At 43.0% G+C, this 144179-nt stretch overlaps 1 protein-coding gene across 1 annotated transcript; it reads right to left on the reverse strand.

Moving 5' to 3' along the window:
* Nucleotides 1–49017: 49017 nt before the first annotated feature.
* On the reverse strand, nt 49018–118860 carry RYB (RING1 and YY1 binding protein). Its single transcript, XM_071092077.1, has 5 exons — nt 118644–118860; nt 117769–117894; nt 53583–53759; nt 53378–53476; nt 49018–53055 (listed from the first exon to the last, which is right to left on the reverse strand). The coding sequence occupies exons 1-5, from the start codon at nt 118673–118675 to the stop codon at nt 52803–52805; spliced, it is 687 nt and encodes a 228-aa protein (XP_070948178.1). The 5' UTR covers nt 118676–118860; the 3' UTR covers nt 49018–52802.
* Between the last annotated feature and the right edge of the window lie 25319 nt (nt 118861–144179).

A 144179-nucleotide genomic window follows, 5' to 3' on the forward strand; every position in this document is an offset into this window, starting at 1 on the left:
CCACCTACCAATTCAACCCATCAATCATCTACCAGCCAACCCATCCATTCACCCAGTGAGGCAACAGACACTTAATGAGTACCTACTAACTATTCATGTATTCATTAATTTATCCAGAAAATATTTATTAAGAGCTACTATTAATTCATTCACTCAGCCAACCAGCATGTATAGAGAATTTAATATCTCATTCATTTATTCAGCACTGAGCACCTACTATTTATGTATTCACTTAATAGTAATTAGGCAGCAAACATTTACTTATTCATTTAGTGAACATTTGTGCAGTCATTATTTAGTCAATCAGCCAGCAAGCTGGCATTTAGTGAGCATTTACTAGTGCCAGACTCTGTTCCAGGCACTTGGGATAGTGTGATTATTAGGACAAAGTCCATGCCTTTTAGCAACAAACAGCCTAAGCAAGAAGACAGACCTATCAATAGAAAACTGTTGTGCAAGGCTGTTAGTGCATTGATAAAGGCACTCAGGAGTACAGGAGACCTCCAAGAAGGTGTATGAAATCCAGTCTGGCAGCTTTAGAGAAGGCTTCCTATGGGAGTCAACAGGTGAACTGTAAGTCACCTGTAGGTGTGAAATTAAACCACCTGAAATCCCCTCTCTATTTTCTAGTTCTGTAACTTAGGGGTGTGACTTTCTATCTGAATGTCAGTTTCCTCATCTGTGAAGTGGGGATAACAACAATGCTTACCATACAGAATTGTGAATAAGTGCTAGCTCTTACTATTTCTACTTAAAGCAAGGGTAGCAGTTAGTCAAGGGAGAAGTAGTGGGGAGGGCACTCCAGCCAGAAAGACCCAAAGCAAAGGCCCAGAAGCCACAAAATTGTGAGTGCAGGACCAGGGTATGGAGAGACTAAAAGTAGTTTAGGGTTGCTACAAGCAGTGATAAGACACGGAAAAGAAGAGAAAAAAAGGGGCTGGGGAAAAAGAAGAAAGGGACAAGGGCCACAGAATCTAGGACGGCAGTTCTCAAAGGTTGCTCCTGGAGCACAGCATCGGCGTCACATAAGGACTTGCTGGAAATGCAGATTCTTGAGCCCAACCCCCGACCTGCTGGAGGAGAAACTCCAGGGCCGGTGCCCAGCAACCAATGTGTTAAGAAGCCCTCCACGTTACTGTAATGCCCTCAAGTATGGGACTCTTGAGACTGGTCCAGGGTGCTGGAAGTTATTCTATATTCGGGGGAGGAACTTGGGAGGAATCCAGAAAGGTTTCCTTGGGGGGTATTCGTCAACAGATTTACCTTTACTCCCAAATAATAAAATAGCTTTAGTTCCAAGGAGTTGGTGAGGGAACCAAGTGGGCAGGGAGTGTGGGTACCTGAGAGAAAAACCCATCTCTCTTGCTGGCAAAGACATGCCTTTCCTGCTCGCTGTGAAAGGGATGGGGACACGGTGTCCAGGTATGAGGAAGTCCTTGCCTCCAAGACCGTCGCTCCTGAAGAGAAGGGGCAGCTTCTGACTCTGAGCCCGCAACACCAGACCTGGGATCTGCCAGTTCTGGGGTGTTATTGCCCTCCCCGCCCCCCGCCCTCTGCCTGTCACACTCAAGGATGTCACAGGAAACAATGTGCCCCTGCGAGGCCCGGCTGCGTCGGCGGCGGCCTGGCGTCAGGCATCACAATGACTCTCATTTCCTAGGAAACAGGGAGTTGCACTTGTACCTTTGCTGGGAGCCTCCGCATTTGGAGCTGTCATGTGACTCGGGGAGCTATTTTTAGCCTCCCCAGCCCTGTGTTGTAGGAAGAATGATTTGATGAAAATACTAAACTCATTAAAAACCTGGGGGATGGGGAGGGAAAGAAGGGCTGCCAGAGCAGGGAGGCTATAGCCTCCAAGATTCCAACCCAGGCTGAGCAGCACAGAGGTAAAGACAGCAGGGACCTGGTATTTCCATGGGCACTGTGCCCTGGGGAGGTGGGGCAGAAGGGACTATTAACTCTAATACCCGGTACTGCTGGTCAGTACCATGGGCCAAGCGCTGTGCTCAATACTTTACTGCATCTGCCCCACAATACTCCTAGAAAAGAAGAGCCAACAACATTCCATTTTGCAGATGAGAAAAGTGAGGCCCAGAGGAGTTAAAGAAGTTGTTCAAGGTCATTAGCTAAGAAGCTGGGAATTCCTAGGGCTCAAACCCAAGCTATCTGACCCAGGAGTCTGCCCCTTACCCATCCTGCTGCAGGAAACCCCATCTGTTCCCACTCACTGTTCAAAACAGGGGCATAGCACCAGCATCAGGGGCATGTGACCCTAGCAGTCAAACAGGACCCCACACTTAGAAGGACCCTATGCTTAGTTAATGCTCAGCTGTCACCGTCATGAAATTCTCCATGATTTTTTAACAGGAGGCCCTGCATTCTCACTTTGCACTGGGCCGTGCGAATGATGCCACCTATGCTGCTGGAGAACCCTCCTGCCCTCTTTGCAAGCTCCTCCAATCCGCACACGCAACTAGTTTCTCAATGTTTCTTCCTCCTGTTCAGAATCAAGGGGGACTTTCTTTGTATTGTGTTCACAGCTAAGATTCAGGTTCTGAAGTCACCCAGGCTTGGGTTCCAATCCCAGCTCTGGCACTTTTTAGCTGTGCACTCCCACGAATCACCTTCACTTTTCTGAGCCTGAGTTTCCTTGTCTATAAAAATGAAGACAGTAATAGTATCTACCTCTTTCGTGGCTGCAAGGATGAAATTTGTGTGTGTGTGTTTGTGGCAATCACTGAGCCCAGGGCCAGATACATAGTAGATACTCAGCTGGGGCTCAGTTGTAACTGTGTGTAAAGAAAGTTAACAGCTTCTGGCTCTGCCCTTGGTTTCTTGCACCATTTAGTACCTTTTCTGCCCTGCCCACTTTTCCCTGGGTGTGTCGGTGTTTTAAGGGGGTGATTCCCATTGGCTTATGAACCTGCTTCATGCTGCAGCAATTGCCATGGACTCCCCTCATCTGCAGCCATCAGTGTTCACTGCCTGGAATCTCTGATGGGGGTCCTTAGCTGTGCCCCCAATGTCAAGTCAGCTGAGTGGACCCTAACATCTAAGCCAATAGCATGTGATTCCCAAGGATCCTCAAAAGCTCAAACCCTCCAAGAACAAACCCAAGGAAGCCCCAGGTTTCGAGCTGACATAGGGAGACAGTCTTTACCTTCACTCTATCATTTATCAAATGTGTCCATAGCTAATGCCACGTTCATATGAGCCCTGTGAAATTGGCATTAAAACTGCCTTCATTTTATAGATGCAGAAGAACGAACCTGGAGACTTGCCCAAGGTCACAGCCAGAAGCGGCACAGCCACGATTAGTACCAAAGCCTAACTTCGAGTCTAGCGGGGATGTCAGCTTCCCCCATGCTAGGCAGGCAGCTTGTCCCCTTATCCCACAGAAAAGGGTGACTTCGGCTTCCACCCCAGACTCAGAGCCCAGCCTAGATATGCAGGCAGCAGTGGTGTGGGCAAAAAACAGGCCAGTGGCCTCTGGACACCTGTACAGAGAGCCCCTTCCTTGCTCCCTTAGCCAAAAGTGCTTTAAGTGGCCTTGTCCAAACCAGCTCCTTCAAGCTCTGACCACCCATTTCCCCACTGCAACCTCAGAGGTTCAGCTCGCTCTCCAGGCAGGATCCCCCTGCTACAGAGGGACTGGGGAGAAAATGCTAGTGAAGGTGGCAGTGGGAGAAGGCGCTTCAGACAGAGACCAGAGGGTTAGTGCGGGTGCTTCAGAATGCAGGAGAAGAGGAAGGATTACAGGGAGATTGTTTTCAGAATCATATTTTGCCTTCCAAGGACATCTAGAATCAGAGAGCTACCAGAGCCCAAGTCGAGTCTGTTGGTGCCTTGCCTATACCCCATCAGCCCTCGCTGCTCCCTGACACCCACAGGTTTCTTGGGCAAGTGCCTACACCCCTCTGTGCATGGCGCCCTCTGTCCAGGAGTGTGCTTGGCCAGGGGAGGATATGGAATTAGCACCCCAGGAGCAGCCGCATGGATACACAGGGGGAATTGGAGGCTGAGCACCCAGATTCCTCCATCCTCAGGGGGAACGTTCTACTGTTCTAAGACATGCCCCCACTGTCTCCCAGGGTCTCTGATGGAATGCAGTCCCCATCACCCACAGCAGTAACCTGCTTATTAATGTCCCCTGCTTCTCACATCCTCCCAGAGTTTCCTGGGGTCGCCTCCCACACGAACTACTGGTCCTCAAATCTTCGCCTCAGAGTCTGCTTCCGAGGGAATCCAGCCTAACACAGAAGTCATTCATTCATTTGTTCATGCATCCATTCATGCTTCAGGTCCTCCTTGCCTATCTGTCATTGTATGAGCATGAAAAGTTCGTTCTGTGGGCCTCAGTTTCCATCTCTAGAAAATAAGATTTTCCATTCAGGCAACAAACATTTATGGAGCAATGGAGCAACTCCACGTGCCAAGCTTCTGACACCAGCTCCATCTCAGATATCTCTGGATATGAATAAAACAGATGCCTTTACTGAAAGTGTCCCATGTGCCAGACCCTGTGCAAAGACCTCCACGGGCACTCTCTTCCTTCCTACCCACAATGACCCAGTAAAGTCGGTATTATTAGACCCCTCTCACAGGCAGGGAATTGAATTCTCAGGGAGGCTACGTGTTTTTCCAAGGTGACAGGACAGTCAGTAAGCAGCAAAGCCAAGATCCCAAGCCAGGTCTCTGGGAATCTTGAGTCTGGTAAACCTTGACCTAACCACCAAGCTGCACAAATGCTCATTCTCCCCTTGAACACCAGCTGGTGCAGAGCCTCGAGGAGCCGGGTTCCTCGCACCAGCCATGCAACCACTGTCATTTTTTTCATCCAATGGCTAATTCGTGACTCAGCCTTAAGTGGAGGAGTTAAGATGAAAAGGGCTCAGGCACAAGAGTCAATTCCCCATTCCTACCCTTACTCATTCTGTGACCTTGAGTAAGTCAGTTCACCTCTCTGAACCTCAGACTCTTCATCTGTAAAATGGGGTGGTGGTGAGGGTTGGGTCTTTGTATTCTGATTATAAAGTAATGCCCTTTGACTATTATTATAGAATTTAACTCAGACCCAGCCGGGCATGGTGGTTCACGCCTATAATCCCCTGCTTTGGGAGGCCGAAGCAGGTGGATCACATGAGGTCAGGAGCTCGAGACCAGCCTGGCCAACATGGTGAAACCCTGTCTCTACTAAAAATACAAAAATTAGCTGGGCATGGTGGTACATGGCTGTAATCCCAACTACTCGGGAGACTGAGGCAGGAGAATCACTTGAACCCAGAAGATGGAGGTTGCAGGGAACCGAGATCATGTCTCTGTACTCCAGTCTGGGTAAGAGCAAAACCCTGTCTCAAAAAAGAAAAAAGAAACTCAGACCGAATTTGTTAGATTCTAAACCCTATATTTAAAGAAACACCACCATCACCACACACACACGTTTACCTACATATCAATCTAGATGAAGTTATTGGTGAAGGCAGTGTCTATGTTTCTAGAAGTTTCCAGAAGTGTCTGAAAATCAATGGGATGGACTCTGAATGCTTTTCCCGTAGAAACAGTGTTCCCAGCCCACAAAAGCTTCTTTAATCCACCATGTGCCTAAAGGCTGGCTCAGAGGCCCACACCAGCCTCACCCCACCACCAGTTGGATCTTCTTACATGAGAAAAGACTGGGTACAAAAGACAAACTTCACAAGGCCAAGAACACTATAAGCACTAAGTTTGGGGGCCTCCAAAGGAGGAGGGAGGAGGGGTGGGCAGGATCTTCTAGACAGCAGTGACTAGTGATGTCCACCTGAGTAACACAAGGCTCTGGAGGGAAGGAAGGTCTGACTCTGTCACTATCTAGCTGGGTGACCTTGGGCAAGTCACCTCTCTGAACCTCAGTTTCCTAATTCATGGAATGAGATAACAATACCGCCAGCAGCCGGCGGTTGTTGTGGGGATTAGAAGAGATAATATGTGTAAAGGTCCCAGCTCACCACCTGTGCCTGGTTAAGTGGTAACTCTTGTTGCCTAAGTCAGTGAAGGATGCGGCAAATCATGTTTTCCAAAATACATAACTTTGGCACTCTTCCACCAGGAGGCAGAGCCTGGGTTCTCTCCCCTGGCATCTGGGCAGGCTTGTGACTATGGTGGAATTGACACTACGCAACTTTCAAGGCCCAGTCATAAAAGACAATGCAACTTCTGCCTGGTTCTTTTGGGATGCTCACTCTTGGGATCCAGCCACCATGCTGTGAGGAAGCCCACACAGCCCATGGAGAAAATCCTACACATGGAGAAAATCCAAGGTCCCCAACCCACAGCTCCAGGCTGAGCTCCCAGCCGACAGACAGACCTACTTGCTAGCCACAGCCACATGAGCGAGCCATCTTGAAAGTGTCTTCTCCAACCCAGTGGAGCTGCCTCAGCTTCTGTCACATGGGAACTGAGAAAAGCCCTTCTCTCCGTGCCCTGCCCAAATTGCAGATTTACGAGCAAAATATATTATGTGGTTGTAAGTCACGGAGCTTGGAGGTGGTCTGTTTGCAGCAGTAGATAACTGATTCAGACAGGATAAGGGGCTGCCCAAGGTCACACAGCCGCTCAGTGGAACCCAGTCTTGAGCCAAAGTCCCCAGCATCCTGGAGCAATTCTTCTCCCTTTCACAATCCCTATTTAAACAGACAGAAAAGCAGGGCTCAGGGAAGTTAAGATATACACTTAGCTTAGAAGTTAAGGTCACGAAGCAAGTGTTCTGGTTTAATTGTGCTCGCTCTCAAAGACGTTTTGAACTCCTAAACTCCAGAACCTCAGAATGTGACCTTATTTGGAGATAGGCTCTTACAGAAGTAATCAAGTTAACATAAAATGATTAGAATGGGCCCTAATCCAATATAACTTGTGTCCTTATGAAAAGGGGAAATGGACAGAGACAGACATGCACAGAGGAAGATAGTGAGAAGACACCAGGAGAATGCAATGTACAAGCTAAAGAATGCCTGAGGCTACTAGAAGCTAGGAGAGAGGCATTCTGGGAAGGCTTCTTGGAGGAAGTGACGCCTAAGTCCTGAAGGATGCATAGGAGTTAGCTGAGAGATGATGGGAGGGAAGCATATTCTCTGTAGAGGGGGCAGCTTGGGGTGCCAGGAGTCCTGCTGTAAGGACTGAGAAGCTCACAGTAGCTGGAATGGTGTGTGTGGCAAAGGCCTGGGCTGGAGCAGTGCCTGGAGGCAGGATGAGGATGGCCTTTGTTAATTCAGCAGGCAGGCCGTTTGGATGTCATCCGAGGGCAGTGGGGAGCCATCTGCCTTTTTCTTCTGAGCCTTGTCACCCCAGCGGGAGTCCTCTAAGAGCATTTCACACTGTGGCCTGGCCCTCCTCCTCGGAGCCTGGAAGTGAGAGAAATGGTGGGTTTGTGCTCAGCGGGAGAGGAGCTGTCTTTGCAAAGCCCCCTCGGGTCTGGGAATTAAGGGCTTCTGCTGCCGACTTCCACCCTGCAGCCCTTCAAAAAGTGTCATCACTGCCAAGTGCGATTCCAAATAACGAGAGGCCTTGGCAGAGCCACCTGGGGTTTGAGGGAAAGCTGGAAGGCTGGGGGGCATCACTGCGAGGCCCTTGGAGGGCTCCTCACAGGAATCTCTCCTAGGGGGTGGCCCCAAACTGGAGTCCTCTCGCTGCCAGCCCCGGAGGCACTGGGTGGCATCCTTACGTTGTTACTGTTAATAGAAAGGGTTTCTGGATAAAGACACCCTCCTCCGACCTCCTGTGGAGCCCAGGGCCTGTAGAGAGTTGTCATTAAGATTGCTGTTATCGACAGCAAGGTCCACATGATGTGGAGATTTGGATGCCCTTCTCCTCCGGCCTCCGCTACGCCCATAATAGCTTCTGTGTCTCCCGAAGCCTTCTCGTACGTTCCTTTCAGATATGAACTGCTCAGCCAAACCAGAGCTTTGGAAGTGTTCCTGGGGCCTCCCCAGGCTGAGGAGTGCCTCCCCCCGCCCCCCAGCTTCTGGAGTGCCTGTGCTTCCACCAATATCCACTCAACTCCACCAATCCAAAGTCAATGAATGTTGTCAACAAACATATCAGGTAACCAGTACAAGATAGAGCAGAAGCTGGGAACCTGGGGTAACTGGGGCAGGGAAAACACCTCCCCACTCTCCCCAAAGGCCCCAAAGATGCACATGTGGCTTTCAGTACCAGGGCAGGCACCATGCCAGCCTACGGGCCTCAGGAAGTTAGCCAGTTCTGGCTCTTCCACTCACTACCTGCGGCTTTGGGCATATTACTCTAACTCCCAGAACCTCAGTTTCTTCCTTTGTAAAATGGGCATAGCACGGGCACCGACATCATGAGGCTACTGTGAGGGTGCAGGGTGATAACGTCAACAGAGCACCTAGCGTGGTGTTGGGCACTTAGAAACCCTCGGTGACTGGAAGCTGAAATAGGTCAGGGGGTCATGGAGCCAGGTGAGACAAGGGGCATGGAAAGAAGCTTCTAGAGCCCCCCTTTGGCCTGGCCACCAAAGTGCCTGGTTGGAACAAATGAGCCCCAAGCCGGCAGTCACAGGAGCTACCAGACTCTGCCCTGAGCCCTCTCCACGTGTTCTTCGTTTCGTCGTCACCCAGACCCAAGCAGGTGGGCTCTGTTAACCTCTCTATTTTAAAGAGGAGGAAGCTGAGGCTCCTAAACCCCAATTAATGTGCCTAGTGTGATCACAAGGCTAGTAAGTGGTGGAGTCCAGGTGCCAGAAGGAGGCCCAGAGAGCCCCTCTGCCTAGAGTGTGGCCCGCTCAAGCAGAAAGCAGTCCCAGTCTGCCGGAGATGAACAGCTCTTCCCTCGGGCTTAGAACTCCCGGCTGCTTCTCTGGGCTGGATTCCTGCCAGTGTTCGCCCAGGTACCGAGATCGCTTGGGGAGCCCTGCTTGACTCCAGGGGAAGTTGGGAGCCCCAGGCAGAGAAATGAAGTGAGCAAGACATGTCCCCTCCCCAGCCTTCCCCTGCTCATCCCTCTCCTCCAGAGGAGCTGGAAGGAGGAGTTGCTGCAAAAAGAGTCCACATCCAGGACACTGCGCTCAGCCTCGTGCCAGGAGGGCCGCCCCCCTCCCCACCGCCCAGCAAGGGCCGCGACAGGAGGCGGAAACCCTGGGAGCAGAGCGGGAGGGGCTGGCCCAAGGAGTGTCTGAGCGCCTTCTCCCAGGCTGCCTGGAACAGGATGTTTCAAAACGAGAAGGCAAGCCAAGAAGCAGGGCGTGTGTGTCTACGTAGTGTGTGTGTGTGTGTGTGTGCGCAGTGCACATATGTGCATGTGGTATATGCATGTGTGGTGTGTGTGCCCTGTGTCGTAAGTGCACGTGCATGTGGGAGGGTGTGGTGTGTGAGGGCTATGTGTGAGTGTGGTGTCTGTGTGTGATGTGTGGCATATGTGATGTATGTGGTGTGTGTGGGTGTATATGTATGTGGTATGTGCACATACACACGGTGTCTGGTGTGTGGTGGGGAGTGTTTGTGTATGTGTGGTGTGTGTGCATGTGTGTGAGCATATGTGTGTGGACCTGTGTATGTGTGTGGGCATATGTGGTGTGTGTGGTGGGGGGGGCATTATGATTGTGTGGTGTGTGTGTGTGTGTGTATAGTGTGGGGGGTGTTTGATTTGTGGTGTGTGTGTGGTGGGTGTGGTGGGGGTGTATTTGTGGTGTGTGTGGTGGGTGTGGTAGGGGTGTTTGTGATTGGTGTGTGGGTGTGTGTGTGGTGTGTGTTGTGGTGTTTGTGTGGTGTGTGTATGTGCATGGCGGGGGTATTTGTGATTGTGTGGTGGATGTGGTGGGTGTGGTAGGGGTGTTTGTGATTGTGTGGTGTGTGGGTGTGTGTGGTGTGTGTGGTGGTGTTTGTGTGGTGTGTGTATGTGCGTGGCAGGGGTATTTGTGATTGGTGGGTGTGGTGGGGTGTTTGTGATTGTGAGGTGTGATGTATGGGTGTGTATGTGTGCAGTGTGTGTGGTGGTGTTTGGACTGTGGTGTGTGTGGGTATATGTGCAGTATGTGTGGTGTGTGTGTGTGTGAATGTATGGTGTGTGTGGTGTGCATGATGTGTGGGGGTGTGTGTGTGGTGTGTGTGGTGTGTGGGTGTGTATGTGTGTGGTATGTGTGGGTGTGTATATGTATGGTGTGTGGTGTGTGGGTGTGTATATGTATGGTGTGTGGTGTGTGTGGGTGTGTGTATGTGTGGTGTGTGTGTATGTGTGGTGTGTGGGTGTGTGGTGTGTGTGGGTGTGCATGTGTGTGGTGTGTGTGGGTGTGTGTATTGTGTGTGGGTGTGTATGTGTGGTGTGTGGGTGTGTGGTGTGTGTGGGTGTGTGTATTGTGGAGTGTGTGGGTATGTGTATGTGCGGTGTGTATAGTGTGTGTGGGTATGTGTGTGGTGTGTGTGGGTGTGTGTATTGTGGTGTGTGTGGGTGTGCATGTGTGTGGTGTGTGTGGGTGTGTGTGTGTGGTGTGTGTGGGTGTGTGGTGTGCGTGGGTGCGTATATGTGTATGTGTGGTGTGGGTGTGCATGTGCGTGGTGTGTGGGGGTGTGTGTGTGGTGTGTGGGTATGTGTGTGGTATGTGTGGGTGTGTATATGTATGGTGTGTGGTGTGTGGGTGTGTATATGTATGGTGTGTGGTGTGTGTGGGTGTGTGTATGTGTGGTGTGTGTAGTGTGTGTGGGTGTGTATGTGTGTGGTGTGTGGGGGTGTGTGTATTGTGTGTGTGGGTGTGTGTATGTGTGGTGTGTGTGGGTGTGTGGTGTGCGTGGGTGCGTATATGTGTATGTGTGGTGTGGGTGTGCATGTGCGTGGTGTGTGGGGGGGTGTGTGTGGTGTGTGTGGTGTGTGTGGTGTGTGGGTGTATATGTGTGTGGTATGTGTGGGTGTGTATATGTATGGTGTGTGGGTGTGTATATGTATGGTGTGTGGTGTGTGTGGTTGTGTGTATGTGTGGTGTGTGTGGGTGTGCATGTGTGTGGTGTGTGTGGGTGTGTGTATTGTGGTGTGTGTGGGTGTGTGTATGTGTGGTGTGTGTCGGTGTGTGGTGTGTGTGGGTGCATATATGTGTATGTGTGGTGTGGGTGTGCATGTATGTGGTGTGTGTGGGTGTGTGTTGTGTGTGTGTATATGTGTTGTGTGTGTGGGTGTGTGTGGTGTATGTGTATATGTGTGGTGTGTGTGGGTGCGTATATGTGTATGTGTGGTGTGGGTGTGCATGTGTGTGGTGTGTGGGTGTGTGTATGTGTGGTGTGTGGGTGTATGTGTGGTGGGTGTGGGTCTGTACGTGTGTGATGTGTGTGGGTGTGTATGTGTGTATATGTGGTGTGTGGGTGTGCAAGTGTGTGGTGGTGTTTGTGACTGTGTGGTGTGTGTATGTGTGTGGTGGGAGTGTTTGTGACTGTGTGGTGTGTGTGCGTGGGGGAGAGACTAGCTCTGTGGAACATCAGGACAGGATCTGAGTGTGTGGGTGGGTTAGGTTCACCTATGTAGAGCAAGGAGGAGGTGAGGAGGAAGTGGAGGAGCAAAAGGAGGGGGAGGAAGAGGAAGAGGGAAGGGAGGGAGGAAAAAGGAGGCGGCCAGTGATTGCAGGGGTATCTCATACTCTCACTCTCCCCTACCTGGTGACAGCAGGGGTGTTGGAAAGGGCACTGGGGGTCCCTGCTCTGAGAAAACCCTCATGGAGCATCCAGGTGATGGGACTGGAAAGCTGGCCCAAGGGTCTTCTGCCCTCTCCATGGCCGTCAGCCCCATGGCCTCTCTGGCTGACAAGTGGGTTCCCCTGAACTCATATGTCATCTTAATTGCCTCCCCTTGCCCCTATCCTTCCTGATGAACAGCAGCAGCTGGCTGACTGGGGACCACTTATTCTGGACATTGCTGAAGGGGGTCAAGGCATGCTTTCGGTTTGATCTAGGGTTTCTGTCAGTGATCACTAGTGATTCATGTGAAGTCAGTCAGGGCCTTGGTGTTGACAAGGTTAGATGATTGACTGACTGACTTACTGACTGACTGATGGTCACTATGGGTTTCACTGTGGCTGGCTGGCTGTGATCTAGACTGACCAGGCCATGGACTGTGGGAGCTTGTGACTAACTATGACTGGACCAACTGCAACTGGGCTGATGGATTGAGTGGATTAAGCCTGACTGGTGAGGTGACAGGTTGACAAGGAGACCAACTCATTGGCCACGTGATTGACTGACTGGCCAGTTGATGGCAATGGGTTTGGTGTATGGTTGAGTGGTTGGTTGTTTAATTCAAGCTGACTGGATAACTAGGCAGCTTACTGTGACTGACTATTGTTCCTGCCTGCCTGCCTGCCTGCCTGCCTGCCTGCCTGCCTGCCTGCCTGCCTGGCTGACTGAGGGAATAACTGAGTGGGTGTGACCAGCAGGCTGATTGAGACTGACTGGATGTCTGGATGACTGACTGTGATCTCCTAACTGATAGCCGTCAGTGATGATCTTAATTGACTGACTAGCTGGCTGTGGGATTGGCTATCTCTTCCAGACTGACCCCTGAGTCTTGACTGACCGCCTTGATTGCACGCCTGACACTTTGAGATCAACTGACTGGCTGGTTGCCTGGTGTTTCATTGTGGCTGTGACTGAACAGGCCACAGCCTATGGCTACCCGTGATGAACCATGGCTACCATAGAAATTGACTACATCCAACTGACAGGACAGACCAGGTGGACTGATCACCTGCCTTAGTCATGGAAAACTGACTCTGGCTGACTCAACTGCCAGAGACTGAGAGGAACGGGCCAGCTGAGAGACAGCTGGGTGGCTCATGGTGTGAGAGGCTTTGTCTGACTTGATGGCTGTGACAATGTAACTGAGTCTGGCTGTGAGACAATAACCTATGGACTGACTGACTTGAATGTGTTGACCGGGTGGCTGATTCTGATTGGCTGTGTGGGTGACTGATGACTCCTGGCTGATTGGCTGACCCTGCCTTGACTGACTGATTGACGGGCTGACAGATCGAGTTTGACCAGACAGCAGGAGACCTGCTGACCACAGCTGTGACTCACGGTGTGAGCAGCCATGTCTGACTGTGTAACACAATCTGACCAAGAGACAATGACTAATTGACTGACCGACTGACTGAGATTGGCTGGGTGTCTGACTGACCAGCTGTGACTGCGACTCCTGATGTGAGTGGACATTGACTGGGTGGCCCTGACTCGTATAGGCAAGCCTGGCTGTGAGACAACGGCTAACTCCCTGACTGGCCGGGTGTGCCAACTGGCTGACTGCTTGAGGCTGGCCAACAGACCAGCTGACCGTGCCTGGGACTCATGGTGTGCATGGCCATGCCTCACTGTGTGGCCCTGGCAGTGTCTCAGAGTCTGACTGTGAGACAAGGGTGGACTTACTGACTTTCCTGGCCAACTGCCTCCAGGTAACCTGTCAACACAGTCCCTACCCTTCCCAAAACCATTAAAGTGTGTAGTGGGAACTGACCCAGCCTGAGGGGACAGAGCTGCTTCTGTGGAGCAGCAGGGACAGGAAGAGGGAAGCAGGAGCTGCCGGAGGGAGAAGAGGAGTAGGCCCTGCCTCACGGCTGGGCCGCATGGAAAGTTCTCCACCTCACCCTGGCGGGGGCTGGGTCACAGACACATGTTCTTGGAGCTGTGTTTTGGCTCCAGTCTTATAGCTCCTTTGTTTGGGGGTGGAGGGGGAGGGGAGCTGGGGGAACCTATAAACATATTGAGCCAATAACTCACCTACAGGACTCCAATTATAGGGCTGGGGGAGGGAGGACAGCCGGGTAGGGGCGGGGCGGGCCCACTGGCAGCCATTTATGGGGCTTGGATTGGGGCCAAACGCTGCCCTAGAAAATCCAAGCCTTGGAATGCAGGGCTGGAGAAGCCTTAGCAAGGAGCAATGTGTCTGTCAGTCACACCTCTGTTACCGCCACCATTTTATAGCTGGGAAAACAGAGGCCCACCGCTCTCAAGGGCCCAGGGCATTTCCCACACCTGGCCCCCCGGGGCTGTCCCCCAGAGCCTGGACAGGTGGTGAGCCTCAGCCCTCCCTTACTCTCCCACAAGACACTGGGCAGCAGACTTCTGGGGGCAGGGTTGATGACCTTGAGCAAGTTACTCCACCTGTCTGAGCCTCAGTTTCCTCATCGGTTAAACAGCTGTTTCTGATAGAAGCCATTTGGCAGAACTCGGATTGGGTGCCCAGATGCCTCTGCCACCACCTATGTGGTCTCCAGCAGGGAGCTTTGCATTTTGCACCTCGGTGTCCCCACTCACAAATGGGAACTGGATCAAGAAAGGCACTTACTTCATAAGCTTGTCAAGAGGAGGAAAAAAACAATCCACGTGAAGACTTCAGCTCGGTGCCTGGCACCTAGTAAACAACTCAGAAATGTGAACCTACACAATGATTAATCCTCATCTCTTTTTTTTTTTTTTTTTTTTTTTTTGAGACGGAGTCTCGCTCTGTCGCCCAGGCTGGAGTACAGTGGCCGGATCTCAGCTCACTGCAAGCTCCGCCCCCCGGGTTTACGCCATTCTCCTGCCTCAGCCTCCCGAGTAGCTGGAACTATAGGCGCCCGCCACCTTGCCCAGCTAGTTTTTTGTATTTTTTAGTAGAGGCGGGGTTTCACCGTGTTAGCCAGGATGGTCTCAATCTCCTGACCTCGTGATCCGCCCGTCTCGGCCTCCCAAAGTGCTGGGATTACAGGCTTGAGCCACCGCACCCAGCCAATCCTCATCTCTTGGGAGGCATTAGGATTAATCAAGATCTTTGACGCGAATGTACTTGGGAAGCCATGACACTCAGCCCCAAAGTGTTGGGAGGCAGCTGCACAGCCTGGTAACAGTGCCACCGATGAGCCCAGCTGGGCCCTCCGCAGCCACCCTGAAATGCCACCTGCTTCCCCAAAGGATCCTACAGACTCTCTGGTGGGCACCAGCTGCTCCTGACACCACAGCCACTGGGGCCTGGTCACCAGGGACAGGGAGGTGAAAACAGGAAATTTTCTGGGGTTACCTCAGGGAAGAGCCAAGGGCCCAGTTATCACAAATAGGTCTTGGTGGGGACAGGAGCCTCTTCCAGGAACGCCCAGGGTCTCAGGCCCTCCAGGAGCTGAAGAAAGCGCCAAACTCTTCTCTGAAGCTGAGAAGAGTGAGGGCAGCCAGAGAGGCAGAATTTCCCCAGGAGGCCGAGAACCTGGGTGTGGGCCCAGAAAAATCCCTCCCACGCTAACACTGCTGTCCTGTTCTCGAAGGGCTGCTGGGGAGGCGAGCTCATTTGACCTTCACAGCCACTTATAACTCTAAAGTACAACACGCCAGGTAATAAAGCATCCCCAAGGTCATAGCCAAGGAACTTCAGGGCCACCTCCAGACGCATTCCTTCCTCATTCATTCCTTCATTCAGCAAGTTTTTAAGAGCATTTATTCTGTTGAATCAAGCAGAAACAATAGTGATGAGGGCCCAGTCTCTGGCTCTAGGGGTGTGTAGTCGGGAGGACAGCACAGCAGAGGCTTAAGACCTCAGACTCAGGAGCCAGGCAGACCCACTCTTGAATCCCAGCTCAGATGTTTACTAGATCCGCAACCATGGGCCAGTGGCTTTGTTCTTCTGAGCCTCAATTTTCCTATCTGTAAAATGGGAATAGTATGGCACCAATCTCACTGGGACATGGTGAGGATCTAACAAAATGTTCAATAAAATGGGCATAAGGCCCTACCCCATAGGGTCACTGTGAAGAATGAATGAGCACTTAGCACTGTTGCTACCACCTCACACAGCTCTAGTGGGTGCTGTTCACACCAGGGTTGATCAGTCATGGCCTGTGCAGCTCTTCACAGTGGCCCTGTCTGGCAAACAGTAAGGGCTCCATAAATGGGGAGCTATTTGTCTTACTCTTAGAGGGGAAAGCAAAGTAGAAAACAAGCATTTAAATGCTAAGAGTATGCGAGGGCTCAGTTAGGGGGTAAACCCAGAAGCAGGAGCTCCACACTTGGTGGGGTGATGAGGAAGGGAAAGAAGGGGTCAGAGCCATCTCAGGCTTAGCCAAAGGATGAATGGGGCCAGATGGGGGAGCTCCTGGCAGGGAGGAGGGCCTGTGCAGAGGCCTGGAGGCAGGAGAGAGTGGAGCCTCCAGGGGCACCTTGGACCTGCCAGAGGGACTGGAGCTGGAGTCCCAGGGGTAGCCTGGTTCTCAGGCCATCTCCGAGCAGCTCTCCCTCCTCAGGCAGAGCTGCCAGGCTTCCTGTCCCCTAATTCCACAGGGCCTCAGTCAGGGACTCTCACGGTCCTGTTTTACAAAAGAAGAAAGGCATTCTTGGCCTAGTTTCCTATTGCTGCTGGAACAAGTTGCCACAAACTCAATGGCTGAAAACACCGATTGATTCTCTTAGAGCTCTGGAGGTCTGAAGTCTAGCATCAGCGTGACAGCAGGTCTGCATTCCGAAGGTCTCCCTTCTGAAAGCCTCAGGGGAAAAACCATCCCCTTTGTCTCTTCCAACTTCTGGAGGCTGCCTGTGTTCCCAGGCTCGTGGTCCCTTCCTCGGATCCCTCCAACCTCTTGTTTCCCTTGTCACATTGCCTTCTGTCCCTCCAGTCTCCTGCCTCCTTCTTAGACGGAACTTTGTGATCACATTCATCCCCCTGGACGATAATCTCATCTCAAGATCCTGAGCTTAATCACATCTGCAAAGTGCCCCCTGCCTCAGGGCCTTTGTGCGTGCTGTTCCCTCCACCCGAAATGCTTTTCCCCCAGACATCCACATGGCTCATTTCTTCGCACCCATCAGGGAGCTGCTCATATGAAACCCCTCACCCCATGCTTGACTTTTCTCCATCCGCTCATCACGAACTGGTGTATTAGCAATTGATGTATTTATTTATTTTCTGTCTCCCCCCAAGTAGATTATAAACTGCATGAAGACTGGGACTTTATCTCTCTTGTTGGCTGCCACCTCCTCAGCACCTAAAAGAGTATCTAGTATCTAGCAAGAACTCAAAATCAATAATGAGTGAACAAATGCAGCTACTGAACCTCAGAGAGGTGAAGTGACTTGTCCAAGGTCACAAATTATAAAGTGGCAAAACCAGGGATTTGAACCCAGCCAAGCCTTAATGGTTTGGCTCAATGACGCCTGTCAGCCTCTTAAAATTTACTTATGTGGGTACCAGGCTCTGTCTTCTCCTGGTGGAGGATGTGGGCTCCTCTGTGACTCACACTAAGAGGAATCATAATCGTTTCTATTGGCCCAGAGCATTAGATTTTACAGGAGACTGAGGGCGCTGCAAGAGCAGAGAGCCCACCTATTTCACCTGGCATTGTCTAATCAGTACCAGACACATAGCACATAGTTGGTGCTCATGAAATCTTTGTTAATAAATGATGAATGACTCTCACTTTATTGTACAGAGAAGATCTGCTCTATATGTATCTATTCATCTATTCATCTATCATATATCTAGCCATCCATCCATCTATCTTCTGTCTATCCATTCGTCTGCTGATCCATCCATCCATCCCTCCACCCACCCATCTATCTATCTGTCTGACTGTCTCTATTTTGTAGCAGTTCCTAGACTCACAACATTTACCCAACCCTGGGACATTCAACTGGAAGAACACAGAATTCTGAACAAGGTTTCCCTTCTTCCCAAACTGCACCATGGAGGTCTTGGATCTGGAAGAGCAGTCTTAGGAGAAAACTTTAGGAACCCCTATTTTTCTGCCCTGAAGTCCTAGCCACATTCCCTGCATCTGTGCCCATCCCTCTTGCCTCTGTCCCTCTTGGTTTTGTGATTGGTCCCACCCAGAAATGCCTTAGGATGAGGCCCCTCCCACCTCCCCTGAAACACCTGGTCTCAGAGGTCAGGGACCATAACAGTGACCCTGAGGACAGGGAGGTGAGGAAAAGGCCCCACATTACCCTTCCTGCCTCTCAGCCTGAGAGCTGTGCCCTCTAAATCAGCCAGAACATGTAGACAAATGTGGTCTCTTAGACTCCCCCAAACACCTACCCCCACTTTCCCCACCCACCTCTCTCTTCTGTACCTACCTCTTCCTTCCCTGGGCAAGATTTTGGAGAAAAACAGACCCTTATCCTTCACTACAGTTTCCTTCCTACCAAGCTACTGGTAAGAGAAGTCTTGAAACCCCCCGTGCTGGGAGAGGAAAAAAAGCAAGAAGAAGGTGTAAACAAAGATTCATTAAACCTCATATGCAGCCCAGAAGAACAGCCTAGGGGAGCTGCTGCCGCTGGAAAGCTATTCCCCAAAGGGGGAAAGGATGACAAGAGGGCCACTTGGGCTGGCGGACAGGAGGTGGCAGGTGCTACATTGAAGAATAAAGTTTCAGGACAAATCTTGCCTTTGAGCGAGATTTGAGGAAGATGTGTTGGCACACCCAAGGAGGAAGCTCTAATTCATGTCACTGTAGGATTCATTCAACTCCATACACAGACATTCCAACCTGCCACTGAAGTAGTATGATGGCCAGCATTGGTGAACTATACTCACTCCAAGTCTTTGCTTTATAAATGTGATGATCATTCCAGCTGGATGTACTAATAATTAGTGCAGCCACTAGTGTTGTTATGACCACTGAGAGTCGACCACCTACCACGGGCCAGGGCTCTGCGCTCAGAACTTTATCTCCATCAACACTCAGAAATTTCACAACATCTCTATGAGGTAAGATGTGCCTGTTCTACAGATGAGAAAACTGAGGCACAGAGTTAAGTCACTTGCCCTGGGCCACAAGACTCTTCTTATTTCCACTTTACAACAGAGGTCAGCAAAGCACAGCCCCTAGGCCAGGCCAGCCACTGCCTGTTTTTATAAAGTGTTTTTTTGTTTTTGTTTTTGCTTTTTTTTGAGACAGAGTCTCTCTCTGTCACCCAGGCTGGAGTGCAGTGGGGTGATCTGGGCTCACTGCAAGCTCCGCCTCCTGGGTTCACACCGTTCTCCTGCCTCAGCCTCCCCAGTAGCTGGGACTACAGGCGCCCGCCACCGCGCCTGGCTAATTTTTTATATTTTTTTTAGTAGAGACAGTATTTCACCGTGTTAGCCAGGATGGTCTCGATCTCCTGACCACATGATCCACCTGCCTCGGCCTCCCAAAGTGCTGGGATTACAGGCGTGACCACCGTGCGCAGCCTGTTTTTATAAAGTTTTATTGGCACACAGCCATGCCTGGTTGCTCATGTATTACCTCTGGCTGCTTTGGGGCTACAACAGCAGAGTAGTCACAGCAGAGACTATATGGCCCCCAAAGCCAAAACTATTTTCTTTCTTTCTATTTTAATTGAGACAAGGTCTAGCTCTATCACTCAGGCTGGAGTGCAGTGGCATGATGTCAGCTCACTGCAACCTTCGCTTCCAAGGCTCAAGCCATCCTCCCACCTCAGCCTTCTGAGTAGCTGGGACTACAGGCACTCACTACCACGTCTGGCTGATTTTTGTATTTTTTGTGGAAACAAAAAATACATGTTGCCTAGGCTGGTCTCAAACTCGTGAGCACAAGCGATCCACCTGCCTTGGCCTCCCAAAGTGTGGGTATTCCAGGCATGACCAACCATGCCCAGCCAAAAGCCAAAAACATTTTCCATCCGCACCTTTAGAGAGAAAGGTTTCCGACCACTGCCCTATAATTTATTCTCTGCTGGTCCCCAAAGGGATCTGTAAAAATGCTGACTCAAGTCATGGCACAACGTGTTTAAAATCTTTTGAATAAAATCCAAATTCCTTCCCACAGCCCATGAGGCCGGTAGGATTCAGTACCTCTCCCACTCTCACCCCCACTAAGTACATTCCAGCACTGGACATTTTTCCATTTATGAGCTGGGCTCTTTCTAACCTCAGGGCCTTTGTGCACGCTGCTCCCTCTGTCTGGAATGCTTTTCCTCCAGCTCTAGGTCTCAGCTCAAATACTACTTCCTCTGAGAGGCCTTCCCTGACACTCTCCATCCCCACACCCAGTCTGTTTCATTTCTAGCAGTGATCACAGTTTTGTCATTATTTTATCTGTCTAATTTCTCCGGGCTGCAAGCTCCTGGCGCTGTGTTACTGTTGCTCTATCACACAGGAGGTGATCTATGAATATCTGTCAAGTGAATGCAGCACTGGCATCCAGGCTATGGGACTCCCAAGTCACATGCCTGATGCAGACCCTCCTCTCCTCTCTTCCCCCGCTGCATTCAGAAAGCAATATTCATCAAAGTCTGCAGAGGAACCAGACAACTCTAAAGAGGTGGATAAGCAGACCCCCGCCCTCAACAGACTCCCTGAGGACCAAATCCTCCCAGCTCAACCCCTTTCCTCCTTCAGAAATGGATGACCAGAGCAAACAGGCCCCCAAGATGGCTGTCTGGGAGCAAGTCGCTTCCCCAGGAAGACTCTTGCTGCTCCTCACCCAGGCCCCATCAAAGATGGCCCCAATCCTCATCCCCCAAGGGGCCTCAGGACATAGCGAGGCCTCCCTGGAGAGGGCAGCACTGCAGAACAGGGATTGGTGCCGACTAGGGACCAGATCCAGGTGTAGTGGGTTGAACGGTGGCCACCGAAAAGACATGTCTAAGTCCGAACCCCTGGAGCCCGTGAATGTGACCTGATTGCATTTGGAAAAAGGTATTTGCAGATGTAATTGAATTAAGGACCTCAAGATGAGATCATCTTGGATTACCTGTGCGGGTCTTAAATCTAATGACGAGCATCCTTTAAAGAAAGGGCAGAGGAGAAGACACTGACACAGAGGAGAAGGCCATGTGAAAACAGTGGCAGATATTGGAGTGATGGGGCCACAGCCATGGAAAGCCTGGAGCCAGAATCTGGAATGCTAAGAAGCATTCTCCCCCAGTGCCTTCAGAGGGAGCGTGGCCCTGCTGACAGCTTGGTCAGACTTCCGGCCTCCAGAACTGTAAAAGAATACTTTTCTGTTGCTGTAAACCACCAGTTTGTAGTTAATTTGTTATGACAGCCACAGGAAACGAATACACAGGGGAAGAGCGAACTCACCTCTTGCTTCAGCCCATGAACAGCATGCTTCTGAGAACCACAGAATTTTCTGCTGGAAGGTACAGCAGAGCTGAGTCACCCGACATTGCCTAAATCCTGGCATCCTGGCCCCACCTGACTGCTGTTTCTACTTCCACTCACCACCCTGCTCTTCCCTTAACATTTGCCTTCTAACTGACCTAACTCTTTCTTACTCAATTGTATTTACAGGCTGGGAGCCATGGTTCATGTTTGTAATCCCAGCACTTTGGGAGGCTGAGGTGAGCGGATCACTTGAGGCCAGGAGTTCGAGACCAGCCTGGCCAACATGGGGAAACCCAGTCTCTACTAAAATTTTAAAAATTAGCCTGGTGTGGTGGCTATGAATATTTGTTGAGTGTATTAATCCCAGCTACTCAGGAGGCTGAGGCAAGAGAATCACTTGAACCCAGGAGGCAGAGGTTGCAGTGAGCCAAGGTCACGCCACTACACTCCATCTGGGTGACAGAGCGAGACTCTATGTCAAAAAAAAAAAAAAAAATGCCGTATAAAATATTCACACGTAGAACTTTATGTCACCTATCAGAGGGAGAAGCAGCACCGCATACGTTCATTCACTCCATTCTCTTATTCAACAAAACATTTATAAAGCACTGACTGTGGATGGGGTGCTATTTAAGGCTCTGGAAACACAGTAGGGATGAAGCAGACAAAAACCCGTCCTTGTGGAGCTTGCATTCTCATGCAGAAGCAGCTGGGAATAGCTGCTGACTTGAGTCTATAGCCGTTAAGGTTAAAAATGTTCCTTGGGGCCAGGTGTGGTGGCCCACGCCTGTAATCCCAGCACTTTGGGAGGTCGAGGTGGGAGGGTCACTTGGGCCCAGGAGGTTAAGGCTGCAGTGAGCCATGTTCATGCCACTGCACTCCAGCCTGGCAACAGAGCGAGACCCTGTCTCAAAAAAAAAAAAAAAAAAAATTCCTTGGTTGGTATGTCCCCTGATTGTCTGTGACCCCCACATGGGGCAGTGCTCCCAGGGAGGGAGTTGAGGGCAGAAGCAGCAGCAGCATGGGGGCAGAGGCCAGGGTTTGAATTCTGGGGGTGCCACTTGCTGCTCTGTGCCCTGGGAGCCTGAGATTTCCCTCCAAGAAAGCTGAAGGAGTCTCTAGGGCCCCTGGTCTCCTGCCACTAAGCGCCTGCAGTTCTGTGAAGGGGAAGAGCTCCTCCGCCAGGGGCAGGGCGGGGCTGGTCTGCAGGGACAGCACAGCCGCATTCCAAGGTACAGAGCTGCTGGGCCCAGAGGTGGCCTGGAGAGCAGGCGAGAGGGACGTTCTGGGAGAGAAGGCGCAGCCTGCCAGAGCTCGGAGCCCGTGCCAACCCCAGCCTCCTGCGGGCAACAGGAAGGGGAGGTCGCGTGACTTGTGGGATCTGTGGGCAAACAAACTGTAAGGCTGGACTTTCGCCCAGGGAAGACAGGAAGCCTGCTTCTGAATCCTCGAGTGAGCATACGCATCAGGCATTCACCAGACCCAGACAACCCGTTTTATATGGTTTACCCTCACAACCACCTCAAAGGCAGCATGACTATTCCCATTTGACAGACGCGGAGATCAAGACTTATTAAGGGCACACAGCTCTAAGTGGCGGGGCCAGGATTTAAACCCAGGCCTGATCTCAACCATCTTACTCTACCTTTGCCTCTATTTCTGAATTAGTAAGGTATTGTTTAGTTACAAGGGACAAATATCCAATTCAAACTGGCTTAGCCCCAACCCCAACCCCAAAAAGAAACTGGTTGTAGTTTAGGGCTTTCAGGCACAGCTGGATCCAGATGCTCAATGTTCTCTCAATGTTGCCTCATCCTTTGGCCCTGTTTGCCTCTGTGTGAGCTTCACGTTATGGTATGAGAGGTACCAAACATGGCTGCCAGAGGCTCCAAGCTTATATACTAGAAGCTTTACAGACTCACCAGAAATGAGAACCCCTGTTCTAATAACCCTAGTATAAGTCACTGGCCCAGTTTGGGTGAGATGACCAGCCCAGAGACAGTCATTTGGAACAAGGATTTGCAGCAGTATTTCCATTGGCCAGCAATGGATCAGGTGTCCACCCTTGACGCTGGCAGGCCAGGACAGCAACCTCTCACCCTCAAATCACAGGGACCAGATGGATCAGGTATCCACCCTTGACGCTGGCAGGCCAGGACAGCAACCTCTCACCCTCAAATCACAGGGACCAAGAACGAGGAGAGGTGATTCTCCAAGAGGAGACTGGGAATTACCAGCTGAATGGAGGCTTCACAAGCAGAACCGGTGGACATCCCCTACAGCCTCTCTGTGTTTCTCCCTTCAGTCTTTAGTAAAGTTTTTGTTTGTTTGTTTGTTTGTTTGTTTGGAAAATTTCCAACCTCATTCTCATGGAAAGAAGAGGCAAAACTTTTACCCACCATGGTAAGGCCTGGTGGTCTTGCAGTAAGCTGCCCTTGTGTGACAGATTGGGCTGCAGAGGAAGTGGGTTGTGCATCTCCGTTACAGTGATGGAATGTTTGGCTTCCTTAGGCCAACAGCACGTTAAGTGAACGCGAGGTGAGCAGAGGTTTTAAATGTGCTCGCTTGGTTTGGCTGGGTCTTTTGTACTTCTGCCGTTCACCATAAGACATCCTCTGTGAAACCTCTGATTCCACAATGAAGCACATGGAACATTCCTGATCCTAACCCAAAGCCTAGGAGCAGGTCTACCCCCAGATGACCCACAGACCCAGGAGCAAGACAAAGAAAGAGTGGTGGTTATGAGCTCCTGAGATTTTGTGGGAGGGGCTTGTCATGCAGCATATCACAGTGCAAAATCTGACTAACACACTTTGAAAGTGTGGGAGTTCTTCCGCTGAGGGAGGCCACTCTCTTGGAAGTAAGCAGTCTGTCAGGAAGTGGGTCCTCTGAGCTGTGGCCACTCTATATTCTTCCAAAGATGCCCTAGGAACACTGAAGGGCTCAGCCACCATATTTCAACCCCCACCCAGCGGAGTCTCCAGAAGGAGTTTCAGCATCTTTTCTGGAGCAATCTGCCCTACCCTGCATCCTGAGTCTCCCGGGATCTTTACCAGCTGTGTGGCCATAAGCAAGTTAATTGCCCTCTTTCAGCCTTAGTTTCTTCACCTGTAAAAGGGAATAATGGCCGGGCGCGGTGGCTCAAGCCTGTAATCCCAGCACTTTGGGAGGCCGAGACGGGCGGATCACGAGGTCAGGAGATCGAGACCATCCTGGCTAACACGGTGAAACCCCGTCTCTACTAAAAATACAAAAAAAAAAAAAAAACTAGCCGGGCGAGGTGGCGGGCGCCTGTAGTCCCAGCTACTCCGGAGGCTGAGGCAGGAGAATGGCGTAAACCCGGGAGGCGGAGCTTGCAGTGAGCTGAGATCCGGCCACTGCACTCCAGCCCGGGCTACAGAGCAAGACTCCGTCTCAAAAAAAAAAAAAAAAAAAAAGGAATAATACTAATCCTTAGCTTTTGGGGGAACTAATGGAGAGAATGCACGCAAAACACACATTTATAGCACCTGGCACATGATAAATAGATCAAAAACTGTCAGGTTTATAATTATTTATTTTTGAAATTGCTGGAGGAGCAAAAATGCATTTGAATGTTCAGTCTGCTCCTCTAAGCCTTGGGAACACCATGCAATTGGCGTGTCTGTACTCCGGAGCAGACAAACCCCCAGGTGCCTAAACTCAGAAGAGGCATCTGGGCCACTGAAGAAGCAAATTTTGATTGGTTTTGTTTTGGTTTGTTGGGATTTTTTCTCCCTCGATTTTCAGTTTCTGTTTTGGTTACTTGAAATCACACAGCCGATTTATTTATTTTGATTGCTCTTCACACAAGTAAAAATAAAACAAAGAAGTGCAAACAGTGACAGCCTTTGCTACAACTTTAACTCAGGACAAAGAACCATGGCTAGAAGAAAAGTCACAATTCCATTAAGTGGGAAAACACTGAACTCTCACGCTTCATTTCCATCGGAAATTTACTGTGAGGTGGGATTTTCATGCCAATTGACAAACTGGCCCCCAGTTCAGACTCCTTCAGGCTCTGCCTTCCTCAGCCTTCTGTCCCTTACTGTGTAGTGTGCAGCTTGGAATGAAAAGAGTGATCATTGTTAAATTATAATAGCAGAGCAGCCATGTATTGGGCACTGACCAGGTACCAAGCACCACGCTCAGTGTTTGATGTGTTAAGTGCTTCATTTAGTTCTCAACACATTGCTGGGAGGCTGCTATGCATTCTCTCTCAGCCAAGGAAACTGCCATTCAGAGAATGTAAATGATGTGCCCAAGATCTGGGACTTGAACCCAGTTCTACTTCCAAAGTTTGTGCCCCATACCCTATTTTGGGCCACAGTGCGTGGTCCACGGTCCAGAGGACTCTGAGGTCCTGAGTCCTCAGGGGAGGTTGGTTAAGTGACAGTCATCTCCATCACGTGCGGAGCCCCAGAAGGCAGCTCAGCTCCACGGCATGCCTTCTCTTTACGCACGATCTGTCCCAGCCTGTGAATTGGCCCCGTGGCTCCCCTCATCTCCTGGAAGGGATGGATCACAAAGCTGCAGCTCCTTCAGGGCCCTCTCTGGCCACATCCAGGAAAGAAAGAAAGAACCTTCTGCCCTCACAGCAAACTGCCCAGTTCCAGCCTCGGAGGCAGGCGGGCTTCTCCACTGCCAAGGGCACTGAGTTAGGAGTGGCACAGCCATGTCTGACCTTTCCCCAGCCGTGTGGCCTAATCTCCCTGAGCCCCAGTTTCCCTATCTGTAAAGCAGTGGCACAAACTTGTCTCAGTGGTTTCCAGACACTATCAGGCAAGGAAAGCACAGATGAAAGCACTCGCAGATCTCTGTGTGTGCAAAACCAATGAAAGAGCAGCTGTTCCAGACAAAAGAGGCCTGGGTCTTGGCGCCCCACAGTCTCCACGGGGAGCAGTCACGATACTCCTGACCTAGCCCATCCCAGAGGCCCCACCCGGCTCTGATTTTCTGTGAATCTTGGATCTTGACACATGTCTCACCAGAAAGGTTTTTCTTCCCAAATGTGCTCATCAAAACTCTTGGGGTGCAAGAGACAAAAACTCAATTCAAACCAAGTTAAGCAAAAAAAGAAAGGTATGGGCAAGATCCCTAAAATTCCACTTTGTCTTTTCTCAAAATCGAGCCGATCTTTATAACGAGGAAAGCAGACTCTGTCACTCCCCGGTTTAAGGCCTTCTTAAATGGCTTTCCTTCTTAAATGGACCTGGGGAAAGGTATAAATGCCTTACTTCAGCCTGTAAGTATGTGCACATTCTGGTCCCTGATTCTCACACCAACCCCATTTTGAGCCTTTCCTACCTCTGGGCCTTTGCACATGCTATGCCCCCTACCTGAGATGACCATCCCCTAGCTCTTCCATATCCAGCTCTTTCTCACCATTCACGCTTCAGCTCAAATGGCAGCCCTTCACAGTGGCCTTTCTTGTCCACCCCAGCTTAATTAGCCCACCCTTTTTACCCCCAATCACTCCTTAGCACATCACCTGGCCTTGTTTTCTTATCATACTCTGTACTAGTCTTATCTATTTGCTCACTTATCTACTGTCTGTCTCCTCATTAGAATGTCCATTGCATAAGACACTTCGCATTGCTTCCTGCAATATTCCTGACATCTAACACCATGCTTGCCCATGTCCAACTGCCCCATAAATAATTGCCGAATGAATGAGTAGGCGATTGACTGTGATGCCCCATGCTTTATCAAGTCCAGACTCCTCAGATTCAACATGTCCCTGTAAACCAGATCCCCTTGCTTCTCTCAGTGAGAAGCCACACCACCCAGCCACACCTGTAAGCCTGTCCATCCATCCCTGGCACCTCCCTCCCATCCCCATGTCCTGCCAATCTACCCCTAATTTCTCAAAGCCATCCACCCCTCTCCATCTCCATCTTTTCCACTCCCCTCGAAGCCAAACTCCCAGCTCGCTCTTGGGGCATCTGCAGCAGCTTCCCCGAGGTCTCTGGAATCCCTTCTTGCCCACTTCCAACCTGATTGCCCCAGTGCTACCCTGAGAGTGTCACCTTTTGCTGATAAGTTATCAATTTCACCATCTGGTACATTCCAAGGAAGCTCCAGATGCCTTCCCCCGGGCTGCAGGCTCCACATAGCCTGGCCTCCTGCTGCCCCTTACAGCTCAGAGCACTTATCACAGTTGGTTCATACATTTACACTGTGAATACCGGATCGAGGCTCTTCCCCTGCCTCACTATACACTCCATCGGGGGAGTGACCTTGTCTGGCTTTGCCGCGTTCCTGGCATTTGGTGGATGCTTGCTTGATAAATATGGGTAAATGAATAAATAAGTAAATGCTGCTGAATACCTATATATGCCAGATATTAAGCTAACACAGAAATAAATTTCAGTTGTTTACTCATTATTTCATTTTTTTCAACAATCTTATGAGGATGAATGATTGAACAAATGAATGGAAGAATGAATGAATGAACTATGAACTAACAAGGGAGGAGGAGTCACCATCCAAAAGCACACAGGAGGTTGGATGTGGTGGCTCACACCTGTAATCCCAGTATTTTGGGAGGCCAAGACGGGTGGATCACTTGAGTCCCGGAGTTTGAGGCGGGTGGATCACTTGAGGCCAGACTGGCCAACATAGTGAAACCCCATGTTTACTAAAAATACAAAAATTAGCCGGGCTTGGTGGCGTATGCCTATAGTCCCAGCTACTTGGGAGGCTGAGGGAGGAGAATTGCTTGAACCAGGAGGCAGAGGTTGCAGTGAGCAGAAATTGTGCCACCGCACTATAGCCTGGGTGACAGAGTGAGTGCGACTCCATCCGCCAGAAAAAGATATACAGGAGCCAGGAGGGAATATAAACAAGTGAGAGGAGAAGCACCAGTGTAAGGTACTCACAAGTGGATGGTACTGTGGCAAAATGAAGTGCCGTGGTATGTGTTATGGGCTGAATTCTACCCCCCAAAATTCACACGCTGAAGTCCTAACCCCTGGTATCTCAGAATGCAGCCTTATTTGAAGATGGGGACTTTACAAGGATAATCAAGTTAACATGAGGTCATCAGGGTGGGCCCCGATCCAGTGTGACTAATGTCCTTATAGAAAAGGGAAATTCAAGCACAGACATGTACAGAGGGAAGACAGTGTGAAGACACAGGGAGAAGATGGCCATCTACAAGCCAAGGAGAGAGGCGCAGAATAGATCCATCCCCTCCAGCCCTCAGAAGAAACCAACTCTGCCCACGCCTTGATCTCAGACTTCCAGCCTCCAGAAGCATGAGACAATTTCAGTTGTTTACTCCACCCACCTTGTGGTACTTTGTTATGGCAGCCCCAGGGAACAAATACAGCATCCAAAGGCATCCACGTTCAAAAGCGTTTTTCGACCCTGGCTAGGCCAAATAAGATTTGTCTGGAGGCCACGTTCTGCCCGAGAGGGCGCATGTGGCAACCCCTGCAGCCTGGAGAGTTCTCAGAGCACACCCTGTCCACCAGGGAATCGGCACTATGGGAGGCTGAGGTCAAACAGATCAAATGGGAATTCAATTATGGTTTGGAGACAAGTCCGTGAGGTCACAGATTAAATGAGGGCAGGGACTGCAGCCTGGGCCTCGCTGTGGTGTTCTTGCTCCGGGCTCCAGAAGCTGCACTGCTGCCTCTCACAGAGCCGGAGGAGGCCCAGCCTGCTTGTCACATAGAGGGGAAACCGAAATTTAAAAAATAGATAGGTCGGATCAGTTTCTATGTGGCTGTGGACTAACACCCGCAGCATATGGCAACCAGTATGCTGCGAGGCACACTGGAACTCCTGTATATAAGTATCTGTTAATTATTGAAATTGAATCTATTTTTCTCCCCTTTATTTAGTTGAGAAATCTCACATTACACAGAAAGGTTAATTACAAACTGACTTCAAGAACCCTTTGTTGGAAGCTTCTGTTTCAGTTTCTCCAAGATGAGTCCTTGAGCTCCCTATTTGGGAATGCAGACACAGGCTGGCTTAGCAAAATCGCTTCCTCACTCTAGCAGACCCCAGATGGAGCAAACCTCTCAGATGGCTCCATGGAGCTGGAATTAACCAGAAACCACTTCAAACCACCCATAACCATCTAAAATGTGGTTTTGTTGCTTTTTCCATTTAGAACAAAGACCACCATCTTTTCAACATGTTGTCCTGGTTGCAAAAGTAAGAGGGTCTCAAGTTCTGGGACCCCAGTGGGAGACATACAATATTCCAGTGGCTACACCAATTAGGTCTGCTTGCCCCCGGCTTTGGGGAAGGTAAGTGGCCTATTACTTGGCAGATAATGCATACCACATGGCATTCCTTAGCCTCAAGGAAGCCTCAGAGGCCTCATATTTCTAGAGATAACTGGAATGGCAGGGTGCAGAGCAGGCCTCCAGTACCAAGGCTGAGCCTCTTCCCCACCAGAAGCTCTACCAAAGAGCCATGGCCCCATCACAGCCTTTCCAGATTCAGTTCTCTCCAGCAATGCTTGGAAACTTCCTTGCAGTAGGTGGACGTAGTACTGGTTTATGTCTATCTGACTACTTTCTGCTTCCTCTGCCCTCTTTAACTCCATGTGTTTCCACGTGGTCTCAACAGACTGTTATTATGGTGCCCAGACTCTGGGCATCATGGGTACATGCCTCAAACTGTGCCAGTCATAGCGCAGCTGTGTCCCTCTGTTTGGTTCAGGGATGGGCACATAACCCACATTCCCAGGGATTCAAAGCTAGTGTGTAAAAATAGTCCTTCCCTCTTTTTGTTTTCTTTTGGTTTTTTCTTACATTTTTGTGCTATAGGGATATAGATTCAGGCTTCTAAGAACCAACTGTCTGGCCTGATGGAATATTTCTGGCTGCAGCTGATCACAAAATAAATAATAATAATGATAATAACAAAGACTAATTTAGTATTTACTGTGCCTAACACTATTTTCAGCACATTACACATATTACCTCACTGAATCCCCACAAGCCTCCTCCTCCTCCTCAGCACCCTTACCACCACGCATTCTATAAAAATGAATAAACTGAGGCATAGAAAGGCTGAGCCACTTGCCCAAGGTCACATAAGAAGTAAGATTCAAACCCAGGTGTCTGGCTTGAGAGTCTTTACTCTTAACCATTACCAGAGAGTGAGCAAGGGAAAGAGGAAGGGATGACATCAATTAAGCCCCTGGATCCAGCCATGCCTGAAGCTACCCCTGGATTTCTCAGGTAACAAGCCAATTCATTCTCTCTAAGCTGCTTTGTTTTGCTGTATCTTACAACCAAAGAGTCTTGCTTAATACATACTTCTAACATGTTCTTCCTGGGTGGAAGATAGGCTAAAAGCATCTTAGTGTTTCCGATAGTGCGTTTAGCACAGTGCTCCTATAAACACAAAACCCCTTCCTGTGGTTCTATTAGTAATTTCATTCTGCAGACTATGAAACTATGAGGCCCAAAGAAGTTAAGCTACTTGTCTAAAACTGTAGAGCAAACAAGAGCAGATGTGCCAGAATCCACTCAGGTCCACCTGACTCACTTTCCATAATCCTCCTTCTAAATCTATAGTGTCATTATACTAATTTAATGCATAGCCCAACTACTTTAAAAACTAACATAAAGGAGGCCGGGCACGGTGGCTCACACCTGTAATCCCAGCACTTTGGGAGGCCAAGGCAGGCGGATCATGAGGTCAGGATATCGAGACCATCCTGACTAACTGAAACCTCGTCTCTACTAAAAATAAAAATAAAAAAATTAGCCAGGCGTGGTGGTCCCAGCTACTCGGGAGGCTGAGCCAGGAGAATGGCATGGACCCAGCAGGCAGAGCTTGTCGTGAGCCAAGATTGAGCCACTGCACTCCAGCCTGGGCTACAGAGCGAGACTCTGTCTCAAAAAAAAAAAAAAAAGAAAGAAAAAAGAAAAAAGAAAAAGCTAACATAAAGGGCTGTAGTCGGAACACAGAAGCCAGGACAGTTAAAATTAGGCTTAAAAAATAACATCAGCACCATAGCAAAAGGGAAAAATTTTAATTAAAAAAAAAAGACTAATATATGTATGATTCACATACAATGCAATTCAACCATTTAAAGTGGACAAGTCAATTATTTTTGTATATTCGTGGCAGAATATACAACCATCACCAAAATCAATTTCAGAACATGTTCATCACCCTCCGCAAAAGCACTGTGTGCCCATTAGCAATAACTCTGTGTTTCTCTCCAAATCCCTCCCCAACCCTAAACTACCACTAGTCTACTTTCTGTCTCTACAGATTTGCCTGTTCTGGACATTTCATGTCGATAGAATCAGGCAATATGTGAGCTGTGTGTCTGGATTCTTTTACTTAGAACGTTTTCAAGGTTCATCATGTTGTGGCATGTATCAGTACTTTGTTTCTTTTTATTCCCAACACTGGAATTTATATGATACATTACATTGAATGTATCCATTCATCAGTTGAGGGATATCTGGGTTGTTTTCACTTTTTGGCTATTATGAATAATTCTGCCATGAATATTTGTGTGCAAGTTTTCGTGTTTTTTATTCCTTGGTTATATACCCAGAAATTTCTAGGTTCCTCGGTAAGTCTATGTTTAACATTTTGAGGAACTTCCAGACTATTTTCCAAAGTGGTTGCACCATTTTACATTCTCACCAGCAATGTATGATGGTTCCAGTTCCTCTACATCTTCAGCAACACTGGTTATTGTTATTATTATCTGTCTTTTGCATTTCCTGAATAGCTAATGAGGTTGAGCATCTTTTCATGTGCTTATTGGCCATTTGTATGTAATTTTTTACAGAATTGTCTGTTCAGGTCTTTGGTTCAATTTTTAATTGGAATGTCTTTTTGTTTTTTGTTTTTTTGAGACAGGGTCTCACTCTGTTGCCTAGCCTGGCCTAAAGTCATCCTCCCACCTCAGCCTCTCAAGTACCTGGGACTACAGGTGCACAACACTAATTAGATTGTCTGGTCCATCTAATTAGATTGTCTTTTTATTATTGAATTGTAAGAGTTCTTTATATGTTCTATAAGCAAGTCCCTTATCATAAGCAAGTCCCTTATCATATGATTTGCAACTATTTTCTCCCATTTCATGAGTTATCTTTTCAGTTTCTTGATTGTATCCTTTAAAACACAAACGTTTTACATTTTAATGGAGTCCAATTTATCAATGTTTATTTAGTTGCTTTTGTTTTGGTACAATGTAAAAAACCCAATCTAAGGCCATGAAGATTTATCATTGTTTTCTTCTAAGAGGTTTTTTTTTTTTGTTTTTTTTCCCCCCCGCTTTTTGACAGGGTCTTCACTCTGTCACACAGGCTGGAGTTCAATGGTGTGATCACAGCTCACTGCAGCCTCAACTGCCTGGGCTTAAGTGATCCTCCCACCTCAGCCTCCCAAGTAGCTGGGACCACTGGTGTGCACCACCACACCTGGCTAAATTTATTTATTTTTATTTTTTGTAGAGTTGAGGCCTCCCTATGCTGCCCAGGCTGTTCTGAGAGTTTTATAGTTTTAGCTCTTACATTTAGGATCTCGATCCATTTTGAGTTAATATTTTATACCATGTGAAATAGAGATCTGTCTTTCTTCTTTTGCATGTGGATATTCAATTGTCCCAGCACCATTTGTGGAAAATATTATTCTTTCCCTATTGCACTGTTTTGGTAACCTCATGAAAAATCAGTTGACCATAAACGTGAGAATTTATTTCTGGACTCTCAATTCTATTCCATTGATCTATATGTCTATGTCAGTACCAAGACTGCCTTGTTTACTGTTGCTTTGCACTAAGTTTTCAAATCAGAAAGTGTGAGCCCCTTAATTTTCTTGTTTTTTTTTTTTTTTTAAGATTATTTTGGCTATTCTGAGTCCCTTGTACTTTCTTATGACTATTGGGATCAGCTTGTCAATTTCTGCAAAGAAGTCAGTGAATAGGGACTGTGTTAAGTCTGTAGAGCAATTCAGAGAAGTCCTGCCATCTTACCAATATTAAATCTTTTGGTTGGTGAACATGGGGTGTCTTTCTACTTATTTAGGTCTTGTAAAAATTTCTTTCAACAATGTTTTATAGTTTTCAAAGCATAGGTTTTGTACTTTTAAATTTTTTTTTATTTTATATTTTAAAGGATACTCAACCTGAATTTATTTCATTTATAAAAATAATATGTATTATACATGTATTTATAAAAATAACAATATACACATATAAGATCTGTATGCTGAAAACTACAAACACTGATGAAAGAAATCAAAGACCTAAAGCAATGGAGAGACATACTATGTTCATGGATCAGAAGATTGTACAGAGTAAAGTTGTCAACATTCCCCAAATTGATGAACAGATTTAACACAATTCCAGCAGGATTTCTGTTGTTGCTGATGTAGACAAGTTAATTCTAAAATTTGTATGGAAAGGCAAAGACACTAGAATAATCAGAACAATTTTTGCAAAGAAGAGTAAAATTGGAGGAAGATAATCAAAACGATGTGGCATTGGTGAAGGGAACGATTCATGTATCAGATAGAGAGAGTAAGGAATCCAAAAACAGACCCACACAAAGGAGGTTTTGCACTTCCTTGTTAAACTAATTCTTAAGTATTTTGTTCTTTCTGATGCTATTGTAAAATGGAATTGTTTTCTTAATTTCATTTTCAGATTGTTCACTACAAGTGTATAGAAATACAAGTGATTTTTGTATATTGGTCTTTTATCTTACAACCTTGCAGAACTTGTTCATTAGCTATAATAGGTATTTAGCAGACTGCTTAGGATATTCCATATACAAGATTATGTCATCTGCAAATAGAGATAATTTTACTTCTTCCTTTCCATCTGTATGCCTTTAATGTCATTTTTTAACCTAATTCCTGGATTCCTCGCAGGGAGTCCCAGTACAATGTTGCACAGAAATGGCAAGAGCACTTCTTGTCTTATCTCATTCCTGATCTCAGGTGAAAGCATTCAGTCTTTCATCCCTAAGTGGGATGCCAGCTGTAGGTTTCTCATAGGTGCCCTTTATCACATTAAGAAAATTTCCTTCTAGTCCTCATTTGTTGAGTGTTTTTTAATCATAAAAGTGAATGCTAGTTTTAAAAAGAGACTTTAGGACTTGCAGGCAAAGGTGGACCCTTGAACACAGGTCATTTTGTTCCCTCTTGGAACCACTTAAACTAGAGTAAAGGATTTATTTTTTTCTTTACTGAAAAACAAACAAACAAACAAACAAAAACTGCACAGGACTGGGAGAATGGAGAGGAGACAATGAGAAAATATTTTAAGCTAAAAATAGATGGGTAGGCAGGCACTACCTTGAGAAAGCCAAATCCTAAGCCAAGTTGTAAAATTCAAGAACCAATGGAATCCTCCAGAGCTCAAGAATTTGTTGCTCTTATAATTCCAGAAGTGGAGGTGAAGGGTGGGGAGGACTAAACAAGGAGTGGGTTAAAGCTGTTAAAAGAGTAGATGGATCTGCTCCTTAGATCTGCTCCTTAGTCCCGGCCCTCACTCTAGGCTGCAGGACACTGTCCTCCCCAATCCACTCTAGGTGGGGCTTTGCCCTCTGGAGAGGGTGACACAGACGTCCCCAGGGCAGGATGTGTGACTTTACATAATGAAGACTGAGACTCCAGACTGCTGTCTAGGCAGAAGACTGGAAGGGCTGACTAGGCCAAGGGGGAAGACCTAAAGACTTTTATATTTGGGTTTCCCCCAAACAGAGCCAACCACATCCCTCTAAGTTTAATGCCCTCTGCTCTTGGGTTGGTGTTTTCACCTTTATTGTCCTCCACACTTCTTTCTTTTCTTTTTCTCTTTTTGAGACAGTGTCTCATTCTGTGGCCCAGGCTGGAGTGCAGTGGTGCCATCAGAGCTCACTGCAGCCTTGACCTCCCAGGCTAAAGCAATCACCTCAACTTTCTGAGTAGCTGGGACTATCAGCATGCACCACCACACCTAACTAATTTTAAAATTTTTTGTAGAGACAAGCTCTCACTATGTTGCCCAGACTAGTCTCGAACTCCTAGCCTCAAGCAATCCTCCCACTTTCACCTCCCAAAGTGCTGGGATTACAGGCATGAGCCACTGTGCCCGACTCTCCTTCACTGTTAAATAGGAAATTTAGGAGATTTAGACACACCTGAGAAAATCCTCTATGAAACAAGGAACTTGACAACAGAGACTAGTCTGGGAAAAGAAAGCTTTGAATATATGCATCATTAATTTTCTCAGAGAAATGAAATAATATATTGCAGGCATGAAATAAGAAGAGGATGTAACAGGGCCGGGAGCGGTGGCTCACCCCTATAATCCCAGCACTTTGGGAGGCCAAGGCGGGTGGATCACTTGGGGTCAGGAGATCGAGACCAGCCTGGCCAATATGGTAAAACCCCATCTCTAATTTAAAAAAAACAAAAAACAAAAAGAGAGAGAAAGAGAGAGAGAGAAGTAGAGGTGACCAAAAGGATATGTACAAATGAATGGCTCTTGGAAATTTGAAACATGATGGAAGAAATGAAGAACTTAACAGTAAGAACTAGAGGCAACGATGGAGTATATTAGTTTGCTAGGGCTGCCATAACACATGTGAAAAGAAAAACTTTAGGTAAATTAAATTTAATGGAGTTTAATTGCATAAAGAACAATTTGACAATTGGGCAGCTCCTTGAACCAGAACATGTTCAGAGAGACTCCGGGGCTGCCACATGGTGGGGTAATATTTATGGAGAGAAAAAGGAAAGCGAGGTACAGGAAATGGAAGTGAGGCACAGAAACAGCTGAATTGGCTACACCTGGGTGTTTGCCTTATTTGAACATGGTTTGAACAGCTGGCAGCCTGTGATTGGCCAAAACTCTGTGATTGGTACAAGAGTAGGTTACAGTCTATTTCCACATCCAGTTGGGTTACCGTTCACTGTGTGCAGAGAAACCTCTAGGTTGAACTTGAAATATGTAAGGACGCAGCTTTGGGCTAAAGTAGAGGCTAAGCTTAATACAAGGTACCACAAACTGAGTGGTTTAAACAACAGAAATGTATCATCTCACTTTTCTGAAGCCCAGAAGTGAAAATCGGCAGTGTTGGTTCCTCCTGGGGCTGTGAGAGCCCATCTGTGCCCTGCCCCTCTCTTAGTTCCTGGTGGGTTGCTGGCACTCTTGGGCATTCCCTGGCTTGTAGATTTATTGCCAGATCTATCTTTATATGGTGTTCTCCCTGTGTGTGTGTTTGTCTCCGTATCCAAATTTTCCCTTTGTATAAGGATACAGTCATATTGGATTAGGGACCTGCCCTAATAATGATCTCATCTTAACCTGATCATCTGCAAAGACCCTATTTTCAAATAAGGTCACATTCACAGGCAATGGGGGTTAGGACTTCAACATCTTCTGGAGAGGCACAGTGCAACCCCCGCATAACATGAGGAATTCTCCTTCCAAGAAGAACAAAAGCATAAAGAGATACACAAGACAACACAATAGAAGACAGAAATTGCAAGAAAATTAGAGGAGATCCAATACCTGAATAGCTGGAGGTCTAGGAAGAAAACAGAAAAAAAATGAAGAGAAGGAAGTCATTAGTGAAATATTTCAAGGAAATTTCCCAACACTGAAGGACTGAAAGGGCTCATTGGGTATTTGGCACAGTGGTGAAAAGAGACCCACACCAAAGAGCATAGTCATGAAACCTCAGTATACTGAAGACACAGAGAAGATTCTTTAAGTTTCCAGAGAGAAACTTAAAGAATCAGGAATCAGAGGGCTTTGATTTTCTCATCAGTGTCACCAGCTGTGAGGAAGGAAAACCACTTCCTCCTGGGAGATTATGCCAGTCAAGCTATCAGTCAAACGTAAAGGAAGAATAAAGACATTATTAATCTTGAAAGGTCTCAAAGAATGTACCTCCCACACACACATCCTTTCTCAGGAAGCTACTGCACGATGAGCTCCACCAAAATGAGGGAGTAAGCAAAGAAGGAGAAAGACAAAGCCTGCAGGAATTAGGATATACAACACAGAAGAGAAGGAAGGGAGTCCCAGGATGACCATCAAGGAGATCCCGCTGTGACAGCAGGGCCCCCCAGCCTGGATGGAGCAGGTCAGGAGGCTCTGCTCTGAGAGACATGTCTCCAAAAGCTGAAACTGCTATAATACCTGAAGCCTGTGAATCTGCTGAGAAGAAATGAGACTACTGGATGAATGTGCTGGGAGTCTCCACCATGGCCCACCTCTTTCTGCCTTTCTTTGGCCGGCAGCCTCCAGGAGGCTGTCTCTGTGGATTGAAACTCCTGGCTCCCTCACCTGGGTTCTGATTGAGTTTGGCTAATGGGAGGCACTGGAAAGACATGCGAGCAGAAGAAAAGAGAGAGGCCAAGTGTATTCCATGCCTCTCCCTGACTGCTTTGATGCCACCTGGTAAGGTTTGGATTTGTGTCCCCACCCAAATCTCATGTCAAATTGCAATCCCGAATGTTGGAGGAGGGGCCTAATGGGAGGTGACTGGATCGTCGGGGTGGACATCCCCCTTGCTGTTCTTGTGATAGTGTGTGAGTTCTCATGAGAACTGGTTGTTTAAAGGTGTGTAGCACCTCCTCCTTCATTCTCTTCCTCCTGCTCCGCCATGGTGAGATGTGCCTCCTTCCTCTTCACCTTCCGCCATGATTGTAAGTTTCCTCAGGTCTCCCCAGTCATGCTTCCTGTACAGCATGCAGAACTGAGAGCCAATTAAAACTCTTTTCCTTATAAATTACCCAATCTCAGGTAGGTCCTTATAGCAGTATGGGAGCAGACTGATAAACCACCATTTCAGCAGTGGCTATGTCATCCCTCCCCAAACACAGCTCCTACAGGCATCCCCTCCACAGCTCAATCTCCTAGGCTCCAGGAACACTATTTCCTTCCCTTGCCCTTCAGGCCTGGCACTGTCAACAGCATCCTACTGTTGCTGAAGTCCTGGGGTGCCTCTCCATCCTCGTCCACACCTCTCTCAACAGCCCCTTCATTTACAAACCCTTGGATTAAAACCTCTGTGTGAAATGCTACATCCAACCAGGACTCCAACTCCCCCTGCCCGTGTTTGTGGTAGAACTGATGATAAAGAAGCAAACAAAAAAAAAAATCATAAACTCTAGGAAAACAAAAAATTGTGTAGGAAAGGTTTTACCTTAATATCATAGTTTTACCATAAAACACCACTGTGATGATGCGCATTAATAAAGTCAAAACAATAGAAATAGTGAATATTGATTTAGCCAAATACAGTATAATAATATTGCGAGTTGGGCAGGGAGTGAGAGAAAAGTCTGCTTACATGGGATGAGGATGGGCAGAAGGAATAAGGGCTAAAATCTCATCTTCCATAGTGGAAAGTCAAGAGAAAACACTGAAGATGGAAAACACAGCAGGGAGCTCTAGGCATGATTCTTAAGAGATGTGGAAAGAAGTACCAAAGAAATAATGATACACAACAGAAAATGTTTCCTCTGAAGAAGGGGAGAAGGGAAGAGGGTAGGGCTGGGGATTGGGGCTGCTATTTTCCTTTTTCTTTCTTTCTTTTATTTTGAGACAGGGTCTCGCTGTTACCCAGGCTGGAATACAGTGGCGCAATCTCAGCTCACTTCAGCCTCTACCCCCTGGGCTCAAATGATCCTCCCACCTCAGCCTCTCGAGTAGCTGGGACTACATGTGCACTCCACCATGCGTGACTAATTTTAAAATTTTGGTCCCACGATGTTGTTCAGGCTCGGCTCGAGCACTATTCCCACCTCAGCCTCCCAAAGTACTGAGATTACAGGTGTGAGCCACTGCACCCGGCATGTTTTTCTTAATGTATTGTGATGCTTGGGCTGTCATAACAAAATACCAAAGACTAGGTGGCTTAAACAACAGACATTTATTTCTCACTGTTCTGGAGGCTGATCGTCTAAGATCAAGGTGCCAGCAGGGCTGGTCCCTCCTGAGGCCTCTCTCCCTGGCTTTCAGATCGTTGCCTTCACGCTGTGTCCTCACATGGCCATTCCTCTGTGTCTCTTCCTCTTCTTACAAGGACACCAGTCCTATTAGGTTAGGGCCCTGCCCTTGTAACTTCATTTAACCTTGATCGCTTCTTTAAAGGCTCTGTCTCCAAATACAGGGTTAGGGCTTCAACATATGAATTTGGTGGTGGTAGCCTGGGTGGCAAGGACACAATCCAATCCATTACACTTAGCATGCTGTGTAGATCTAGGAAATTCCCTAAATTATGAGTATGTTAAGCAAGGTACATCCAAGGAGCATGAACTATGTGTTAAAATCATCCTGATATAAAGGCCAGTACTGGGGGCATAAAGAGGCAGGCCCCAAGTTTGGTTAATTGTAGACATTTGTTAAACACACCCATTTTACTAGTCTTCTCTTTTGCCCATCACAAAGACTCCCAGAGTCCAAGTGCCTCTGCCTGGTTTTGCTTTTCTTCCAATTTTAACAATGTGGCAAGAATGGAAAACCAGGTTTTTCTGTTGAGCGTGTCTCCTTGGCTGCAGAGGGTTGAGTAGAGTGAAATTGAGGAAGCTGGGTTCGGTTTAATTCCCGCTCGTTTTTGATCAATTTCTGTTTGTGTTCTTGTATCCCAATAAAATCGTGTGGCAGATCGATTAATGCTCAGAATGTGTGTTTCCTCTCCCTCTGGCACCCTCCTGGTGGGATGATTATACATCCCACTCTTCTGTGGTCAGGAGTGATCATGTACTTCTTAGGCTAGTAAAATGTGAGCAAAAGTGATGTGTGTCGCCTCTAAACAGAGGTTGAAGAGCCAGTGCATGGTTTGCTATCCCTTCTGCCTCAAGGTTGACAATAATATCCCAGAGAGAGGCTGCTCCATCAGCCTGGGTTCCAGAGTAATGCACAGATACACTGGTATGGGTGAGAAACAAGCTTTTATTGTTAGCCTTGGAGATTTGAGGTCATTTGTTACAGTAGCAAAACACAGCCTCAGCTGATTGATTCTGGTGGGCATATCTTCCATTCGAAGCAGCCCAACAGTGCCCCATTAACTTATGTGACCCTCACATTCTCTGCATTATACATATTCTTTTTCAAGGAAGAAGCCATTTAGCAGAAGAGAAGTGAGAGCCATACCAAGATTATCTGGATCCTTTTTAGCTTGCAGTAGCACTTCCACTTAAGACCATGGAAGCATTCTAGACTCTAATAAAAATTACAAACCTGGTCAGGCACAGTGGCTCACGTCTGTAATTCCACCACTGGGAGGCCAAGGCAGGCAGACCACTTGAAGTCAGAAGTGTGAGACCAGCCTGGCCAACATGGTGAAACCCCGTCTCCACTAAAAATACAAAAATTAGCAAGGCATGGTGGCAGGCATCTGTAATCCCAGCTACTTGGGAGGCTGAGGCAGGAGAATCGTTTGAACCCAGGAGGCAGAGGTCACACCATTGCACTCCAGCCTGGGCAACAGAGAGAGACTCTGTCTTTAAAAAAAAAAATTACAAACCCTGCCTCCAATAAAAATGCACGTTTGCCATCACACACACACACACATATTTTTGTGAAAATTTTCAAGAAGGAACTTGTGTCACAGACCCTCTGAGGCCATTCATGAATCCTTCATTTAAGACCTAACTTCAGTCTCATCTTCAAAAACTCCCAGCAGCAGAGACTAACTCGGCTAGCTGAAACCTAACTTAGCACTTAAGACAGTTTCCGCTAGAAGACAGGGACTCTATTATTCAGCTCTGGATCAATATGGTAATTAGTACAAAGCAGGCAGTCAAGAAATATATATTGGATTAAACACAGCAGCCCTATGAAAAAAGGTATTAATATGACCTGGTTGTATAGGAAAAATCCTCAAGGTCATCTAGTTATTAAGTGACAGGTGGATTTGGACCCAAAATCCACTAACCTTAAACCCTTGCATTGTCCATAGTTCCAAGCTACTCAAACCCAGGGCTACAGGAGGCTTCAGGAGAAATGTGGCCTATTTTTTCTGGGGGGCGGGGAGCATCAGTTTTACTAGAAATTTTGAAAATCAGTTAATACCAACTTCATCTACATATAACAGAAAGAAAACTCAAAAGTAATAGTGGCTTAAATAAAAGAGAAGTTAGTTTATGTCACCTGTAAGAGGTCAAATGCTAGAGAGGGCCGACCTGGAACAGCAACTTCGTGGTTCACTTGGGACCCGGGCTTCTGTCGTTCAGCTCTTGCCATACTTAATATGTGGCTTCCATCCTTAATGTTCCCCTTATGGTCTAAGATCACTGATAGAGTTCCAGGCATCACATTCAAGTTCCAAGCTGGAAAGCTAGAAGATGCTTGTCTCTCCACTTCCACTCCCATCATTTGAGAACACTTCCCAGAAGAGACACATGGCACTTCAGCTTGCTTTGCATTGGCTAGAAATGGTCACATGGCCATGCTTAGCTACAAGGGAGGCTGGGAACTGTTGTCTTCATCCCAGAAGGCAATCAGCCCGGCTAATCACTGGGATTCCATTAGGAAAAAGGAAGGGAAGAAAAGACCAGGCGCGGTAACTCACACCTGTAATCCCAGCACTTTGGGAGTCCGAGGCAGGGGGATTGCCTCAGGTCAGGGGTTCGAGACTGGCCTGGCCAACATGGTGAAAACCCATCTCTACTAAAAACACAAAAATTAGCCGGGCGTGGTGGCAGGCACCTGTAATCCCAGGTACTCAGGAGGCTGAGGCAGGAGAATTGCTTGAACCTGGGAGGTGGAAGTTGCAGTGAGCTGAGATCATGTCATTGCACTCCAGCCTGGGTGACAAGAGCTAGACTTCGTCTCAAAAAAAAAAAAAAAAGAAAAAAGAAAGGGAAGAAAGGAGATTGAGAAGCAATTTAAATAATTTAAATTCTCTACCATGTAGTAATTGAGAGATGTCATTGCTTTTATATTCAAATACAAGCCCTTCTCATCAGACAAACCTGCTTTCCAGCGTGGCTGTGCGCTAAGAGAAAAGCAGCCAAGCAGAGTCATACAAAACTCAGGGAATAAAATGTTACACCTTTCAAAGCGACAGTGGAAGGCTGACTGCCATCTTGGCTCCCCTCCTCCTGAAGGGCCTGCTGCTGCTTAGGATACAAACTCCCAGCAGGATGGGCGGCCCTGGAACGGGAGCACCTGTTCCCCAAGAGGATGGTGAGGTAGGACAGGGAGGAGCTGGAGAAGGGGGTGAGGGTATTGACCATGTCACTGTCTTGCAACTGTGTCCTTTGATCCAAACAGCAGCAGAGGCTGGGCGCGGTGGCTCATGCCTGTAATCGCAGCACTTTGGGAGGCCGAGGTGGGTAGATCACCTGAGGTCAGGAGTTCGAGACCAGCTTGACCAACATGGTGAAACCTTGTCTCTACTAAAAATACAAAAAATTAGCCAGGCGTGACAGCTCACAGCTGTAATCCCAGCTACTCGGGAGGCTGAGGCAGGAGAATCATTTGAAGCCGGAGGTAGAGGTTGCAGTAAGCCAAGATCGTACCATTGCACTCCAACCTAGGCAACAAGAGCGAAACTCTGGCTCAAAAACAAAACACAACAAAAACGACAACAGAGTCAATGCTGGTCTTCCATTGGCTTTTTGGGGTGCTGGGATGATTGATTTTCATGCTTTTGAGAGGCCTTCAGGAGTATGTGTGAGAGACAGCCGCTGGCTCAATCTGCCAACTGCCAGAGACTAGCAAATGCACATGGAATCTGGAACAAACAAACAAAATCACCTGCTCATGGGAGGGCCTGGGAACTCATACTTTGTCAAATACATACCTCCCCCTCCTTCCAACCCTCCCCAAACTAGGCACTCTGTGGGGTGGGAGGTAGGAAGGTAGCAGGCTTTTTCAAACTTTCCAGCCAAAGTGCCATCAGGGCAGAAGAGTATACTAAGAACAGGAAATTTCTGAGTTCTTCCCTTTTGTTCTTAGAATACATGTTGAATTTGCATTTCACCAAACTCCATAATTTGGGTAGTGAGATCATCTGCTGAGCTCCTGCTGTGTGCCAGGTGGTGTGCCACCTTCCCTCTCTCCCCCTGGGGAGGGCCAGCCTTTTCCAGGAAGGCAAGCGTAGGCACTGATGAGGGAATTACCCTGGCTCAGGCCGAGTAAGTCCAAGGCTGGGCTCGCCAAGTCCCAACACACCTTCTGGCAGCAGAGTCTATTAAGCAAAATCTTCAGATGTCTGGGTCGCGGGGCAGCCGGGGATTTTCGAAAGCACTGAAGTGAATGGTCACGTCAAGAGGCTGCCAGCCTCTCACCTGCTGTCAGGAAGAAAGGCTTCTGGTGTCCAGGGAGTCAAGAACGACTCACTTAAGCAGGAGTGTGACTAAGATGAGAGCGGATTCAAGAGCGCTACTGACAGCCAGAGTACACTGTTAGATCTCTCCCAGAAAATGATGGACGAGAAACCCACAAGGCGGGAGTGCGGCTCCCTGCCACGGTGCCGGGCTGGGCCATGCTGTTGGCATGCAGATGCTCCGGGAGCATTTTCCGGTCTGCAATTACGATGCCAGAACCTTCCCTCTTCTGCAGTTGGGATTGCATATGATGGCTCTGAATGGTCCTATCTGTAACCACTAGGCACCTGAACTGAACGTGAAATGAGCTGTCACTTTGCAAAGCTACAGTGGTTCCCAAAGCTACAGTGGCCCCTATGGTGGGAAACAGCAGGTTGCAGGACATCGGAGTTAGTACCCAAGTGGAGGAGGGAACTGTCATTTTCTGGGCATCTACCAGGAGCCAGGACCTCATCAGCTCACTAAATCCTTACAACTGTCTTACCGTTCTACAGAGAAAGAAATGAAGGTTCAGAGAGGTTTAATGATGCACTCAAGGTCACGGATGCAAATTGTACCTAGTATGTCTTACCTGCAAATCCCTCGCTCTGTTCACTTAAGCTTTCACCCAAGCTATATAAGTTGGTGGAAGGTAGGTCAAATTTTTTTAAGTTTTTAAAACACCATAGTAAAGAAAGTTAAATGGGTCTCTTTCCTGCAGCACTTCTCAGAGCCTTTGATACGCTAATGATCACTGTGAAACTTCAAGAAGGCGTCTATGTCAAACAGTCATTGCCAAACACATTTGACCAAAGCTAGGCATCTGGCCTACTTGATGTTTCAAGGAACACTCTTTGGGGCAAGCTGTGCATTCAGTCTCTTGAAAACTAAAAGCCAGGGCTCTACATTAGACAGCCTTGATTCAAACCTTGACTCCCCCACTCACTAGCTGGGTAACCTTCCTGTGCCCAAGCATCCTCATTTGTAAAGCAGGGAGTTAGGATTCCTGCCTTCCACAACTATTTATTGAGTTCTTACTGAGTCTCCAGACATGGAGGGCTGTATCAGTGCTTACCTCACAGAACGTGACTAAGATGGTATTGCAGAGGTTCGCACACTTTTTCTAGAAAGGGCCAGAGTGTAAATATTTTAGGCTCTGGGCCGCACAGTCTCTGTTGCAATGACTCCACTCTGCTGTCGTGGTGGGGAAAACAGCCAGTCATAGACAATACATAAATGAATAATTGTGCTGTGTTCCAATAAAACTTTATCTACAGACACAAAAATTTGAATTTCATATAATTTTCACATCACAATTATTCTTCAAAAATTACTTAATAATCATTAAGATTATTTATTTTATTTATTTTTTGAGATGGAGTCTCGCTCTGCTGCCAGGCTGGAGTGCAATGGCATGATCTTGGCTCACTGCAACGTCTGCCTCCTCGGTTCAACTGATTCGCCTGCCTCAGCCTCCTGAGTAGTTGGGATTACAGGTGCACGCCACCATGCCCAGCTAATTTTTTGTTTTTTTAGTAGGGATGGGGTTTCACCATGTTGGCCAGGCTGGTCTTGAACTCCTGACCTCAAGAGATCCACTTGTCTCAGCCTCCCAAAGTGTTGACATTACAGGTGTGAACCACTGCATCCAGCCTAAATTATTATTCTTTAAATATTTTTTCAACCATTAAAAAATGTAAAAGTAATTCTTAGCTTGAGGGCTGTGCAAAGACAGGCATTGGGATGGATTAGGCCCATGGGCTGTAGTTGCCAACCCTTGCTATATTCAATAGAGTCACTGTGAAGATTAAACGTGTTTACAATGCCTTATTAAAACAGTACCAATAAAACGTGCCATTCTTTCTATTTCAGTAAGTTTTGCAATGATGATACCAATCCATGTTGCATAGAACTAATGAATAACTGACCAGGCACGGTGGCTCATGCCTGTAATCCCAGCACTTTGGGAGGCTGAGGCGGGAGGATCACTTGAGGTCAGGAGTTTGAGACCAGCCTGCCCAACATGGTGAAACCCTGTCTCTACTAAATCCAAAAAATTAGCTGGGCGTGGTGGCACATACCTTTAATCCCAGCCACTTGGAGGGCTGAGGCAGGAGAATCCCTTGTATCCCGGAGGTGGAGGTTGCACTGAGCCAAGATTGCAACATTGCACTCCAGCCTGGGCAGCAAGAGCAAAACTCCATCTCAAAAAAAAAAGAAAAACAAAAAAGCAAAATCAAACCACTAATGAATAACTGTCAGAGGGCTGGGAACATAAACAAAGGTTGTAGAGTCAACTGTTGTTCCCACCACTTCTCCTCACGTGTCTCCATTTCCAGTTCACTCAGTCTCAACTGGGCCTAAGCTCCCACTCGGGATTTATCAACCTCTGCAGAAGAGGGGTGAGCCCAGCCGAGGTGTTGGCATTCCTGCCTCTGCTCAGCAGCCCACCAAAGTGGTCCCCATCTTGCCAGCCAGCACAGGCCACACGCGACACCACGACACGACACGATTAACAGCATTAACAGCACTGGAGGCCGCTGATTGTTCTAAGATGGATGGAAGCCACTTGTAATTCTCCCTCTTATTCCCCTATTTGTTTGCTGCCTTCGTGTGCATTGTCAGGATGATTTCTACAAGCAGGAGTTGCTTGAAACTTCACAGTATAATTTATTAGAGGTTTTTGCCTCTTGGGAATGCCTTGAATTCCACATTTTCTAGATTGCTCTAATTCCAACCAATAAGATAACTTTATTGGAGACTTCTCCAAACGGGTACAAATTCCTTTTAATGTGAAGAGGCAATGAATACAATTTGTAAACCTGCCTGGCTCCCAGACACCGAGCGCTCCTCATTCTGAGGCTGCTGTGATGGTTGAATGACTCAGGCTGGAAAAAATGATTCTCATCTAGAATTCACTCCATGAGTGTATTTGTGGCAGATCTAGGGGTTTGTAGCTCAAACTTCTCTGTGCAAAAAGCCTGTGGCATTTATGCACCAATGAGAAAAAATCCCATTCTCAAGAAGATATACATGTATGTACGTACACATTTATTTATGCACAACCCAGGAATTAATGCTTAGTAAGCTTCTACTGTGTGATCACGGCAGGTACCATGCATGTCTCTACTTCTCCCATCAACTTTCAACTTTTACCTTTTCAATAACAACAGGACAGTAAACGTCATTTTTAAAAAATCGAATGTTTAATGATGAAAGGTCGTATCCATTACAACACTGTTTGTAGACATAGAAACATCAAGCAGGTGTCAAAAATCCCACTGGACTTTATTTACATGCAGGCTTTAACCAACTTTGCTCTTTGTTTTAGTACAGGAAAATTCATGAATTAAAACTTGAAAACACAATAAATCACAAAACAAATTCTCTTCGTTTCCGATGTCATCAGTGAAGCATCAGAATGAAAGTTCAGAAAAAGTTTTTGCTCCCCGTTATTAAAAACATGGTAACACACAACCCACCTCTGGGGGCACTGCGCCATGATTCCTTGCAGCAGAGAACACAGCAGGAGCGCATACACCTCTAATCCCTATTTGAGAACTGAGGGAAACGGCCCAGTCGGCTGACTTGCCCAAGGACACCCAGGCAGTCAGAGGTAGGAGTCTCGCCTAGTTCTGTGGTTTCCAGGAATCATATCCGTGTGATGTTCTACTCTGCTATTTGAGAGTCCCGGGTTGACAGAACCAGTGGGACAACTTGGGCAAGTAGCTCCTGGTCTGGACTGTAGGGTAAGACACTGGCAGGGCTTCAGGTCTGGGGTTCAGGGCTGCATTTAAAGTTACAGTGCTCAATACTGGCCTCCCTAAGAATCCCCTGGTCTGTCCCTGTTTTCAACAGGAAGTTGAACTCTTTGAAGAGTTGGGTGCTAGATATTTAGTTTTCTTCCTTCCTGACTCCTCCAAGCCTTTCAGCTGGCCTTCTTGGATTCATGCAGTTCCACAATTGAAGCGTTCATTAAAAACTGCCTTGAAGGGTTTCCCAGTTCTTTGGGGTGGGTTTCGTCCAGGGAAGGACTGGCAAATGGGTTGCACCAGTGCTTCCCATGGCTAGAGTGTGACAGGATCATGCTTAGGGACTGGATGTCTTGTAGTGAGCCCCCATCCAGCCTTGTAGTTAATGCCTGGAGAGAGGCACTATCAGGCAGAACATCACACCTGCATATCTACCTTCACTCCCCAGGCTTCTAGACACATCCTAGGATCCTGTCTCGGAAAATCAGAGCCCTCCTGCAGTATCTAGTTGTCTACGTCCATTGTACTTTCCTGACAGAAGCCCTAAAGACAGGCCGTGGGCTTCCTTCAGTGGTTAGCAAACACCTTTCTCAGGAGTTTTGATCCTAACACAAAGATTGCTCTAACCTTCCTTGCTATGGTTTGAAGGTTAGGAGTGGCCTTCCAGAACCGCTGGGAGGTCAGGGGCGTGGACGTCCCTTACGTTCTCTTCACTGCCCAAGGTGGAGTCTGGCTGGTTTCCATTTCCACATTGCATGGCTATGAAATCAGAGAGCACAAGCCTGGGCCCTTGCTGGCTGAAGTCGCCACTCCACCCTTGATCAAGAATAATTGAGCAAGAGCTGCTTCCATGATCCTGTCACATTCTAGCCATGGGATTTCTCAATACGGGGTCTGGACACTTGGTGTTAACACTAGAGTCTGGCTGAGGACTAGAGAAAACCTTTTTGCGTCCCTTTCCGTCCACACAACTGGTAAGAAATGACTCTTCCTTGTGCCTCCCCTGTAAAGGCCAAGTGCTTGCTTTGGCCCACACCTAGTAAGGGAGACAATTCCCATCCTCCTCCAAAGGGCCACCAGCAGTGGGGGCCCTCACAGAGAACTCCTCAGGCACAAAAGCAAGCAGAGGGGCATGGGGTTAGCAGATTGCACGTCTGTATCCAAAATGGCCTATGGGAAACATCAGAGACCCCATCCAATCCCCGTCCTTCAACCCTTCCAGATCCTTTCCTAGACTTTTGAGGGGCCAAACCTGGGTCATGTTCAGTACTAAAAAATGAGGACGAAGAACAGAACTTGCTGTTTTATCAAAACAGACCCATTTTCAGCTCAACATCCTGCGCTATCTACACTCTTTTCCTTCCGGCGCTAGTTCAGGTGCAGACCCAGGACAAAATAATCGGGGATGGATCTTGGCGTGTTTTAAGTGGTTTCTTAATTCTTTGGAAGGTTATAGACTGGTGTGCCTCAGCACCTGCAGCAGCAGGCAGGAGTCTCCCTAGCATGGGGCAGTAAGTGAGCTTGTGTGGCTTTTAGGTTAGTAACACTCTTTATTCACATCTCTGAGACAGAGTTGACCTAAACTCCAGTTGGCCAGAGACAGGGGTTGTCTTCTGAGGATTTTCAGTCCTCAATTAGCAATTTTTAGCATTATCTCCATTTTCTTTCCTTAAATCCCATTTCCTTCCTTTACATCATTGCAATTTATCTCAAAGGTTACACTTAGGAGGCAGTCCATTTTCTTCCAAATTTTGGTGATTCTTTTGCTCAAGATTCTTATGTCTTCTTTTGCATCGTTGAGGCATGTACTTAAGCACCCAGCTACTTCAGCTTCTGATAAACAAGTTCTAAAATACAAAGTGAGCTCCCTATTCACATTGGAAATATTCCACAGGTTAAAAATTATTATTCTAAAGGCTAAAATCTATACACACAAAAATAGAGATTTCCAATGTAAATTTTACTATTTTATTTGTGAAAAAACTACAAGCAGAATTCATAAATAGACATTTCTATTTAAAGCAGGAAAATGATAAAGTGGCTTCTAATAACATAGTCGTGCACATGCCAGTAACAGGAATATATTAACATCTTTTATTTGCTAGACAAAGAGCAGTGTCCAATATAAATTTCCCCCAAAACATTTAAGACCTGTGAATTTTTGACCAGTTCACAAAACCACCAACTGACACTTTAGCATGAAGAAAAAAAACAAACCTAACAGACTGTCAGCTCTAAAGACATTACAGAGCAGAAACTTCCAAAAGCGTTATACAAGCTGTCTTTCTGGGCAAATGAAAAATATAGCTCGTATAATACATTAACAAAAATTCACAAGATAAGATTGTTTTGACATACTTAACAAGCATTCTCTATTTGTCTCCAACAAACAAAGCTAAGGAAATAATGTAACCATCTTTACACAGTAAATTAAGGTTACAAGTCATACACAAGAACAGAACTGCTTGCGCATTAAAAACTGTTCAGCTCCATTGTCATACTCTAAATGTTGGCTCTTAAACCATTTTCGGTTACATACAAGCAAAGGTTATTATATATTCAGCAATTAATAAATTTTCAATAATTTAAGATACGGTAGCTTAAAAAAGTAGACTGAGAATGGTCTTGATAAGGCAGGTGAAACATCTTAGTGGAACTAAACTCACAGAAGCTTCTGCCAATGTTTTTAAATATCCAGATTGAAACTGAAAGGTTTTGATTAGAATATTGTGTGGGTGTCAAGATGTCTTTTTTTTTAACTGCATGACTCAAGCAGAGCAAAGTCAGGTAAGCTCTGTGTGCGTGCACACGCACCAGTGTAAAAGATTGCGTGGTATTAAAACAAATGGAAACTTGCAAGCATAACACTGTGCTTTTTGTTTAACCTGCTTTCTGTGCCACTGAATACCAAGTATTTCTGGTCCTCTTTTAATATATATCTTTATAATCTACACTAGTGTTTTTACACGCTGCCTACTAATTGTAGGGCAAACTGAAGACACAGGAAGTTACAGGAATTCCATTTCCAGAATACATGCCTGAGGGATGTCATCAATTTCCAAAATTAAAAGTCTATAAAGTACCTACTACCTCACTACCCAACAGAATACACCACAGCAACTAAAGGGCTGGCCCTATAACATCTGATTGCTTAGATAACTCCCACTGTTAGCTGTGGTTTCTATGAAGATGGTAATTTCATGCCACTTGTTCTAAAGCAATCCTCCCCTTCCTTCACCCCTCCCCATTCTTTAATTTATCACGGAGGCAAAACTGAAAAACCAAAACATTGGCATGAATGAATTAGCAGCCTATGAGTAGCTGGTTAATCAGCTTTTTCCACTAATCTATGGGGTCCAATCACTTTACATGAAACTAGTTTTTGAAAAAGTACACAGTGTGTCTGAACAAAGTGCATACCAACACTTATTGGTTCAAAAAGCAGTGCAACCTACAGGAGTTTGGTGGCATTTAAGTTTTTTTTTAAAAAAGTTAAAAACAGCAATTCCTTAAACCTCTGGAAAATAAATATGGCTGACTAATTTACCCTCCCTGAGACCCTTAATAAAAGGAATATTAAAACTTTAGAAGGAATGTCTTTGCAATATCCCACTAATATTAAAATGTGGATTGAAAATTCATAGTCAAATCACTATGTATTATATATTCTGATGCCTACAGAAAGCATCTGATTTCCTTTGGTTCATTAATAAATACCTTAAAAATGTATTTAAAAAGATAAGAGTAGCTTGCATCCCAGACACAAGCATTATTTTAAAAACGGGGGAACATTGTCCATGCATTTGAGAATAGGACCACAGCAACAAATGGCACTGCTTTATAATCTATACCTTTGAGAAAAGAATTTAAATTATGGTACATTAGTGACTACAGAATAGTTTTAATGTAAATGTGAAAGGAACCTTTCCTGTTGGCTACTCAATTCAAGCTGTTAATTTTTTTATTTGTTGCCTCCACAGACAGAAATTACTTCTATTATTAAGCAAACCAGGATTTTAACACCAAAATGTGGTGCTTCATTACAAATTAGGCTGCCCTCCTGAGTCCCTAAACATCAAATAAAGAGAGGTAACCTCAAATTCTCATGCTTGAAATGTCTCTGAAGTACTACAAACTCTGTATCTAAATGTAAAAGTCAAATAGAAGAGAGACCCCACATCCAAACAACAGCAAAACCAAAATTTAAAAAATTATTTTAATAAGGAGAGGTGGAATTGTATTAGTGGTCTTTCATTACTATTGTTATTAGTATTTTTTTTTTTGCAAGACAGTAAAAAGAGTGAAGAGAATGAAATAGAACAGTTTATTCAAGCTATCTTTACGTCCAGGAAGAAAAAAGATTACATGCTGCTCGCAGTAAGTACGAGCTTTCCCTGCAACTCTGGCTGCAGGCGCGCAAGCCGTTCACCACTGGAGTTCCTACCACAGCAGGAGATTGAGAAACGTCTCCAAACACTGAAAAGCTCCATGTCAGGACTAGATGTGTGGTTGATAACCTTTGTTCAGTAAAACAAATCATAGTAGATTCTGAGAAGGAAAAACAAAGAATGCTCACAACTGAATCGGTAGAGTGAAGGTTTATGAGACGAAGGGACATGAGGCAAACAAATTTTAATTACAGAAACCACCACTGCAATGTCATGTAGAAAGTAGAAACAAGGGACAGCTTCCTGTATGGACCAAAAATACAGTTTATAGACCGCTTCAATCCTAAAACTAAAACAATTTCTAGATTTACCTCAGACACGAGTAGAGGTCTGGAAAATGGAGGATGGAATTCGAGTTACAGAATACCATATTTTCATGAGTGCTTATGTAAGAACAGCAAATGATAACATGTAACCATAATTTACACGAATACTTGGCATTCTGGAGCTAGTTTAGTTACTTCTGAATGATCAAAGCCCTCCCCAACTAAACCACTTGTGATTTGTCAGTTATTCCATTGCAAATGCAGGCTATCTGGAGCAGTCTTTAAATTTGAGATCACATTGTTTAAAAAATATATATTTTTATATCGTCCAGTATTCTTTAGACAGATGAGAGAGTCAAGTTCCCACATGGATTGGAACATACTTCATGTCAGACTGATTTTAGTTAAATTTCAGCACTTTCATAGAAGGGACTGTCCCAGATCTGTAACTGTTCAATGTTGTATTCACTTCACAGTGTATCAAGCACCAGCGTTGCCATGGATTGGTTTCAAATAACCCTTTATATATAATTTTATATTTTTATATATATAGTTATATCAAAACTGATAGTACATAGTATAACTGGAAGAAAGAACTAAACTTAAAAGGATATGCTGAAAGGATGGAGTTTGTGAACACAATAAATAAAAGTTCCCTCCCCCTCCCAACCCTCCCCCCGCAACAAAACAAAAACAAAAAACCAGTTGTAATGTACATGGAAAATTGTGCACAGCAGATTTTTTTTTTTTTTTTTATAAAAAGTAGATTCAGGAGCACATCCAATTATAAATGATTGTTAGGAAAATCATATAAAACAATGGAATACATAAAAGTGTCAAGAGTAATCGTCAGGGTGCGAAATTCCTTGGTGGCCAGATGCCCATGGCAAGCAGAAATTATCCTGGCAGCATCACTAAGAGGTCGATGTCCACAGAAGATTCTCCAGGGATGCAAGCAGCATGGGCAGGTGGAGGATTTGAATTTCATACCCTGATTCATAGTTTTCACAATTCCATGTGCAATTTCAGAAAGATTCATCATTGACTGCTGACATGTCGCCCTTTGGCGTGGAGGAACGGGAGGAGCCCTTGTCTGTGCTCTCGGACCCCGAGCTGCTCTGGTTCTGCTGTTCTGACCCTGCACTGGAGGTCACTGTGGATGAGGATGTCGATGAGGAGCGAGTCTTTTCCTTAAAGTCTGTGATAATGACGGTGACGTTGCCCACAGTTACTGCCAACTGCTGTGCAGTGCTCCTGTCCACGTTTTTCAGCCGGGGCCTAGAAGCAACACCACAGGGGAAGAGCCAATTAAATAAGTTATGGATCAAAAACAGCTTCTGGCAGAACGTCATCAATACACACAAGACTTCACGACACTGTGGCAATGAATCTGAACTGCCTACCGCACATGCCAAAGCCGACTACAAAGTGTGCTGCTCAGCTTTAGCAATAATCAATCCAACAAGCACAGACAGCAAAGTTTGAGACCACTGTAAAATTACTAGCCTACAAATCCAAGGCACAAAACCACCCCAGGTTCATGATTACGATTAAGTAAATCAGAGCGGTAATTTAGTATGTCATTCTAGCTTTCGAGTACCTTGAGGTGTGATTTGTTTCGCTGGTCTTTGTTGTAGCATTTGCAGACTGTATGCTGTTTGCTTCGCTAGGAGGATCTTTCAGAATGTCAGACTTTGGTCTAAATGAGGGAGATACAAAATAAACAAACAAAAAACAGGCATTTAGAAGATATCTTGAATTCACTTGCAAAGTAATATCCTGTACTTTGTTAACCAGAAACTTACTTGGTTTTCTTGTTGGTATTTTTCTTGGTAACACTAGGACTAATTTCCTTGTCTTTCTCAGGTTTCTCTTTGTCCTGCTTTTCAACTTTCTCCTTCTTCTCCTTTTTAGGGGGTGGTGGGGTGGCATACTGCTGTGCCACTTGCTGTGCCACCAGCTGAGAATTGATCCGAGGTTTTCTAAAATGTTCAAAAAATATATATCACTATTTGCTTTATAATTTTTTTTTTAACATTTTTATCTGGTCTCACAATACCTTGGGTATTTTATTACTGATATCTGACAACTCAAAACTAAATTATATGGTTCGTGTTATTTCTGCATGATTTTGTATGGATTATTTAGTATGGATACTAAACTTTTCCTTGTTCAAAGGAAATGATACATTCACAAGTGATAACACTAACATACACATCCCTGTGCAGTAAAATAGTCTTTGAGCCAATAAAACATGACAGTGTTTCTGAGAGTGCTGAGAACACTACTTCTTTCAAGCCGTCAAGATTATACTGACTGACAGCTTTCAAATACTCCTGCTGCAGAGGGTTAATCTCATTTTATTAAATGGACACGAGTAATCCCTTGAAAAGAGAATGAAATTAGAAGTGTGACATTCACTCCTCAATCTAATTATTCCAACTTGTTCTGCTCCCCTGCAGCTCTGTGATTGGCACAGACAACATATATAGAGCAATAAAGGTAACTATAGCTCATACTAGCTCCCAAGGGAGTGAAGACTGAAAGTCACTGTAAAAAAAATCTTACACAAGTGACACATTCATTGTGCCATAAACCATTATGTCTGTGCCAATCTCCAACTGACACTGGCTCTTAGCACTATTGTTCACAAATTCTAAGAGATGCCAAACACTTTCACAATGCATGACCATTCACAGCCCTAAATAAGACAGGGAGAGAGGAATGCCTATGCTTTATTTCTACATAATATTAATTCTCCAAGACATTCCCATCTAGATAGATACTTACAATATAATAAACTTTCCAAGTTTAAGATGGAAAACAAATATAGAAATGGTTCATTAACAAAGTAAAACAACTGGCTACCACAATGTAACAGTCTCCTTTAGATCCAATAGCTCCCTCTCCAATTCCCCAGGATGGAGAAATGGACTGGAGAAAAATAACTGGACAGACCAAGTCTGACTCATCAATGGGAGAGTCAGTGGTGGAGGATTAGAAAACAAAAACCTAAAAACAAAACCCAAAACAAAGCTGCTGCATTCTTACCTAACGCTGTTATTCTTTGTTTGTTTTGAGGTGGAGTCTCACTCTGTTGCCCAGGCTGGAGTGCAGTGGCACGATCTTGGCTCACTAAAACCTCCACCTTCCAGGTTCGAGTGCTTCTCCTGACTCAGCCTCCTGAGTAGCTTGGTTGGATTACACGTGCCTGCCACTATGCCTGGCTAATTTTTGTATTTTTAGTAAAGACGGGGTTTCACCAAACTGTTGGCCAGGCTGGTCTCGAACTCCTGATCCACCCGACTCCACCTCCCAAAGTGCTGGGGTAATACAGGTGTGAACCACTGCACCTGGCCAATTTTGCTATTCTTTACCAGGAAACAAAATGAGAGCCACTAGGTACATGACATGCTGGCTCCCTAAGCCATAAGTGTGGTGACTGGAGCACCTCTTGGGCAGTGGCTATGATATAGCTGACAGGGGCCACAGGAGAGGTGGGGACAGATGCTCATGCCATGACAGTATCACAGTTAATCTGAGCATTGAAGGAACTGGTTATATTCTGAGTGTTTCAGAACTGGTCATGACTCTGCAAGAAAACACTGTGAAAAAAGGAGCAAGCTCAGAGCAAGCTTACCACTGGTCTCTAGCAACACAAGTTTTGGTCATGGGATGGCATACCACGAAACCTTGTATTACCTGAGCCTGGATCACAAGTGACAAGGGATTCAAACACATGTGAAAGCGCCCTGGAGAAGGGGCATGTACTTACTCTAAGCCCCTCTCTTCCAAGAAACACACAGGACCTCCTAGGTGAAAGGTGACTTTCCCTTTTTCACAGATTCTAACAGCAGCAGTAGTCATTCTAACACATTTTACTCCTTTTAAAGAGGAAGTATGATTGTGTTAATACTTAAAAAAATAATGACCACTACAAGACATTGCACATGCACTCACTGGGGACACAGATCAGCTGTCTACAGGGATTACTAAACAGTTTAAATTGGTGCTAAAATAAACTACCATACATTAACCAATATTCAGGTGTTAAAATGAAATAATGTAGCCAGAGTTAATAATGTGAATAAACCATTCAAACTATGAGAAACTACACCCTGATGAAGAGTTTCAATTAACCCAATATGGGTACTTTACGCCAGAGAAATCCGATCCAAGAACAAGAGAGGACACCTGAACACCAATTTAAGACTATCCTAAACACGAGAAGCAAAGGTAAGCCAGGTGCTTGGCCCCAGAGAAATCTCAGCCTAATCACCAGGCCCACCCAATCTGAGACGGAGGAGCCTGCCTTACTCCGGGACAACCTATAAAAGTTGTCACTTACCACGTTACACTGTACCTGTCAATCAACTGTACACTACTCCATAGCAAAGACCACATTTAATCATCTTTGTCATCATGGCATTAGGCAGTGCTAGGTACTCAATAAAATTATCTACTGGATGAATAAATGAACACCACAGAGAAAGACAAAGTAAGATGCAAACTGAGAAGAGGGCCTAAGCTTTGGAGATTGAGGTCGTTGGTGACTTTTAGGAGAGTGGGATCACTCTCCTATGTGGGATCAGGGCGGCAAGAATTAAGAGCCTGAAGGTTGTCAGAGGAAGAGCACAGGAGCTCTTCCTCACCTCAGAACTGTGATGCTGAAGTAAGGGATTGCTCTGCTCATTACCCAAGCAAACTGAGGAGGATTTCTGTAGGAAACAGTGTCATGGATGATGTTGTACAATCAAAAAGGGAGAACGATGGAGGGCATGCAAGACAGAAGGGTTAAATCATCGGTCAAAGGGAGAGAAAGAACACAAACAAAAGGCCTAGGGAAAGGAATGGGGACACTTTCTACTGAGACATGAGAGGGATGCTAGGTAAAGATAAAGTGACATTTTTACTAGAAAAGATGACAATCTGAGGAAGTTCTCTCAGTTGGTCTCTCCCTTCCCAGGGAGGCACGCAACATGGCAGAGGTAGTGTAGGGGTCGTGAGCAGAATTTGGAAATGAGAAATCAGAAGAGATTAAATGAACCATGGAGATCAAAAGCAGTGCCTGGTTTGGTGAGTAGCAGGCACTAACAGTATAGGAGAAAAGAGAGCAGGTGATGAACGAGAGAGAAAAGGAAATTTACTTGCATCTCACAAATTACTCTTAATAGCATGAATATAGCATGCCTAAAAGAAGCAGCTCTCCACTACCCAGAGATCATGCTTATCCAAAATGGCTTATTCCCTAAAACACAGCCCATCTGCCAGGAATATTTATTGGCACACTGTAGACAACAGGTAAGGTGCCCTCTGAATGGTTCTGCCACTGATATCATTCAACAGTTCAGCAAATGCACACTCAGAATTCTTCAGTGCACGCCAACACAATCTGGTATCTACAGGATGAAGTCTGTATGTACAAAAGGTAAATTTCAGCCGTAAGTCCTCTTAAAATGCAACATATAAGCACAACTGGGTGAAAGTCTCACTCGTTCCTAATGAAATGTTTGACTAGTATGGTGAAGTGTTTCTCCCTCTGTTGGTCAACAAACCAAAATTTCACAAATGAAAAGGATGCAAGGCTATTCGGGATCTAGTTATTATCAAGAAAAATGGGGCATCTGCTAAACCACCTGTGTTGTTTGAAAAGTACTGCTGTGTTCCGAACGTCCTGTATGTGTCCTTAAGTGACAACCTAACTCTTAAACCATCACTTGCCCCCCTTCCCCACCCAAATCCCTCAACAACAGGCAAGCATTTATCATCTTAACTAGTGTAACTGCTTTTTCAAACTAGTTCTCCCAACAAATGCCACAGTACTCCTAGAGTTGGGGAGCAGGGGATGAGGTAGGGAAATTCGCCTTTTAGAAGGCGAATGAACAGAAAAATACAAAGGCCACCAGGCTGAGCCCTCCCATATAAAGATGCTACGTTGTCAGAGATGTTCTGGCGGCTCTTGCAATCTGTCCCCTTCCCCACTTCTAGGCTAATACTCTCTTCGCTGCATGGCAAGTGGAAGAATGAGAAAGTCCAATTTCCATTGAGAGCTATGCACACTCCCACACTCCACTCCTAGGATGCTGTGCCAGGCTCTCCAGGTTGAACATTACAAATGTACCTAACATGGGAGAGAGGCAGAACCTTTTCAAAGCTATCAGAGGACAGGCACATCAAGAAGTCAGAGTCAGCACAACATGCCCTCAAGGAGGAACTGTCATCTCCATTTTACAAATTAGGAAGACTGAGGAGCAGAAAGAGTAAGAAATTCATCCAAGGTTCAGCTCCATCTGGACTCTTTATGGACTCCTCTTATCTTCAGGTATCCTTAAACACTCTACAATGATGCCTTTGAAGAGTTCAGCCTGGCGTGCGTGTGTCAGGGGTGGCAATGTGAGATGAAAAGGGTGATGAGGGTACTAGGGACTGAAAAACTCAGGTCCAAGTTACCGTTTAGCTAGACTCCTCCCTGAGAACAGCACTGCCACCTTTGTTAGCCTCACCATGCCTTACTCTGGCAAGGGAACTACTTGGTTGTCTTTAAGAAAAGAGAAGGGGGAACAGGCAAGACTGTTTTCCTTGCTTTCCACTGCCTTTAGAACATTCTAAGGAATGAACCCATATTATGATACTTAACACTGCTGATCGGTGAGACATAGTGACTTCCCACAAATTCACATTACTTAATGAAGTCTTCTAAGTGTCATACAACACACTGTAAATAGCACTCATTTAATGGGCAAAACTTTCAACATGTTGTGGCAAGTCACTTCTTCAATACGAAGCTGACAGCTTAGTCTCCGAGATTATTCAAGTTTCCCCAACGAATCTTAAACAAGCAGGTAAACACCTTCACAATACAGCAGTAAATGTTAAATCAGAGCCCATGGCCTACAGCTTTTGGTGTCTAAGTCTCAAATTAAAACCAATCAATCACCACCACCAGCACTACCAATCTCCAAAACAAAACAAAACAAAAATGACCAGAGATTCAAGATAGTAAACAGTTTCCCTCATAAATTTAGCAAACAAGCTTTTTGTGTCTTCTTCACGACTGTATTTTCTTATGAAAAGGGTATCTTCTTGAAATATTTTACAGGTTTATTGTTGCCATTTCAGTAGCATATAAATGAAAATGTGCTATGAAACTACAATAATAGACATCATCAGGAAAATATTTATTTGCATTTAAGCAGCTAACATTTCAGAAGAGTCCATTCTATAAAAAGTGAAGCAGATCTTTATCTGGGGCATCCTTAGTGTCTGGAAAGGAAAAACTTCAGAGAGTTCAAATGTACACAACCACAAATGAGAACAGAAAACAAGACACCTTTCCTGGATTGCTTTGGTATGTGTACTGATACCACTTTTAGGGAGCACAGGTAAAAGAGTTGTTTTTTAAAGAGGCATTTTTCCTGTGTACTACTCTTTTCCTTTTCCTCTTGTGCAACGTGAGATCTTACTGCTCATTTCTCACATACTTCTCTGGATCTCAGCTACCACAACAAGCAAGGAGATGACAAAGCCATCTTGTGATTCAGGCAATAAAGAGCAAGAAGAGTCTCTAATAAATTGCATCCTTTCCTTGATTATGTGTCCAGCTTTTCATAAACTATCAACCAGGTGTCCATTTTGCTCACTTTCCGAATTCCACCTGGCATTTCACTTTTCAATTAAAATACCCACGGGTTGTGGAATTAAGACAATAAACCCATCCATCTCAAACAAAAGGTACTTTACAATTAACACAGTTCCTTACAACCTACAAAATGCCTTCATCAAATCAGCTTACATCGAGCCCTTGAGTTCTTTGTATGCTGCTTTTATGTTCCCCCTAACCCTTCCTTGCTTTGGCAATCTATTAGTCTAAGAATTAGCAGCTTCAAGAATTTAACAACTCTGGGCAAGTCTCTCCACTGAATGCACTCTTTATCAGGATATTCTTTATGATAGGTCACATTATGATACTGTAATTAGCCTTCTCACATGACCTGTTTTCCTGTCCCTACATCCAGAAGGTCATATACATGTACACTGTATAGACACATGTGGACTGGGTTGGCTAGGACAGATTTTACCACATCCAATAATGACTGAATTTTTATATTACTGATGTCCCAAAATGCATATATCCCACCTTGGAACCTACCAAAGTATACAACTCAGCTGTTATTCTGTAACACCTGCCGACTAAAACATTCTGAAAACAAAATAGGAATGGTAGTAAAATCCAACTGCAGGAAACTAGGTGGGCCACATGTGTGAAAATGCTTTATAAACTGCATACAAGTTTTTTTTCTTCTTTGCAAAAGTACCTTGTTAAAGCCATACTGAGGCTAAATCTTTGTCTGGACTTGTCTAAGATAACATATTCCAAGTTGTAAATAACCAAATTGCAAATATGTTTGTGGAATACAATCCATGTTTAAGTTGGGCAACATATCTATTTACTTCTAAGGAAAGCAGTGTTAAAGTGTGAAAGCATCGGAGTTGTTTTATCCCAACAGCACTGTCCAGTAAACACTACTGGTCTCTGGCTTTGATGATTAATACAATTTGTTTTCTGTTCGCTTAACCCATATACTCTGTTCCATTATATTTTTTATATACCAAGGAACCTATATGACCTCATGACTTGACTGAAGCCAACCATCATTATAATATGAATAATTAAAAACCCAATTGTCACTTTACCAAGATCATACATTGCAGGACATTATTAATTTCCCTCTGCTTCCCAAACAGTATTTTTTTCTGCAGTTCTTTTGTCTCTTAAATAGTACTTTCCTCTTTCACGTAAACACTTTTCTTCCATTTCTCAAATCCTTTGGCCCATCTACTACAAGGAGCTACTAGGTGACCCGAAGGAGGTCCAGTCCCATTCTAGGTTACTCTTTCCCACATACATCCTTGACTCAAGAGAATCACTCTGCTCTGTATTAGAAAACTAAAAATTTCCCTCAAATTTAATCCTATCAAAATTTCACAACTCAAGTCATCCCCTTTCTTCCTAATCTTTCCTTCCGTCACCTTCACAGGTAATAGGGAAACAGAATAGTATAAAGGAAGAGTATAGACTTTGGAGTTAAGACAGCCTTTGGACTTTATCCAGACCTGCTACTGAGCTTAGGTAAATTACCTGAAATGAGAATGAGGCCACACCTACTTTCACAGGGCTGAGGTCAGGATGAAATGAGGATGAAATTAGGTACCATTCACTTAGCTCTTGTAACAGGACATGTAGATAGATAATCCACAAGATAACTCCCTGTAAAAATAATATATACATTCCAAAACACTACTTTTCCAGCCGTAGATGTGTCTGCCACCCTTCTTCAGATATACTGGAAGGCAAGTGGAAAGATTTACAAGTGAAAGAAGCTGGTAAGTCTGCCCTGGGAAATGGTTCTAGAGACATAAATCCTTCGCATATGTTAGCATCCTAAAGTTAATTATGCTGTCTAACAGCAACAGCAGCACTAAGGAGCCTCACCAACATAGCTACCAGTTTTTCTGCATATTTCAGAGAGAATTTTGGTTTTGCAGAAATCCCTTTTAAAAGAGGATGCCTTTAGGGAAGGCCACTGAACTTCAATTGTACAATATCCACACATGGTGTTACACAAACTCTCACCAGATACAGCTTGGTTAGAAACAACTGGCTCCAACACGACTAACAAGTATCTTTACCTTAATTAACAGCAGATTCTGAAATGTTCTCCTTCACCTTAAATTTTCATTTTGGATATTAAAATGTCTCTTATGTCCTGAAAACAGACTTTCACCTGAGCACCAACAGGTGAAAACACCGTAACTTTTCTGCAACTCAGGAACATATATTCAATAAACAAAAAGAGCTAAAAGTGGTTCTGATTTTTGGAAACAAAAGACCTATTTTATAAATCAATCTGGCAGCAACAGTTATCTCAGCCCAGTGGGCCTCAAAGTGTTGTTCCAGAGACTCTTGGGTGTCCACACGACCCTTTGAGGAGGATCTACGAAACAAAACTATTTCCATAATAATTTTAAAACATTACTTGCCTTTTCACTTTCTTTTCTTCAAGAGTTTACAATGGAGCTTTCCAAAGCAATGACATCTGACGTCACTGGTCTGAGAGTTTGTATATTTTCATGTTTTAAACATTTCTTAGTTTTAATTTCTGATATGGGAAGTATCTATACATATAACTAAGATGAACAAAAGCTCCTTGGGGTCATTAATACTCTTACGAAACGTAAGAGATCTTCTGACCAAAACACTTGCAAACGGCCATTGCAGCACCATGCCAAATATTGGACTGTGCGACTCTACTGCACCACGGGTCAAGAAAGAGACAGTCTTGAGAAGGCAACTTCTCAGGCTTAAATTTTTCCTCAAAAAAAAGGTGAAAAGCAGCATTGACTCCAATTGCTGGAAACATTTTGAAAATAAAGAAAAATCTTAAACTTATTTAACACTAGAACAACTTTCTAAAAGTGCGCTTCAAGTATTTAAGCCATAGACTATAAAGCTGGCTTCCTTCCATTTCCTCTCTCCTGTGGTGCCTGTAACAGAATTTTATTTGTGGTTATTCAAATATTTTAAGTAAATGTCCCATAATAAATAGTCCCTTTAGCTCTCCCTCAGCCCTTCTCCAAAGAACATGCCCACTAACAAAGAATGTGTTAGTTCAATGTATCATGTAAAGAAAAGCATTCCCTAAATCGTTTTGAAAATGGACTTTTGTTGGAAAACGGCTACATTTCTTTTTGATACCTCCATTCCATATTTTCAACACAAACTTTCTTCTATGGTAAAAGATTTTTTTTGCTTGCTGATCATCCGGTTTAGTAGTGTTGCAGGATCACTGTCCCATCTGAGGCAGTGTGAGCACCACAGCAGCTGCAGGTACTACAACTACAGGCAAGGTAGAGGCAAACTTCTCCTCACCTGACTCCCTGGAAGGAGCAAAAGCCTACGTGGACATCCAACCCTACTCTCTGCGTCAGAGATGTAACATTTCTTGTGCCATCTCCTCTCGCATCTCAACTCTATCTTCGGCATTCTGGCTTATGCCACCTCCTCTCCATCTCAGTTTCACCTTCAGCATTTTGACTAACGTTCTCAAACTCATGCAACAGACTTCTCCAAGTGCCTAGCAAATGCAGAGGCACGGTGCTGTGCATTCTGGATGTGTGTGAATACACGTTCATTTTCCAACGGGCCGATTGAGATATAACACAAGAGATTCCAACAGCCCAGACCTCTGGTGAGGACCTTTGTCTTACATGGGGTCTGCCCTGTCATACAAGCTGGGACACAGCCCTTTAGAAAAAGGGCTATCTAGACCTCCCCCTTTTTGCTTTCATATTATCTTGGAACCCTAAGTCTGTGACTTTGGATGAGTTAGATAATCTCTCCAAACTTCAATTTCTTTGTTGACAAAAAGATTACAGTAAGTGATCTGTAAGGTTCCTTTAGCTCAGACACTTGTATTGAGTATTTAATAAAGACAACTAAATAAAGTATTTGTTCTTGAGGTGCAGGCAAGTTTGCAGTTTATGTTCTTAGTAACTCATGCAAGTGAGAAATAAACATGCTTTTACAAACCTTCTACAAACTACATATTGTTGGTTTAGTGACTTAGACATGACTGTTCCTTCTTCCCCACCAAAAATGATACACAAAAGTACCTTCTAAACCATGTCAATGATGAAGATGAATCCCAGAAACTAAGAATCTCTAAGCAAACGCCATTTTCAGATGCAAATAAATGTGACAAATCAAGTCTTTCTCCAAGAAACATTACACTAAAGCAATCCAATCTGCTCTGCAAATTACTTTAAAGCTGTCAAAGATCCTATTTAAAATGCATTTAATGATTCTGAAATTACAGTTCATGTCACAAACATGGGTACTTGCAAAACACAAAAGAATTAGTAACTTACCAAAGACAGAAGCTATTAGATAAGCCACAGTCTAACAAATACTTAACTAGTTGCCCTCCTCAGGTGTTAGTTTCCTCACCTATCAAATTAAGATTCCAACTAAACTAAGGTAAATTTTAAGGTTTCCCTCAAATCTAACCTTTAAAACAAAACAAAAACTTAAATAATACAAAATAACAGCCCTGACAAATTCATTCATGGTCAAGAGATCTATTATAATTACTGGTTATTAAAACTTTATTGGTTTTAATACTTTACAATTCTATTAGTGGTTATTAAAAATCACATTACTGGTTATTAAAAACTTTCTTGAAGCCCATTATCACTTCAGAAGATTCTCAACACTTCACTAACTGCAGTGTTCACAATCTGAGCATTATTCATTATTTTGGGCCCCATAATTCTTTGTTGTGGGAGCTGTGCTATGCATTGGCGAATGTTTAGCAGCCCACTAGATGCCAGCAGTACCACTCTCTCTCAAGTTATGACACCCAAATTTGCTTCTAGACATTGCCAAATGTTCCCCAGAAGAAAAAAAATCACTCCCAGGTGAGCATCACTGGTCTACTGTCTAACCTTAACTACAGGAATACAATATAAGGGAGTAGAAACTTTTGCAAATATGGGAGGGCAATCTAGAACAAAGAGAACTTCTCTTGTGCAGTTTTATCAAAAGATGCCTGCACAAGACATCTGCATATGTGTTCACTGTTCTGACTGGTAGGGGCTATAAAAGGGTAGGACATAAGGAGAGGAATCCCAAGAACACTGAGTATACTGATACCATATTATCTCTGTATTCAGACGTGTGATCACTCTTCTCTCGCCAGATGGAAAGACAATTTGATGGTCTCTATACAATTACAACTCTGACAATACCATCTATACCTCAAACATTTCTGGTAATCATGGTCTTTATTTCCATTAAGGAAAGGAAATGGCTTTTGAGTAAGGGAAGAAAAGTTTTAGGGTATCTTTATTTACTTGGTCAAATGGCTGAAAAATCAGGTATGAGTGAAGGTGAAGAAGACTCTAAAATTACCAGTATCTATTACTAGAAACACTAGCACCAAGCTTGATAATTCCTTCAACTCCATAAAAATGGTTTTGTTTTTCTGGGGGCTGGGAGGGCACAGAGTGGCACAGGTAGATGAGAATTCATATGTCAATTTAAATAGTGATCTTTGAACTTAAAATGTTGGTCATATTTTTTTACATATGGATGAAATATTTATCAGAATAACCAGAACACATTTGCATAAGAATAGAAACTTGAATAAAGTGGAGAAACTTCAAGGCTATCAACAGTCATGTACTACATCCTAACACACCCAAGCAGGCACATCTTAGTGCCTAAGAAATTAATCATGCAAGTATCAAAGTCCACTCTAACTAAAGAAAACATCTGTCAGGAAATCTTAACCAATTCTTTCATTCTGTACTCTTTTCATTTTGAAGAACCAGAGAGTGTTAATAAGTATTTCTACATAAAAACTTAATTCTGCACAGCTCCCACTCATGAGTACTTTTCTTACCTAAGCAAAATTCTCCAAAGAACTTTTCAAGCAAGTGTGGTGAAATGATGTTTAAAAAAATGTATCAGAATGTGTATCATCTAATGTATTCAGCATCAATTAGTTAAGATGATTATGTTCGGAACACACTGCCGGGGATACTCCAGTATGTGAACTCTCCCCTCACCCTCATTCTTCACATGCCAAGGAAACCTCAGAAAGGACTCTCTAATCTCCTATACTCACCTTTCATCTTCATTGTCTTCCTCCGTGCTAGTTCAGGACCTAAGTATCTTCCTATGTCCATAAGGTCCTATCTGGTCTTTTCTAGTCCTCCCTCTAGCTATTATACATGATGCTAAAGGCCAAAGGGCCTAAAGAGAAAAGGTGAATTGCCTGTTCCTCTGATTAAAACTCTGCCTGCTGCTAATAGAATAAAATCCTAACTCCCTAGCATGATATATAGGCTCTTCACAAGTTTCTTCAGACACTTCTCTCAGCTTGCTTTTTCTCCACACTCACTGTCCCAGGCCTCTCATTCATAGGAGCTCAAGTCACACTAAACTTTATCTTATCTTTTTCAGAAGATACCTTTTACCACTTGTTTTATTTCTTATCTGCTATTCCTTAGCTTCTGCAATGCCCTTTTTCTCCATATTTCTTCAATAAAACCCATACCTGCTTTAAGATCCAGCTCAAATGCCACTTCTTTCCCAACTTCTCCTGGCAAGTAAGTTTGTGGCCAGGTTTTCAGTGTCCCCAAACCACCCTGACATACCTCCACCACTTAAGGTTCTACATTATAATTTATCACCCTAGTTGTCTATGTCTCCCTACTAGATGATGAACATCTCTGAGACAGTACCAACCTTTTCAATGTTATGTATACTCCCCAAACTTGCTTCAAAATAGTAATTTCTTGCCAGTAGGTCAGCTAATGCTGGCTGCAGGAGTGTATGTCCTCTGTATAATGCAGTGCAGACAGCAGATGCTACATCAGCATGTTGCATAACATTGTATTATAATGATACACTTAACTGTCTCTCTCTGAGCCTCAGAACTGAGCTCTCTGGGGATACTATATATATGAGAGAGAGAGATCTCAATGTATATGATACATGAGAGAGACAGACAAGAGAGATCCCAATGAATATAAAGATCTACCCAGAGATAGAACTGCTGCCCATTAAAAGAGGGAAGAAGAAAGAAAATTAACAGGTAATGAAAGTTTCCTATGAGGAAGCACTGTGTTGAGCATTCTACATACATCACCTCTCACTATCCTCATGACTTCTTGAAGTTATTAAATAAACCAAACACCCAACAGTAAAAACGAGACTAGTGCAAGTAGAGTTTAACCTAAGTTTCTGCTCTTTCCACCAAACCTTAAGAAGGAAGGGAGATGAACAGAAGCCAGTAAAAGAGGGGAAAACGAAGAGAATGAGATGCCATTTTAAAAGGGAAAGAAGATTTTCCAGGAAAGAATGGTCAATAATATTAAAAATAATCTTAAAAGCTATTAACAAATAAGGCCTGAGGACAATCCTATGAACCTGGCAATCAGGAAGGTATCCTTCCAAAGCGTTTCTTTTCCAATTCCTTCACCAGATTACATACATGCCCCTTAACCCTCCACCTTTCCTCCTACCTCAAATAGCCCAACTACCAAAATATGTCCCACCTATACTGGTATGAAAAAAGCTACTTTTGCAATCTGCTCTAGAATGCCTATGATTTTTAAAAATCTTAGAACAAGGAACTAGGACAAACTTCTTAGGAAGTTGAATCTAGTCCTTTAGGAATGCTCTTTGTCTTTTTCTGTTTCTCTATCAAAACAGAAAAGGTCTATAGGTAGTAAAACTGAGTCCCCAGAGCAGGGCATAATACGCCTGCTTTTCTAACCTCAGAGAAACTACGTTATCACAAGCCCAAGTATTGTGGCATCAAGTGAGATTCTCACACTACTAGTAAGATCTCCAATTACAGACTTACCTAAAATCTTAGCTTTAAGAAAGGGATATTTTGAAAATTGGGATTGTATACTGCATACGTGGAAGTACCTGCATGACCGTAATCATTCTGACACAAAAGCTTTTCAATTTAGTACTCCACTCCAAATTATCTACCTTTGGCATCAGTGTAATCCAGTTTTTATCACCTGTAAAAAGTTTCCAACAAGGTGAGGATTCTGTATGTTCCATAAATGACTTGGAAATGTCTTTATTTGAGGGGGGTGGGAGGGAAGCCAGGTGTGGTGGCTCACACCTGTAATATCAGCACTTTGAGAGGCCGAGGCGGGCCAATTACTTGACCCCAAAGTTCAAGACCAGCCTGGGCAACATGGGAAGACCCCATCTCTACCAAAATACAAAAAAAATTAGCTGGGTGTGGTGGCACATGCCTGCAGTCCCAGTTACTCAGGAGGCTGCGGTGGGCAAACTGTTTGAGCCCAGAAGGTCAAGGATGCAGCAAGCTGTGATCATGCACCACTGCACTCTGACCTGTGCGACAGAGCAAGACCCTGTTAGGAGAAAGAGAGGGAAAGAGGGAGGGAGATACCCTCCCTGTAAGTGTACTTTCTGCAAAGACTTGCTGAAAATGATTCACTAATTTGCAAAGACAAAACAGATTTTTCAAATGCTTTTTTAGAAGTAGAAATTTTAGATGCTTTATTAACTAATTTTTGACTTACAGAAAAGTTGCAAAAATAGTAGAGTTCTCATATACCCCTCACCCCGTTCTCCCTAACGTTACTATTGTATATAAACACAGAATGATCAAAACTGGAACACTAACATCTGTACAATTCCGTTAACTAAACCTTTCCTGAACCTCACCTGTTTTCCCACTAAAGTCCTTTTTCTGTTTCAGGATCCTATCTAGGTCTCACATCACATTCTGTTCTTATTTCTCATTTTTTTGGGCTCCTCCTGATATTTTTCTGGCCTTTGTCCTTTATGAACCTGAAACTCTCGAGGACTGGTCAGTTATTTCACAGAAATGCTCCTTAATTTGGGTCTGATGTTTTCTCATGATCAGAATGAAGGTCGTGCCATGGCAATGATGTGCCCTCCTCAGTGTATCACATCAAAGGGTTCATGATGATGTTTTATATTTCTCCACCTTAAAGTTATTGTCTTTCAAATAAATATTCTGGCAGAGATACTGAGACTATATAAATAAGCTGTTTCTCCTGAAACTTTATATTAATTTTAGCATCCAAATGTGGATTCGGCACAAATCTCTAACTTTCTGTTGGTAGTGGTGGTATTTTTGTCCTAATGGTGATTTTCTAGTACCTTCTTTCCTTTTATAATTATTAAGTGGAATTTTTCTTTAAGAGCTGTCTCTACTCTCCCATATTTACTCAATTATTTATATCAATATGAATTAATGGATACTTATTTTATCCTATAGGTTAAAACAGAAAACTGTCAAATGTTCATTTGAGCATTTTTTGCTCAAATTGTTCCAGCTTTGGCCATCAGGAGCTCCTCCTTCGGGCTGTCTCCTATTTTCTCTTCTTTTACAAAAAGAGACGGGGTCTCATTCTATTGAGCAGGCTGAAATGCAGTGAAGTGATCAAAACTCACTGCAGCCTCAAATATTTAGGCTCAAGTGAACCTGCTACCTCAGCCTTCTGAGTAGCTGGGATTACATACAGGCACATCACACCATGCCTGGCTTATTAATTGTAGGGAAGGGGACGTCTTACTGCGTTGCCCAGGCTGGTTTTGAACTCCTGGACGCAAGTGATCTGCCCACCTCAGCCTCGCAAAGTGCTGGGATAACAGGTGTAAGTCACAGCACCCAGTCCCTATTTCCTTTCGACAAGCCCCCATCCTTTTTTGAACCCTTAAAAGTCTAGAAGACTTTTAGGAACAAATGTTTCTTGGACTTTTTCACATTCCTAAGCACTGTACTCAAAGAAAACCATTACAGGCCACCTAAAGAAGGATTACAACATTCTAATCAGTAAGTCACGTGAAGTGATATATCATTATACCCTATCCCAATCAGCCTTATATTCCAGACAGCACAACCAACACCAAAAGTTAGGTGTGGGATGTCTGAATATCATTATGAATATATTTTCTCAGAGTTTTAAACTAATTTATATCACTAATCGAATACCTCTGCTAGTGGGAAACTGCTGTGTTCTAAAGACATACTTAAGCATCAAACAATTTGTGACCAAAAGTAGAAATATCAGGAGAAATAATGATAGATTCATTAGTTTAGACAAAGTGTTCTCTAAAACATTAAACATGTTTTTCTGGGATTGTGGGGAAGGGAGAGGAAAATATTTCAGTCTCTGAAAGAAACTGGAGCTATCCTGCCCAGGAATAAGGATTTAAGAGCCAAAGCTTCATCTTCCAAAGAAGACCCAAACAGCCTGTAGTAGAAGAAAGCAGCAAAGAATCCCATTACTTCTGACCCTATCCAGCCCTCCCTACAGCTGGAATAGAACTAAAGACTAGAGGTACCTCCAAAATTACACCCTGCTTGTTTACAGGTGAATGATTACCTGCCATTCAAACAAAAACAAAAACAAAAAAGGTGAAGAAGAATAGGTGCTGCAGTTTACTGACATGGCCAATGTTTGCCTAGGGTAAATTTTAATGAGGTACAATCTACATACAATAAAGTGTACAGTTTTAAGAAGTTGTGACATACATATACAACCATATAATCATCACTCCTAATCCTCTTCGGTACCCCTTCTAGACAATCCCCATTCCCAGCTCCAGGAAGTCACTGACGTTTTCTGTCACTATGGATTTGATTTGTCTTCCCTGGAATTTCACATAAATGGAATTATACAGTATATATTTTTCTTTATATGTAAGGCTACTTTCACTGCATAGTATTTCTGAGAATCATCCATGTTGTTATGTGTTTTGTTTATCCAGGCTCCTGTTGATGGATACTTGGGCTTCTTCCAGCTTGCCACTATTATAAATAAAGCTGAAATGAACATTCATTAACAAGTCTTTGTGCAGACATATGTTTTCATTTATCTTGGCTAAAACGTCTATGGCAAGTATATGTTTAACTTTATGGCAAGTATATATTCAACTTTATAATGAACTGCCACACTCTTTTTCAAAGGGATTGTACTACTTTACATTCCCTCCAGCAAAGGATGAGCATTCCAATTGCTCCACATCCTCAACAACACTTGGTTCTGTCAGTCTTTTTAATCTGAGCCATTAAAGTGGGTGTACAGTGGCATCCCAATGTGATTTTAATTTGTAATTCCCCAATGACTAATGGTGTGGAGCCAATTTTTTGCCCAGAATGCACTTTTATACAAGTGCACTGTTAAGCTGATGGCTTAACACAAACAATAAGCCCATACAGTATTTATGAAGATCAAGAGGCCTGCCAATATACAAACTGTTGATGCTGGGTGATGAACAAGGAGATTATTTCTATTCTTGTGTTTCAGTTATATCCATTTTTAAAAGTTAAAAATAAACTAGAAGCCCGCTGAGTTTCATGCCCAAAGAATGTCTTAATTGAGGTACAAGAACTCAGAAGAGAACGAAAGTAAAGACAGCTACTTGTCAAATTTTGGCGCAGAGTAATAGAATAAAGTATTTTTTATTCTAAGCTAAACAGCTTTATAAGAAGGTACTATCAACCACCTCTTAAAAATGAACCACTGACCTAGATGAGTAAGAGTGTATGCACTGCATAAAGGTTTGTAGAATCGGTGAATTGGAAGTAAACACAGAAGACAAACGACAAGACTGGAAAGGAGAGATGGATGGATATGCTGCACTTTGGATGAGACAACCAAAATCTGAAGGGGTTCAGCGAACTGGAATAATAGATTTTGAGATCAGACAACAAGATTTCACATCATAGTAATATTTAGAGCTCATCTGCTTGCTTTTTTTTTTTTTTTTTTTAGGACAGGCTCTTGCTCTGTCACCCAGACTGAAGTGCAGTGATGTGATCACAGCTCACTGTACCCTTGAACTGCTGGGCTCAAGCAATCCTCCTCCCTCAGTCTCCCGAGTAGCTGAGAGTACAGGTGCATACCACTGTGTCCAATTTTGTTTTGTTTTGTTTTTTTATAGTCAGAATCTTGCTTTGTTGCCCAGGCTGGTCTCAAACTCCTGGCTTTAAGCAATCCTCCTGCCTTGGCCTCCCAAGGTGCTGGGACTACAGGATGACCCACGTGATCGGCCCTTGCATTTCTTAATCTGCATGTAACTCTAGTGAAAAGAGTAACAGATGTTAAGAAAATGGAATTTTAGCCCTGGTTCTTTTATTAATTTGCAGATGACTTGTAAGAACGAACCACAGCCTTCAGCTTGTTTTCCCAACTGCTAAAACAAAGAAAATACCTGTCCTACATTCTCATCAATATGATTGAGGAAAAAAAGGTTGGAATCAGTAAAATAGACACTTGGAAGAAAAAGTATACAAGTGCTATTTTGTTTTTCTTACACACTTGTATATACGTATTAATAAAGCAAATTCAAGTTTTAAAAACTTTGGTCTTAGTGAAATCAGAAGAATATATTTTCCCCCAAGTTTCAGACAAATATATGCCTCAGAATGTGGATGCTACATAAAAAATATTCCAAAAGAAAAAAAGCCTTAATTGCCACACTACGTTTATTGAGCACCACCACTGATTCTAGTTTTTAAAAACTGTATTCTATAGACCCTGTATCATTTAATACTACATGGAAAATAATGTTTTCTTCTTTTGATTACTTTAGGTTGCTATTACGGTGAGATTCCCTGAAGAAGTATTCAGAGCTGCCCTACGCAATACAGCTCCTGCCACTGTTTTGATGGTTTACAGCAATGACAGTGTCCCACCTGTTACTCTAGCAGCTGTCCATGGTTCCTGCTATTATTGTGTCTTCCACACCAGCACCCAGCCCTCATTATGGGAGACACACGCATTTAAAGCAACACACTAGAATTGAGAATATAATTGTTTCAGAAGCAGACCACAATTTTGAGTTCCATCCATGACCAATAACAAAGCATCTTCTCCAAGTGTCCTTTAAAGAGACTTACCCTCTTAAATAAGGTATTCCTGCATTAAATTTATCAGTCATAAAAAGCACGTTTAAAACTTCCTCCTATGGCCAGGTATGGTGGCTCACGCCTGTAATCCCAGCACTTTGGGAGACTGAGGCGGGCAAATCACCTGAGGTCAGGGGTTTGAGACCAGCCTGGAGAACACGGTAAATCCCGTCTCTACTAAAAACACAAAAATTAGCTGGGCGTGGTGGTGCGCACCTGTAATCCCAGCTACTCTGGAGGTGAGGCAGGAGAATCACTTGAACCGGGGAGGCGGAGGTTGCAGTAAGCCAAGATCGCACCACTGTACTCCAGCCTGGGTGACAGAGCAAGACTCTGTCTCAAAAACAAAAAACAAACAAAAAAACCACCAACTTCCTTTCATACTCAACTATTTTTAATAAGCAACCCACAACACCATATTATTTCAGTATGTTTCCACATCCCAAACATAACATTTAGTAAGAAAAATTTCAAGAATACTCAAACACATCAATAGTCTCTTATACGAAGTATCATCTCATGGGAACAACAAATACAGTCAACCGGAGCTAAATCCATTGCTTTTCAAACAAGAGTTAGGAAATATATTTGGGATTGGTAGGGATATAAGTGAGGACATACCAGGACTAACCACTGAAACCTTAATCATAAAACAGGTGTTGCCTATCCAGCAAATGACCCATCTTCTCTGAAGGAATTAGCAAATTCAACTAAGAATATTTCCAAAAGCACAAAATTCAAAATAAGCCTTGGCACAGAAAAAAATACTCAATAATTATCAATTTAATTGATCTGTTTGCATAATAACAATTAACCTTTATTTAACCTTCTGAAATATTTAAGATCATGACAAACCCCCCGGCTGACAAGGTTTTGGCAGAACTGAACAAACTGTCCCACAGATTAACTATGAACACGTTTAAAACAGAAGTGGTAAGTGTTTGATTGTGGGGGAGGGTACTGCATATGGTGATTTCCCCCTCTAAATTTTTTAGTTCTGAGTAGCTATCCACACTCAGACCAACAGCTGCAATGACTAGCCTGGACAGTGGCGCTGCCAACCAAAATCTTTCTTGTGCAGACTGGTTCCAGGACCCCCATGGATACCAAAATCTGTGGGTGCTCAAGTCCTTTACGTAAAATGGCATATTTGCATTTAACCCATGCACATCCTCCTATATGCTTTTTAATCTCTAGATTACTAATAATGCTTAATACAATGTAAACGCTATGGAAATTATCATACTGTATTATTTTTAATTGTTGTATTGTTATTTTTATTGGTTTTATTCTCTTGAATACATTTTCAACAAGTGGTTGGCTGAATCCGAGGAGTGAAACCTGGGATACAAAGGACTGTATGTTGAAACTTCAACCTACTCAGAAATAAATACACACACAAATGTCTGCATGCAATTTCAGAGGCCTTGTGGATCTCAAATAATGAACGTCTGGTAGAGCAGATCCCCGTTTACAAAAAACAAACAATAGGGATGACTGGCTAAGATTCCATGTGGGACCTACAGAATCTCAGGTAGTACATTTAATATGTCTGATTTTTAATTCTTCTCAAGTTATCAACTATGAGAACTAAAAAACATAGCATTTACATTGGATTATGCCTTGACGACTATTCGAAAACATAGCTAAATTGACTGAAAATGACCACACACAAATGCCGTCTACCTCTTTTCTACAGATATTTTCATCTACACAGTGACACAATCATGGAGCAATTTAATATCTACACCCAAGAAACTTCCCTCTCCACCCCAGCCCCATCAATGCTTTTTACTGCAGAAGAATTGACAGAGTTTATATTCTGTTTTTACTTGCTTATATATTCTTAAATTGAGTTTTGGGGTATTTAATTTCGTAACTAAATCTTAAGTACCTCATGATCAAGAAATACAGTTTTCACTCTTTCTTTTAAAACCCAAGCCTCTGGAAAATAGTATCTCAAAGAGTAAGTAAGAATGTCAACACCTGGTATTGCAGGATCAACCACCACTGTGTTTCTTTCCTCTGATGACACTTGACCAATAGCATGATTTTAAAATTCACACTTTAAGGTCTTCTCAGAATAGAGATGCTCTGGGGTATGTTCCAATAGGAGGGAATAAGTCTTTGTATATTAATCAATCTCCTTCACAGATAAATCCATTGGGCCAATTTGGAACCATGAAAATTAAGAGTCCAGAGATACCTCAAGCAAACCCTCGAGTTGACGGAGGTAACCACAATGGGGTGGCTTGGGTGAGATGCATTCCACAGGCTTGTGCAGCAAAGTCATCCATATAAAATTCGCATGTGTATGTATGTACATATATATGTGTATTTGTAATGAAATAATCCCAGTTCAGGACAAAAGCAGCCCCCAAAAGTAGAGATACGGCCTCTCCTAGGCGCCTCCAAATGAAATCCTAACCCACCTGATGACAGTGGGGAGTCTATTCTTTCCCACCAATCAACTTTCCTTCCAGATAACACAGCATCCCAGTGTTACCCTGCTCCAACCTCACCTCAGACACACCAGCATACACTCGCCCTTCAGAGAGGTACATGTGCGCACATGCACACACACACAAACCTGCCCATGCCCCTCAAGCAATCTATCCCAAGTGCACACACCCCTCAAATGCACATGCCTTCAAACACATACACACACCAAGATACCAACAAAAAATACACACACCATCCAAATAAACACACCTAATTTCACCCAAAATATACATGCTCATGTGCCTCCCTTCTGCTGCTTGACTAGGCAGGTCACCAAGACCTACTATATGTAACCCAACCATATCCCTAAAAGAAATACAATCCATCAATGCCTTCCAATGCATATATACTACAGCCCACTACCATTGCCACTGCCACCACTACCACTGAAATAGATTGCAGTGGTTCTAAAATTTGTCCATAAATTTTTTGATACTCCTCCCTTAAAAGAAGAAAATAGGGAGCCTAATTCTATTCTCCTTCCTTGACTGTGGGGCTAGACTTAGAGAATCACAGTTAACAGAATATAAGATAAGTGACTTCTGAGTTAGAATATAAAAGAAATCCTGGCTTCCCACCTTGCTCTCCCTCGGGTCACTGGTGGAGGCTAGCAGTCACATCATGAGGACACTCATAAAGTCTTATGGAGAGGTTCGTATGGTCAACAATTAAGACCTGCCTGCCAAAAACCAGCAAGGAACAGAGGTCTTCAGCAGTCATGTGAGTGAGTCATCTTGAAAAGCAGATCCTCCAGCCCCAGTCAAGCCTTCAGATGACTGCAGCCCCAGTCAACATTTTGTTATAGCTTCATTAGGAACTCTGAGCCAGAATCATCCAGCTAAGCCACTCCCAGATTCCTGACTCTCAAAAATCTGTGTGAGATAATATTTAAGTGGCTAATTTCAGAGTAATGTCTTACACAGCAACAGACAATGAATAGACAGACATGCACTTTCCACACCCTCAAACATTCCTGGCCTCAGGTGATCCACCCACCTGGGCCTCCCAAAGTGCTGGGATTACAAGCATGAGGCGCTGTTCCTGGCCATGTATTGTATTCCTTTGGACCAGGGATCAGCAATTTTTTTCTGTAAAGGGTCTGATAATAACTCTTTTAGGCCAAGAAACAAAATCAAGAATATTATGTAGACACATACACAATCATTTAAAACTGTAAAAAACCATCCTGAGCTCCCAGACCCAAAAAATACAGAGGGTAAGTAGGGCAACTAGAGTGTAGATGACAAGAGCTACCTGGAATAGCAAACCTTGCTTTTTCATGAGAGTAAGGTTTGCTATTCTCAAGTTAACAATATTTGGTATCCACTCAACCACACAGCCCTAAAGAATAAAGACATACAATCCTGTCAAACTGGAAAAATGCACATTTGTTTCAGTTAGGATACTGGGGAAAATGGACTTACTGTGATACGAATGTTTGTGTCCTCTTCGCCCCCACAACTCATACGTTGAAATCCTAATCCCCAAGGTGATGATACTAGGTGGTAGGGCCTGTGGAAGGTAGTTAAGTCACAGCTCTCATGAATGGGATTAGTGCTCTCATAGAGAGAGGCCCCTCTCCCCTTACAGCATGTAAGAACAGCCAAAAGGTTGTGATGAACCACGTACTGACTCAATCTGCCAGCACCTTGATCTTGGGCTTCACAGCCTTCAGAACTGTGAGAAATAAATTCCTGTTGCTTATAAACTATCCAGTCCATGATATTTTGTTAGAGCAACCTGAACGGACTAAGACAGGGGTGGCGGTGGTAATGTTCCTAGCAAATATCCATCATTAAGCAAGTAAGGGGTCTGAGTAGCAAGGCTGACATACTGGTGACCCATGTAAGCAAACAAGTATACAATTGACCTTTGACTACTGATATTATCACATTCTTTGGTTACAGGCTTCATATTTTTTTTTTTAAAAAAGAAAAAGCACACAGCTCTGTAAACTCAATTTATTTGAACCAATAGATGCTTGGGATGAAGTTAATCTGATTAAATTAGCCCTCATAACAATAAGGTGGTGAAGTGACCAATGTCTGGCCCTCATGCATAGTAACTAGCTGTGCGATCCTTGCTCCGTCATTTGTTTTCTCTGGCATTCAGCCTCTTCATGACGGGGCTATAATTTATTATATCTGAAACCTTTGAATGACAAGAAGAAATTTTGGTCTGGAAAATGCACCACTGCTTAGGTTCTCATATTAGGAAAATTCTTCTTTTCAAGAACCCGGTGAAATGTTTTCTGAAGGGAATGCCAGTCCCCCTGTTTAATTTGTCTTAAAACAGTGTTTTGTCTCTGTCTCTAAAATTATAGACCCATTAATCTTCTCAGTAGAATTCTTTTTTCCCCAATAAAAACTTCCCATTAAATGTCCATTTCTCAAGTGAAAATATCACTGAAAGCACTTGGAATCAGTCTAGTGGGCCAATCTATGATCCTGAATATCCCCATAGGAAAAATAAAAGGATCAAGTTACATCTGCCACAAATGCAGAGCTGGGTGCTCATTGTGAAATTATACATAGTCTTGAATTTGCTTGGCTATACTTGGTGGCTGAGAGCATTATCCTATATTTCACATCCGATAACAGGTAAGGATCCAGCTTGAATCTAACTACCATATGCACTGATAAATTGTTTAAAGTCTTCAAAATTTCAGACATATTTAGTCTAAAGTTGTGCATGTACTTTACATAGGATATATACTAAAGTAAAATTCTTTAAAAACTGAAAAATATTAAGTACCTTAGGAGAAGTCAATAACAAGAAATCTTTTTTTAAAAATGTAGTTTTTAGTAAATTTAGCACTGTTCCATGGCTAATCAACTCCCTTCCAATAAACCTATTCTATATATTATTTTAATGTAGGTTTAAGACAGGGATAGAAAACACCTAGATGTTTCAAAGTAAAGAGTGGAAACAAATATTTTAAATGTGCTTATTAGTAGAAAATTGGGACTAGCAAAAAGAACAAATATACAATATACAACATGTTTGCTATGGTTGGGTGAACTCCAGGTAGCTCTGATGAAAAAGGACAGAAGACAGGGATGAATTAACGATGGGGACACAAGAGAAGCCAGCAAAGCAAGTAAGTTTCTTAGGGTTAAGACAAGAGAGGGTCCCTGCATGTTTGACACTCTTCTGGGTTCAGCAGCCTCTGATTAGCTCCATTTGATCCTTCAGGAAAGACAGCCTGGGGGAAAAGGGACTAAACTGCCTCTAATCTTCCTTAAATGCAAGTTTTTGTTTTTGTTTTTGCCACTTTTGGGAAGAAGCTGGATAGAAAGCAGTAGAGGAAACATTTTCTAAGGGGTCTAGATATTAGAAACCAGGTATAGAGATAGGCGCTGAAGTATGGCAAAAATTAAGGAACTTAAAATCAGGTCAGGCCATCCTACCCCACTGTGGGGTAAACAGTAGAGACAGTGGAAGGCAAAGCCATTAGGTATCTGTAGGGCCTACTGCAGCACATGTACCAATACTAAACTGACTCCCCAAAGTTGTACATCACAGGTCATTTAAGGTAACTTTTGCATGGAAAATTTTCCGACCAGGTGCCCACCAGGATCACAGAAAAGCCTTCAAGATACTGCCATGGATATTCTGGCTTTGACAATGCATTCGGATGAGCTTAGCCACTAAATAGGCTTAGGCTTCCTGCAAGGCTAGTCATTAGCAAAGAACACTGATAATCAATCCCCATGCATCTTACTCCCAGGACAATTAAACACAGGAACAATTACAGAAAAAATTAAAAAGCACCAATCATGATTACCATTTTTCCTTGTATTAGGATCTGTTTTCTTTTAAGCTGTGGGGTAAGTCCAGACAATAAATAGTGGGCAACCATACTCTGTTGTCCCTTCCCACTTAGAATATATTTAGTCCAATTTCTTCTACCAGTAGTCCATTTTATCTGCGGAGGATACGTTCCAAGTCCCCCAGTGGATGCCTGAAACTTCAGACAGTACTGAACCCTACATACTATGCTTTTTCCTACACTTACATACTTATGATAAACTTTAATTTATAAATCAGACACAGTGAGACTAACAATATTTTTTTTTTTTTTTTTTTTTTTTTTGAGACGGAGTCTCGCTCTGTCGCCCGGGCTGGAGTGCAGTGGCCGGATCTCAGCTCACTGCAAGCTCCGCCTCCCGGGTTTACGCCATTCTCCTGCCTCAGCCTCCCAAGTAGCTGGGACTACAGGCGCCCGCCACCTCGCCCGGCTAGTTTTTTGTATTTTTTAGTAGAGACGGGGTTTCACCGTGTTAGCCAGGATGGTCTCGATCTCCTGACCTCGTGATCCGCCCGTCTCGGCCTCCCAAAGTGCTGGGATTACAGGCTTGAGCCACCGCGCCCGGCCGAGACTAACAATATTAAAACAGAACAATTATAATGTACTGTATTAAAAATTATGTGAACATGGTATATGTTGCTCTCTCTTCCTACCTCAAAATATTACTGTACTCACCTATTTTCCAATAGAAGTTGACAGTGGGTAACAAACTGGTAAGTGAAATCGCAGAAATGGGGGACTACTGTATTTTACAGATGAAATGCAAATACTAAGTGATTTGCCAAAAGTTTTACTGCTATTTAGTGTCTGCTAACTTCTGGGTACAGTAGTCTTGCTTTTTTAAAAAAATCTTGTTACACTGTCTTCCTTATAAAATTCATATAAATATCTTGGATTTAATGTTCATAAATACATGAAAATATATTTCTAAAATATTAAAAATCTGTCCTGGGATTCATCTGCTATTAATAAACAATCAAAAGAATGAACAAGTAGTCTGCCTGCCAATTTAGAACTTCAAAAAGGTTTGGATTATCCTAATTTAAAAAAAAAAAAAAAAGATCAACCCAAAGAAATCCAAACTACTTAAATTTTGCTACAACAAGCATTAACTATCATCTGATAACAATTCCTCTAAAAAATAACCACCCTTTATAAACACTGGCTATTTCTCCTCCACAAGGTTTCCCACACTGACTTTACCATTCATCCTTAGTCATTTCTCAAAAGCCCAGAGATGACAAACACCCAAGCATAAATAAATGCTCTCCATCCTAAATCCACAGGAAACACAGCAGAAAATGGGGCTCCAGATTCCTCAAAACTATACTCCAGGAAGCCAAAATAAAACCTATATCCTACTCATTTCTCACACATAGTATTTCCAGTTCCTTCCTTACCATTCCCACTTTAGCCTCTACCCTAAAGTTAAATTCATCTTTTAACAATACTGCTTTAATCCCTCCTCTAAGACCCTCAATGTCTTTCAACTAAAGCCTAAACCCCTCAATTTGATACCAATTTAATGTTTGCCTTTCCCAAGCAAGATCCCTATACCCTAAACAAATAGGTCTGGTTACTTTACCCATTTTCCCACTATTTCTCACCCCCAAATCTGACAACCATTACCCTCTTCCTTATTTCTACCTCCGATTTACAGCCTTCCCTGACTATTCCTGTCCATTATAATTTCTCCAGCCCCAGAAGCCTTTACATTACTGCATTGCTCTCCTATTCGGTTCTACATACAACTAATTGAATTTCTGTCTAGTTACCTTGTACTTTTCATTTATGCATTCATTCAACGTCTGCTATATCTCAGGCACTGAGGAGATGCTAGAAATACAAAGATGGATAAGAATAGGCAGATTCAAAAAGCTTGGTCTAATAAGGGAGCCAAACAAGCAAATAATCACACACAGATAGAAAATTGCAAATGATGGAAGTGTTCCAAAAGACAGGAACATCAAGGACTTTTTCAAAAAATGTGGCCATGTCTGGGCCAGGGGTGGAGTACGGGGTGGCCAAGGATGGGTGGTCTCAGTCAGGAAAAACATGGAAAATGACCCTGTGGTAGGAAGAAAAATCATACGTTAGTTAACACTAAAAGAAGACTAGGGTGGCTAAGCTGAAGAGACTGGGCTGGCAAGACTGGGCTGACAAGACAAGGCAGGAACTGAAGGCAAGGAGCCAGATCAGCACTGTTACTTACAGATCATGTATGTACTCAGCTACTATGAACCCTTATACCATACTATTGTACTATCTAATTGGAAACTTAAAATTCACTTGAAGATTAAACAAAATACAAACACACTACTAAAAAATAAGCAACCTGGGAGACAAAGACACCAGATCACATCATTGATTCTCAACCATGCTTGTCCTAGAGATCAGTGGCTCAAAAATCTGACTGCACATTAGATCAGTTGGGGAGCCTTTAAAAGAACAATGAGGTTCTGGTCCAGCCTAAACTATGTCACAAATGGAGATTTGTCACCCTGACACAAGTGTCAGATGAAGTCTTTGAATGAATTAATTAAAAGAAAATCAAAGTCTGCTTAGTAAATGGCTTCAACCTCTAAAACTCCTAAGTTTAAATAGGTAAAATGTTGTTTCCTTAACAGACACTGATTTAATGGGTAGGAGATAGGCCCACCTAAACAACGGTATTTTAAATAGCTCCCCCTAGGAGATTCTAGAAAGGTGAAATCCCAGTAGAGAACTACTTGCCTCAGGTACAACTCTCTTCACAAGCTTCTCAGAAAATAGAATTTTGTTTCTCACAGCCCTTCCTCAAAACACTAGACATTCCCCCACCTCATTCCTCCTAGATTTAACCCAACTCTGCGGTCTCCTCCTACTCCCCATCTGAGTAGCTAAATCTCAGGAACCACACTGTTTTCATACCCTTTCAAACTAGCAAGTTTGTATCAAAAATTCAGTAGGGAGTACAGTATTGGGCTGGAATAATAAAGCTACCCTGAAAGTAAGCAATTTGGTCTTGAATACTCTAATCAAAACTCTATTCTGTAGGAGATGGTGTAAAATCCATAAAGTGGCAGAAAAAAATGAGATGAGTGATTTCTGTCCAACAAAGAAGTTTCTCCCCTATTCTCAAGAAAGGAAAAAAGGAAAGGGAAACTACAGAACCCAGGTTTGCTTGTGTCCCAGGTAGTTTTTGAGAATCTGATAGATAAGGACAGACGCAGGGTTCCAAGAGACTGGAAGAGAGGAGCTGCACTCAAAACTACTCCTAAAGTTCCTGGCATATTACAGTTAGAAGAATTCAAATGCAAGTCACATATAGGTCAACTCTTAAGCTATTACAATTGCCTAAATACAAGTAGAGACACCTTGGCTGAAAAGCCTGTGCTCTGTTATATAAGAAAATTGATAGCCAGTGTTAGTTATCTGTACCAATAGGACTCTGCCCCCAATACTGGTTATATACACAGGTTAATGTATATAATAATTCAAAACTAAACTCCCTTTATGAATAGTTTTAGATTTCACTGGTTACTTGGACTTATCTGTGCATCTGTTTTTACCATCAGGCTGTCGCACATCTTTAATAAGAAATGTTCACATTAAAGCATAAGGAGACTTGAACCATTAAGCAGGCAGTTTTACACATGAAAAAAACCAAGACTTGTTTACCAAAATTTATCTCAAAAGTAAAAAACGCAATGTAACGTTCACTTCTCTATTTTAAAAACAGATCCACTCTGAGGGCCAATTACAATTGCCATAATGAGAAAAATCAGTTCTCTCAAAGAACTAAGGTGAATCTGGGCCAAATGTAAATTACACCATCCTGGCACTATTGTTTGAAGTTGCTTTTCACTAAAACAGTCTCCCATCAACGCCAGAAATATCTTTCAATACCTATCCCACCTACTGTCCACAAACTTTCCACAGCTACACTTGTACAGTCTTCACTGACCACAGTACACAGAGACAGATGTGAGAACAGGTTACTGGGTTTCTTAACGCTCATCCCACCTGTTAGCTAACGGCTGCACACCTGGCCTCATGACTGAACTCTGTAACACACGTGATTTTGTCAGCCTGACACAGATGCCATACGGAGCCTTAAATGAATGAAAAGAAAAACAATGCTTAGCAAATGCCTTCAGTCTCCAAAACTTCTAAGTTCCAATATACATGAAATGTTTCTTTAAATCTGTGAAGAACATTACATCCCACCTTTTGATGACATAATTTAAAACACATTTTATTCATATTTTTATTTCCTTCCCAAACACAGTTACACTTTGAAAAAAAAAAAAAAAGGATGACTTACATATGTCTTCCAATAGAAATCTCTGTTTTAACAATAGGTGAATTCTTAGAAATGTGTTCTGCTCCACCATCCCCATTAAAGCAATGGTATGTCTTTATATTAAAGTATTAACTTATAAATCAATCTCTGTGCTGACTGAAATACTGCTGAATTGCTTTATCGTACATCAGGCATCTTTTTCAAATACATTCCTTTTCATGCAGTACATATGTTATTTCTATAAACTCAGCAATTTCACACTTCTAAACCATTTCCTCCACTTTATTTCATCCAATTGATACAGATTAAAAAACTAAACTACCACTTCTTCCTAAAACTTTTTTTACAAGTAATAAGCCTGTTTATACTGGTTTCAGTTCAATTACAAGTTAGAAGTTATTACAATTTCCCTTTTGGAGATTATGAGCTAAACCTATGAACAACACAAAATATTCAGAGCACACAAAGCAAAAATATTTGATGCACGCGCCTATAGTTTGGATGTGGTCTGTCTCCACCAAAACTCATGTTGAAATCTGATTTTCAATGTGGCGGTGTTAGTGGGTGGGGCCTAGTCAGAGGTGTTTGGGTCATGGGAGGGATACCTAATAAATAAGACTATGTCATCTTGTGGCAGTGAGTTCTTGCTCTCACAGGACTGGATTCATTACTCCAAGAGTGGGTTGTTCCTTCTCCTTGCACATGCTGGCTTCCTTCCGTTTTCTGCCATGAACCGAAGGAGCACAAGACCCTCAACCAAAGGGGCTGCCTGATGTTGGACTCTCCAACCTCAGAATCATGAGCCAAATAAAATTATTTTCTTTATAAATATCCAGTCTCAGGTATTGTTATAGCAACACAAAATGTACTAAGATGTACACTAGAGAGTACAGTCAGTGGATTCGCAGTGGATGAATTGGCAAAGCAGTTATAGCAGTATGTTGTAATAAATCATGACTTTCTATAGAAGAAACTAAACACTTCTTGATATCATATGAATCTACCTGATTTAAATCTCTGGGGCCGAGGGGAGGAAGCTGACAAGATGCTCTAAGGCATTTCAGAAATAAATGTAATTACGAAGAAGGTTTGCAGGTAGGAATTAAAAACAAGTGACTCGCTCTATCTGTTCTACAGAAGGTAAAGAAGTGTGAGAGAAAAAAATGTTGTCCATTCCATAAAGGTAGCTTTGAAATGTAAAACGATATAATGTATACAGCTAAATATTTGAATAAAAGTTCTATTTTCATTACTTCTTTGGGTGGTTAATATGGTTAAATTACTGACGTGGGAAGTTAAATTACTACACACAGTTCTTAGCTTTACTTTCAAGAAAATTCAACTGTTATTTTCCTCTGCAAATTCAGAGCTTTCACAATACACTGCTACTACTCATTCATCACTTGATCTTTTAAAAATATGTAATAAGCATTATCAAGTGTGACCCTTCCTCACAGTATGAGCAATGTTCAATGAAACAGAACAAACGTAAAAGTCTGACTAAATCCTTCAGTAAATAATTAAAACAAAAACAAGTAACTGTTTCCAAAAGAAGGAAAACCTGCTTCACCTTTGTTCCCCACCAAATCTGTAAAGGCAAAGTCTGAGAGATCCAGTGTGAAGGGCAACCCTTGCAGCACCACAACTACCATCCCTCCTGCTTTCTTCTTCCCCTCTCTCTTCCATGTAACTACTTCATCTGCAACTTAAGTTACTGTATCATACTACCTTCTATGTATTTTCTGGATGGCTTATTTCTATCCTCATCTTTTAAATGGGGGTAAAAACAGGTGTCTTCAGCTGCTGTCAAGATAAAAATCATCTGTAAGGTGCTTTGTACTTGGTCTAACATACAACGGTCATTCAATAAATGGTAAGTATCCCACCTCCTGCATCAGATCAAAGTAGGGCTACCTTGGAAGTATCAGCTTGGGTTACCACAATGCACTACAGGCCAGATCTAAGGTTTTAATTAACTTCACAATCCATTCCCATGTAGCACTGGTACTTCCAGACATTCTCCAGAGGCCCCTTTTGCGTAGACTACTCTTTCTGGGCCCCAATTCAACCTGGAGTGTCATTCTTGTTAATTCTATCTTGGAATTTCACTTCTTTCATTGGCTCGACAAACATTTACTGAACATCCACTATATGGCAGACTTTATATATTAGTCTCTCTGACTGACAAGAGAAGTGATAGAAACCTCTCAACAATCCACTTAGAATTTGTTCACTGCAGTTCACGCATCTATTTTGTTGCCATCTCACTTTCAACACACTTGCTCAAATATTCAAGAAACTCCCAAAACAACAATTTTACAAATGAGAAAATGGTATGAGAAGCCCAGAGATGGTGGTGACCTTTCAACATATCAGGTGGTGACAATGCAGGCAATCTCATCTAGGTCTTCTGGGTACATACCTCCTTTGAAGCCCTATCTATCTATCTATCTATCTATCTATCTATCTAATCTATCAAATACTATGCCGGCTCATTCACTGCAATTAATTACATACCTGCATTTGAAGTATTATGGTTTTACATCACTCAGAATGTGCTTTAATGTTCTTATGCCCAGTCAGGCTATGGTTATGGATTCAGCTGGGTTGAGCGTGGTATTTTAATGAAGCCATGATGGTATTTCTATCTCCACAAAGGCCAACGTGTTCTGCTGTTTGGTGCCCTCTGAATGGTTCATTCTGGGTTTTGGGGGTTTATTTTTTGAGACGGAGTCTCGCCCTGTCACCCAGGCTGGAATGCAGTGGCACAATCTTGGCTCACTGCAACCTCCACCTCCCAGGTTTAAGCGATTCTCCTGCCTCAGCCTCCTGAGTTGCTGGGACTACAGGAACCTGCCACCACACCCGGCTAATTTTTTTGTATTTTTAGTAGAGATGGGGTTTCACCAACATGTAGGCCAGGCTGGTCTTGAACTCTGGACCTCAGGTGATCCGCCTGCCTCAGCCTTCCAAAGTGCTGGGATTACATGCATGAGCCGCCGCGCCCGGCCACTGCCATTGTTAATACTGCAAAACTTTACTGTAAAATGCCTACCTTATACAGCAAACGTGTACCAACCACTCATTCAACATTCAACCAACACACATTATGCGTTAACAAATCTAACAGTCCCTGCCTTCCAGGGATGGATAGAAATAGGAATGGTGAGGCAATTCTGTAAAATATTATTTTTAAATGTGAGAGGTAATGATTTTAAGTGCAGGTACTGCAGCACAAAAGAGGGAATACCAACCTTGTGCTGGCAGATGACTAAGGGCTTCACAAAGGAAGTGACTCTTCAAGTTCAGTGAACTAGGTGAACAAAGGGAACATCCCCAACAGAGAAGAAAACCTATGTAAGGTGAGAGACAAATAAAAAGTACAGGAATTCCAAATAATTTGAGCAGCCAAACCATTACTGCCCGTGAAAGAAAGGACTACAGGAAGTTCACTAAGTATCTGGGTTATTGAAAAGCCAAAAGCATATGCCAGGTGATGTCTCAAAGTACTAAGAACAACTCTGCAGCCAGTTTTGTTTTGCATTTGTAAATCTGAATGAGAAATAATAATTATATCACAGTGTACTCTCTAGGTCTATGACCCTTCTCAGTCTGAACCACGGAACACCCAAAAAATGATGACAGTGATTATTTTCTCAATTCTTCCAAGTATCTATTATAACCAGTACCATTCTGAATGCATACGAGAAAAAGTAACTGTCTACAATGGAAGTCTTAGAGCAGGAGGGCTTAATTCTCTCAGAGCTGGTTAAGAAAGGCTGATGGGTATAAGAACTCTTTGCAGTTACCCAAATACTGAACACACAGAACTCTGTCCTGAGGTTTGTGCTCTTATCTGAAAGCTAGTAAACAGTAAGGAACTTTCACTGTGATTACAAAAGCAGTAATGCTATTTTCCACAATCTATAAAAATGTGCAAATAATTTAATTGTTAAGCCTTATCAGATAATTACTTATCTTTTACTCTAAGCTATTCAGAAATTTTAAAGTGTATTATAAACTATATAGACATCTCAGAACACAAACCTAAGGACATTTTACATACATATAAAGAGAATGAGAAATCAACTTTAGCCCAGATAACAAGTTCTAAACCAACAAATAGCAAAGATTAAGGATGGGTCAGCCAATTCATAAATCGGTTATAAGAAGCCATCTCAATGTTTATCTATGGAAATCAATGTTTTTTTTTTTTTTTAAAAAAAAAAGGGATCCCCCATATCCCATGAAGCCATTTCATCGGTGACAAGAACTACAGATGCACTTTAGATGTACTAACAGCCACGATCTGCAGGGAGGTCAATAGTGAAGTTGGTTTATTCTTATCAGTCTCGAAAGATTCAGAAGGGTTCCAATCAATCCTCTTTTGCAGCTATACTAATGATGAGAATAAGAGACAAGAGATACTACATTTATATTGCACCAAATGAGATTCCATTATTTGTCAGGAGGTTTACCTTTTTATACACATTATGCCCACATGAAGTAGAGCAGCCTAGAGCTGAGGTAGTAGCACAAGTCTCCCAGTCATATCAGCATTCCTTCCCCAAATGCCCTCCCTCCCCACTCCCAAAGACACTAATAAACAAAAGTGTCAAGAGAATACTCTTCAAAAACAGAAAAGTAAAAAGCATCATTAGTGCTGAATCTTGTAAGGAAAACGTAATTAAACCATACAGTGAAAATGCAGCTAGTGAGGGCAAAACCTGTCATGCTTGGGAAAGAATTAAAGAAGGAAATCAAGTCCAGTCACCTGTTATCCACATTTCAACAGCCTGCAAAACATGCTTCCTGGTTTGTAACTGAGGGAAAACATCCAAATCAGCTTGGACAATCCATTCAGTTTATTAGGCAGTGCTTGGTAAGAGGACAAAATCAGACTACCTACATGGCCACATGTAGCTCTTTGCTAACTAACTGTAGCCTAACTAAAAGACTGTGGTTAACTCAGCAGTACCCATCATCACCAGAGAAGACTTGAAAACACTCAAAATCCATTTCAGGCAAGCTCCAAGATAATGTATGTTTAAAAAATTGCAACATGCTTAGTAAAACGCTGTCCTTATTATCCATATTAGCACTTCTGTGCATCAACTATGCTGGAAAAATATTGTGTTAAGTTAATGTCTGCATGAAGCAGGTGCTTCATCTGTTACATGAATCTCCACATAACTGTAAAATACAAAATAAAAGAGAGATCTTCCAAAAAGGCATAGCCAATTCTCTGATGTGAATAATCTTGCACCAGAGCTGATATGTGAATCCACCAACACTCCAAGTCACTCACTTTCTCCCTCATAGAGTTCTCATTTAAGAAGCTTCGCAGTAAAGCACCAACGAAATCCCTATTAACTTTTTCCCCATCTAACCACCAGTTTAGGGAGGTCAATTTTACTTTTTAAGCAAGAAAAATTTTTCTTTTGCAGGCAAAAAATACGTATGAATTGGAAAATGTATACTCCTACTATGATGTGAATGTTTGTGTCCCCTCCATAATTCATGTTGAAAATCCCAAGGCAACAGCATTTGAGGTGACAGCATTAAGCGGTAGGGCCTTTAAGAGGTGATTAGGCCATTCTGGCTGTGCCCTATAGATGGGATCAGAGCCTTCTAAAAGGGGGACCGGGCGCACTGTAATCCCAGCACTTTGCAAAGGCCGAGGTGGGAGGATCACTTGAGGCTGTGAATTCAAGAGCAGCCTGGGCAACATAGGGAGATGCTATCTCTATAAAAAAATTAAAATAAAGAGAGGGGCTTGGAGGGAACTAGCAAGGCCTTTCTGCCCTTCCACGTTCTGCCATGTGGGGACACAGCAACAAAGCTGGAAGTAGAGAGCAGCCCTCACCAGACAATCTGCCGGTATCCCAATCTTGGACTTCCCAGCCTCCAGAACTGTGAGAAATAAATTTCTACTATTTTTTGTAACTTTAAATTAGTCTGTGGCTTGATTACTTGTTCTTCAAGAAAAAGACCTGAGCAGGCCTAGGCTGAGAGAATATCTACTGCTTTTCACTACAAAGTAATACAAGGAAAACTTCTCACAGATTTGTAATACAGTAATCTCCTTTTATCTGAGACTTTGCTTTCTGAAGTTAACCATGGTCCAAAAACATTAAATGGAAAATTCCAGAAATAAACAATTCTTAAGTTGTGAACTGCATGCTGTTCTGAACAGCGTGATAAAATCCCTCACTGTTCCACTCTGTCCCACAAGGGATATGAATCACCCCTTTGTTCAAGATATCCATGTTGTAGACACCATCTGCCTGTCAATAGCCATTTCAGTTTGACTGTGGTGGTATCAGTCTTGTGTTTAAGTCACCCTTATTTGACTTAATCATGACCCAAAATGCAAGAGTAGTGAGGTTATTTTTGTTAATCTCTTAACTGTACTTAATGTATAATTAAACTTTTATCACAGGAATGTATGCACAAGAAAAAACAGAGTTTATCTAGGGTTCAGCTCTATCCACAGTTTCAGGTATCCACTGGGAGGTCTTGAAATGTATCTCCCACTAATGGGGCAGGGAAGACTAGTATACATCCAGAAGGTTCCGAACAGAAATACAAATACGTTAAATGGTTTTTTCGTTTTGGGATAAGAAAACTAAAAACCAAGAATCAAGGCAGTATCCCAACATGGTTTTAGAAACTAACTAAAAAAGGCTCATGAAGTATACCTCATTGTTTCACTGATAAAATTACCTTCTTGAAAAACACATTTCTATAGAATTATAAAATGAACTCTTAGTCCATCAAAATGCCTGATACTGGGTAATTTATAAATAACAGAAATTTACTCCTCACATTTTGGAGCCCTGGAGGTCCCAAATCAAGACACCAGCGTATCTGGTATCTGGTAAAGCCCATTCCTCAACTGTTTACAACTCAATAAATAAGACAGACAACCCAATGTTTAAAATGGTAAAATATACGAATAGACGACACTTGACCAAAGAAGATCTACAAATGGCTAATGACAAGAAATGGTGCTAAATATCATTAGTCATTTGAGAGATGCAAATTTTTAAAAATCACAATGAGGTTTCACAACACACCAACTCAAAAGTCTATAATTAAAAAAATACCAAGTGTTGGTGACAATATAGAGAAACTGGAACCTTCATATGTTGGTGGTAATATAAAATTACCACTTTGGAAAAACAGCGTGGCAGTTTCTTTAAAAGTTAAAATATCTCGTTACTATATAACTCAGCAATCTATTCCTACATATCCACTCAACACATACAGACTGAAAAGAAAAAATAAAACTCTTTACTGACAGTTTACACGACTGTCTATGCAGAAAATCCCGAAGAACATACAAAAAATTACTAGAATAAGTGAAGCTAAGCAATGCACAGGATACAAAGTCAATATATAAAAATCATTATTTCTGCATACTAGCAATGAACAATTAAAAGATTAAAGAAAAAATATCACTTTCAATAACATCCAAAAATCATTAAATACTCCAAGAAAAATTTAACAAAATATATACCATAAGATCTTTTATGTATGCTGCAATCTCAAATGTTTGGACTCAATAGGGAGATATACCACATTTGTGGGCTTTAAGGCTTAATACTGACTTTCAGAAGTCAAAATAATATATAATTGTGCCCAAAATAATCTACGTTATGCTGTCCAATACAATAGCCACTAGTGACATGTGACTATATTTGAATTTAAATAAATCAAAATGAAATAAACTTTAAAATTCATTTCTCCAATTTCACAAGCAACATTCTCTTTTTTTTTTTCTTTTTTATTTTGAGACGGAGTCTTGCTCAGTTGCCCAGGATGGAGTGCGGTAGCGCGATCTCCGCTCACTCACAAGCAACATTTTACGTAGTCAACAGTCATATATGGCTAGTGACTACCACACACTGGACAGTGTAAATACACAACATTTCCATCATTACAGGTAACTCTATTGAACAGTATTGATCTACACATTCAATGCAATCCTGTCGAAATTCCAGCAAGTTTCATAGAAATTGACAAGCTGACTCTAAAATTTACATGGAAAAAGAGAACACCTAGAAGTCAAAACAATTTTAGAAAAAAAAGTACCAACTTGAAGAGCTGATGCTACCTGATTTCATGATTTAAGACAGCGTGGTATTGGCAAAAAGACACTTAAGAGTCAATGGAGCGGAGAGTCCAGAAATAAACTCACACATATATATTAATAGTAATCAGGTTTTTTACAAATATGCCAATCTAACTCAGTGGAGAAGAGAGTCTTTCAACAAATGGTGCAGAAAAAAAATGAGGTATCCATTCATCAAAATTAAGAACCTCGATCCATATCTTTCTCTATATAGAAGAACTAAAAAAGCATAAGCCATTAAGGAGAAAAATTGATATACTGGATTTCATAAAAATTAAACATTTCTGCTCTTCAAAAGACACCATTAAGAAAATGGAAAGTCAAAATCAAAAGAAAATGAAATGGAAAGTCACAGACTCAGCAAAAACAGTTGCAAAACAAATACCTAATTAAAAACTATTATTCAGAATATACAGAAAACTCTAAAAACTCAGTAATAAGAAAGCAACACAGTTTAGAAATTGTGGCAAAAACTCTGAACTCACTTCATCAAAGAAATATATAGATGACTCATCTAAGCACGGGAAAGATGCTTATGATTAGTCATCAGGGAAATGAAAATTAAAACTACATTATTTTTTCTTGGTTGTCATCACAGGACTTAAATTCATCAAAATTCACAGAACCTATACAGCAAAAAGGGTTACTCTTACTATATTATCACACCTCAATAAATGTAACTTTAAAAAGATTTCTCACGATTACAACATTCTGGTTTTCCATTAGAAAATTCCTCCTGAACTCCTGAAGATACTTCAGGAAGATACATGTACTTCCTGAACTCTGCAAGATAAGGTGACTGGATGTTCCATATTACTAGACAATCTGTTTCTAATGCATGGGAATGTACAACCAATCAGATAAGCTTCAAAAAGGATAAAGACATGTAAAGCATTCCACTTCAGCCAAAATGCTCCAGGTACTCCACAACTATCTACAAAGAACGTCAAATAACCAATATGAGAGGATTCTAAAAACAAAGGAAATCTTACAAAGGGAAAGGAAGTGCTATGGATGTGATACAGATGGTAACTTAAAATCACCAACCCACACTCATACATACTGCCCGTTAGGGGGAAATTAGGTGGGCAGAAGAACAGAAACATATGTCAAGAGAAAGCAAGTTCACACCCCAAAGCCCATCGTACCAAATTAAAAAGTTGGTCAAGCTAACTGCTGTTTGAGAATAGCAAGCCAACCTAAATCATAGACTTCCTAAAGTAACATAACTGGAAGTCTGAGATAGTTATCATTGTTTGTGGACTATAACAAAAAATAGTTTCACAGAAGTGTTTGTATGGAGAAATCAAAAAGCTGGAAATTGAGATAAAGCACAGCAGCAGTCATACTCACAGGGTCCAGAGTAGTATCTCTGGTCATCTTCCTAGTACTTGGTTTGTCAGAGAGGTGGTGTAATTTGATGGGAAGACCCAAGGCTAGACCAGGAGTCCAGTGCAGGCTCTATTACTATTAATGTGCTCCATAACCTTGTGCCAATCACTGGATTTTAGTTAATGGTTGGACAATATCTCTAAAACCTGTCTTAAAGAAATTTTTCCAAGGAGAAGGATACAGTAGCAACCAAGGGCAATCTAAAAGAGTCTAGCTCTTCTTGGTCTGATAGGCTATGGCATATTTTCTTAATATGAATGAGGATTTAACATTCTCATAAAAATTCTATGTATTTCCCAATAGGATATAAGCTTTAAATAAGAAGGCAAAATGCTGTTCAGCAAACCCCAAGTCCAACAACCAAGAAGAAAACTATACCAAGGCCCTTTATAATCAAAATGCTAAAAAAGCAGTGATTAAGTGAAATCTTAAAAGCAGTCAGAGAAACCAAGACTCATTTTAAAGAACAAAGATAAGAATGATAGAATGATAATCAAATATTGGCCGGGCATGGTGGCTCACACCTGTAATCCCAGCACTTTGGGAGGCCAGCGGATCACTTGAGGTCAGGGGTTCAAGAGCAGCCTGGCCAACGTGGTGAAACCCCGTCTCTACTAAAAATACAAAAATCAGCCAGGCGCAGTGGTGCAGGCCTGTAGTCCCAGCAACTCGATGAGGCACGAGAATCGCTTGAATCCAGGAGAGGGAGGTTGCAGTGAGCAGAGATCGCGCTACTGCACTCCAGCCTGGGTGACAGAGTGAGACTGTCCCAAACAAAACAAAACAAAACAAAAAAGAATGATAATCAAATATTACGTAACCCAGGAGACAATAGAGTAACATCTTTTAAGACAACTAAAAGAAACAAACTGAACCTGGAAATTTTATACACATTGAAAATATGTTTTGAAACGAGGGCAAGAACTGGGAAACCACTGTTGGGAGGAATTTATTCATAAAATGCTACAGCCACTTTGGAAAACTGGGGCAGTTGCTCAAAAGGTTAAAAGGCAGTTCTTACTTGACTCAGCAATTCCACTGCAAGGCATATATCCCGGAGGACATATATCCACACAAATATGTTTTGTTTCCAAAAGTGGAAACAAAGTGCAAGATGGTAGATTTAAAATTGATCATGTCAATAATCACTTTAAATACAAATCGTCTGCAAATCACAATTAAAAGGCAGAGATTACGATATCTGATTAGAAAAACAAAACCCAACTACATACTGCCTATAACGAACTCATTTCAAATACAAAGACACAAACACAGTAAAGGGATGCCATGCTAACACTATTTGAAACAAAGCTGGAGTGGTTATATTAATAATGGCCAAAGTACATTTCAGAGCAAATACTATTACCAGGGATAAAGTGGGTTTACTTCAGAATGAAAAAGGGATCAATTCATCAAGACATAATTTTAAATGTTTATGCACCAAAGTAACAAAGCTGAACATCACTTAATTAGAAAGCAAAAACGGAAGGGTATTTGGAAAATCCTCACATATCTAGTAACTAAATGACAGTTCTAAATAATCCATAAGATTAAAAAAAATTAAAAGAAAAATTAGAAAGCGTCTGAAACTGAATGAAAATGAAAACACAAAAATATCAAAATCCGTGGGTTACAACTAAAGTAGAACTTGAGGGAAAAAATTTTAGCGCCAAACACCCACACTTGAAAAAAAGAAGTTTCAAAACAAGGAGCAAAGTATACATACACCTTAAGAAACTAAAAACTGAAGACCAAATGAAACTCAACATAAACGAAAGAAAATAATAAATGTCAGATATCAATGAAATACAAAACAAAAAAGACAGTGAAATCATAAGCTTGCTGAGATCAATAAAATCTTGACAACCCAGACTCATCGAAAGACAAAGACATAAATTACCAATGAAAACTGAGAAGTGACATCTCTACAGATTCTACAGGTACAGATAAGGAAATCTCATGAACATTATTTCAATAAAACAAATTCCTAAGTTTCTTGGAAGGTACAAACTGCCAAAGCTCACTCAAGAATAAATCAATAATTTGAATACCTTTATGTATTTTAAATAAATTGAATCTGTAGTAAAACCTCCCCAGAAAGAAAATCCTAGCCCAGATGGCTTCACTAGTAAATTCTACCAAGCATTTAAGAAAAAAATAATTTCAATTCCTCACACACTATTCCAGAAAAGTGAAGAGGGCAGAACATTTCCAACTCATTCCGAGACCCACATTGCCGTGAATCCAAAACCAGACAAATAGCCTAGAAGGTAAAAATAAGTACAGACCAATGTTCTTCATGACCACAGAAGCAAATTTTCTTAACAAAACAAACCAACATGGATTATTCATCATGAAAATACATCATGACAAAGTGAGATTTAATCCGGGAATGCCAAGTTGGTCTAGGATTCCTACAATCAAAAATCAACCAATGTAACCCAGCATTATATGGAAAACTATATGACTGTCTTACTAAATGCAGGAGGAAAAGATATTTGACAAAAGTCCAACTTCTATTCCTTAATAAAAAGGCTCAGTGGGCTGGGCACGATGGCTCCCAACTGTAATCCCAGCACGCTGGGAGGCTGTAGCCAGGTGGGATGATGGCTTGAGGCCAGTTCCAGACCAGCCTAGTCAATACAGTGAGATCCCATCTCTACCCCTTGGCCCCCCCCAAAAATTAGCCAGGCATAGCAATACATTAGTCCCAGCCACTCAAGAGGCTGAGGCACGAGGACAGGTTGAGCCCAGGAGTTTGAGGACACAGTGACCTGTGACTGCACCACTGCACTCCAGCCTGGGCCACAGAGCAAGACCCAGACTAAGAAAAACCCCTCAGCAAATTAAAACGGAAAGGAATTCCCTACACCTATTTAAATGTTTACTACAGCTAACATCACATTTACTAATACAAGAATGTCCACTCTCAGAACTTCTATTCAACACTGTACTGGAGGGTTTAGCCAGCCCAACAGGCAAGTGAAAGAAAGAAAAGGCATCCACATTGGAAGGAAAGTAAAAATTGTCTCAATTCACAGACAAAATTGTCTGTGGAGAAAATTCTATAGAATCTACAAAAAAAAGTTCCTAGAACCTATTAAATTTAGCCAAGTTACAGGAAACAAGATATACAAAACTAACCTGTATATAAACTACCTGCAAACCACCAGAAATTGGCATTTTAACAGTAACATTTACACAGCATCGAAAACATGAAATAGTGATAAATCTAACAAATGAGACTGAAAACTATGAAACGCTGCTGACGGAAGCCCTAAATAAAAGCAGAGATACCTATGTTCATGGATTGGAATACTAAGTCCAATGTTTTGGATTGTCAGTTTTTCCCAAATGTATCTATATATGCAATGCATCCTAATAAAAATTCCTGACCATTCCTTCTACGTCGAAATTGACAAGCTAATTATAACATTTTAAAGGAGATGCAAAGGATGTAGAATATCCAAAATAACTCTAAAAAGAACTGAAGGTCTTACTCTTCCTAATTTTCAAGACTTATAAAGCTACATTATTTTAAGTGACAGTATTGGTGTAAAGAAAGATCAATGAAACAAAATGAAGAGACTCACACATATACTGATTGTTTCAAAGATACCATGGCAATTCAATAAGAAAAGGTAATTTTTTCAATAAATGGTGCCAGGACATTTAGATAGCCGTATGTTTTTAAAAAAGAAAAAATGAACTTACCTCACCCTTAGAAATATGTATTCAAATATTACCTCAAAATGGATCCAAGTACTTAGAGCTAAAATTATAAACCTTCTAAAGGTAAAGCTATGAGAAAATCTTAGTGTTCTTGGGTTTGGTAATGATTTCTTAACTATGACACAAAAAGCAAAAGTTAAATCTGCTCTTCAAAAGACACTCTTAAAATATATACATGAATCTAGGATAAAGGACAATTCAGTAATGCCAAACAACCAAATTGAAAAATGAGTAAACAATATGAAGACATTTAAAAAATATACAGGGGGGCCACCAGCCGCGATGGCTGATACCTGCAGTCCCAGCACTTTGGGAGGCCAAGGCAGACGGATCACTTGAGGCCAGGAGTTTGAGACCAGACTGGCCAACATGGTGAAACCTCGTCTCTACTAGAAATACAAAAATCAGCCAGACATGGTCACGCATGCCTGTAGTCTCAGCTATTGGGGAGGCTGAGGTGGGAGAATCGCTTGAACCCAGGAGGTGGGAGTTGCAGTAAGCCAAGATTGTGCCACTGCACTCCAGCCTGGGCGACAGAGTGAGACTCTGTCTCAAAATAAGTAAATAAGTAAACAAATAAAAATACAGGTGGCAAATAAGCACATGAGAACAGGCTCAGCATCACTAGTTATTAGGGAAACAGAAGCTAAAACCACAATGAGCTATCTTACCACTAGACACCTGCCACCAGCCTAAAATTAAACAGACTGACCATATCAAGGCTGGCAAGGATACGAAGAAACTGGAGTTCATACAGTGCTGGCAAGATTTCAAGTGATACAACCACTTTGAGAAACAGCTTGTTAGTTTCTTAAAAAGTTAAAAATACCCAGCAATTCCACTCCTAGGTATTTACTCAAGAGAAGTGAAAGCATATGTCCAAAGACTTGTTCAGGGATGTATACAACAGCTTTATCTGTAAGAGCTAGAAACTGCAAAAAAACTCAAATGTCCCTCAACAGGTGAAGGGACAGTTAAATTGCAGATTGTTCACCCAATGGAATATTACTCAAAAATAACAAAATAAACACGGATCAACCTCAAATAACCACGATGACTGAAAGAAGGCAAACCAAAAAAAAAAAAAAAAAAAAAAAGAATGCATACACTGTTACATTTATATAAAATTCAAGAAAATGCAAACTAATCTATAGTGACAGAAAGCAGATTAGTGGCCGCCTGTGACAAAGGAGCAGGAAGGAGGAACTACCAAAAGGCAGGAGAAATCTTTTAGGGATGACAGATGTGATCATTATCTTCACGGTGGTAGTTTCCCAGGTAATATTTTAAAAGTGAAGTTACTTACATGCCAATTACACTTTAATAAACCTGAAAAAATTTAAGTGAGGATGGCAAATGCTGTGTTTTTATGATGGTTGCAGTATAATACTTGTTGGATTTTCTTAAACACAGAGACTAATTCAAAATTACACAATAGTCTACAGCATTTACTTTAGACAAGTTTTATCAGGAGATAAAATCTAATTGTTTCATATTATTTGATGATGTAGTATAGAAATACAACAAATAAATTCTATTTTTGTAGGCTAGATGCAGTGGCTCACACCTGTAATCCCCGTACTTTGGGAGGCTGAGGCGGGCGGATCACAAGGTCAGGAGATTGAGACCATCCTGGCTATCACGGTGAAACCCCATCTCCACTAAAAATACAAAAAAAAATTAGCTGGGTGTGGGGGCAGGCGCCTCTAGTCCCAGCTACTTGGGAGGCTGAGGCAGGAGAATGGAGTGAACTCGGGAGGCGGAGCTTGCGGTGAGCCAAGATGGAGCCACTGAACTCCAGCCTGGGTGACAGAGTGAGACTGTCTCAAAAAAAAAAAAAAAAAATTCTATTTTTGTACGGCAAAGTATTTTACCACAAACTTGTATTTTCAAAATGCTCTATCTTCATTCCGGGTAATTTTAACTGGCAATAGATTGTAACATTGTAGCAGTAAATTTGGTATGAATACCATCATTATCATTACCCACACATACACAAAAAATGCACCCCATAAATTATAACATGCATCTCTTCAGAAATAACCCATGTTGCCAGTTTCACCAACGCATGAAGTGGTTTTTGTGGTGATTGGAAGAGATAATCAACCTAGCATATCTACACTGGAACACAGCTTCATATATTTTGAATATATTTCCCATATTCCCAACAATAAAGTAATCCTACTCTTCTTCCTTATCTTCATACCAGTATCTGGTCCAAAGTCTTTCTTATCTACCACAAGACAGAGAAGAAACAAAGCCTGAGTTTACTCAAAAGTCAACTATCTAGTTAGTCCTTTCTTGCTTCATGTCATGTGAAAGTTTCTGTGGGCAGGATATAGGGAAAAGTGTGACTTGTTTCACCACTTTTGAGTCTGAATCTTGAAAGGCCAGAGGTAAGGAAAGAAAAGTAAATCAACTTTATTTGCCAGAGTCTTTTTTTGGTTTAATTTTAGGGCTTGGGTGGGTTTTTGTTTTTGACAGGGGGAGGAGGGGTACGTCTTTGAGGGAGAAAATAATGAAAAGGTTAATGATTAAAATAAATTATTGTGTTTACATGAGGAACTTTCCAATCATATAAGACAACTGAAAACTGGCAGCTACACTAACTGTTCTGCATTCATCACTCTCACATTGCTTTTACAGTAAAGCAGCAGAGACCAACAAGCCTTGCTTCCTCTGATTCTAAATAGCCTGTGACAAGAATAAAAAATGTGTTCATTCATATACAATGAAGAAATAATGCACAACTCAGTGCAAATATTCACTAACCTGAAGGTCAAATTATGTCCTCCGTCACAGAAATATAGAAGAATTTTGGTTTATCTATACACTAAAGATATTCTGACTCTAAAGAACAAGTCATCAGTCAAAAAGCCCACTTTCTTAGAGGAAAAAATGTATAAACACAAGAATACCACAAGTATCACTCTCTTAAAAATGAAATTTATAGCTGGGCGTGGTGGCTCACGCCTGCAATCCCAGCACTTTGGGAGACTGAGGCGGGCGGATCACCTAAGGTCGGGAGTTTGAGATCAGCCTGACCAACATGCAGAAACCCCGTCTCTACTAAAAATACAAAATTAGCCGGGCATGGTGGCGCATGTTTGTAGTCCCAGCTACTCGGGAGGCTGAGGCAGGAGAATCGCTTGAACCAGGAGGTGAAGGTTGCAGTGAGCTGAGATCCCACCATTGCACTCCAGCCTGGGCAACAAAATCGTATCAAAAAAAAAAAAATGAAATGGAATCTACAATCCAGATAGGTTTACTCAGTTACACGGAGGACATCAGAAAGTCAGCTCTTCCTCTTTCCTCTAAAGTCTGATTCATTAGCAGATTACAAAAGTTAAAATGACAAGAGAACTACACAAAAATATCCAAGATGTATTTGTCATTGTGTTACTTTGCAGGGTTTTTCAATTTCAGCACGCTGCCTATTAACTGAGAAGTTAGAGAATAAAAACTACTGTAAGTATGAATTTTGCTTTATAGACAAGATAGCTGAACAGGAATTACAAATAAATTGCTCATTCCTAAAGCATTATTCAATATAAAACTCTCTTGCCTGGATAAATGATAGTGGAATAGGAATAATTAGGTGGTATTTACTTGACAAGATCATTAAACTGAGAACAAAAACTTCCAGGGATACCTAAACTAAAAACTACACTTTAAAAGATTATATTGGCCACCAAGAAAAACAACGCATTATCTTTACACCAAAGTTCTCTGAGCATGTTATGAGGGTAATAAAATTAATTCTGAAAATACATCTTTCAAAACCACAAAAGGATCAAAATTATTCATGGCATCACCAGTTGATTTAACTATTAGGATTAAATCTAATATTAAATTAGCAAAAATCCCCCAATCTAGGGATCAATCTGGTCACTGTGTACTAAATTTATTCACTTCTATATAGAACATTTCCTAATTTTAATTTTTTTTAAACTAGGTACTGAGATTACAGAAGTTTCTACATAGCATCTACTGAGAAACTAACTTTGTAGTTGAGCATTAGTCTCCACACGTACTGTGCCCCAAAAAGTAAATGCTTACTAATGTCTAATAAATTAACTTAAAACAAAAAAAAAGTTTGATTGAAACATTCCAATTCATCAGGAAAAATGTCTTCTCTCATAAAACTTACTAGATCAAAGAGTTCTGAAAATACTAATGAACAATTCAGAGGCTTCATTTATTTATAAAACAGTACCAGCTGAAGAGGAAGATTATCTAGGAGGTGGCTCCTGAAAAAGAAGAGAAAAAATTCCAGTATCTAAATTATTTATCAGTTCAAACAATTATCTAGCCCAAGAGAACTACAACTATTCTGAGTCCTATTCAGCTGCAAAATCTCATGAAGAATACAGACTTCACGATTTTCTCAATTTTCATCCCCTTTGCTTCCTTACACTGTATTCTAACTCGACCACTCCAGTCGCTCTGTTTCTAAAACTTTCAGCCAGAGAGCAGAGCGCAGAAAAGAACTTCAGAAGGCATTCTATGGGAGCGCTCCTAAGAGGGATCACCGTTTTAAAACAGACCCTGCTTCAGAAGCATCCTATTTAGCAATCAACTGTTGTATCAGCTATGAACAGAAAAGTAGGCATGAACTTGAAAGAGAGAGAGATAATCAAGGGAACCATCTTAAGAGTAACAACAGAGATGATGCACAGAGTAAAACTGGAAACTGAAGTGAAAAGGGAAATAGTGTAGCAGTATTTCCAAGGCATTTCCCAAAGGTTTTAAGTGAATAAACCTATTTGCAGAGGGGGTTAACCAATATATTACACAATTATTTTAAAAAGAAAACATTTTAAATAAGAAATCAGAAGAACAGACTGCACTCTAAATACATTTGAAGAACACAAAAGCAGCACAGTAAGACCCTGCCTCTGAAGATTCAACATCAGGTTACAGTCTCTATCCCTGAGAGCCTCACACAGAGGCGGATGTGGAGCAGCAAATGTAAACAAGAAATTCTAGTACAAAATGACTGTGTGGTATAATGTATCACAAAGTGCTTCAATGATCACAAAAGACAAAAATCAAGGCCCAGCAATGGCTCACACCTGTAATCCCAGCACTTTGGGAGGCCAAAGTGGGAGGATCATTTGAGGCCAGGAGTTCAAGACCAGCCTGGACAACATGGGGGAGATGACATCTCTCAAAAAAAGAGAAAAAAATTATCTAGGTATGGTGGCACATGCTTGTAGAGTCCCAACTACTTGGGAGGCTGAGGTGGGAGGACTGCCTAAGTCCAGGAGTTCTGAGGCTACAGTGGGCTTTGATCATGCCACTGTACTCCAACCTGGGCAAAGGAACAAGATCCTGTCACAGAAACAAAAGAATCAAGGAAGGTTTCCCCTAAGAGTTAACATGAGCTGGGTCTTGAAGCAGAAGCTAGCATTTACCAGGTAGCAAAGAGGTAAGTCTTCAAGCAGTTCTAGAAACACATGTGGCAGGCAACACAGTGGCATAAAAGAACATGTTCAGGGATCACTGAGCAGTTTGACCAGAAAGTGCATGCTAAGAAGGGCAATACCTCTTTGGGCAATGAGGCAGTATCCAAGGTTTTTTAAGCACACTACATGATCTATGTGCTTTCTAGAGGTATCCTCTAGGCAGCACAACAGACTAGACTTGGCAGAACAGTTTCAAGACTAGTGCAATGGTTCAGGTCTGGGCAATACAGGCTTGTAATTAACAATTGAAATAAAAAATGAAATATAATGAGAACCTAAATTAAGGTTATTGCAGCAGGGATACTAGACAAAGTCAGCAGAACTTGGTGTCAGACTGAATACTAGGAATGGTTATCAATAAATGTTAAGCAGGAAAAACAGCCAATGTACACCCTGTTCTATTAGAACAGCTTTGCTGTGGAGCATGATTCAGTATTAACAATTTCAGTAATAAAAACACTTTTCAAAAAAAAAAAAGATCTATCAGTGTCATTCTTTTAATTAATATAACCAAGGTCTAAGTAAGAACAGCCTTAGGGCTGCAGTACACCTGTTTATACTTGAAAACACTAGCCTTCCACACCAGGTGTTCTGTCCTGAAGCCCTCATCTCAGAGATCCTGAAAAGGAGATTCACTGAATCTGGTCTTTGGTCAGTCGGCATTGAGTCTAATTTCTTAGAATGGGGCAAGGATTTGTTAACCCCTGAATGAAGATTTCAAATTTAAAACCTTAATTATAACTTAAATAAAACCATTCAGCTACACATAAATAACACTACCAAAAAATTTTAAGATAAAGCTTTCCTCTTCAGAAGTCACAAAATGCGGCTGGGCACGCAGGCTCATGCCTATAATCCCAGCACTTTGGGAGGCAGAGGTAGGTGGATCACCTGAGGTCAGAAGTTTGAGACCAGCCTGGCCAACATGGCAAAACCCCATCTCTACTAAAAATAAAAAAATCAGCTGGGCGTGGCGGCAGACGCCTGTAGTCCCAGCTACTCTCGCACCACTGTACTCCAGCTTGGGCAACAGAGCGAGACTCCATCAAAAAAAAAAAAAAAAAAAAAAAGAAAGAAAGAAAAAGAAAAAGAAGTCATCCCCAAATGCATGAATATTTATACAACACACTGTGGGAGAGTAAATGACAAATTATTTTCTCTATAGATTTTCAGACAAGTAATTTGGCATTGTAAAATTTTAAGAGTCATCTTACTGTATGATAAATTGCCCAAACTGACATAGCACAGTATTTCAGAACTGGAAAGGACAAAGACATCATCTAGTTCTGGCCAGGCTCGGTGGCTCATGCCTGTAATCCCAACACTTTGGGAGGTCAAGACAGCAGGATCACTTGAGGCCAGGAGTTCAACATAGCAAGACTTCATCTTTACAAAAAAAAAATAATAATTAACCAAATTAAATTGTGCCTCGTGGCACAAACCTGTAGTCCTAGCTACTTGGGACGCTGAAGTGGGAAGACTGCTTAAGCCCAGAAGTTCAAGGCTACAGTGGCCTATGAGCATGTTCCTGCACTCCAGCCTGGGCAACAGAGTGAGACTCTGTCTTTAAAAAACATAAAGAAGGAAAGACATCGTCCAGTTCCATGAATTTCAGGGAATCTTTTATTTTAATTGCAACCCAAGGTTTTAAATCTCAACCTAGCATATACATCTTTACATACATAAAGTTGTGTCTTATAATTAAAGCATTTATAACATAAATGCAGGAGCAGAAACTGTGTACAGTGAAATTTTTCAGAAATCCTAGGCACTGAGATCCCTCTTCCAAAATAGAAATCTTTGAAACTATCATCACTCCCATCCTAAGCAACAAAATATAATTCCCTTCTTACAAATTTGCTTCAGTGGTCCATACTGAAAGTACTTGCCAAGAAGAGCTGATAGTTTACTGTCATATATTTTGTCCCATAGTACCCAAGAACAAACTGGATGTCCTGTGACTTCCTCCATATTTTAACTGGAGAAGAAACTGGAAATAAAGCCAGCAATGCATACAGTGCAAACAAAATCTACATATTAGAACACAGAGCCTGAACACCTAATGAAATAGCTCCATCTAACTCTGCCCAGGTAACAAGTGCCTTCCACTGCACCCCTGCCCTGGGAAAGTCAATCACTCACAAACTTACTGCCTTTCACTAGCGATTTTAATGGTGGCACGCAGTACCTTAAAAGAATTGTGTAATTTTCTGAATAAGTGAAGCGACAAACCACACTTCAAAGAATCCAACTTTAAGGCAGTCAGCACAGAACGCATATTCTTGGCCCGTTTTTATAGGTATATGTATCCAAAAGACAGGATGAAGAATACTCAACTTCATAAGAGAAACACTGCAACGAGCAAAATAAATCATCTAATCTATGCAGGCTTATGTTAACTTTTTACATTATAGATTATCTGAATAGGTTAATAACCTCAGGATAATTTGGAGCAAGGTAACTCCTCAAGTGACATCATATTGTCCTCCTCTAATTTAAATGTTCCTGGAAATGATGGCAAAGTTGGAAGAAAGAATCAGAGGAGTGTAGCTGAAACACTTTAAACATCATATTAAATTGTCCATTTAATTAAATCACCTGTCTTCTATTCTACTAACTGGGTATGACATCAAGTAAGCTACTTTTCTGAAACTCAACGTCTTCAACCGTGAAAGTCAGAGCAGTCCTGACTTTGAATATTACATTGAAAAAAAAAGACACAAAAGTAGCATGCAAAATGTAAAGTTACTTACGTAAATATACACTATCTGAGGATACCATCTTAAGACCTACCTTCTAAATGTTCAAGTGGCTGGTACCATATATCGCACATGAGTACTAAACATTTGTCCATTCGATCAGTCATAACTTAAAAGGACCCAAAACTTTAATTGTAAAAAGTAAAGATTATTTCATGAACTGCTTATATATTTACTCACTACTACTGTTAAGAAATCAGTCACACTTTTAGAATGGTTAGTCCTTCAATTCAGTACACAATATATTGGAATTTTAAAAATTACCACTGTATAACATATACTACTTATAGTACATATTCTGTGCCCAGTCCTGTGCCAAGCATGCTACCTACACTGACTCATTTAATCCTTACAATACCACTATGGAGAAGTTATTATCCCTATCTTATAAATGAAAAATGAAAGCACAGGTTCATGTAACATACCCAAGGTCACAAGGTGAGCAAATGGCAGAGCTGCTGTTACTCAAACTTGGGTCTGACATCAAAGCCCTCACTCCCAACTACTCATCCTCTTCTTCAATATGGTACCCACTAGCCACAAGTGGCTGAGCACTTGATATGTGGTCTAAACCAAACTTTGCTGTAAACCTAAAATGTACACCAGATTTTAAAAACTTTGTTTGAAAAAAAGAATGTAAACTATCTCACTGTAATTTTATACCGATTACATGTTAAAATAACACTCTGGATATAATTGGTTCGATAAAACATATTCTTAAATTAATTTCACTTGCTTAATTTACTGTCTTCCTGTGACTACTAGAAAGTTTAAAATTACATGTGGCTTACAATATATTTATTTTGGATAGCACTGATTTAGAACATCACATAATATGTCTTACAATACATATGAAGAGTACAAAATAATTTTAAATTTACAAATACATTTTAAAAGAATACATTCAGATACTTTCCAATCTTAACAGCTGTTTTAATACTAAGTTAGTAGTGTGCCCAATAAAAATTTTAATCCCTTAATGTAAAAACACATTGTCACTTAAATATTCCAGATTAATTCTAAAAATTTCCTATTAGGAAAATTGCTTTCTTCCAACTATGAAAGTGATACAGACTCATCTACACATACACTACAGAAATACAAAAAAGAATCCATCATCTCAGAGTTAAGGTTTTTATCAGTCATTCCTTCCAGGCATATGTATTAGGATGAATGGTATGAAATATTTGTTTCATATAATTTTATCATTTTGTAACTTTTACTGATTATGAACCTTTTCCTTCATCACATATTCTCAACATTTTTAGCCATTTTGAAAATAATTATAAATTCACAGGAAGTTGCAAAACTAGTACACAGAGGTCCCATGTAATCTCCACCCAGTTTCCCAACATGTGCACCTTCTTGATGATAGCACAATGTTAAAACCAGGAAATTGACACTAGTAGTTATGCATGTCCCCTTTATCACCTTTAGATTCGTGTAACTACCACCACAATCAAGATACAGACCTACTTCATCACCACAAAGATCTTCCTCTTGCTGCCCTTTTACATTTATATCCATCTCCCTCCCTCCCGCCACTAGTCCTAACTCCTGGCAACCACTAATGTGTTCTCTTATCTCTATAATTCTGTCATTTCAAGAATGTTAATGGCATCCTATAGTATGAGACCTTTTAAGATTGGCTTTTTTCACTTAGCATAAAGCCCCAGGAGTCCACCCAAGTTATTCTATGTATCCATAGTTTGTTCCTTTTTGTTGCTGAATAGTATTCCATGGTATGAAGGTACCATTCACCAACTGAAGAACACATGCGTTTTTTCTAGTTTTGGGCTATTACAAACAAAGCTGTGGGCAGGTTTTTTTGTGAACATTAGTTTTCATTTCTCTGGGATAAATGTTCAGGAGGCAACTGCTAGGTCATATGGTAAGTATATGTTTCATTTTGTAAGAAACTGCCAAACTATTTTCCAAAGTGGAATGTACCATTTTACATTCTTGCCAGCAGTGTGTGGCAGATCTGAAAACTTTTTTTAAAAAAAAAGACAGGCATGAAAACCTACAAAACATTTTTAATAGCTGCAAAATATTCCATCATGGTGGTTCCATAATTCTGGCAATTCCCTAATGATCCCTATTAAGGTCATTTTCAATTTTTTGCTATAATAATGATGTAATTCCTAACAGAAATTTTTATGCGCAGGTCAAACAAATTCCTAGAAGTTATATTGCTGGATCACAGGGTACAAGTATTTTAAAGGCATTTGATACCAACTGCCATATTGGCATCCAGAAAATGTAAATCAACTCCCATACTCACAAAGAGTCTATAAGAATGCCTATCTCTCAGTCTCACTAAAGTTTTTTTTTTTTAATCTTTAAAACTTGATTTGCCAAAAAAATGGTTATCTTATTTTGTAATCTTTGAGTAATGGGAAGGCTATACATTTTTCATATTTACTGGCTTAATTTGTAGTTCTTTTATTACTTATTTGCATTCTTTGCCGGCTTTTTACTGGAATATTGTTTACTGATTATAAGACCTGGTTCCATCTCTCTACTGTGCAACACACACCAAAAAAAAATAGGATTTTTTTTTTTTCTTGAGACCAGGTCTTGCTCTGTGGTCCAGGCTGGAGTGTAGGAGCACAATCATAGATGACTGTAGCCTCGAACTCCTGAGATCAAGGGATCCTCCTGACTCAGTCTCCCAAGTAGCTGGAATTACAGGTGTGCACCACCATGCCCAGCTAATTTTATTTTTGTAAAGACAGGTTCTCACTTTGTTGCCCAGGCTGGTTTCAAACTCCTGACTGTGAGCAAGCCTCCTGCTTCAGGTTCCCAAAGTGCTAGAATAACAGGCATGAACCACCACATTCCAGCCAGAAATGAGATTTTTTAAAAACATATCTGAAATCCAACCCTAAATGCTAATAATGCAAGATAGATGATTTTAGAATGCAAAAAGATACGAATTTAATTGATATGGTTCCCTAATTTATAAACACGCCTATACTTTGCACAACGTTTTCATCAATTAAGGAATCACCTCAAATGCCTAAAACATGGTTCCTATAAATGCTGACCACTTAAGTTTACTTTGAAAATGCCAACATCGGCAGGTCGCGGTAGCTCACGCCTGTAATCCCAGCACTTTGGGACGATGAGGCAGGCGGAGCACGAGGTCAGGAGATCGAGACCATCCTGGCTAACAAGGTGAAACCCAGTCTCTACTAAAAACACAAAAAAGTAGCCAGGCGCGGTGGCAGGTGCCGGTAGTCCCAGCTACTCGGGAAACTGAGGCAGGAGAATCCCTTGAACCAGGAGGTGGAGGTTGCAGTGAGCCAAAATCACCCCACTGCACTCCAGTCTGGGCGACAGAGCGAGACTGTCTCAAAAAAAAAAAAAAAAAAAAAATCCAACATCTAATTTTTTGAACCTCTGGGAATGGGACCCAGCAATGTGTTGAAGAAGGCTTCCAAGTGATTCTGATAACATGCTAAAAGTTTGAGAACCAGCACTCTAAACAAATTTAGAACAAAAATATTAAGTCTGAGTTCCCTTGTATACATAATTATTCTTTAATGGAAGATTTGGGCAAAGTTAACTATACTATAAGAATCCAATGTTTTGGTTCTTCCCAAACTGAAAATAATCCTGAAAGAAATCTAGATTTTATCTTTATTTTCTACAATTAGAACTCTAAAACCATTAAGTGTTCATAAAACTTTTCCCTTAGAAGAAGAAACCAAAATGAACTCTATCAACCAACAAGCCAGAATACATGCCTTTAAAAATCAAACTCAATTTGTTTCATATAACACATGGCATAATTCTCCCACTCCCACAGGGAATCATCATTTTGAAAATTCAACGAAGTATCATTATAAAAGCAAAGTACCTAGAAAACCGTAGTTACTCAAGTATGTGAGGTCCAATGAACAAACTGCTCAGTAAATAATTCTGAATAGCGGGATGATGGATGAGCTTGGTTTATTTGTTTTTCTGTTTTAATCTAGGGACTAGTCAAGTGACAGGAGTCCTGATTCTTGCAGTTCTTCCCATTTCCCTGAGTTCAAACATCAACCTTCTCTAATTGGCTACGTGGCCAGTACATTTTTGGCTTTTTTGACCTAAGGTAGTTTGAGCGAGATTCCTAATTATTACAATCTTGACTATTTTTGTAGCACTTACGATATTAAACCTGTTTAAGGTTTAAGGTTCTTTGTAAAAGGACAAGAACAGTTAAACCACATAGATACACAAGAAATCTGATTTGTTCTTAAAAACCAGTCACCAGGTTTGTTTTCTCCCTATGACTAACTACCATGCATTGTATGTATTATGAGACCCAATACATCAATGATACTGGCATCATATATCACCCTTAATTTCATTTCTCGTCCCTCTCAAAGGCTATTAAAGTTTCATCCTAGGTTGTATTTGCTAATGCTCTTAAATTGTAGAGAAAAATATTGTCAATACATTTTAATAAAGAGGTTTTTTTAACATATTCCTTCCACTAGTTTCTTTTCCCAACCACAGGATAATTTAAGTAGATTTTCTAAATTGACAGAGGGAAGAAAGGAGGGAAGAAAGTCATATCTAATCCTATTTGAAAACAAAATTTTCACCATTTACCTTGTGATTTCAACTATTCATGATTTCTGAGTAACACAGTAATTTATGTGCATTGCCCTTACTGAGAATTCCTTTTTGGCACCATAGTCTGTGTCACTCACTGCATGGAACTGAAAATACAGCTAAATAAATGAGTGAAGTGAATGAGTCAAGACTTCAATCTAACCAAACTAATTAATCCAAATTACTCAAGAGGATAGTGGCATACACAACGTACAAAGTATGACTACCAAGGGTACAAGATGCAACTATCAACTTAAAGGTATATTAACATGGCAGAACAGACAACGTAACATTTCCAACAATACTCAGAATGGTTTTGCCACCATTTTTAAACTGCCGTAGATGCCAGTTTACAAATGGGAATGTAGTTGCTTATCACATCTTATTTTTTATTCCCCACAACTGGTTTGGCACCACATGACTGATCCCCCGCTTTATTATCAGACTTTCCAATATGACTACTGACCACTGAAATCACCAATGGGCAACAGCAAATAGAATTGTCACAGTTATTTAGGGAAGTGTGTCAATGCTCTGAAGCTCAAAATCACTCCAGAAGTACTTTAAATGCATTGCCTACAGCCTCCAAGACTACAGTTCCATGTTTAACTTCTAGTACTTGTTTTTTTGGGGGCTATGGGGGGTGGGAACTGCAACAGAAAAACAGGAAAACTAGTTTTAAGGGCACACTTCATAAAGACAACTTTCCCCTAATCCAGTAACTTTCAACACACAAGATGAAAGCCCCAAGACTTTGAAAAAACAGTTATTTATTAGAACTCTTAACTGGAACTCCTTCTCCCAGTCTTCATTTATTCTGTATATATTTACTCAACCACTACCAAATGCCAGGCATTGTAACAGACACAGCAAACTAAAGCTATGCAACAAAAAGGTCTTGCCCTCAAAAAAGGTGACAACCTAACAGAGGCAGATTGGAAATCAAATAAAAAATACAGTCTATGTGTTATGACAGAGGTATGAATGACTGGAGGGGAATGGAAAGGCTTCCTGAGACACATGGAAGGACAAACAGGAGTCGGCCTGGACAAAACGAAGAAGCATTTCAGAAGAAGACACAGAGGAAAAGTATAAGAAGGTAAGGTAAGGAAGTGAGATATCATGGTCCACTACTGGAAAACACCAAGCAGTTTGGCGTAACACACACAAACGCTGTGTATGGAGGGCAGATGGAGCGATGACAGGCTGCTTCCAGAAATTCTAAAGAACAACACAGAAAAGGACCAAATCACAAGCCCCTTATGATACTCAGGATTGGATTTTATCCAAAAGGCAGTGAGAATCAGGAGATCATTTTAAGCAGGAATGGGACATAATCAATTTGGGATTTTAGAAAACACTCTGACAGATGAATTCAGCTTTTCACCCTGTGGGATCTGAACTGCCTTTAAGTTGTCAAGTAGAGATGCCAGGGAGCAGCTGGATTTGTTTGTACTGTGTGTGCATGGGAGTGGTGACGCTAGTTAACGAATAGTATCTGGGAATCACCAGCTCCTGGGGAGATGTGGGAAGATGTGGATGTTGTCACCTGAAGATAGTCAATAGGGAAGTGGGCAAACAACTATTAATAAGTAACTTGTATTAACCTATACAATAAACCCTACATCCAAGAATCATAAGGCCCAGTTTAGATCCCAGATTCAGTGAGGATTTTCCCGATGAAGCCCCAGAGAATGAATCTCTAACTTCTAAAAAGCACTTGCAGTCTCTATTATGTACCTGCTCATTCCATGCCTACCATAGCGTTCACATCACTGGGTGCTTCACTGGCTTTCCTCTTATGGTCTCATCTGTCAACAGGTCTGCTAAGTTCCTTGAAAGCAGGAATTTTCCCATTTATTCAACCAATGCATCGAAAAAGAAATGACTGATAAACAATACTATTGATGAGAGGCAAAAGCTGACTCCTTTTACGTCCTCTAGAAAGTTGTACACACCGTGTTTCATTCCTTTTGCATAATGATGCCTGGAGGAGACAGCTGTTCAAGTATGTGGGTAATAAACACAGGGTGAAGACAGGTCCTCCCTCTAGAACGTGTAAGGAAGAGTCTGCATGCAGAGTTGAATGCCTAAGATATTCTTAGGATAGAACAGCACTGGTAAAATAAGCAAGAACTGCACACAACAACATGAATGAATCCTGCACACCTGACCATTGAGTAAAACAAGCCAGATTCAGAAGTATATGTATGTACCACAGTGCATACACTGTGGCTACTAAGCAAAGTGGTACATACAGTATATACACTTCTGAGTCTGGCTTGTTTCACTCACTGTGGAGTATACTGTATATACATATATACACAGTGGTACATACAGTACTTACTGTGTACTGTATTCATAGTATACTCCACTTGCAGAAAGTTCAAAAACAAGCACAACTGATCTCTAGTATTAAAAGACAGGATGGGGGTGGGGGAGGTGGTCCACAGGGGACAATGTACAAGGGGCTTCCAGTAATGTTCTAGTAAGGTTCTCTTTAAGAATCTGATTAAGAATCTAGGTGCAAGCCAGCACCTATATTATAGGCTCATGCCTATAATAACTCCTCTCTGGGAGGCTGAGGCAGGAGGATCCCTTGAGCCCAGAAATTCGAGACTAGCCTAGGCAACATAGGGAGACCCTGTCTCAAAAAAAAAAAAAAAAAAAAAAAAAAGCTCTTAAAAATGTGCCAGGCATGGTGACACATGTCTATGGTCCCAACTACTCAGAAGGTTGAGGTAAGAGGATCACCTGGGCCCCAAAGTTGGGGCTACAGTGAGCTGTGATCACACCACTGCACTCTAGCCTGGGCAACAGAGCCAGAAACCTGTCTCCCAAAAAAAAAAAAAAAAAAAAAAAAATCTATCTGGGTGCTAGTTGCAAAGTGTGCTCATTTTGCAAAAGTTTATCAAATCCTTATACTTACTTGTGCACTTCTGTGTATGCTACAGTAGGAAAAGTTTGTATCTACAGGTAAAAAGGGAAGTGGGAGTACTAGTTATGAAAAGTAACACAAAAGATGCCACAAAGAGAAAAAGCATGGGTAATGAGGCAAAAGAGAGAACAAGGGCCAGAAAGACTGTAGAATGTATTAGCTCAAGTCATTTAGGACACGAGAGACCTACTATTTACTGAAAGTACTAATGAACTGAGTTAGTTCTAATAACTATTTTGGCAAACTACAGCTACTTGAGAAAGTTTTTCTTAATCTTAGAATTTTCTTCAGCACTTACTGAAATACACAACAAATATATGCCACATGAATAAATAATATGTAAGTGAATCCATTCATAATCTTCCACCTTAATGACTAATAAAAATACTAGTAAATTAGCTGGCCTGGGCTTAGTCTACAACATGCAACTAAGTTTACAAGTTTAGTAGCCTATGCACAAGGGCTCCAAATCTAAAAGCTGTCCGTCCCCCCAACCAAACGAGCTAAATGGCACAGGTAAACCTACTTAAGAATTATCCCTGGCTCCAAAAGGAAGTAGCCTTACTTTTTCCTAAAAAAGTAAATGCATTATCTCAACACTGTCTATAAAGCAGTCACTCCACCCAGTTCTCATCACTCTGTGTAGTTCCTTATCCTGTTCTAAATTCTTCATAGCACTTGTCGCTAGCTGAAATTCTTATTTTTCTGTTCATTTGTTTACTTTCTCTTCCTGTCCATAGTATTTTAAGCTCCATAAGAACAGGGACCTGGTCTGTCTTTACACCACTGTACACCAAGAGCACAAATGGCTGTGTGCTCAATAAAAACTTGTCAAATGACCACAACTACTCAGGTAATTTACTTTAAGGTCACCAAGTACACATAAGATCAAGTCATACCAATAAATCAGTAAGTCCAATGCAACAGTAAACACAAAATAAATTATTACTCTGTTCCTGGGTAAGAATGATCTTAAAATTGTACCAGTTTTCAGCTTGAAAGGTTTGATAAAGTTTCATTTGGAAGACAGGTAATTTTTACGTATTTTTATGGAGAATTTTTATGAAAGACAAACACTACAACAAAAACAATATGACAAAAGGAGCAAAACCACTGCTGTGGATTACCAGGAAACATGAGTAAGAGGCTTGGCTTTGCCCAGTGCAGGTATCTTATCTTATTCTGGGAGTTTTTCTACCTAAAAAGCATCACAAGATGATGCCTTTTTGAAGATTCCAGCAAAGATCATAACTATGTCATGTTTTTCCATAAAACTTCTAAAGTACTTCATGACTGTTCAAGAGATTTTGGGTTGCAGGGTATCTCAATTTAAGGGGGGGATGGACAGTCCAAAGTTACAACTGCGAAAAACTGGTAAGTTCTCAAACAAGGGAAACATTACATATAAAACAGCTGCTAAGAAGCAATTCAATATCCTGAATACCAACTTTTTCCAAAGATAATTATTTCTACACAATTTTATTCTACACCTAATTTTCTCACTCATACTTGTCTACAAAAGCTCCAAAAACAGCCAACTTTTTCAGAGCGGCAGTATTCAAATAAACAGGGATGAAATAAAACATGATCTCAATACAGTGATACATTTCTGGAGTTGAAGACCAGAAAGTTCTAAACCTACAGTAATTAGCCAAAGTAAAAGTTTTCCAATTTTGCAAGTGACTGTGATTAAGCAGTAGCTGAAAGTAAAAATGCAGGACTACTATCAAGGGAACACTAATCAACAACTATATTCAGCAATGTCTTGGTAATTTTTATTTTACAATTAAGGCAACATTGAATGCAGAGAAATAACAAGACCACAAAAGTAAAATTAAATCACCAAGTCTAAGAAGCTACTCTGCCCAACCTTGAGAAATACAACTTAACAAAACAACAGTTAGGGGGTGGGCAAATCCCAGCACTTTGCGAGGCCAAAGGAGGAGGATCCCTTGAGGCCAGGAATTCAAGACCAACCTGAGCAACACAGCAAGACCCCGTCTCTACCAAAAAAAAAAAAAAAAACCACAACAACAACAAAAAAAATTAGCTGGAACTGTAGGAAGGTAGAAAATACAAAGAAAAAAAAACAAAACAAAAACACAGTTGGGTACATTCATTCATTTGCAGTTTTTTTTCTACTTTTGGAAGCTGGTATCCTCTTTCTTGAGACTGGCAAAGCAGGATGGGAAATACTACTTTAGCTATCATTTAAGGAACGGATAGTGTTTCTCCCCCAGCCACTTGCCACCTTCCACACACATTCTAACATACACTCTTTTATTTTCTACCTTGAAAGGCTCAGAGTACATCAGCATGGTAGGGAAACAACACCTGTTGCCCATGACGTCTCCATTCTGTTGTGTTAAAGACTTACAGAATGGATATGAGGAAACCATCTGACATGATGGAAATGTTCTAAAACTGGGTTGTGGTGATGGCTGCACAACTCTTTAAAATGACTAGAAATCATTGATTTGCACACTTATAATGGGTGTTATAAGTAAATTATCATTCACGCCTGCAAGGCAGAAGGATCACTTGAGGTCAGGCGTTCAAGACAAGCCTGGGCAACAAGGCGAAACCTTGTCTCCACAAAAAATACAAAAATGTGCCGAAGGTGGTGCACACCAATAGTCCCAGCTACTCAGGAGGTTCAGGTAGAAGAATCGCTTGAGCCAGGGAGGTTGAGGCTGTAGGGAGCCACGATCAAGCCACTGCACTCTAGCTTGGATGACAGAGCAAGACCCTGTCTCCAAAAAAAGGATATACATAACCAGAAAGGCATCAAGAGTAGACAGTCTAGTTAGAAAAACAAGTGTATCAAAGAACCAAAGAAACCCAACACATATTGACAATACATCTAACATACAGATCTCTCCTGCTGCCCCTGAACCTCCACACAGCCTAGGTCACCTTCTTCCCTTAACAGATTCCTTAAGACCATCTCATCGTTCATTCGGCTCTATTGCTGCTCCAAAAAGAAGAAAAAATACTTCATTCTCAATCACCTTAACACTTCCACCTGCAGAATTAAAAATATCTGATGTACATGGTAACAGTGAAATGGGGCCAGGTGATTTTGTAAAAACTAACTATCCTTGTCCAAAAGAAATGGAGAAGAAGGAATCCTTCTAACTGATTCCCTAAGCCAGACCCCTCCTTCCGTAGAGCCTTTATAATTGGAATTATGGTCATTCCCATACATGGTTTATCAACCTTTTAACACCCCTCGACTCTCTCCAATCCCTTCAGCAGCATCTTTCATATCCTACGAATTTAATAAGTGTTCTTTAGACGAATGGCAGTATTTTCCCGATCAAATCAGCAGTATCAACTCTACCCTCAAAGGGCAAATATAGTTCTCTATCATACCGGCCTACCACTAAGTCATAGGTGGTTTCCTTGGTTGACTGGTAGATGATCAGTGATGAGAATGATCAAAAACTGCCAAATAACCACCGGCTAGCCAACCAGCTAGAATTGTTAAAATACATAACACCAGCTCAGAGCAATGAAACACAATTTCTGTGCCCCGAAACAAATTATTCTAAAAATCACAAATATTTGCCTATTATCCAGCATTCAAAACACAAGTTTTCTACTGCCATCATTCAATACCAAGTCTGATTAAAACTACACAAGACAGAAAATGTCAAGTTCATATTCAAACCTTTGAGGTACAAAAAAAATACAAGAAGCCCAAGAAAAAAACATGGCAGTAACCAGTATCACAAAGAGATTAACCAACAGTTAACACACGAGACAGGATAGGATGAAAACCTGTCAAACTCACTTCTCCACATAAAACCTGTTCATAATGTAGGAAAACCAAAACGTTATTTGTATTCCAATCAATGATGACTTCTGAATAGCTCTAGAACACCAAAATATTGACAATAACCAAATTGAAACAAATTGTGGCCAGTTAAGAGTGTCATGAATGGACACAGTTTTCAGTCCTCATACCTGTTAAATCTGTACTCAAATCCTATTAAATGGCATCAGAAAATTACTCGAAGACCCTTAAAGTACATGCCTTTCCTTGTTCCTGAATAGATTCTAAAATATTTTCACTGTGAATAATTCAGTATTTGTAAGCGAAGTTTCAACTGTCATCTGTGGCTCTGAAAAAACTTTAAACATATATACTGTTTTCAAAAGTCAAAACCTTCCATGTGCTTCCGAAAAATTGATGAGTAAGGTTTTTTTAAATGCATGTTAAAAACTGAAATGCATTTCATTATGAGATAATCATTCCCAGCAATAAATCAGACATAAACTTTTGAATTTGGTTTACGTTTCTCTTCACCAGTAAGGTTCTCAAGTTCTTAGGAGTTTCCTAGTCATTTACTTGAACATCATCTACGGTAACACTCAAAGCAAAACCACAATAAAGAGGTTTGGCCTCTGAGGGATTCTACATGTAAAAAACATTACTCATAAATAATATACAATCACTACTGCTTTAAGTAACAAATACATTTCTAAAAACTTTCATGCCATTTGATGGAATTCCCTATTTTAGACAGCAAAACAAAATCTATGAAACTACTGATGCGTGTTTTTTACTTTAGATATATTCCATGATAATACAAAAATGCACTTAAAACAACGTATGGGGTAATATTTTTAGTTGAGTATTTTTATTCAAAGGTCTCATTATTCAAAGAGTGCAATTCACAGAAACAATAATTAGGCCAATTAATCCCAGAGTTAAGATTATTTTGGGTTGCCCAGTAATCCTATTTAATCCCAGGTATAAATAAACCAATGAAACCTTAACATGACATATTCATCTAATCAAAGAACAATATCCAGTTGGCACTGTGAAGTACTACTACACAGTCATACTGGAATGTCACCAATTCAAAAACAGTACCTGATAAAATGAGACTTTTGGCAATCAACTGTAATGTTTTAAAGGATTCACCAAAAACTCATTCTGTCTCACACAAGCCAATGCCTGTTCACTAAATGACACCAAGAACAGTTTCAAACTCTAACGTCAATGAAACAAATTCCAGACACAAATTATAACATGACCGGAAGACTACAAAATCAGTCTTGACATTTTATCCAAGTATTTATGAATGTTAAATCTAAAGTAGTTCAACTCATTTTAATATCACATGCAGTTTACGACCTTCATCAAAATGGAAAGGAATTCTTTCAACATTCTTTTAATCATAATAGAGCTTTAAACACAAACTTCCATATAGTTACGCCCATTTCACCATTGTACAAAATCGTCCCCCATCACCACGCCACATAAGCTAGTCAAAGAAAAAAAACAAAACAAAACAAAACTGACAGCTCAGCCTCCCACAAAATGCACTTACTTTATCAAACAGCGACATTTATTTTCCAGTGCAAGAAAGTAACAGACATTTGCAGCTCAATACAGGAAAAGCACAGCCAGCCTTACTACCCCCACTAAATTTCTCAGACAAGAGAAAAATAACTCGGGACAGGCAAATTAAAACCACTCTACACATGGCAAAAATATAAAAGGTCTATGTCCTACAATCCATAGCGATAGTACTGCTTCCTCTCTTCCCCAGTCAATACCAATAAGCCAACAGACACAAGTGTCAAATAAATCCAGTGTCTGTTTGAAATAAGATGAAAACCTGGGAAAATTCCCTCCCATAAATCATTTAGTGAACACAAGGCTTTTCACCCAACACTTAATACACTCAACCCAAAAACACACACAACCCACCCCCAAATGCAAAAAAAGCCTTAATCAACAAGTTGGAAAGAGGGCAGAAAGTAAGGCTCACTACCCTCTCCCTCACTTTAAAAAACAAACAAAAAAAAAAGTCCTTTAACAAAAGGTAACACAGATCTTCAAGTACCTGGTGGAGGTGCCTTTCCTCACATCGCAGATGCTGCATTTAAAGGCTTCAGCACTGTTTCTGAAGGTGCAGACGCTACAATCCCAAAACCCCTCGTCTGCGGCAGGTTTCGCTTGTCTTTTTGGCCTTCGGAGGAGTGGAGAGTGGGGGGAAAGGGAGGGCAGAGGCAGGGAGCAGGAAAACGGGGGAGAGACAGCAAAACACAAGCGCGGGTGAGCCGTCGTAATTTCGCAGGAATCCAATGCTGGAAACTTCGCTCGAGAGACCACCCACCCACCCTTTCCGGGGACTGGAAGAGGGAGCGAGGAAGGGAAGGGGGCGCCCCCACTGGCACCCTGCAAGCCCCGGGCCCGGGCCGGATAGCCTTGCACACCAGGCGGTGGCGGCGGCGCCCCGGGAAGGGCCGCGGCGGGCGCAGGAAGCGGGCGGACTTGTGGACTTGAGCGTGGGGCTGGGGGGGCCGGGAGGGGAGCCGCGGGCCGGATCTGGAGGGGGCGCGCAGGGGCAGCCCGAGGCCGGCGGCGGGGAGTGGGCCGGCTCCTTCCCTCTCCCCTCCCAAGCTCGCGCCCTCCCTCCCTCCCCACCTGGTTAAATCTCCCTTTGTCTGGGAGGAGTGGCGGCGGCGGCGGCGGCGGCGGCGGAGGGCGGCTGAGGAGGAGCCGCCATGGCTGCGGCGCGCACGGCCGCCGGCCCCGAGCGGTAGCGACACCGCCTCCCGCCGCCGCCGCCACCGCCCGCCGCCTCCCCCCGCCCCCGGATCTCCATCTTAGCAGCGCCTCCCCCCGCCCCGGGTGGCTCCGGGGCCTAGTCGTTGCCGGCCCCCGCCCGCCCCCAGCCCTCCCTCCCCTTCCGCCCCCTCCGCTCGGAGCAGGTACCTGGTCGGGCTCTTCTTGTCGCCCATGGTCATGGATGGGCTGTACCCCCGCCCCCCCCAAGCCGAAACCGGCGCCGCTCGGAGGAGAAACGCCGTCCGGGGAGTCGTCGCGGACCGGCCCCCCTCCCTCCCCCGCGCCCGCCCGCCCGCCCTCAGCCGCTGGGGCTCGAGCTCCGGCCGCCGCCGCCGCCGCCGCTGCCAGTCTCCGGACGAGACTAGTCCCCGCCAGCGCCGCCTCCGCCGAGTGACTGACGAGGGGCGGGGCCGGGCGCCGCGCGTCACGCGCCGTGCGGCCAATGGGAGGGCGGCGGCCGGCGCCGCGAGGGCGGAGGCGGGGCGCGGGGGAAGGCGGGGCGTGGCGGACGTGGGCCGGGCCGTCGGTGTGCGTGCCCGGGAGTGTGTGCGCGCTGGGGGCGCGCGTGCCTGTCGGTGGCCCCGCGGCCCGGCGCGGCGGAGCGTGCAAGCCCGGCGGAGCGCACGTGGCCGCGCCCGGGAGCTGGCAACTGGCTTCGGGCCTCGCACAGCCGCCCCGTGAGGCTGTTGCTGGGACCCCGGCCCCGAAGCCGCCCCGGGGAAGTAGTTCCACGCAGTTTGCGCGCGCCGCGGGAGCTTGCAACAACCTCACCGCTCGCAGCGCCTCGAGGCTTGCAGTGCCCTGGGGGCCGACAAGGTCCTCCTTTGGACCGCTTTCCCCCGCGCCCTTCTGTTCCTCTGCCACGCGGAGCTTTGTATTTGCCTCTTCTGAAGTCCCTGCCTCCGGCCGAGACGCTAGCCCGAAGCCCCCCTCCCTGTCAGGCCCCTGACGCGGGAGAGAACTGTGCAGAAAGGGTGTGGCATAACTAAATGCCCCAGGCCAGACTCTGAGCTCCTGCTGGCGGACTCCTACTGGGATCCTCCTCTCCCCTGGAGTCTAAAGAGGGCGTTTCCTTAGGGAAGTTGCTATTCAAATTCTGGCGACCACATGCCCGCTTTAAAACCTCGTTCCTCAGCTCCTTCATCTCCAATATGGGGCTAATCCTCCCAGGGTTGTTTTGAAAATGCAGAGAAATCATGCATGGAAGGTTCGCTGATGGATGCCTGGTATTCACGAAGGACCAAAACAAGATATTGGGTATTAGGAGCTGTTATAACTGGGCCTGAATTGTGCACCATTTCCCCCGCGTTCGATTTTTGAAGTCGAGGAACAGGGTAGTGCCCTTCACTTTCTGCCTTGCTCCAAAAACGCTTGCCAAATTGTCTTGAACGTGACTCAGGACCTCTGTCCTCAGGCCGGGAGATCTGGTAGGAGGAGGACCCCAGATGATAAGATAAAAGACACAGATGGAGCTGGGCTGAAGCCCCAGGTTAGGGGAGGGACGGAATCTTAGAATGCTGCTAGGAGTTGGGCCCCAGGGATGGGGGGGTTGGAGATAAGACAGACCCTCAGCCCGGTTTATGTGCAAATACAAAATAGATTGTTATCAAGACTGCCCCGTGGAAGGGAAGCATATCAGGGCTTGCGACCAGGGAAGCTCACTGAGACTGAGCACCCAGGGAGCAGGAAGTCCTAGGGATCAGTCCAGGTATCAGAAGGGAGAGAATAAAAGAGAGAAGGAATGTGTCAACAATAAGTTTGATCAGCACGCAGTGTCCTCTCCAGGCAGGCACACCCAGGAGGGCCAGGAGAAGCAACACTGTTTAGCAAGGATCAGCAACCTCTCAAGGCCTCAATGCCACAGCTGCCTCCTTAGGGGAGGGATGAAAGAAGGAAGAGGAGGAGAGAGAGAAAGGGTTCTAGGGGTAAAAGAGCCGTAGAAAGCCAAAGGGTATGTACACAAGCCATGGCCCAGTGCAGCTGCGCCATGGAGCAGCCTTGGCCTCTGGTGTCTCCCTGGCATGCTCCCAGGACTGTGCCCCTGGCATAAAGGTCGTGAAAGAAACGGGGCACTAAGAAACCCCCACTGGAAGAGTGGCCTCCGGGGAGGTAGCTGGGAGCCATACGTAGTGGAAAGGAGACTTTGTTATTATTATTCCATACATAGAATAAAATACACAGATTTTCACACTGCAGCTTAGTGCATACATCTACACCCCTCTTTCCACCATTAGAACAATAAAACATTTTATCCTCCCAATGAGTCATCCCTCACTTAGGTAACCGCAATTCCGACTTCTGTCACCGAAGATTAGTTTTGCCTGTTCTTTAAGGTCATATGCAGGGGTCATATTGTCTGTACTCTTGTGTCTAGCTGGCACCTTTCGCTCAGCATATTTGTGATAACCATCCACGTTGTTGCCTACATCAATAGTTCATTTTTGTTTGTTTGCTTAAGTGTGTAGAATTCCATTGCAAATACACTGTAATTTATCCACAGGAGACTGACTGTTTTAGTATATCTTTTTGTATCTTTATCTTGTGTTATCTTTTCAAAAAAGTAAAAGTTTTTAAAAATGTGTTTAAGAAGGGCCAGGCATGGTGGCTCACACCTGTAATCCCAGCACATTGGGAGGCCGAGGCAGGTGGATCACCTGAGATCAGGAGTTTGAGACCAGCCTGGCCAACATGGTGAAACCCTGTCTCTACTGAAAATAAAAAAAAAAAAATGAGCCAGACGTGGTGGTGGGCACCTGTAATCCCAGCTACTCGGGAGGCTGAAGCAGGAGAATTGCTGGAACCAGGGAGACACAGGTTGCAGTGAGCCAAAATCACGCCATTGCACTCCAGCCTGGGCGACAGAACAGGACTCGGTCTCAAAAAAAAAAAAAGTGTTTAAGAAAAAGAATTTTGGAGTAGAGAACTAATCTCTAGGAACTTATCAGACCTAAGGATCACCATGTGGTTGTAACTTTAGAGGCTGTAATTTCATTCAGATGTTGGAGGCAAATGTCTGTTGAAAGTCTCCGTGTAGGTGTATGAGCCAAATGGGACTATTTCTGGTACAGTGTGCTCCAGAGTCCCAGCTACTCGGGAGGCTGAGGTGGGAAGATCACTTGAGCACAGGAGGCAGAGGTTGTAGTGAGCTGAGATCACGCCACTGCACTCTCACCTGGGCAACAGAGTGAGCCTCTGTGTAAAAGAGAAAAAAAAAGTTGTTTGAAACCCATGGTTTTAGTGTAGATGCTGGTTAGAAGCACTGGCCAAGAAATGTCCTGTATAACTGTTTCCACAGATACAAAAGACACATTCGAAGTCTACATTTTGACTTTCTTCCCCTCATTCGCTTCACTCACACCTGCTTCCTGGCTGTTCCTAAAACAGTTCCCTACCTTCAGGGCCTCAGAGGCTTCGCACTTACTGCTCCCTTGGCTTGGAATGCTCTTTGCGCAGATACCCACATTCATTGTCAGCTGCCTCAATTCCTTCGGGTCTTTACGCAAAAGTCACATCCTCACTGAGATTTTCCCTCGTCACGCAATCTACGTGTGTTTTGTTTTGTTTCTTTTTTTTCCTTTTCCTTTTCTTTTCTTTCTTCTTTTTTTTTTTTTTTTTTTGAGACAGAGTCTTGCTCTGTTACCCAGGCTGGAGTGCAGTGGCATAATCATGGTTCACTATAGCTTCAACCTCCTGAGTTCAAACAATCCTTCCACCCCAGCCTCCCGGGTAGCTGAGACTACAAGCATGTAACACCACACCCAGCTAATTTTTGTATTTTTTTTAAAGTAGAGAGAGGGTTTCACCATGTTCCCTGGGGTTGGTCTGGAGCGCCTGAGCTCAAGTGATCCTCCAGCCGCAGCTTCCCAAGTTGCTGGGATTACTGGCATGAGGCACTGCACCCGGCCCAATCTAAAAATTTCATACACCAACCCACAAAATGATGTCTCATGTCCCTCTGTCCTGCTCTACTTTTCTCTCCTTAGCATACCCTACATTTGGCTGTTATAATGAGGAGACTTTCTCTCTAACGTTCCCCACAGTTCAGTTATCTTGTTTAAGCACATCCTTGCCCCAGTAGAATACGTGCTTCATGATGGCAGGGATTTTATCTTTTTGTTGTGTTCCCCCACCACCTCCCACCGCTAGTATATATCAAGTGCCTCCAACAGTGACTAGTGTACATTCGTTGAAAAAAACTTTCTTTTTTTTTTTTTTTTTTTTTGAGACAGAGTCTTGCTCTGTCGCCCAGGCTGGGGTGCAGTGGCCGGATCTCAGCTCACTGCAAGCTCCGCCTCCCGGGTTTAGACCATTCTCCTGCCTCAGCCTCCCGAGTAGCTGGGACTACAGGCGCCCGCCACCTCGCCCGGCTAGTTTTTTGTATTTTTTAGTAGAGACGGGGTTTCACCGTGTTAGCCAGGATGGTCTCGATCTCCTGACCTTGTGATCCGCCCGTCTCGGCCTCCCAAAGTGCTGGGATTACAGGCTTGAGCCACCGCGCCCGGCCGAAAAAAACTTTCAATTAACAATATATTGAGTAACAACTAGCTATCATGCTCGTGCCAGGGACTGGAAGATCAGATAAACAAAATAGACTTCATTCCTAATCTTTTGGAGTTTACATCCTAGTTGAGGAGCCAGACATTATACAAGTAATTACAATTGTGACAGTTGCTACAAAGACCAAATACGAGATGAGAGGTGAGAGGGTACTAAGAGAGGGAGGGTGTTGATGTAGCCGGTGGAACTGGGAAGCTCCCCAGAAAAAGTTAAGTTGCCCACAAGAAAAAAAGGCAAAAGCAGTCAGGTGTCTGGCGCTTTGGAGGAGCTAAAGGCAAGCAGCTGTGGCCAGAGTCCCACAAAAGAGGAGAAATGAGGCTGGAGAGGCAGGTGCTGGATAGATCCATATGGCAGGGTAGGGAGTGAGTTGGGAGTGAGGTATTTATCCTGAATGCCATGGAAGCCATGGATGAGTTTACCAAGAATATGTCTACTTAGAACTGTCAGTGTCTGCCTTAATGAATTAGATGCTGGGAGAAGCAGACTCCTTGAAGGAGAGGAGGTAGTGGAAGGACCTTTAAAATGGCCCAGATTCAGACCATGAAGGGCAGCTTGGTTGGGCTTCCCTCCTATCTTCAGCTCAAGAAAGAAGTGAAAGCCACTGAGGCTTGCCAATGGGAAGGGCTGGAAAGTTATCAACTCAGACTTCCTCCTGCCGTTAAATTTGCAAGTGCTACTCCCCAGAGGGAAACCTGAATACTCACTAAGCCTAGGACTTTGAACCTTAGGAATCCCCAATGAAGGTATTATAAACAAGTGAGAGAAAAAATGTTTGCTGCAAACACCTCAGTGCTTACCTCTGCCCCACCCATGATACACCTCCTTATGGTCTGAGTCCCACACCGTGATCTGGGGTGACATTTTCAACAATCTGCTGTGAAATGAGAAAAATAAGGGGTAAATGTATGAGTACTTTCCTATGACGAGATAAATTACCAATGGTTGATTCTTAGGAAAGACTAGTTTTTATTCTGAGATTACGTTCTTTCCCTTTTTTCTTTCCTCAGAGGTTTGGGTAATTTAAGCATCCCTTCTTTAATGGAATGATGGTGATAGTATGTGGTAGTTGCCTTTCCTAAAATGTCCTGAATTGACCACATCACTAGTTGGCAATCTGGTGTTGATTTCTCAATTCTCTCCCCTCGCTGATTTTATCCTTTAAGTTTTAAGGGCACCAAGACCTAAATGATCTTAATGAAGCTTTCTGAGTTATGTGTGATTGAGGGGAAGAGGAGGGAGAAAACAGTATCACGAGGTGACTGAAAAAGCCACCCAAGAAGGAGTGAAGCCAGAAAGGCTAAAATGTCAATCCTAATCGCTAGGAATTAATGCCCTACTTTGCACATAATGTTCCTTCAGTGGCTTAAGAGAGAAAACTGTTGCTTGGAGCAACTACCTACCTGGAGCTGGAGGGTCTTAGGAACTGGGGAGAACCCAGCTCATTTCACTTAAAGCCTCAGGCTTGTGCTGGTATCACTAGGGACATCTGGAAACTAATGCAGAAGATAAGATTAACTTCTAAAGAAGCTCTTCTGGAGTCAGAGCGAGATGGAACTTCCCTGACCATCTGCTTTGAACCTTCACCAGATTTTGCAACCTGGTGACATTTTACAGTGTCATCTGTTCACGTGCTTATCAGAAATGTGAAGTTTCATTGATCTGCCTCTTCTATAGTAGGAAATATCACAAGTCAAAATTGTCCTGGCTTATACGTCACACCCTTGACAAAAATTAACTCAAACTGTATCATAGACCAACATGTGAAACCTAAACCTATAAAACTATAAAACTTCCAGAAGAAAATATAGGAGAAAATCTTTCTGGCCTTGGGTAGGCAAAGGTTTCCTAGATATGAAACAAAAAGCATGATCCATAAAAGAAAGAGTTGATAGCTTCTATGCCATCAAAGTTAAAAACTTCTCTCTGAAAGACACTGTTAAGCATATGAAAGGACAACTCAAAGACAGAGAAAATATTTGCAAAACACATATCTGATAAAGGACTTATATCCAGAATACACGAAGAACTTTTACTATGCAATAAGAAGACAGTCCACCTAATGAAAACATGAACAAGAAATGAGAGTGGACATTCCACCAAAAGATACACGAATGCACAATAGGTACATGAAAAGATGCTCAACATCATTATTCATTAGGGAAATGCAAATTAAAACCACAAAGAGACACCGCTGCACATCAGAATGGCAAAACACACACACACACACACACACACACACACACACACACACCTGACAATCCCAAGTGCTGGGGAGGATGTGGAGTGACCCTCACACATTGCCAGTGGGAGTGCAATATGGTACAGTTCCTCTGGAAAAACAGTTTGGCAGTTTCTTATAAAGTTAAACATACACTTACCATATGAGCCAGCAATCCCACTCCTAGGGATTTACCAAGAGAAATGAAGACATATGTTCACATAAAAACCTGTGCTCAGATATTTATAGCAGCTTTATTCATAATCACCAAAACTTGGAAACAACCCAAATGCCCTTTAACTGGCGATACAATAAACAAATTGTGGCACATCCATACTGTGGAATACTACTCATCAATTAAAAGGAGCACACCACTGATCTATGCAATGTGGATGAATCTCAAATACATTATCCTAAGTGAAAGAACAAAGTCTCAAAAGGTCTCATACTGTGTGGTTCCATTTACGTAACTTTCTGGAAAAGGCAAAATTAGAGGGACAGAGAACAGATCAGTGGTTGCCAAGGATTAGGGGTGGAGGGAGTATTTGACTACAAAGGAGTGGCAGCAAAAAAGAATGCGGGGGGTGGAAGTTATCTACATCTTTACTATGGAGGTACTTACAAGATAGAATGCATTTGTCAAAACTCAGACCTGTACACCAAAAAGAGTAAATTTTGCTACTCAGGAGGCAGAGGCAGGGAGATTGCTTGAGTCTAGAAGTTCGAGGCTGCAGTGGGCTATGATCACGCCACTGCACTCCAACCTGAGAGACAGAACAAGAACCTGTCTCTGAAAAAAGATAAGTACATTTTACTGTATGTAAGTCACATCTCAATAACTCTGGACTGAAAAGTTACCTAAGCATCTACATTCCATATTCCTTCCCCTCTTAAAGTAATAACCATAAGACCTAGCATTTTGTAGCTTTGCTGTGTGCCTGGCACTGTGAATACTCCTGTCCTTTCCAGAGTATTCTTCTTTTCAGTAATTTATCCAATTACTCAGGCCATAATCCTTGGAGTTTTCCTTGACTTCTCTCTTTTTCTTATACCCCACATCAGTCCAGCCTTTGCACTTGCCCTTCAGTATATATCCTGAATCTGACCACTTCCCATTATCTCTATTGCTGTCACTCCAGTCCAACACAGAATTACTTCTCAGCCTCCTAACTGAAAAGAGGAGGACTTCTAGTCTTCTCTTCTTGCACTCTGTACTGTCAGGATATGCTTGGTTATGCTATGGTAACCCTCCCAAATCTTCGTGATTTATACCAACAAAGTGATTAAAGGGATTTCTTGCTGAAACCACATATCTGCAGGTCAACACCTCCACCCTGTCTCTCTTCACTCTTTGGACCTAGGCTGTCATGGCCTGAATGTGTCCCCCACAATTCATGTGTTGGAAATTTAATTCCCAATGCAACAGTGTTGGGAAGTAGGGCCTTTGCAGAGGTGTTTAGGTCGTGAAGGCTCTACTCTCATGAATGGATTAATGCTGCTATAAAAGGGCATGGCAGAGGGAGTTCATCCTCTTTGCCCTACTGCCTTCTGCCATGTGAGGACACAGCATTCCTCCCCTCTGGAGGATGCAGTGTTCAAGGTGCCACCTTGGAAGCAGAGAGCAGCCCTCAATAAATGCTAGCACCTTGATCTTGGACTTCCCTACCTCCAGAACTGTGAGACAATACATTTCTGTTCTTTATAAATTACCCGGCAGTCTTGAGTACTTTGTGACAGCAGCACAAACAAAGACCCAGGCTTTCTGAGCTGCATCTGGCTTGAACATCACTGGTGGCTGTAAAGGAGCTCTGGAGGCACACATTCTGGCAATCAGCTGCCTGGCCTGGAAGTGACACAGTAACCTGTGCTCTCAACTCATTGGTCAGAGTTTCATGGCCACACTGCCATGACAGGAAGCATAAACAGGAAGCCAGTATGTGCCCAGGAGGTAGACAGCAAGAGATATTTGGCCATCGGCTTTGTGATTACCATGATTCTTTAAAATCTTCTCTCAAAACCACGTCAAGAGATCCTTTCAAGATGTTGATGACTCACTTGGACAAAATCCTCGAATGACTTTCATGACATTTAGAAGAAAATCCAGAATCTTGACCCTGGCCTTCAAGACCTGCTAACTTCATCCACCCCTGGCTTCTTCACCCCCAGCTGAGCTCTAGGAACTCGAGCCCATTGGTGCTTCCTGCCACGCCCAGCCCCTCCTCAAGGCCTTTCTGCCTGCTCTCCCCTAGATATTCCCACAGCTACATTGCTCTCATGGTCCAGGTGGATGCTAAATGCCGCTTCTTCGGGGAGGACCTCCCTGACTAGGACATCTTACATAGCATAACCCCCAGTCACTGCCACCCTCACCCTGTTTTATCTTTCTTTACACCCTTAGCATGGCCTAGCATTGTATGATGGGGTGTGTGTGTGTGTGTGTGTGTGTGTGTGTGCGTGTGTGTGTGTGTTTTGGCCTGGTTCATCCAGTAGAATGTAGTATTTGTTGGGACAGGGACTTTCCTTTGTTCAATCCTAGTTTGTGGGCCTGTGAGTTTTTGCCAAAGCAGTCCAGCCACGCGTGCCAGAGCCCAGGAAATGGATGATGAGCTTTAGCACTGTTCCAGTTTGGGCCTTGTGAATATTCAGGTGAGTGGTTCCCTATCATGGTATGATTTCCTTCGTTTTTTCTATAACTTTTTTCTGGGTTTTTGTTTTTTGTTTTTTGTTTTTTTAGATAGAGTTTTGTTCTTTGTTGCCCAGGCTGGAGTGCAGTGGCGTGATCTCGGCTCACTGCAACCTCCGCCTCCCGGGTTTAAGTAATTCTCCTGCCTCAGCCTCCTGAGTAGCTGGGACTACAGGCATGCGCCACCACACCTGGCTAATTTTGTATTTTAGTAGAGACAGGTTTTCTCCATGTTTCTCAGGCTAACCCGACCTCAGGTGATCTGCCCGCTTCAGCCTCCAAAGTGCCGAGATTACAGGCATGAGCCACCATGCCTGGCCGTGTTTTCTGTTGTTATTGTGATTATTGTTGTTTGTTTTTTGAGATAGGGTCTTACTCTGTTCCCAGGGCTGGAGTGCAGGGGCATGATGTCAGCTCACTGCAGCCTTGACTTCCTGGGCGCAAATGATCCTCCCACCTCAGCCTCCCAAGTAGCTGGGACTACAGGCATATACCACCATGCCCAGCTACTTTTTGTATTTTTTGTAGAGACGGGATTTCACCCTGTTGCCCAAGCTGGTCTCAAACTCCTGGGTTCAAGCAATTCACCTGCCTCAGTCTCCCAAAGAGATGGGACTACAGGCGTGAGTCACTGCACCTAGCCAGTTCTGCAATGTTTATTAAAGCCCTGGACCCAGAAATTGCTTCCCTAGCAGCTTGTTCTTTTATTATTATTATTTTATATTTGAGACGGGGTCTATTTTTCCCAGGCTGGTCTCGAACTCCTGAGCTCAAGAGACCCTCCTGCCTTGGCCTCCCTAGTATCTGGGACTATAGGCACACACCACTGGTCTCAGCTACTGGCAGCTTATCCTTGATACTTGAATTTCCACCCTTAGAGTCAGAGTCATAGAATGTTGAAGATGGAATGAAGAGTTAAGACCATCCATCTAGTACTGTCTTAGTTCAGAGGCAAAAACCCATGAGCAGAGAGATCACAGAGGGCCTTCACATACGTCGCTGCCTCCCACAGCTGCCTCTGTGTGAATTGCCATTGACACTGGCAGCCTATGTAGCTCATCCAGGTTCATTCCTGCAACTGACCAAGTTTTGTACCTGGACTTCAAAACCTGCTTTTCTGATTGCAGATTCTATTATGCCACAAATGGAATCCCTAGAACTTAAATATCCTGACATTCATGAAGAGTAAGATTAAGAAAGAGACTTACCCACAGGAACATCTAATAATGTTAGGGTCTATGTACACATTGTTACGAGCTGAACTGTGTCTCCACCCCCACTCTCAAATCAATATGTTGAAGCCCTAATCCTGGCTACCTCAGAATATGACTGTATTAAAGATAGAGTCTTTAAAGAGGTGATTAAGTTAAAATAATGCCATTTGGGTGAGCCCAATCTGCCTGGTATCCCTATAAGAAGAGGAAATTTAGACACTCTACATAGAAAAATGAAGACAGGTCGGGTGCGGTGGCTCAAGCCTGTAATCCCAGCACTTTGGGAGGCCGAGACGGGCGGATCACAAGGTCAGGAGATCGAGACCATCCTGGCTAACACAGTGAAACCGCGTCTCTACTAAAAAAAAAAAAATACAAAAAACTAGGCGGGCGCCTGTAGTCCCAGCTACTCCGGAGGCTGAGGCAGCGTATACCCGGGAGGCGGAGCTTGCAGTGAGCTGAGATCCGGCCACTGCACTCCAGCCCGGGCGACAGAGCGAGTCTCTGTCTCAAAAAAAAAAAAAAAAAGAAAAGAAAAATGAAGACAAATGCACACACAGAGGAAAGACCACATAAAGACACAGCAAGAAGGTGGCCGTCTGCAACCCAAGGAGAGAGGCCTCAGGAAAAATCAAACCTGCCGACACCTTGATCTTGGACTTCTAGGTCCTGAAATGTGAGGAAATAAATCTCTGTTGTTTAAGTGGCACAGTTTGAATTACTTTGTTACAGCAGACCTAGCAAACTTATCCATACATCATGAGTTTGTGGGTAGCTAAAGAGAGGCTGCCCTGGCCGGGTGCAGTGGTTCACACCTGTAATCTCAGCACTTTGGAATGCCGAGGTGGGTGGATGGCTTTAGCTCAGGAGTTCAAGACCAGCCTGGCCAACATGACAAAACCCTGTCTCCACAGAAGATACAAGAATTCGCCAGGCATGGTGGTGCAAGCTTCTAGTCTTAGCTACTCAGGAGGCTGAGGTGGGAGGATTGCTTGAGCCAGGGAGGTCAAGGATGCAGTGAGCTGAGATCATGCTACTGCACTCCAACGTGGGCAACAGAGTGAGACCCTGTCAAAAACAAAAACCCAAGAGAGAGGCTGCCTATGAGATAATAATAACCAACGTATACGGAGTGCTTACTCAGACAAGGTGCTAAGCATTTCAGGTGTTAAATAAGAACTGATAACTCAATGAATATTAACAATAAGCATATGAGGTAGATTATATTACAGTGCCCCTTTTATAAATTAGGAAGTTAAGAAGCAGTAAAGTTAAGTCACTTACCCTGAGTCGCACATCTGGAAAGTGACTGGGCTGAGACTTGAACCGAGGCAGCTTGGGCTCCAGAGTCCAGGCTCTGAAGGAACCAGTTAGTCAGTTATGACCATTTCTATCTTCCAGATGAGGAAACGAAGACTTAGACACTGGTCCAACCCACAGCCAGGGTGTGGCAGAACCAGAATTTCCAGTTCTTTGTACTTCATCACAAACCGAATCCCTGGAATGCAAGAATCCTGAAAGTTGTTAACTGAAGGAAGGAAAGGGGCCCACCTGGAGGAGGAAGAGCAAAAATCTATTTACACACAAAATAGCTTTGCAAGGGGAAGAGGCACCTGATATAAAAGTTTTGGGCCACTTGAAGCATGACAGGGAGATGGTAAGATGGAGCCAGAATCTGAGAAGTCTGGGAAGAGGTGGAAGTACCAACTGCAGAGCTTTGAAGAGCGCCATATCCCTCACCTCCTCTTCAGAGCCTCTCCTCCCTGTTGCTACTGCCAAGAGAAGAGAGGTAGGGTATCTTGCCTCAGGTCACACAACTAGGAAGACAGTTGGCGGGATGCATTCAGGTCTCCTGACTCCAACTCCATTCTCTTCTTACTTTTATTTTTAGTCTTGACAGATATTTATGAAGTACCTACTATGAGCCAGATACGGCATGCTGACGATACAAGGATCACGGACACAGCAGGCCTCACAGTCTGGGAGAAAGAGGCACATGAGCAGGTGACGGGAACAGAGAGGTGGCCAGGTGATCGGTCACTGTCACCCTATGTTCTTTTGTCTGCCGGTATTTTCCCCTTTTTCAATCTGACTGTTGATGCTCCCTGTCTTAGGAAATGTGGCAGAGGAGAAGCAAAAAAGGCCCGTCAATCCCTGCCTCTCATGTTCCCTGAATTCTAAATTCCCAAAGTCCCTGGTAGGGGAACTGAGAGGAGGTGGGGGATAGACAAATGTTTGGAAGAAGTAGGGTCACGGGAGTGCTTCCTCTAGGCATTGCGGAAGGAGAGAAGATGAAGAGTTCATAAGGTAGAGGGGACTGTGGGCCAGAGAGCAGGGGGAGCCTGCCTATAAATGGGCTCTGGGAAGGTGGCCGGATCCCAAAGCAGGAGTGGCAGTGGTTGTGTCTATGCAGAGGCCACTGTGCATAGCTTCCAGGATCTCTAGCCTGGGTTGGGCATTGCCAAGACAACTCCCGGACTTGAAAGGGCCATGAAGAGGAAACTAGGGATATCTCTATGGCAACCTGTGATTAACACATGCCCTGAGACCAGATAGATAACCCCCTTAGAACTGAAATTGAGTCAGGATATGGGTTCCAAATAAAAATCAAGGAGAGAGAACAATAAGGTAAGACATTTCTGGCATGCCTGAAATTCCTACCTGCTATATTATAAGAGACACAAACCAAAGTACATGGGAACATACTGGCCAACCAGTATGGTTCAGGGAAACAAGTCAGGAAGGGCATTCAAGGTCAGGGAACAGCACATGCAGTGACACTAAAGAGAGGAGTCTTGTAGACTGCAAGGCAACCAGTGTGCTGGAACTTGGAGTGCACGTGGATTGGTAGATGTGAGCATCCAGAGAGGTAAGCTCTGCCTTGAAGCATCTTATGAACCATGCTGATTGGTTGGATTTTATCTTGAAGACAATAGTGGGCTATTCACAAGCTATGGCTGGATTTTATTGTGAAGACAATGATGGCCTATTCACAGACTATAATCGGGAAATTTATGGAATTTACATTGAAATTTTAAAATGTCTTTAGGGGCCGGGCGTGGTGGCTCACACCTGTAGTCCCAGCACTTGGGGAGGCTGAGGCAGGCAGATCATGAGGTCAGGAGATCCAGACCATCCTGGCTAACATGGTGAAACCCCATCTCTACTAAAAATACAAAAAAAAAAAATGAGCCAGGCGTGGTGGTGGGTGCCTGTACTCCCAGCTACTCAGGAGGTTGAGGCAGGAAAATGGTGTGAACCCGGGAGGTGGAGCTTACAGTGAGCCAAGATTGCGTCACTGCACTCCAGCCTGGGCAACAGAGCGAGACTCCATCTCAAAAAAAAAAAAAAAATGTCTTTAGGAACAATGCATATAGTAGTAGCTTGGGTCAAAGTGAGAAAGGGAAGAGAAGATGAGTAAAAATGACAAATAACTGAAAAAGACAGGGAAAGGGTTACTGGAAAAAATGAAGAGATTTCCAACAGTAAAAGCTGCTGGACTTAATTCATGATTGGACACTCTGGATAAGGCAGAGGGAGGAGTCAAGGATAATACCCAGGTTTCCGACTTGGGTGACTGAGTGGATCATAGTGCTATTAACAGACATAGAGTTACAGAAGGAGAGGCTGTTTAGAGGAGGAAATATTGACCTAAGTTATAGATGTGATGAATTTGATGTGTTATTTGGGACGCTTGTGGCTGCAAGTAACAACCACCACAGCAACAATAAACCCATACAAACCGTGAGAAAATGTATTATTAATAGTCAACATAGTCTAAAGCCCCAGTCCTAGATGAGGTACAATCAACTTGTTCATAAGCACACGGATTCCATCCTTTTCTTACGGCTTCAACCTGACATTGGTTCTCCTCATGGCTGCAGACAGTTGTCACCACTCCAATATTACAAGGTTCAGCATTGAAAGGAACAAGAGGTACCATTTTTTCATGTGTCTTCTTAGGAGGGAGAAAAACCTTTCCCAGACGTCCCCAGCAATCTTCCCCTTCATGTCTTACTGGCAGAAGTGGGTCATGAGCTCGCTCCTAAAATAATCACTGGCTTTAGCCAACCATCAGGAATGAAACGGCAGTTGGGGAGTCCACCACCCCACCTCTATAAGGAGGCTGTGTCACATGCAAATGGAGATAGCATGAAAACAGTTGGAAACCAGCATCAGAAGACAGAATTTGGCTGCAGATATCATAGAAGAGTTAACTGCAGGCAAGGCTGAGAAGGAGCCCTAGCCGAGACAGGGGCAGAGAGGAGAAAAAGGAGCAAAACACAGAACTCTGGAGAACACCTCTATTTAAGGGAGGGGCTACTTGAGAAGGCGACATTAGAGTTTAATAGCTGAGAACTTGACTCTGGATTCAAACAGACCTAGGTTGGGATTCCCATTCCTGCTACTTATTAGCTATGTGACCTTGGGTGAGGATCCCTTAAATCACTCAGAGCCTTAGTTTTCTTATCTTTTTTTTAATAATAATTTAAATTTTTTTTTTTTTCTGAGACAGAGTCTCACTCTGTCACCCAGGCTGGAGTGCAGTGGCGTGATCTCAGCTCACTGGAAGCTCCGCCTCCCCAGTTCAAGTGATTCTTGGGTCTCAGCCTCCCAGGTAGCTGTGATTACAGGCTCACACCACCATGCCTGGGTAATTTTTGTATTTTTTGTAGAGATGGGGTGTCACCATGTTGGCCAGGCTGGTCTCGAACTCCTGACCTCAAGTAATCCGCCTGCCTTGGCCTCCCAAAGTGCTGGGATTTCAGACATGAGCCATCGCTGCCTGAAGTTTTCTTATCTTTAAAATGGAACCAATAAGCTCAGGAATGCTATGAACTGTTGATACGAAGATGCATACAAAGCCTAAGCACAACTTCAGTCCACAGTTGCTACCCTATAGCTGTTGAGGAAAAAAGAGAGCAGCCTAGGAGAGGGTCTTAGAAGGAGTGATAGAGAAAGCTGGAGGATAGCCAGGATGGGATGGTGTCATTGAAGCCACAGGGTAAGAGAACTTCAAGGAGGAAAGAGTGGGCAATTATGTCATCTGGCTGAAGAGAGGTCAGGTCAGAAGAGGACTGAAAAATGCCCTTTGGATTTAGCAATTAGAAGATCACTGGTACCCTTGACAAGAACACTTTGAGTGGAGTGCTGGGGCTGGAAGCCAGGAAGCCGGGGTCAGCGGTCAAGCCCGGAATCCAAACTGCCTGGCTGCCAACATCAGTGTTCTCTTCGCTATGCCAGGAGCTGCTTCGTTTTGAGAATCCCCATTGAAGTCATGCCTCAAAAATACTCATTTAGAGAGCAGTAAACAGTAGGATTCCACAATCTGTGAATGAAAATGGCCCCTCTTCATCCTTTTACATTTTTTTGTGGATAAAGCGAAGGTGTTTGTTTCCTTTCATTAGAAATATGTTACATCTTTTTGGAGGGTTTGTATTTACCATTTTATTGACATATGCGTCTTTCTTATATAACGTATTTTGCAAAAATTAAAACAAACAAACAAAACAAAACCCAAACAACATACGTGCTTTGCATGAAACTCAGAAAGTTCAAACCCCTCGCTCTGGGTACGTGTTCGAGGCAAAGCGTGGGACTAGGAAAACTCTAGGAGAACCGTGCAACTTGGCAAATCCTCCTTTAATAAATGCTAGCAGTTGCATTTGAGATTGATTTGGTCATACAGATCGTGTTTGTCAGGGCTGTCATTAAAAGCCTAATATTTTCCCCATTGCAGACTGTCTCCGAGTAATCCAAACGTGGGCAGCAGCTAAGCACGGTCAATTTCAAGACCTCCTTCCTGCTACCCACCTCCCCCTCCCGGCTATCTCAACTCCCAAGTGGATGATCCCTCATCCCTAGCAACAACTGCAGCTGCTACTGTTTCTTGACTCTGGCGAAGAAAGTGGGCTTGGGGCCAGGCCTTCTGTCCAGTGCTCCCTGTGGAAGATGCTAGAAGAGAGCAGCACACACTCTCTCACCGTCAGTGACCCGAGTTCATCACCTTGACCAAACATCTGGATTACAACACACAGAGTTCAAAGGTCCAGAATGTGTGTCTGCACCTGGCCGGGCTGTTTAAACGGAGCTGACCTTAAACCAAACACCAGTCCTTGGTGCTGTTATTTATGTGGAAGATTGGATGCCAAATATTAATATTAACTACAGCATCTTCTCTCCGCAGGCTTTGTGACTCAAGGATGCATATAAAGGATGCATATTCACCATCTACTGTGCATGAAGAGCTACCCAACTCTACTCTGAGTACCAGACTCTTCTCCCTAGCAGGCAGATTTCCTTTCTACCAACCGTTTTTTAATGTTTGTTTGCCTGAATTGTATCGCGACTCCCTTCTGCCGTGGAGCCCTCACTGGCCTCTTCATTTCAGGTCATCAGGTGGAAAGCACGCTGCAGAAAGGACTGTTCCCATGCCCAGGAGAGGCTTGCAAGTGAGTTCCATGTAATTACCCCCTGGCAGAATGCAGTGCAGGAGGCTGGGTTTACAGTGAGCGAGGAGCGAGGCACAATGATGCTTTGGAGTGGAAGTGAGCTTTCAAATCTCAGCAGCCCTGAGTGATTCCTCTGCTTCGGGTAAGTGTGTGTGTGGTGGGTGTGGTTGAGAGCTGCCAGGGGCACAGCAGGCATGGCAGTCGAGGGACAAGTTAGACCATGAGGTTGCTGGGCACAGCACTGGACTTGGTTTTTCTGTTTTTAGAAAGAGTCCTCAAGATAGAGCATTATTTTTTTCCCACAAACATGATTTCACCTATTGTCTTGATTGTCATTGCTATCCAGTGTACTAAGTACTAGGGAACAGGGCCATGAGTGATAATATTATGGGGGAAGAGAAGACAAGGCTCAAAACTCTGACTAGGATACTTCGGTTAGAGAGAAAGAAGTGATTGAATGGGAGCATTCAATCATTCCTTCATTCAACACATACTTACTGAGCACCTATTATGTGCCAGCACCACGCTGGCTACTAGAGCTATCATGATGAAGATGACAGCTGCTTGCATCACAGAGCCCACTCTTCCATGAAGCTAGGCTGCATGCCTACTGGGTGCCATGCCCTGGGAGGTGCCCTCCTAGATAACAGCCTTTGGAAGCAGATGAGACAATCAGACAAGTCACTTCAAAAATGTGGCACGAGCTGGGAGTGGTGGTTCACGCATGTAGTCCCAGCACTTTGGGAGGCCAAGGTGGGCAGGTCGCTTGAGGTCAGGAGTTCAATACCAGCCTGGCCAACATGGTGAAAGCCCGTCTCTACTAAAAATACAAACATTAGCGAGGCATGGTGGTGGGTGCTCATAATCCCAGCTACTCAGGAGGCTGAGGCAGGAAAATTGCTTGAACCTGGGAGGCAGAGGTTGCAGTGAGCCAAGGTCACACCACTGCACTCCAGCCTGGTGACAGAATGAGACTCTGTCTCAAAAAATAAAATAAAAATGTGCCGTAAGTGTGGTGATCAAGGAAGACCAGGAAGCCATGGATGATAAGAAGGAGACCTGGTCTAGTTTCATAGTTCTCTACTGGGGGCAATTACTTTCCACAGGTGACATTTACAGTGTCTGAAAACATTTTTGGTTGTCACACGGGTGGGCGGGGTTGCTACTGGCATCTAGTAAGTAGAAGCCAGAGATGCTGCTAGACATCTACAAGGCACAGATCAGTCCTCCACAAAAAGAATTATCTAACTCTAAAGGCCAGTAGTGCTGAGGTTGAGAAACTCAGGTCTGGTCCTTGGGTCAGGTAATGCTTTTGGGAAGAAGTGCAGTTTGACTTGAAAACTGAATGAAGACAGGAGTTCAGAGTGCCGGGAATTGATCTCCACCATCTAGTCAGAGGAAGTAGTGGAAGGAAAGAGGAATTCACAGGAGCTTGAGCTCAGGATTCAGGGACAGTGAGGGGAGGTCATAGGAGATGAAATGCAAAAATTAGTGTGTACTCAGAGAGACTAGAGGGCCTTCTATGCTGTGCTATGAAATGTGGACTTTATTTGGAGGGCATGATAGCTAATACAGTCTCTAAACCATACCCCCCTCACATACACACATACCCTCTTGGAAATTTTTTAAACCAGTGAAATGATTCAATTTGCTTTTAGAAAACCCACTCTACCAGCAATGCAGATGATTGGAGAGGGGGAGATTGGAGGCAGGTGAAGCCTTCTGCACTATAGAAATGATAAATGGAGGCTGTTGCAGTGAACATGCGGAAGCTGCAATAGACTCCTGAGAATAGAGAAATTTTTATACTTGGTGATTAATTGGATATTGGAAGAGAAGGAATTGCTTTGGATGACTCTGGGGTTTCTAGCTGTGGGCTAGTATGAGTGGTAAAGTGTGTTATAGAGAAGTAATTTGTAAAGGGACACAGTTCAGTTTAGGAAATGCAGTGTTGACGGTTCTATGAGGACATCCAACTGGGCATGTTCTGCTCACCTCTGGTGCTGCAAAAAGATCTGCCTATGAAATATGAATGGGACCATTGCTAGCACCCACAGATGGTAACCAAAGTCTTAGAAGTGAAGGTGGCATGCTGGGAAAGTGCTGAGTGAGAGAAGAGAAGGCAAAGGGCAGAATGTCAGGGTTCATAGGTAGGTAAGGAGGCAGAAAGAACGGTCCACAGAGGAAGGGCCAGAGACGTAGAAAGAAAGAGCAGTGAGGCCCACTGAGGGAAGGATTCACTTTAGGAATGAGAACATGGTCAAGCTGTTTAATGGAATAGAGGTTCAGCAGAATGCAAAATCAGTTGGAGCTATTGGACATGTCAATCAAGAGGTCATTGATGACCTTTTCAACAACAGTTTCACTTTAATAGTGAGGGTGGAATTTATTTAAAGACACTTGACTACCCAAATGTAGAGGAAGAAAATAAGAACAGAATGTCTTTATATCTCAGCAGAATTTGAATAGCAGTCATTTTCCAGGCTTGGCAAACAGAAAAGGAGTATACTGATTAATTAGTAGAAAACCAGATTAACAGTAGCCCAAATCATAAGAACAGTTATTGTATACTAAGAAAGAAGTCTGGAGAGCAGCAGCCTCCAAGTTGATTTGGCAGCTTAGCAATGTCATTAAGAATCTGAACTCTTCCTATTTTTCTGCTCTGCCATCTTAGCAGTGTTGGCTTTTGTCCTCATGCTGGTACCTCCCTCATGGTCCCAAAATAGCAACTTGCAGCTCCAAGCATCCCATGACAGTAGCTAAAGCAGGGAGGAAGAGGGCAGGGACCAAGATGAGGCTCACCTCATGCTCCTCTCTCCTTTTATTATGACACTTTCCCTTATGTCTCAGTGGCGAGAATGCATTCACATGCCCTCACCTAGAACAACTAAGGTAAATCCGAATGAGACTGCCATAAATGGCTTGCATTAATCAGGCTTTTTACCCTGGGGCTAGGCACATGGCTGCCTAAGCAAAATTTGTGTTCTGTTCACAAGGAAGAAGGGGGACTTGCAGTGGGGGTGGCCACCAATGGTGTCTGCCGCAGGAAATCATCCTTTCATAGGGTGAGAGCAAGCTATAGAGGGCAAACCAGAGGCCTTACAGAATGAGGCAAGCCCTTGGAGAGCTTCAAAAAGAATAATTTGCTTCTGTAGTTGATATTCACAGCAGAAACATTCTAATATCCACCATTAATAGCATACCAATGTCGGACAGAAGGCTGATTGTTTTGCAGAGCTTATATTCTATATCCAGTAACGCCAAGAGCTAGGTAGTAATTATGAAGATGGTGCTGATGATAAAGTTTACTTATTGATCACTTACTATGTGCCAGGCACTTTATATTCATTATCTTAATTAAACCTCAAAACGGCCGGGCGCGGTGGCTCAAGCCTGTAATCCCAGCACTTTGGGAGGCCGAGACGGGCGGATCACGAGGTCGGGAGATCGAGACCATCCTGGTTAACACGGTGAAACCCCGTCTCTACTAAAAAATACAAAAAACTAGCCGGGCGAGGTGGCGGGCGCCTGTAGTCCCAGCTACTCGGGAGGCTGAGGCAGGAGAATGGCGTGAACCCAGGAGGCGGAGCTTGCAGTGAGCTGAGATCCGGCCACTGCACTCCAGCCTGGGTGACAGAGCGAGACTCCGTCTCAAAAAAAAAAAAAAAAAAAAAAAAATTAATCCTCAAAACACAAGTGAGATAGATGCTATTTTACAGAAGGATTTCCATTTTACAGAGGAGAAAACTGAGGTGTACGGAGGTCCAATAATTTGCCCACTCTCTCAGCTAGCAGCAGCCAACCCACGGCTCTCTCAGCCCAACCTCAGCGCATATACTGACTACATTCTGCTATCTTCCTACATAAAAAGAAGTCGCTGGAAGGTTTTGTTATACCCTGGAGGTGGAAGCAATTGCATGTGAGAATGGAAAATCTGCTGCCATGAGCATTCTCTAGGAGTGTCCTGAGTTTTCAGCAATTCTGTTTTCCCACACAACTTTGTAACTAGAGCAAATACATTGGGCAGCCCATTCTTACAGCTTTGCACCCTTGTTAACAAGCTCACTAGTCTTACATTGTACTCCAGGGACCTGGAGAACGAGATCATTAAGCACGCTCACAGGATAAATGCATGCCATGGCAACCAGAGGTTCTCCTTGGTTGGAGCAGTCACACAGATGAGATTTGGGGGACAGTGAACAAATTCTGAGGGGATTCACACTGAGGAAACAGGGGACCCCCAACAAGGGTACAAAAACTGTCTTGGATGTTCAACATGTTTCCAACCAGAGTTGAGGTTTGCATCTCAATTTCTGAGAAGAGGAGCTGGCATTTCTGGGTGCTATGTTCTTGGCTCTATGCTAAGCATTCTATTATACATGCATCAGCTCACTGAACCTCACAATGAAGTTTTGAAGAAGAAGCTTTTACCATCTTTGTTGAGGAAAATGAGGCTTAGAGTGTTTAATGAATTTGTTTAAGGAGACACAGCTAGTGAGTGGCAGAGATGAGATTTGAACCCACCCAGATCTGTCCCTCCAGACTGATCATTTTTAACTCCTACACTTTACTGCCTAGGTACTCCCTAGGTACTGCCATGCATAAATATCTCTAGGTATCAAATGAACACCTGGGGCAGAAGGAAGGAGATCTTAAAATTCAGTTTTTCTGTCTCCTTAAAATCCAAATTCCATTCCACATATATTCCAAAATGTATATACACATTTTGTATACACACATACATAATTAAAATCATGGCAGCATGTTGGAAAGGCATTTTAACAGTACCTAGAAACAAAATACTGTGTAACACTTTAGCTGTGCCCATAGTGTCTTGTGGGTTGGATAGAGGATTTTCACCTTCCTTAGAAAGAAATCAAAGACAGCCAGGCGCAGTGGCTCACACCTGTAATCCAAGCACTTTGGGAGGCTGAGGTAAGCAGATCAGCCAAGGTCAGGAGTTCGAGACCAGCCTGGCCAACATGGTGACACTCCGTCTCTACTAAAAATAAACAAATTAGCCAGGCATGGTGATATACGCCTGTAGTCCCAGCTACTGAGGAGGTTGAGGCAGGAAAATTGCTTGAACCCAGGAGGCAGAGGTTGCAGTGAGCCAAGATTACGCCACTACACTCCAGCCTGGGGCTACAGAGCAAGACTCTGTCTCAAAAAAAAAAGAGAAAAACCTCTAAGACAAGTCAGGCTTTCTCAGGAATAACTTTGGATTTCCTTAGTTTGTATCTTCACTGAGTTGTTTTACTAAACCAAGTTCCAGTTTCTTTCCCCACCATTCCCAAAGCTGCTCAGATTGCCCTCTGTGGATGGGACTAGGGGTATATGGGAGACAAGCCAGGAGGTGACAAGAAGAAAACCCCCCCGTGAGCATGCGAAAACCCAGTTCTAGGTACCAATATCAGCCCCTCTTTCCCTTGAGAATGACTTCCAGAATTTGGATTCCTCTCTCCAAAATAGAGATTGGAGATATTATCCAGAAATAGAATGTCACAAGTCATAATCAAAATCTAAAGCAGGGGATATCTGAAACAATGTTATATCCATCCAAGGCTGCCCCTAGCCCACAAGGCACCCACAGGGTGGTTTAGGATGTAAATTAGAACACAGCATCTCTTCCCCTGGGCCAGACAGCCTTGTGCCAGAGTACATGACTTGGCGGGTGGAGGCCAGGCTCGATTCAGCCCTCACTGTGCAAGGTACAATAAAAAATGGCAGGTTTGACCCAGGTCTTGACTCAGATTTCCAGATTGTTTTTCACTGGTTAAAAGCAGAAAGCTGGAGGTTACATTCTCACTCAGCTAAAAGGAAAAGGAGGGAAATTCTGAGAACTTTTTGGTTGTTGAATTACTTAAATCCTGCAGCTCAGCTTGGAAAGACTCAATTAAGAGGAGTTGTAGGAAATCCTCAGAACCATGAAAGGCCCAAGGCCATGTTCAAAATGCTTTCAAAAACTGTTAGAACGGAACAATTTTGTTTAGTTCCACAAAATTGGCATTGACCCAGCCAACACCTCTCCTCTTAGCCTCATCTCTCAGCCTCGTTCACAATTCCTCATAGCACTGGAGGAAAGACAATACAGTGCTTAAGAGGACTGGGCTATGATTTAGGTTTACAATTGGCCACAGTACTTTGGAATTGTGTGTAGTTAGGCAAGTTGAGCTCACTTCTGTGAGCTCTGGTTTCCTCAAAGGATTATTGTAGTGGATAAATGGGATAATAACGTATAAAGCACTTTATGCAATGCTTGCCCCGTGGAAAATGAACAGTAAATAATAGCCATTATTAACCCAAGCTGTGCTGGAAGAAAGAACTCAGGAGTGATCAAAATATATGACCCCCTTTCTTTTTCTTTCCTTTTCTTTCTTTTTTTTTTTTTTTTTTTTGCCTCAATACCAAGTTAGATTATGATTAGCACTATTAGAAACATACATGATTGGGCTAGGTGTGGTGGCTCACACCTGTAATTCTATCCCTTTGGGAGGTTGAGGTGGGCAGATCACTGTAGTCCAAGAGTTTGAGACCAGCCTGGACAACATGATGAAACCCTGTCTCTAAAAAACTACAAAAAAAAAAAAAAAAAAAAAATTAGCCAGGTGTGATAGCATGCACCTATACTCTCAGCTACTAGGGAGGCTGAAGCAGGAGGATCACTTGAGCCCTGGAGGTCGAGGCTGTCATGAGCTGAGATCACACCACTGCACTCCAGCCTGAGTGACAGAGTGAAACCCTGACTCCTAAAAAAGAAAGAAAAAATAGTATGTATGATTGGAAAAAGACATGACCACCTTTATATCTTTTTAAAAATTTATTGAGCATCTTCTCTGGCTGAGGCACTGAGCTCAGTATGGTAGTGAAGACAAAGATGTTCTTTCCCTTTAACAGGTTTGCAGATGGGTGAAAAATAGAAGTAGCAAAGAGGCATCTGCTATTATCAGTTCAGAAAATATTCTGGAGGTGTTCTGTCATCTCTTCCCTACTTCATCTGTCACTTGGAATAGCCAACTCCCACCATGTCATATGTCCCCTGACTCATCCTGGATACAGCTGATTGGACCACACGTAGACACCAGATCACACTAAGCCAACCAGATTATCTCCTGGGAATTTAAAATTGGGTGAATTTGAATTCAGAGTCAGGCCAGGCACGGTGGAGCTACTTGGATGGCTGAGGCAGGAGAATCACTTGAACCAGGGAGGCGGAAGTTGCAGTGAGCCAAAATTGCCCTACTGCACTCCAGCCTGGGCAGCAGAGCAAGACTCCATCTCAAAAATAAATAAATAAATGAAAACTAAATAATGAATTCAGACTCAGAATGAGGTTAGTCTGTGGAATCAGTTCCACAGAGTTGAAAGTGATATAAAATCAAAGTTGATGGAATTTTCAGCCCTGGGCATTAAGAAGCAGAGAATTCCAGGGGAAAGCAATGATGAGAGGCTAAGTAGCTACAAAGAGAGAGAGAAAGAGATGGGAGGAATAGCCTTCCTTTGTTCCTAATGGTTTTTCAACTCCTATGAGTCTCGGCTACGCTTTCTTTAATGGGGCTCCATGCCTCTTCTTTTCTGATAAACCCTTTTTGACTTGAGCTATCCATGACCACTGGTTCCACACAAGGGCTGAGTGTGTGGACCTCACTGACTAGCTCTAAGAAATTGCCAAAGGCCATTCATATATGGTCCCTTTAATCAAAATAACTGCCTCTTGAAAGCCTAATTAAATTAACCATTTGGTTTTAGTCCAAACGGCTGTTTGGCAATTGATCCCATTTGAAGAGATCGAGGAAAACAGAAGTATCAACACCTTTTACTGGGAATACCACAATGTTATATGATGATAGACCATTGTGAAGAGTTCCCTGAAAAATGCATACTTTGGGGGAAATAAAATCCTGAAAGTTGTAGATAAAGGAGAAGTGCAATTAAGGTTCTTTGGGGCCTGCTTTCTGATTTCTGAGGGGGGGGTGTAACCTGCTTGCTTTCAGCTCCTGGGCCTATAGGCATGTGCTTGTTTTCTAGGCTGGCTTAAGGGACACTTGATGCCAACATCACCCTGTTATGCCGAAGACAGGGACATCTAGTCAGCATTCCAAACAAAGTATCCATCCAAAAGATCTTTTAAAAAATCACACTGTTACTTTAATCTAAGCACTCTTTCTAAATATCCTGAGCTTGCTGGTACACTAGCAACATTATTTTGTCATTGCCAGCGCCTCTAAAACTTAATTCAGGAAAGTCTATGAAAGGGGTATTGTGTTCATGGAATATGTATATTGCCCGTACATCAATGGGCATCTTGGGACTGCTCTGGGGCCCAAAGGTCAAAGTTTAGTGATGCATGGAGTTGTCATCCTAATGGTAAGTATTGATTAGTAGCCTTGTAAACAACCAGCAGGCGTTCAGTCTTTCTCCAGCCAGACGCCAGGCTCCCAAAGAAGAAGCGTCTTTCCAAGAGAGCCTTAAAAACAATGCATGGAACACTCAACCCTGCAATACTCAGAGACGCTAAGAGTGAATGATTGCTTCCGCAGAGTAAGTGGAAAATGATAA

Source organism: Macaca nemestrina, chromosome 2 (genome assembly GCF_043159975.1).
Source record: "Macaca nemestrina isolate mMacNem1 chromosome 2, mMacNem.hap1, whole genome shotgun sequence".
NCBI lineage: Eukaryota > Metazoa > Chordata > Mammalia > Primates > Cercopithecidae > Macaca > Macaca nemestrina.

Bases quoted from the DNA above. Each gene is read 5' to 3' on its own strand.
- RYB (XM_071092077.1), bottom strand. From the start codon at position 118,675: ATGACCATGGGCGACAAGAAGAGCCCGACCAG. The intron at 117,895-118,643 runs GTACCTGCTCCG...ACTCCTCCGAAG, and splicing joins GACAAGAAGAGCCCGACCAG to GCCAAAAAGACAAGCGAAAC. The intron at 53,477-53,582 runs GTAAGTTTCTGG...TCCCTCATTTAG, and splicing joins AATACCAACAAGAAAACCAA to ACCAAAGTCTGACATTCTGA.